Genomic DNA, 121,896 nt, shown 5'->3' with positions numbered 1-121,896 from the left:
GGTTATCACGGGGTTCATCCGGTGAAATAAAGTTATGGGGCAAAAGAAATCGCGTTCTTTTGTGTATTTTGCCTCGTTTTTAAATATGTACATATTTTTGCCAAAAGAATTATTTTTACTTTAAAAAATAACATTTTCATTTTAATTTTGAACAACTGTTTATCTATGTATGAAAAGTGCATAGAATTAATCCTAATGCACCTAGTGTATAGGGCCTAATTCACCCCTTTCTCAAAAACGCACACCTTTAAATGGAACTCCATGGATAGGCACTGTTAAACAGTATTTATAAATATTATTTTGTTCTGGAAATTAATATAAATTACGCATAATTTGAAATCAAGTTCATATTGAAAACCGCTTTCTATAAGAAAAATATCTGTCCGTAAGTTATTCTTAAGTACTATAAAAAAAATTAAAACGTATAACTTTGTATACCTTTGGCCATTAAAACTATATTATATCTATATATTTTAGTATTTAGGTTATTAATGCACTCTAAAATCTAAAATGTGTCGTATTATTACAGCACTCATATTTTTGTTATATTTGCTAATATACACTTTATATACGTGTGAGATTGTATTTGTGTAAAAAAATAAATATATTAATATTACGTTGATTCGTTGTTATTTACTCGCCGATTGTAAAAGTAGGAGACAGCTAATGGAGAATTCTCACGACGAAGTCGAGGCGCGTGTTGAAGCGAGATTCAAGTGGGTCCTAATTTAAACGTCGGCAAAGAGAGATATAATATATATAATAGTGGAAAAGAAAGAGAACGCAGATACCCCACAAGACGGTAAAATTAGTAATATTTACACTTTGTGATAAAATGTCCCGAAGAATACAGGCAACCAAAAAGTTGACCGCTCTCAGTGGTGGAGATAAAAATATTAGTTGGTTTTTTTAATTCTCACAATGATAAAAATTAGAACAAAACGTAGTTTGACCATAAAATTACCACGCCACTGATCATACCCTCGGCTGACGAGACATCCACACTATCTACAGGCTAATAAATTTTAGCATTTGGTGTTATTTTAAGGGTCATAAATACCAAATTTTGACAGAAATTTCTCTATCTCTTCTTACGTTTAATCTTTTTCACGTTGGGTTGAATTCCGTCTTCAGTTTTTATCTTTTTCTGTTACATTTTTTTATTTCACTCATAATGTCGCAACACGCTCTGTCAGTTTTCCTCTTAAGAAGAAGTAGCGTAGATTCTCATTTTGCTACTGCTCGACTCTTATCTTATCTTACCCCAGGCTTTGGGTGAAAAATAGGTTGATTTCAGGATATAATTCAGGAATTTTTGAAACCTATCAGGTATTGTAAAGGACAATGTCAGAAATAACTTCTACTAAAATGTAACCAAAAATATTGTGCGCTTTTTTTATATTGCGATTTTCATTTTCATTTGTTAAATTTGCAATTTTTAAATATTTTGCAGCTTAGGATATTGATTTTAGAGAAAAACTTTTTAATATAAAGTTGTAGTAAATTAAAAAAAACCTACAATTTGAGCTATGGTAAGTTTAATTTCGTTTATTGGTTATTGCAAAACAGCCTGCGAAAGGTCCAAAATGGCCGTTTTTTACAATTGCATTATTTATTGTACAAATCATTTTTTTGCATCATACATTAGTATGTATACTGTGTGTATACATCAGTATTCTGATGTAAATAAATGCGTAAAACATTTTTAAACCTCTAATTTTTGGATTTGAAAATAAGGGGGCAATTTCGTTATAAACATTTAGAGCTGAAGCGGTCCTGTACATCCTATGAGTTTCTAACTTCTCGGCCTCAGCTGGTCGTAGAATTTTTTTATTTTTTTATAAATATTCGTTTCGTCTTCAGCAACAATAATCTGCAAGTTAAAAACTCATAGGATGTACAGGGCCGCTTCAGCTCTAAATGTTTATAACGAAATTTGCCCCCTTATTTTCAAACCCAAAAATTAGAGGTTTAAAAATGTTTTACGCATTTATTTACATCAGAATATGAAAATGTAACTCTTTAGAAGGAGATTGGATGTTTCACCAACTCTCTACGATTTTTTTTTCAAAAAGTTATAGCCCTCGACATTTGACCTCTTGGGATAAACAATAAATATCTAAGCAACAAATTCGTTAATCTGGCTTTACAACTTTTTTATGTTTGGAATTGAAAGATCTTCATTTTAAAGCTTTAAAAAATATAAAAAAATGATTTGTACGATAAATAATGCAATTGTAAAAAACGGCCATTTTGGACCTTTCGCAGGCTGTTTTGCAATAACCAATAGTATATTACATACCTAGCGGGAAAGTACTCTATTTTAGCCGAGCGGCAAGGTAGTTTACCGAGGTGTGAAGCACCGAGGTAAACTACAGACGCGAGGCTAGAATGAGTTCCCGCGAGGTTTGTATACTATTTTACTCACAATCGGTTAGTACTTTATGGATTTCTAATACTCACAATCTACCAATAATAATTTCGTTTCAAATATCTGTATCCATTTTCATTATGTGATAAGATGAATTATTTTAAGTAACCTGTGAGATCGTTGCTAGGTAACAAAACAAGTTTGTTGAATCTGACATTTAGGAGATACATGACGCCATTAATTGTACATATAATCAAATTGTGTTTATTTTACAAAAATGTCTGATAGTGAATTGAATGTACGCCACCAGAAATATAACAATGTTATAAAAATATGGATATAAAAATGTTAACAGGTTTACAGGACATTGTTTTAGACGTACTTCAGCTACATCCTAACTTCAACATCCTACAGTTGAAAAAGTTGGGGAGGTTGGAAATCCAACACCGTAGCAGAGGGATATGTGGAGAATTCATTACATGGACAAATAAAAATTGCTAATATGTTGTCTCCAGAAACGTCGGCGTCATCATCTATTTCTGAAACTCATAATTTTGAGCAACACGGTCTTACTTTAACCGTTAATAGTAATCATAATTCCAATGTAACTATTAATATTTATAATTCCAAATAGTTTTCTTTTTGTTATTGTTGTTGTTGTTTCTTAATTAAATAAATGTTGAATGGATTCTATATTCTTTCTAAACCATCTTTTAATCAAAAATGCCATTGACATATGCAGGTAGAAAAGTGACAGATGCTAGCCGGGAAAGTACTTTCCCGGCTAGCTGGGAAAGTAAAGTAAGTAATAAGTCGCTTCCTGATTACTTCAAAGGTTAGAAATCCATAAATTACTAACCGATTGTGAGTAAACGAAATTAAACTTGCCATAGCTCAAATTGTAGGTTTTTTAATTTACTACAACTTTCTATTAAAAAGTTTTTCTCTAAAATCAATATCCTAAGCTGCAAAATTAAAAATCTTTAAAAGTTGCAAATTTAACAAATGAAAAACGCAATATAAAAAAAGCGCACAATATTTTTGGTTAGATTTTAGTAGAAGTTATTCCTGGCATCGTCCTTTACAACACCTGATAGGTTTCAAAAATTCCTGAATTATATCACGTTTTTTCACCCACAGCCTGGGGTATCTATGGTTCTTGATTCCAAACGGTATTGAAATCATAGATATAATAATACGTAGATTAGGCAAGGTACGAAAAATAGCGTAACGCGGAGCAGTTCGGGTCGGTGGTCTATCTATCTCTCTTTACCGCCACTTAGCTTTCTCTCTCTAGCGTATGATGGCCGCTGCCGCTGTGCTGTGTTGTTCCATTACTCCCACCTCTTGGTAGATACGCTCACACTCGTACGACAAACAAAGATAGCTAGACCACTGTATAATTTGATATTGGCGTTACACCATATGATAGAAGCTCGAAACAAATGAGAAGCTCTATTCGAGGATTTGTTAAAAATACCACATATCAATCACTTCTGTTATTTAATTTATATAAGCCATCTCAGAATTAGCGTTGGCCGAAGTCAATGAGGGTCTAATAATAAACGGTGAGCCACTTAATAATATAAGATATGCTGACGATACCGTACTTCCAGCGGGAACACTGGAAGAATTGCAACACCTTGCTCAACAACTAAATATACATTGCAACGATTATGGACTAAAAATAAATTTGAAGAAAACCAAGTTCATGGAATTTACAAAAGCACAAAACATCAGAGTTAAACTAGTACTGGATAATACAGAAATTGAGCAAATATCTTCGTACAAATACCTTGGAGCATGGATCACAAAAGATACTGATCAGACAAAAGAAATAAGATGCCGCATTGAAATTGCACGATCCATTTTTAACAGAATGAGGAAACTTTTCTGTAATCGCAATATCAATATAACGCTCCGGATAAGAATGCTTCGTTGTTATGTTTTCTCCACCATTTTGTATGGGGTTGAGGCATGGACACTAAAACAATCCAACATTAAAAACCTGGAAGCATTCGAAATGTGGTGTTATACACGTATTCTGAAAATATCATGGAGAGATCGTAAAACAAACGCACAAGTGCTGGAACAACAAGGAAAACAATGCGAAGTTTTAAATTCCATAAAAATCAGGAAGTTGGAATACTTGGGGCACATCATGAGAGGTGAAAAATACGAACTATTAAGGAATATAATGCAGGGCAAAATCAAAGGCAGAAGAAGCGTAGGAAGACGTAAAATCTCGTGGCTACGCAATCTCCATGAATGGTTTGGATGCAGCCCAATTGAACTATTCCGGCGCGTAACCAACAAAATTATAATTGCCAGAATGATTTCCAATCTCCGATAGGAGCGGAACTTTAAGAAGAAGAAGAATCACTTCTTGCATAGCCCCCACACACGGCCAGAATATTGAAATTTGGCAACAGGGCATAAAGGTTCTATAAAAATGTCTGTGTATTATTTTTTTACTACATAAACACGCTTAGATCACAGCTTACATTATCCAAATTTCTGACCTAAGAGCATTGTGATATCATTGGAACGTTGATTGATAAATACGGAAAGATACGAAACCCTATGCATTATTTTGTTGTCTTTAAAACCTGCCCGCTTAAATTTGTTGGAACTAGCCTTAGAGGGAAGTGTAAAATTCTCCCTACTCAAGGAACTAGCCAAGAACACGCGGTTATTTCACGTGGCCCGTATTCAAAATTTTAACGCAGCAGTCACTATCATATTAATCTGTATTATTTTTTTTTTTTTGTTTTTGTTTCTGCAAAAATGTTGAAAATATAAATTGACTATAGAGTTTTTTTCACTACTCTTGACCTCACAAGTAAATACTTTTCGAGTTATTTGCGAGTGAATATATTCATTTCTCAAAAAATAGTACGTTTTTAGACGGATTTTCGCAAATAACTAAAAAAGGAAGTATTTCACCAAAAAAAACATTCATAGCAAAAATACAGCTTATCAAAAAGTGAAAAAAATGTTTTATATAAATATGACATATTATGAAGTCGTAGACCCAGTAAAAGCAGAGTTATAGCTAATGAAAAGTAGGTTCTTATTATTTGTCAAATTCAAAATTGAATATTTCTACATGAAATAACCAAAAAATTAAGAACTTTTCGGGGAAAACTCATCATAACTTTTTTAAAAAGTTTAAAACAAGCTTTATTTTTTTGAGTTTCTAGTATCAGAAGTAAACAAGTTGCGCACAAAATAAAGTTGATCCTTTTTTTTGTAAAAAATATCTAAAAATCACCTCCTAATTAGCATCTCAAATGAAATTAATCAGTAGCGCTTCATAAGTTACTTTACGTATGTATGCTTATTATAGAGGATCTGTAAGTTTCATCGGTTCATAGTGCTTATTTTTGAAAGGCTGTAGTTAAAAGGGCTTCAATGAGTCACTAATCACGAGTATATGCAAATTCGGAACAGCCCTATCTTAACCAATTTTTGTATTACAGAAAAACAAAATATTCAGAAAACCAAAACCTTTAAACTTTGGGATATTTCGTATCACAAGTTATTTAAAAAAAAGGCATTTTTTTCAAAATAAAAAAAATACTGTAAAACTAAATTTACGATGAAATTTACAGATCATGTGTATTATAAACAATACATAAGTAAAGTCACTTGTGAAGCGGTAACAATAATTTGATTTTATTCGTCTTGAGGGGCCAAACGAAAAACACAAACTACTTTTTTTCTTTTTAAATCGTGTGCTGTTGTGATTTATAGCAAATTTATAGCATCTCTTTCGAAATAAAAATTTTATGCAAGTTCCCTTTTAGAGGGTGATTTTCACGCTTTTTTAAAACTATTTTTACAAAAAAGGACCAACTTTATTTTCAGCGTAACGTGCTTACTTTATGCTAAAAACATTTTTAAAAACAAAAACAAAGCTTTTTAAAACTTTAAAAAAGTTGCGATGAGTTAGCAAATTTATAGCATCTCTTTCGAAATAAAAATGTTATGCAAGTTCCCTTTTAGAGGGTGATTTTCACGCTTTTTTAAAACTATCTTTTACAAAAAAGGACCAACTTTATTTTCAGGGTAACGTGCTTACTTTAATGCTAGAAACTTTTTTAAAAACAAAAACAAAGCTTTTTTAAAGAAATGTGCTTTATTTTTTGGTTATTTCACGTTGAAATATTCGATTTGGAATTTGACGAATAAGAACTTACTTTTTTAGCTACAACTCTGCTTCTACTGAGTATAAAGATTTTATACAGACATTTTTTTTTTAATTTTTTATAAAGTATATTTTTATTGAATACCTTTTTCGATAAAATACTTACTTTTTGTGTTATTTGCGTAAAACCGTCTAAAAACGTGTATTTTTTTGTTAAAAGACGAACATATTCACTCTCAAATAACTCGAAAAGTATTAGCTTAATCAAAAAACTGAATGGAATAAAACTTGCTACAATTAATCAGTTTATCCACTTGATAGATACCAGATAGTATTAGACTTATTGATATTATAGCTACCTAGCCTTATACAAAGTGGATTTAGAAAGTTCACATCTACATTAGACAACCTAGTGGATATTGAATCTGTAATTCATGGGTAATTTGGATGTGATAAAGTATGTTTGGCTTATGGCTATCTTTTATTATATTGTATAACGCGTGCCATTTGGGGATTAGATATAAGAATTCTATTAAGTTGGTCAATTCCAGGAAACATAAAATTTATTAGTAATTTCCTATATAGACGAAACTTATTCGAATAGATAACGTCCTTTTAGACTCAAAAATCCAATTAAACGACATTCCTCAATGGTCTACTCGTTGCACTTTTCCTTATTGCAATCAATGACATCGCTAAATCACTTAACCCACTAGTCATTTAGAAATTAGAGAATTGGTCAAACACTACTGGCCTAGAATTTTCTCCCACTAAAACGAAAACAATAATCTTCAGTAAAACTCCAAAGAAGCACATTATACTACCAAAAATCTACCTAAAGAATTTCTTCTTCTACTTTTTCTTTTATATAGGCAGTACTGCCTGTTTTTCTTCAACGGTGCCTTTCATTCTGTCCCTAAATTGTCATTCCATCTTTTCCTTGGGCATCCTATACTTCTTCGGCCTAACGGTGACTTGTCCCTGGCTATTCTTATTATCCTTGATTCAGACATCCTGCTTATGTGTTGATTCCACTCTTCTTTTCTATTCTTTACCCAGGTATTTATATTGTCTACCCCACATATTCATCTGATTTCCTCACTTCTTACCCTGTCCCGTAGTCCTTTTCCAGCAATCCTTCTTAAAATCTTCATTTTGTTGGTATCCAGACATCTTTGAATTTTGCTTGCATCTGGTCTTGTTTCGGCAGTGTAAATCATAACTGGTCTAATAACTTCAGTCAAATGACTTATATATTCGGTCCTTTGATTCCACTCTAAGGTATTTGTTTTTCCAAATTGTGTCGTTTAGGCATCCGGCCGTTCTACTGGCTTTAATTATTAGTCTTTAACCTCTTCTTCGATAATATTGTCGGCTGATAGATTAATTCCCAGTTATTTACTTTTATTGTCTAAGTCCAATTGGCATCTTATTGGTTCTTTGGATATTACTAAGCTTTTTGTTTTTGGGCTAATATTTTCATATTCATTTCTTTTGCGCTAATGTTGAATTCGTGCAGTAATCTTTGTAGGTCGTCTTCGCACTCTGCTACTAATACGGTGTCATCAGCGAAACAGAGTATTTTTATCTCTTTATCGCCCATTTTTTACCCTCTTTTTTCTTCACTTGTTTTATCATTGCATCCAGCGTTATGTTTAACAGTAGAGGGCTTAGTGAATCTCCTTGCTTGATTCCTGTGTTTGCTTCTATATGGATTCTGTTATTATTCCATTGACTTCATTTCTATTTTATTTCGTACATAAAGGTTTTCTATCAGTTTTATAATATCCAGTGGTAAATTTTTGTCATATAGTAGGTGTATCACGTCTTTTAATTGTATTCTATCAAACGCTTTCTCTAGGTATATAAAACAGAAAAACCCTCGCTTGTTATACTCTAATGATTTCTCCGCTATTTGTTTTATCACAAAAACTGCATCGTTATGGTCTTCCCCTTCTAAATCCTTGTTGTTCAACCGATATATTTATGCACGCCATTATTTTCTTCATCAGTATTTTTGTTGGGAGTTTCAGTATAGTGCTCCGTAAATTAATCCCTCTATAATTACTGGGGTCTGCCCTATCACTTTTCTTAAATAACGCTATCATCTAAGTGGTACTCCATTCTTCTGGAATTCTTCCTGTATTTATTATTTTACTCATCAGGATATTCAGTTCTTTGTGAAGTCTCTCTCCTCCGTATTTTAAAAGTTCATTAGCTATTCCATCTTTCCCTGGTGCTTTTCGATTTTTCATCTGTTTTAAGGCGTTCGTTATCTTCCTCTTTAATTTCTGTTTGCTCATCCGATTCTAATCCTGGTTTTCAAGTTCTTCATGATTAGCTGTTTGATACAGGTTTTCTAGGTAAGTTGTCCATGTATTTGTATCAATATGTTTTACTTCTACTATCAGTTCCTTCATCTCTGCTGTTTGACCTCTTATCATTTTCCACATTTCCTTTTGCATCCCGTATAAGTCGTGCTCCATCTCTTTTGAAAATGCTTACCAATGTTCTGTTTTCTTCCTTCTTACTATTGAGTTTAACTCATTTCAAACTCTTTTATATTCTTCACATATGTTTGTCTCGTTCTTTTGAATTTGTATTCTAGCTAGATTTTCTTTTTTTTTTTTGGCATTTTATTTTTATTTCTTCACAGATCCATGGGGTGTTCTCCTTTTCTTTCGTATATGTTTACTTATCTTACGATCTCCAAATGCGTCCGTTGCTGCCATTTTGATATTATCTCTAATCTTCCTCCAAATTTCTTCTATGTCTTCATCTGGTGTTATGTAGTTTTCGTTCAGTACTTTTTGCAGTCTTCTCTGGTATAAATCTCGTGTTGACAAGTCTTGTAGCTGTTTTACCTTTATTCTTGTCTCACATTCAATAGGGTCTTTTTTCCTGTTTTTTTGTAGATGTATTCTGATTTTTCCAAGTACTAGGTTGTGATCACTTCCGATATTAGCTGCACTTAAACATCTTATGTCTAGTACTTGAGAATGATGGATGTTTCTGTTTGTCAATATATAATCAATATCGGATCTGTGTGCTCTTGTATTTTTGAATGTATATTTTTCTTGATCTTTGTGTCTGAAGAACGTATTGTTTATTCGAAATTCGTTCTGAGAGCAAAAGTTAATAAGTAGTTCCTAAAGAGTTTACAATAAATTATTCATAATTGATTAACTTCTTGGGAATAAAACTGGATAATCGTCTATCTTGGTAAGACAATATACACTCACTCCGCTCAACTTAATGAAAAATATCTCTCATAAACAACGGGATGTCGACGTCCAAACTCTTATGACTGTTCACTGAAATTTGGGTTTCAACCTGAGATACAGTCGGAAAAATGAAAGAATACCCATGAACGAACGTATAAAACACGCTGTATTTTCCTGTCATCATGTCGCAAAGAAAATTGCCCAGCGCAAGTACATGTAATAATAATTATTACATGTACCTGTGCTGGCCAATTTTTTGTGTGACACGGTGACAGGAAAATACAGCGTGTTTTTTATGTTCGTTCATGGGTATTCTTTCATTTTTTCTACTGTACAATACGCTAAAGTGTTACGTTTGGCTTGTTCTCTTGTATGTAATGAAAGCATGGATAATAAAGGCCAGCTCTACTAACAAACTTGAAGTCTTTGAAATGAGGTGCCTGCACCGAATGCTTAAAATATCATGGACATATTTAGGGACACATTGCGAGGAGAACGATATACTTGTCGGCAACTGGAACTCGAAGGAAATATAGAGGGTAAGAGAGGTCTAGAAAAAGATGTCATGGCTGGTTAATATTCGCCAAATGATATTAATGAAATTACTCTTAAGAGGATCGGTACGTATTTTCGGCTGCAATGCTATTCAAATGGGGATTCATTTTTTTCGAATCCTGAGAAAACTAATAAGTATTTTTGAAATATTTAAACGCAGAATGAAAGATTGCGTTATTAGCGAGGGCCGAAAGTCCCTGAGAACTTCTATAATGTTTATTTTAATAAGTTACAGGGGTGAAAAACTAAGAGAAAATTTAGTGTGATTTTTAATTTCAAATATCTCATTCAAAATAAACTTTTTATTTATTCTAAGGGACTTTCGGCTCTCGGTAATAATTTAGTCTTTCATTCTGCGTTTAAATTTTTCAAAAATATTTATTGGTTTTTTCAGGATTCGAAAAAAATGAACACAATGCCGTGGTAATATTTTCCAAATCTATCTTTGTCTTACAACGCACTCAGCTGAATATAATATTGTCAGCATATTGTCAGTCAGACACTGACAATCAGTGACAATTTTAAATATTTGACATTGCATCGGGAATATTTTGAGTTATTGATTAAATATTATTGATATATAGTGTATTTGATAAATAATTGATTTAAAACGTTAATAAAAAGGTATTTTCGTACTTCCGGGCCTAAAGTGACAACTTCACTCCCTTGTGACAGGTACTAAAGTGTCACATTTAATCCCTCCGGGATTAAATATTGACGAAACTCCCGGAACGATTAAATCACAAACAAACGAATTTAAGGGATATTTTATTGAAAAATATAATTAATTAGAATGGTAATTAACGTTAATATTCAAATTAATATTATCAATATCAGATACACCTTCTTCACTCATGATACCAATAATTATCAATAACAATGTTTCTTTACAATGACACTAGTAATGACAATGTTTCTAAATTATAACTGTCACAACGCAATGTTACTATGGTAACTTATTTTAAAGACAGTTTATTAAATGAGTTGAAGAGAGAAAAAACTGATTGAAATTATTGAAATAATTAATAAAATCATACCGGAAGTACGAAAAGTATCGTATATACCTTGCGACTGAAGTACATTTAATCCTTCAGGTAAATTATGGCCCTCCCTGCGGTCGGGCCATAAACTTTACCTTCAGGATTAAATGTACTACTTCAGTCCCGCGGTATATAATGTACTATTATTGTGTATTATTTGTGGAAGGTCCAAGCAGAGAATACATCAGGATAATATATTCTGTGATCCAAGTATTTTGTTATTAAAGATGTTCAAAATCGTAAGCGTTCCATAATAACAATATATTATTAAAAAATCACTTTAACACTTTTCCTCTTTTCTCGATTGAGTATTAGTTTTTGTTGTACAAATAAATTATTAGAATCACTGACCCACATAACAATTTCATGTTCTTAGTAGATTCATAGAACATACTTTTCAGAAAAAGTATATACTGAGAATGTGCGTAATTACCATTGCGAATGTGCAGAGCAGATACTGAGTATATACTACATTACAGTACTTAAACGTTCTATGTATATACTTAGAATGTACTACCGCACTTCTTTTCAGTATATACCAAGAATGTTCTTTTTAGAACATTCCAAGGACGTGCTATAAACCTTCTATGTGTATACTTAGAACATACTACCGCACATCTTTTTAGTTTATACCAAGAAGGTACTTTTTAGAATATTCCAAGGAAGTGCTATAAACCTTCTATTTATATACTAAGAACGTACTACCGCACATCTTTGTATGGGAAGAATATTATATTTTTAAGAATATTCTAAGAAAGTGCTATCAAGTGCTATATTGCTTAGAAGTATGTTTTCAGCATCACCTAATCTCATCTTAGGTTCTACTGGTTCTACCAAATATCTATTTACATATTTTAATTGCAAATGAGAATGTAGTTAGTACCTACATTCTACAATATTACGTAAAAAGTAAGTACATATTTATAAATTTTAGTTATTTATATAAATCATTATATAATATTTAGCTAAACTAAACTATGCATAATAAGTAACTAAAATTTATATAATACTTATATGTACTTACCTATTTAAGTAATATTGAGTTATCAAAATAGATTATATGTATTTTGAAGCACCGCAAACAAAATAAACAGATTATGTATGTTCTTTAGTCCTAGTCCTACTACTACCTACATCATTCGCCTTCATCCTTAACACTGCATCTGCATAGATCCATAGATGATACAAATAATGAAATAATGCCTGTTTTCTTTTTCATATTTTACGGTTTTTTCCTATCCCTGATCCATTCAGGTAATAAGAATAGAAATGGTCAGAATATACTCGAAATGGTAAAGTCATTTCAATTATGAAAACGAATTTTTAATAGTATCTATGTAAACGTTAATACAATTAATGTTTAAACTTTTTTACCCTACAACAATTTTGAAATGAAATTCGTCCAATACTACCTACATACATAAATTTTATTAATTATGTATTCTAAAAAATAACGAAGTTGATAATCTATAAGGCTAATATTATACTTCCTATACATACAAATTAATTTTAAGATATTTTAAAAGTATCTACTTATAAGTATGTATTAAGAATGTACTTATAAGTATGTGTTAAGAATATTCGATAAAGGTATATTCTAAGAATAAACCTTTACGAATATTCCGAGATCCTACGTACACGAATATACTTAGTATATTCGGTACGAGAATATACTCTGAAGTATATGCAAAGAACATGAAATTTAGAATGTTTTTTAAGGTAGATGCTATGCTTGTACTACACATATACTAAAAAGAATATACTCCGACGAATGTTGGTAGTATATGCTTAGAACATGATGCGAACATCATTGTTATGTGGGGAATACATAGTTAGTAAAAACATTAACACATTTATTAACTGAATCAATAATTTGCAATTATAAAAATAACAGTTATCCAAGAACATTCAAAAGCCATCTCTTTAAATTAATGATGACATTTTCAAGTAGAATGACATTCTAGTAATGTTTACATATCCATACCAGTGTGAATTTTACTACAAGTAATTTGCCGTGTAAAGACAGAAAAAGTAGGGATACTCGTAAAATATTTGCGAATTATGTACCCATAGCCTTAATAGAATAATGTAATCGTGACCATTATCTAATATCTCACCTGACAATACAATGCACGGTGGACGTCTACGCAGAAATACACGGCACCTTTAAGAAGTAAAGTTAATAATAAATAATTCAATAATTATACTTAGTCACTATTTTCCCCCTAACTCGGAAAATATCAACGGCACGAAAAAACTTGGAAGAAATTGTTGGAAATCGCGATTGCAACCATTCATGAGTCCTTACCATTTTTCTCTCAAAGAGTTTAAAGTGGCCGAGCGGGTTACTAAGTCAATTTCATTTAAGTAAATACGTTTGCAATATCTCCAAACAAAATATACAATTATCAGAAGAGACTGTAATTAACGAAAATAACTACCTATTTTTTATCGAGATTATGAGGCGAATAAGAAATGTACAATATCTAAAATCACCGAGTGAGTATTTTTCTCGTTAAATAAATTTTTTATTAAATAAATTATATTATTATACATATATATTATATAAAATTATTAAATAAACTTTAGAATATTTAATGATTTGTTTCAAGAATTCAAATTAGAAGACAAATTACAACTACAAAATTATTCTTGCTAATTTAAAAACGAGTTTAGAAAGTAATACATAGGTACACTCCAATAATTATTTTAAAGATTGCCATTGTTATCGTTGAATGAGAACTCAAATTTAAATGCATCAAAAGAATTAAATAATTTTTATTGTAATCCGATCGACCCGACCGACCCCAAATTCCGATAACCAAAGCTACCTGAATACGTCTCATCGTTGTCTCAGGTAAATTCAATCTCGCACCTAGAAAGCTGCTAACGCCATCTATTTCTAAAACCACTGGTGTCGTACATAAACGCTCATTTAGTTTCGTATCTTCCAGTATATTTATCAGTCAACGATTGGAATATGATTTTTCATCATGATCATGTTTCTTGTATGAGCTAGGCATCATTACCTGTCAGAGATATGTTTCTTATTTTTTTTTACTGTACAAATAATATCTATAATTCTTTATTCTAATTAATGATGTCACGAAGAACAAAAAAAATATCTCTGAAAAGTAATAATGCCTCTTCACTGTACAAGAAACTAGGCGCTGATGAAAAGTCGTATTCATATTCTATTGTTTTGGCAGTGCTCTGATATCAGAAAACATGAATGACGTAAGCGTGTTTTGTAGTGAAAAAACTATATACATACTCCATCTAATATACTTACCGTTGCACGTCATCCGCGTCATAGCCCTTGACGTCACATGATACCAACACGAAATATTTAGGCAGTAGATGTATTCTTTTTTAGAATCATTTTGCCGAGTACAGTAGAGTTATAGCCATTAGACATATTTTATTATATACGCGTAAATAATATTGGAAGATTTCTATTAATGTTAACTTAATCAAATACACAATAATACGTTTCATTTAAAATGATTTCAATTTCTTTGCAACATGAAAATACAGCAGCTGCATAATACTCTGGTTAAATCTGAGAGTGCAAAAGAGTCTATACCGGTTTCGGGGGTTGTTTCCCCCTCATCAGTAGTCTCATATCCTCCTCTCTCAGATTCCTCCACGTACCACACTTTGGGCCTTTCCGAATTGCAAAGAAAGAAATGTCACGGATGAACTAGAGCCATCTACCGAAAGACAAAATAAGTTATCAATCGAAATAGCACAGAAAACGACAATAAATATCGTTCTAATACTACCAGATTGACAACCAGTGGAATAGTTTCTTTGGTTACACCTCCTGAGATTTTCAAAAATTATAAATCATACAGGAAGCTGAGGACATTAAGATGAGAGAATTTTAAATAATTCGCAACTCGTCTGCTCAGCGTGGTAAACGTTCCAACAAGAAAGATTCCTTAGTACTCAACAAAAGAGTAAATGAATTAAAATGTATACACATTTTCAATTTCTTTGCAACATGAAAATGTAGCAGCTTCATAATACTCTGGTCAAATCTGAGAGTGCAGGAAGAGTCTATACCGGTTTCGGGGGTTGTTTCCCCGTCATCAGTAGTCCCATATCCTCCTCTCTCAGATTCCTCCATACGTACCACACTTTGGGCCTTTCCGAATTGCAAAGAAAGAAATGTCACGGATGAACTAGAGCCATCTACCGAAATACAAAAAACTAGATGGCTCTAGTTCATCCGTGACATTTCTTTCTTTGCAATTCGGAAAGGCCCAAAGTGTGGTACGTGAAGGAATCTGAGAGAGGATAGGAGGATATGGGACTACTGATGAGGGGGAAAAACCCCCTCACGGTACGAACTTGGGTCTCCAGTTGCGTCACGACTATTCTCTTCGAGATGCGCAATACATTATCTTGTTATTTAGTATCATGGATTTTGCCCTCCTCCTGCCATTCTGACAGTTCATTGAAATGCCTAGAACTGGAGAGCGGAATGTACCTAGCCTGGTCTATGGTTATTATGTCTATGGTATGGCACTGTCCACATGTCATATGTCATAGTCCCTCCACTCCATGTCAACTGTCAACCACAGATCATCTACCTCCTCTAGATGTTTCACGATAACGCTTTGGTTAAATATGAAAAACAGCGCTCCATGCCGCTTGTATCGGAACTAATTTCAAGCGGGAATTTCAAAATGTAATTTTGGTGGGAAGAAAATATTAGGTTAAAATATTTGTATAGTTGAAAAAAAAATAATTTGGTTTTAAAATATGCAAATTATTTTTAATTTCAAATATACAAAATACCATTGGGAAAAAATAAGACATGACAACGTATTTTTATTTATTTATTTAATACCAGCAAAACCACTTTTTATATACTTTTTTACAAATCGTATCTTTACAAATGAAATTATTAATAGTTATCTTCCAAATACTTCTACAAAAGGGTATCTCAAATGATTGAAACATGTGTGCATCTCTACTTGTTGAGGACTTTCAACTAAAACAAAAAATTAATATAATTGATTTGATAATAACCATATTCATTTCACGTAAAATAATTTGTATTAATTATATATTTTCTGTAGGGGTTACTTACTTGGTCTTGGTGTTACATTCGTTTGCTTCCCTACACCACTAACTGTGTTACTCTACATTCGCTCTCGCGAGATTTTTTTTGAGACATTCGGAATAGGAAACGTACAACACAAAAATTCCTACCTCACACTATTAACTGCTAAAATCAACTCAAATCAACTCAGGGTTACCATGTCTAGGGATTTTCCCCGAATCTAGGGATTTTTTTAAGCTTTTGGAGCACTGGAGGGATTTTTTTTGAAATCTAGGGATTTATTAAACTGTGCTAGCGCCATTTTTGTTGTTATTTAATATCTTTTTGTTCAAATATTATTATTATTGTCATTATTTATTGTTCCCTGACATAAATATTCCTAAGTAAACATTAAAACATTACCTAATCAATGATTAAAGTGGATTAAACATAGTGTTTAATAGGTTATAAATTAAATTGACAGCTGTCATCTGTCAATTTCTTCTTTTTTAGGTCAAATTAATACGATTTAGGGATTTCTAGGGGAAATTTGAGCTCCCGTCTAGGGATATTCTGAAATTTCATCTGGCAACCCTGAATCAACTTAGGCCCGGTCTTTTCACCTCCGAATAAATATGCTGTTATCTGGCAGTTAGCTATCTGGAGGATAAATATTTATTCGCCAGATAAAATGTACCCGTCTTTTCACGTCAATTTATGTTCCAGTTAGTTATCCGGTAGATAAGCTTAAAAGTAAGTTTGGATTCCGAACACACCTGACTTTTATGTTTATTTTTATAATTTCAGCTTTAACTTAACCTAACATAATTAGATTCAAAGATGATTTTATCGATTTTATTTCCATTTTGGAAGAAGGAATGAAGGAAATGTAAGTAAATCAAAGAATTACAACTTAAAAAAATAAGTATACAAAGTCATAAGGTTTAGAAATACATTTCCATATTTTAATCAGACAACAATATTGTTTTTGGAAAGAAAACATTGATTATGCTGAAATAGTTTACTGGAGAGCTTGAACAAGAGGTAAATCCATTTTAAATTAGAGGAAAACTGTTGATTTGTATGTAAAATAGAAGACAAAGACAAGTTTAAATAAAGACAAGCTAGCTAATGAAACAGATGCAGTGGTAATTTTGTTTACATAATTATATATGTACATATTATATGATTATTAATATTAGGTTTGTTCTAGCAAACAGTCAAACTAGTCAGAAACCGTCAGCAATTAGTTGCTCAGTGAGAGAACATAATACAGTCACCAGTGCAGTGCTATCCCCTATCTACTCGCACTGGTCGACTATTCGCTGATGGTTTCAAACCGTTTGAAACTGATGCTAGAACAAATCTAATAACTGTTCAATGATGTAAAAATTTGTTAATGTGGGGAAAACTTTTATTTAAATTCAATACTATATTTCTGTAGTGGTATGGCAAAACTTGATGTTACGTCTGATTTTAGCCATAATGAGATTATTTGCTTGATATGCTATTTAGTAACATTTCTTCAAGTTGGTATAGTTTGGTATGTGTATGATGAAGGTAAAACCCCCTTTGTCCCACATGTCCCCTTTTAACTTACAGTAGAACCCTAATTATCCGTGCTATGATTTTCTATTACTCAAGTTGCATTTTTGACGTTTTATCAACATAGCGTCATTGTAAATCACTTAACGGAAACTCTATATGACGAAAGAGAGACTCATAATGAAAGATTTATTTTTTCTGTTATCTTTTTATGGTAGGTACATAATATTATAATATGTATGTGTATACGTACTTATTATACATAAGAAATACATGTTCGGATTATCAGTGCCACCTTCGGTCCCGAGGAGCACGGATAATCTGGATTCTACTGTATTCGGTAGGCCAGAACTTGATATATTACTTGATTTCTTATGTTGAGTACTTTTCGTTTTTGGGTTGACAAAACATGATTTAAACTTTCAAAATGCCCTCCTGAAAAATTAGGCTAGATGGACATATCAATCATTGTCAAAACGCTACAGATTTATAATCCATTCAACTGGTATATTGAATAGTAAACTAGGGATAAACCAACTATGTATATCAAAACACAATATTTTAAAGATTGGATAATTTACATGGTAAATTGAAGAATCCCAATAACAAGAATAAAACCTAATTTTAATATTTGTTAGTAGATATCTTTCACTTTTCTAAATAAAAAAAATTGGTTACAGATATGACAAACACCTAGAAGATGGAATCCTGTGTTCTCAAAGAAAAAGCTAGTTCCAGAAATAAGCTACCAATAATAAACTAGAGAATGTATTACAAGAAAGAACAACGTTAATACTCAACATAGCTCAATTGCTTCAGATAGAAAAAGAGGAGGAAAGGGTAGAACACAAGCATGCCAGAGAAAATTAAAGGGCAGAAGAGACACAAAAATTCATTGATTTATTAAATTTAATAATTAAATTATACAAAGGACAATTAAATAAAGAATAAAAAATTATACATGTATATTAATGATCCTTCTATTTCCCCATAAAGCTTGTTACTGACCAGGAGGTATACTATAATAGATATATTACATCTCATATTGCTCACTATAATAATGAGTGAGCCTGCATAAACGGAACCATAATATACATTAGGTATAGTTCCGTGTATGCAGCCTCACTCATTACTATAGTGAGTGATATGAGATATATTTTAGTATAGTTCCCCGTGCGTGACAAGCTTAACACAAAAATTTTTATAAGGTTATCAAACATCATAACTTCAGTAAATTCAATAATTTAGCTTATTCCTGGTCTATACTTAGCAATTCATTTTCAAAATTGTCTTCATTTTCATCTCTCTCTATGTTATAAATATATTGCTTCAGTGTAGGACAACTGAATCAATGTAATCGTTTTGTTTTCTGCTATATACAAAAAGGGATGTATTTGCGGACTCATTAAAAAAGTAACAACCCATTGCTATGATCTGAATTTAAACAGCAATAATACAGAATTACTTATATTTGGCACAAAAAAATATTAGTAAGAAGGTACTTAGTAGTACGCAGTATGTTTTGGATACTTAACAGCAGCTTTTTTTCAAGGTAGGTATCATCTACTGTTTCTGAGAACCATGTGCATACATAATTCTAGTTACTACCTACATATATCAATACCTTTCATTTTGGAATCGTAAAATATTTGGCAATTCAAAGAAATGATGGGATAAGAAACTATTCTATTTTTATTTTTTACAACTTGTTTTCCTTTGTAAATGAATATAGTTGGGTAGGTATACAATAATACATACCTATTATAATTTTTTCAAATTATAACCCATCTTTAATTTAATATCTAATAACTCTGCTTAAAAAATTACAGTAGGTAGGTATGTATAAAAACAAAATAACATAAAATTTGTGATTGAGAATTTTTAGAAAGAACAAAATTTTACTTTTGCAATAAATTCAATCAGACCCTCAAGATTTTAGGTTATATTTTTAGTTTTCTGGTAATCAGAAACCATGAAATATACGAAAATCAAAGTTTATCTGCCAGATAACTTCTTATTCGGTACTTTATTCGGCAGTTAAATATTTGATATTTAACGTCAATTTATCTGCCGGATAACTTTATTCCAGAGTGAAAAGACGCTACTTTTTTTATCTGTCAGATAAACTTCCCGTTAACTATTTATCCGGAGGTGAAAAGACCGGGCCTCAGTGATATAGAAGAAATCTGCACTCCAGGTGCATGGCGACATCTCAAAAAACGTATCAATGGGTGCATTCCAGGGTTGCCAGATGAAATTTCAGAATATCCCTAGACGGGAGCTTCAATTTCCCCTAGAAATCCCTAAATCGTATTAATTTGACCTAAAAAAGAAGAAATTGACAGATGACAGCTGTCAATTTAATGTATAACCTATTAAACACTGTGTCTAATCCACTTTAATCATTGATTAGGTAATGTTTTAATGTTTACTTAGGAATATTTATGTGAGGGAACAATAAATAATGACAATAATAATAATATTTGAACAAAAAGATATTTAATAACAACAAAAAATGGCGCCAGCACAGTTTAATAAATCCCTAGATTTCAAAAAAAATCCCTCCAGAGCTCCAAAAGCTTCAAAAAATCCCTAGAATCGGGGAAAATCCCTAGACATGGTAACCCTGGTGCATTCAGCAGACTCAATCGATGACTAATCGCTTAGTGATTTTCTGCTGAATGCCACATAAATTGTCGATTAGTTATCATTCGATGGCTTATCGGTCGCCATTTTAAACATCGGTTTTGAAATATGATTTCTTAGCAAATCAAAATAAGACTGACGTATGACGTGTGTCTAACACGTATATTTTAAGTTATGTATCTTAAAAAAACATGAATTGAAGGCAAGGAAGGCTAAAAGGCATATAAATCACGCTGATAAATATCTGAGCTGCTTTGTTGGATTATTCGTATGTACCTATTAGGTTTACCTATGTCGCAAGAAATTCAAGAATTTGAAAATATGTATGAATTAAATGGGGTTATTTATAAATTACCATTTCATAATAATTTTTATTTCTGTTCTTGGGGTGTCTTTCACGTATTTGCAAATCATTTTGAAAAATGTGACAGTTGTCATAACCTGTTTCGTATGTACATGAAAGTATACCATTCAGAAGAATCGTTAGCGATTACACATCGCTAAGTAATCGATTAGTCATCGCAGTTTTCTGCTGAATGCAGCCATTACTAAAAATGACATTTAGTTTAGTATGACCTTGAGATACCTGCGTGAAACATCTAACTGTCAACCATGCCCTGTGGTGGGATCACGATCAGTGGTGGGATCACGATCAGTAGAATGGTAGAATGCTGACGTCACAAAAATAATTCTACAATCGACAATTTTGGTATCACGTTAACACGCTTGGGAAAGTAGAATCGGTGCTCGGCAATGTTCGGATATTCTACTAGCCATGTTAAAAATATCGCTTCTTCTTCTTAAAAATATTGCTGTTTGACGTGTGGTTGTCTTTATTTTGTGGTGGTTGTATTCAAAAAGCTAACCTAAAGAAAGATTATAATTTGTGATTATTTTCAATTTGTATATTTTTGTCTTGGGTTGTTTGGAACTATTTTATTAGAAATCACTAAATTTTTAAATTTTACCTGTGACTAGAGAACATTGTTATATTAAGGTATTTTTATGTAGGTATTTTTTCTATAAATTCCTGTTACTGTAAAGGAAAAATAACACATTAATAAGTTGTAGGTTCATATCATTATTATTAATATATTTTGATGTTTATATTAAATACCGATATAGTTCGACGTTCAGATGCTTCCTGCTCGGATACTTGGTCATATACAAAGAAATGAGCAATTAAGAAATGAAATAAATAGGTATAATATAGAGGAGAATAATGAGAAGGGAAAGTGATGCATTTACTTTAGGAGTTTGTAGATCTATTTATATCAACAACAGACATAGTGAACTATTTAATTATTAATTATTATTAATATATTTTGATGTTTATATTAAATACTGATATAGTTCGACTTTTAGATGCTTCCTGCTCATATACAAAGAAATGAGCAATTAAGAAACGAAATAAATAGGTATAATATAGAGGACAATAATGAGAAGGGAAAGTGATGCATTTACTTTAGGAGTTTGTAGATTTATTTATATTAACAACAGACATGGTGAACTATTTTTTTGAGAGGCTTATACCTCATAATATGTGATAATCCGTTCATCCAAGCAGTGTTGAGCCTTCACTGTAAATTTTTACCTCACTTATTTTTATGCAATAAGTTCCTATCAAAGAGTAGTCGGTCAGAGCTATCAGTTATTTTTCGTCCGCTATAACTTTTCCCACGTGTAGCGATTCATTTTCAAACAAATTAGTCAAAACATAAAGTGAAATGAACGTTGATGTGTATATACATTTTGTATACTAATATACTAAACACATCGGCGTACGTTTCACTTTATGCCTATATATAACTACTATATCAATTGCCTAAAATACTGTTAGCAACCGTTTAAATGATGTAACAAATTTAACAATTGAACATCTAAGTGAAGAGTCGATTATCTTTCCTACTACATTCGTTCAAAAAGAGAATTTTAAAAGAAAATTTATGCAGAAGTTTAACTTTCCTGGCTGTGTAGGGGCCATAGTTTGCACACATGTTGCTATAATTGCTCCAACGGAACGGGAACATAACTATCTTAATAGAAAAGTTATCTTTCTAAAAATGTAGAAATTGTAACACTCGTTATATAACACTACTTACTTGTAATATTATATTATGTACTATATGCTGCCAATAATCAATTTATAAAAATAATGTATTATCACATAATATATTATATTGCAAATATCACAAAAATTTGTAGTATTTGTTGATATTTGTGTTGAAAAAACTTTGACTAACAAAATAAAGAATAAGTAAAAAATTACAATCTTTTAGGTGTGTGATCCAGACTTAAAAATTTTAAACATCGATGCTAGATGGGGAGGTGCAACACATGATGTGGAGAAACTCAAATGTAAAACTTTTTTGCAGCAGATCGTTTAAAATAGAGATCAAAGCATTTTCCATTTCTATTCTGGCAAAGATTACTTTCACTTCTTAGTTATCTTTGCTGGACGGTGAAGCTTTATATCTTATTATGAAGTATTTTGAACATAAAACTTTTGTTTTATGGATGCATTGATCAAATATCTTAAAGAAATGTTTATTTAAAGTTTCATAATAATTTTTATAAGTAGTTTAATATTATTACTTATTTTTGCACTAGAAATAATAATTGTAAAGCTTCATTGACTAATGGCCAGTTTCACCAAAGATGAATAGTAGTTTATTCGATGAATAAAATTATTCAACTGATAAAACTGACACAACTATGTTTCTCTAACGTCAAATAGTACTTATTTTATTTATTCATCAAATAAATATTTACTTTTCAAATGAATTGACGAGTTAATCTCACTTTAAATATCTATATAAAGAAAATTTGTCAATTTAATTTTAAATTATCAAACTATTCACTGATTTATTTGTTGTTGGTGAAACTGGCCATAGAGAGTAAAATTGCATTATTTTTCAATTTACATAAATTTGTGGTTTATTTGTGATTTATTCTTTGTTCTTATTTTAGTCTTGGTATGAAACAATGTTAAGAAAATACTGTGTGCTTTTTCAGTCCTATGAAAGAAAATGTTTTGGATGTAATAGAGAAGTACTACAACTTTGTTATGAAGATTTGTCTTTATGTTATTTTTATAATGTTCATGGATTATATTTGTTTTTATGTTTTCTTCAGTTTAAATAAAGTTTATGTTTTACCCATTATTGATTTTTATTTCAACCTGAAAATTATAATGATAATAGTAAGAGGATTCTGAGGTTTTTCTGCAGAAACAATGCATTTTTTGAGAAAAAATATTTCACAAAAATTAAGGTTAATTTTGTAAAAGTCAGACTGTCCTGTGTAGTTAATTTACATATATTTTTATATTGTTCTGAAGCTGCTTCTTTGTGATATCGTATGCAATATACTATTTTATTGTGAAATATTCCACGATTTAGTTAAAAATAAAATTTATTAACGTTTCAACTTCCAAGTCGGAAATCGTTATTGAAATACAAAATCTTAATTAATATTTTAGTACTCATTAATAAGTTGAATTAAAATTGATTATATTAATTTATATTTTATATTTCGATAACTGCTTCGGAAGTGGAAGTTAAAACATCAATAAATTTCATTTTTCACTTAAATTGTGGCTTTTTCCCAATAAAATAGTAAATCATATATTTTTATTAACTAAACTTATGCCTGGTAGCACCAACAAATCTTAAACTCAGCTCAGCTCATAGATATGGCCGCTTTAAGTTTCACTCACATTGCACCATAATTTTCGATTCTTATCTAAATAAATTAAATAATCCATTGTGCCAAGCTGAAAACTGATCTAAGACTCAATGATGCCACACATGCATATATTTCGCAATCTGAGCTTAAGGCACGTCTAAAGTTTAATAAGATCTGTTGGTGCAACCAGGCATTAAACATCTTTATATAGGTAAGCTTTCAGAATACAAATAATGTGCAAAAGAATAAGCATTTTAATCAAAAGATTAAATTCAAACAAATTTTTATAAAAAAACTACAAATAATTTAAATAACTTATTAAAAACAATCACAGTGAAGGTCAAACTTTTTTTATCTGCATCAACCACTAGGGTTATTAGCGGTAGGTTTATATATTTACTATAAGTATGGGTTGTTAAACAGTATATAAAATCAAAATGTACCTACAATTATGTAGAAAAAAGTTTTATTCATCTAAGAAACATACAGTGTAAGTAGATACATTCACCAATCTATTTTGAGACAAAATTCTATTCTGTACAGGTTTAAGGTACCAGTATCACGAAGAAATAAAGTTGATGTCTCCAAATAAAGGAAAGCCAAACATGTTATTTAGGTTTGTTGCTTCGTTATCCTGCTATTAGTTATCTCAAAATAAAAACTAATTGTATTTTTGCAAAACAGTCACTATGAAAAACCACGAGAAACTTTCTTTACATGTCTATGAGAAAAACCGTTGATTGAAATATTATGTAAAACATATTAGTGAACATAAACAATAACAATAAACAAGACAAAAAATACGGAAGCGGGAAAAATAAATATCTGTCATATTGCCATATTGGTTCTGTTTTTGTTTATTAACATGAGAAAGAAAGAGATTAACCGTCCTTTCTACAGCTAAGAAGTGGTAGTTTGAGGAGGATTTTTATTCTACAAGGGTGGGGATAAAATTCGACTGGAAACGACCATTCTATTCATCGTGATACCAAATTTACGCTTGCAGGCGATAATCGACGGTTGCTAGGCAACGTGACGTCAGCATTCTACCATTCTACCGATCGTGATCCCACCGCAGTAGAATGGTAGAATGCTGACGTCACAAAAATAATTCTACAATCGACAATTTTGGTATCACGTTAACACGCTTGGGAAAGTAGAATCGGTGCTCGGCAATGTTCGGATATTCTACTAGCCGTGTTAAAAATATCGCTTCTTCTTCTTAAAAATATTGCTGTTTGACGTGTGGTTGTCTTTATTTTGTGGTGGTTGTATTCAAAAAGCTAACAGCTAACCTAAAGAAAGATTATTATTTGTGATTATTTTCAATTTGTATATTTTTGTCTTGGGTTGTTTGGAACTATTTTATTAGAAATCACTAAATTTTTGAATTTTACCTGTGACTAGGGAACATTGTTATATTAAGGTATTTTTATGTAGGTATTTTTTCTATAAATTCCTGTTACTGTAAAGGAAAAATAACACAATAAGTTGTAGGTTCATATCACTTATTAATTATTATTAATATATTTTGATGTTTATATTAAATACCGATATAGTTCGACGTTCAGATGCTTCCTGCTCGGATACTTGGTCATATACAAAGAAATGAGCAATTAAGAAATGAAATAAATAGGTATAATATAGAGGAGAATAATGAGAAGGGAAAGTGATGCAGTTACTTTAGGAGTTTGTAGATCTATTTATATCAACAACAGACATAGTGAACTATTTAATTATTAATTATTATTAATATATTTTGATGTTTATATTAAATACTGATATAGTTTGACGTTTAGATACTTCCTGCTCATATACAAAGAAATGAGCAATTAAGAAACGAAATAAATAGGTATAATATAGAGGAGAATAATGAGAAGGGAAAGTGATGCATTTACTTTAGGAGTTTGTAGATTTATTTATATTAACAACAGACATGGTGAACTATTTTTTTGAGAGGATTATACCTCATAATATGTGATAATCCGTTCATCCAAGCAGTGTTGAGCCTTCACTGTAAATTTTTACCTCACTTATTTTTATGCAATAAGTTCCTATCAAAGAGTAGTCGGTCAGAGCTATCAGTTCATTTTCAAACAAATTAAGTCAAAACATAAAGTGAAATGAACGTTGATGTGTACATACATTTTGTATACTAATATACTAAGCACATCAGCGTACGTTTCACTTTATGCCTATATATAACTACTATATCAATTGCCTAAAATACTGTTAGCATCCGTTTAAATGATGTAACAAATTTAACACTTGAACATCTAAGTGAAGAGTCGATTATCTTTCCTACTACATTCGTTCAAAAAGAGAATTTTAAAAGAAAATTTATGCAGAAGTTTAACTTTCCTGGCTGTGTAGGGGCCATAGTTTGCACACATGTTGCTATAATTGCTTCAACGGAACGGGAACATAACTATCTTAATAGAACAGTTATCTTTCTAAAAATGTAGAAATTGTAACACTCGTTATATAACACTACTTACTTGTAATATTATATTATGTACTATATGCTGCCAATAATCAATTTATAAAAATAATGTATTATCACATAATATATTATATTGCAAATATCATAAAAATTTGTAGTATTTGTTGATATTTGTGTTGAAAAAACTTTGACTAACAAAATAAAGAATAAGTAAAAAATTACAATCTTTTAGGCGTGTGATCCAGACTTAAAAATTTTAAACATCGATGCTAGATGGGGAGGTGCAACACATGATGTGGAGAAACTCAAATGTAAAACTTTTTTGCAGCAGATCGTTTAAAATAGAGATCAAAGCATTTTCCATTTCTATTCTGGCAAAGATTACTTTCACTTCTTAGTTATCTTTGCTGGACGGTGAAGCTTTATATCTTATTATGAAGTATTTTGAACATAAAACTTTTGTTTTATGGATGCATTGATCAAATATCTTAAAGAAATGTTTATTTAAAGTTTCATAATAATTTTTATAAGTAGTTTAATATTATTACTTATTTTTGCACTAGAAATAATAATTGTAAAGCTTCATTGACTAATGGCCAGTTTCACCAAAGATGAATAGTAGTTTATTCGATGAATAAAATTATTCAACTGATAAAACTGACACAACTATGTTTCTCTAACGTCAAATAGTACTTATTTTATTTATTTATCAAATAAATAGTTACTCTTCAAATGAATTGACGAGTTAATCTCACTTTAAATATCTATATAAAGAAAATTTGTCAATTTAATTTTAAATTATCAAACTATTCACTGATTTATTTGTTGTTGGTGAAACTGGCCATAGAGAGTAAAATTGCATTATTTTTCAATTTACATAAATTTGTGGTTTATTTGTGATTTATTCTTTGTTCTTATTTTAGTCTTGGTATGAAACAATGTTAAGACAATACTGTGTGCTTTTTCAGTCCTATGAAAGAAAATGTTTTGGATGTAACAGAGAAGTACTACAACTTTGTTATGAAGATTTGTCTTTATGTTATTTTTATAATGTTCATGGATTATATTTGTTTTTATGTTTTCTTCAGTTTAAATAAAGTTTATGTTTTACCCATTATTGATTTTTATTTCAACCTGAAAATTATAATGATAATAGTAAGAGGATTCTGAGGTTTTTCTGCAGAAACAATGCATTTTTTGAGAAAAAATATTTCACAAAAATTAAAGTTAATTTTGTAAAAGTCAGACTGTCCTCTGTAGTTAATTTACATATATTTTTATATTGTTCTGAAGCTGCTTCTTTGTGATATCGTATGCAATATACTATTTTATTGTGAAATAATCCACGATTTAGTTAAAAATAAAATTTATTAACGTTTCAACTTCCAAGTCGGAAATCGTTATTGAAATACAAAATCTTAATTAATATTTTAGTACTCATTAATAAGTTGAATAAAAATTGATTACTTATATTAATTTATATTTTATATTTCGATAACTGCTTCGGAAGTGGAAGTTAAAACGTCAATAAATTTAATTTTTCACTTAAATTGTGGCTTTTTCCCAATAAAATAGTAAATCATATATTTTTATTAACTAAACTTATGCCTGGTAGCACCAACAAATCTTAAACTCAGCTCAGCTCATAGATATGGCCGCTTTAAGTTTCACTCACATTGCACCATAATTTTCGATTCTTATCTAAATAAATAAATAAATTAAATAATCCATTGTGCCAAGCTGAAAACTGATCTAAGACTCAATGATGCCACACATACATATATTTCGCAATCTGAGCTTAAGGCACGTCTAAAGTTTAAGATCTGTTGGTGCAACCAGGCATTAAACATCTTTATATAGGTAAGCTTTCAGAATACAAATAATGTGCAAAAGAATAAGCATTTTAAATTTTAATCAAAAGATTAAATTCAAACAAATTTTTATAAAAAAACTACAAATAATTTAAATAACTTTAAAAACAATCACAGTGAAGGTCAAACTTTTTTTTATCTGCATCAACCACTAGGGTTATTCGTGGTAGGTTTATATATTTACTATAAGTATGGGTTGTTGAAACAGTATATAAAATCAAAATGTACCTACAATTATGTAGAAAAAAGTTTTATTCATCTAAGAAACATACAGTGTAAGTAGATACATTCACCAATCTATTTTGAGACAAAATTCTATTCTGTAGAGGTTTAAGGTACCAGTATCACGAAGAAATAAAGTTGATGTCTCCAAATAAAGGAAAGCCAAACATGTTATTTAGGTTTGTTGCTTCGTTATTCTGCTATTAGTTATCTCAAAATAAAAACTAATTGTATTTTTGAAAAAACAGTTACTATGAAAAACCACGAGAAACTTTCTTTACATGTCTATGAGGAAAACCGTTGATTGAAATATTATGTAAACTAGTAAAACATTAGTGAACATAAACAATAACAATAAACAAGACAAAAAATACGGAAGCGGGAAAAATAAATATCTGTCATATTGCCATATTGGTTCTGTTTTTGTTTATTAACATGAGAAAGAAAGAGATTAACCGTCCTTTCTACAGCTAAGAAGTGGTAGCAGGGTTGCCAGATAAAATTTCAGAATATCCCTAGACGGCAGCTTCAATTTCCCCTAGAAATCCCTAAATCGTATTAATTTGACCTAAAAAAGAAGAAATTGGCAGATGACAGCTGTCAATTTAATTTATAACCTATTAAACACTATGTTTAATCCACTTTAATCATTGATTAGGTAATGTTTTAATGTTTACTTAGGAATATTTATGTCAGGGAACAATAAATAATGACAATAATAGTAATATTTGAACAAAAAGATATTTAATAACAACAAAAAATGGCGCCAGCATAGTTTAATAAATCCCTAGATTTCAAAAAAAATCCCTCCAGAGCTCCAAAAGCTTAAAAAAATCCCTAGATTCGGGGAAAATCCCTAGACATGGTAACCCTGAGTGGTAGTTTGAGGAGGATTTTTATTCTACAAGGGTGGGGATAAAATTCGACTGGAAACCAGGGTTACCATGTCTAGGGATTTTCCCCGAATCTAGGGATTTTTTGAAGCTTTTGGAGCTCTGGAGGGATTTTTTTTTAAATCTAGGGATTTATTAAACTGTACTGGCGCCATTTTTTGTTGTTATTAAATATCTTTTTGTTCAAATATTATTATTATTGTCATTATTTATTGTTCCTCGACATAAATATTCCTAAGTAAACATTAAAACATTACCTAATCAATGATTAAAGTGGATTAAACATAGTGTTTAATAGGTTATAAATTAAATTGACAGCTGTCATCTTTCAATTTCTTCTTTTTTAGGTCAAATTAATATGATTTAGGGATTTCTAGGGGAAATTGAAGCTCCCGTCTAGGGATATTCTGAAATTTCATCTGGCAACTCTGCTGGAAACGACCATTCTATTCATCGTGATACCAAATTTACGCTTGCAGGCGATAATCGACGGTTGCTAGGCAACGTGACGTCAGCATTCTACCATTCTACCGATCGTGATCCCACCGCTGGAATCTTATATGAACAAACTGGGGAATTTCCCCCATCACTTTCACTACGGTCAGCTAATAAAGAGAAATGACAGCCTATCTCGCTCACGAAGACTTTAACCAATCATTTATGTTAACGCCATATCTGAATGTCACAAATAAAATAATCAAACGAGGCTTAACTCGGCAATGTCAATTCTGTCAAAAGTAATGACAATGAAAGTTAGTGGAAATAATTTTCCATTAGTTTACAGTTTTTATTGTATTATCTTTAACGATTTGTTCTTAGTAATTTCAATTTAAGTTGGTTCCTTATCCTTCGTTGATAAAGTGTAGTTTTGTTTTAGTTACGAAACGAAAGAAGTTTTGTGTTGTGTTAATAAAAAAACTGAACATGGTTTATTATTGTTGTGTACGGTTGTGTACAAATCATAGAAAAGTTAGAAAAATGCATAGATAGGTAAATAGTAATTAGTTTATAACTGTTTTATCTGAAACGAAACAACAAATAAATACACGTAGGTACCTATATTTACAAAAACATTGTCTAACTTTTTTTATATCCCTTTTCCTTACTAAATTTGACAGCAAAAATAACATATACATTTTGTAACTTGGGAATTCCGAATAAGTTATAAGTAGTACTTAGATATTATTTAAATAAAATACTTTAACAAGCTTTGTAAGTTCTGGTATTTTATTTTAATAATATAGGTGAGATTATTTCTCGTAAAATAAGAAGATATTTTAATTAGTAACAAAAGGGCCCGCAAGAGGCGCTGAACGGATGAAATTAATGCTTGTCCATTTAAATTTCCCGCCAAATGGTGATTAGTTAACACTACGGTCGCATGTGGCGAAAGGAACCAAATTTTTACAGTGAGTTGCCTATCTATCCGGTAATACTATATTATTTAACCCATAGAGGTATATATTAACATAGAGGGAGCCTACCTTCCGCGCTTCCTGACGACAAGATCTCAGGGACTGGTTTGCTGCATCTCCTTCTAACACATTGTATCGAGAATCTATAATGACATTCAGTGTGAATATAGGCACGGAAGAGGAGGACAACTGTAGCAGCTTTACTATGCGTAAGAGTGAAACAGCACTAATCCAAATAAAAAAGATGGTGTCGTCACTTCGCTCTGAATGACACTCTCTCTATGCTAATATTTAACTCTATGATTTAACCGTCCCTTGGTCCCGTCCCAGCGACGCCATTGATATTCTTTATTGTTGATATTTTTATTTTTTTAATTATTGGAAATTGGTTTATTAGCTATGGAAGATAAAAGTGAAATCAAGAAAGAGTTTACTGAATATGACCAAACATGTATAGAAGAAGGTCATCTATCGCCATCAGCAGGTCTCAAAAAATTTAAAAATGAACCAAAGGAAGATCATCCAGGTGAGACCAGAAGTAATAATATAATGCTAAATTATTATTATTATAGTTATTATATTATAATAATATTAACATTTAAACTTGTTTATTAGCTATAGAAGTTAAAGTTGAAAAGGAAGAGGTTGCAGAATATGTCCAAAAACCATTAGATAATCTGTCTACATCAATAGATCTTAATTTTAAAAATGAACCCAAGGAAGATCACCTAGGTGAGGTTAAATTATTATCATTATAGTTATATTTAGGACATGTTATGCACACATGCATGATTCAACCTTCTTCTTTAGCTAGCCGTTCACATCCACATCTGAACATAGGCCTATTTGAGTCTTCCTTTCCATTGTTTTTAATTGTATGCTACTTGTAGCTCATTTTTCCCGGCAGTTCGTTTCAGATCATTTGTCTATCTCATAGTAGGTCTGCCTCTGGTTCATTTGTGTTGGTGTGAGATGTTATAGTTCATATACAGGGTGAGTCACCACTAACGGGACGGAAGATTACAGCAAAAGGGTAAAAGATTTGAAAAAAATTTTAAATTAGTAGTTTGTAATTTGATAAAATCTACATTTTAAAATTATTTTGAAATATACAGGGTGTCCCAGTAAATGGCGGCGTATCAAAGTTATATTTTTTCTTATGGAACACCCTATATTTTATTGCATTTTTTAATTGTCCGCAAAAAATAAGGTATAGTTTCATAAGGCTTCCCTATACCTATGTACGGAGTGTTCTGAGTTATGTTGACTTTTCTTAAAATGTAAAGTTGTAAAAGAAGGCTTATTCTCAAGTTATTTAGGAAATTATAAAAAAATTACTTTTAAGTATTTGGATATTGGTTGAATGTATTTCATGATTAATTATTACACATTTATTTACAGGGTGTTCAAAATTTCATCATCATCATCATGGCTTATTCACTCCTGGCAGAGTGTTTGCCGCCCTTTTGGGCTCTCTGATTCATTTGTTGCAGAGAATCAGTCCGCTGTTGTCTTTTATTATTATAGCAGCGTGTGTGACTTGGCTTTGTCTACAACTTTTCTCCATTCTTTCCTGTCCTTACAACGCTCCTTCCAATTGTAGATTCTCAGCTTCTTTATGTCTCCTAAGACTTGATCTCTCCATCTTGTTTTGGGTCTTCCCTTTGGTCTCCCTGTTGTTGGTCTCCAGCCAGTTACTCGCTTTAGCGTAGAGTCTGGGTTAGCTCTTTCTGTGTGTCCCAGCCACCTGAGCCTCTGTGCCTTCACGAACTTGATTATGTCTTCACCCTGGATGACTTCTTTAATTTCTTCATTTGTTAATCTTCTAAATTCGCCTACACTTATCCTCACCGGTCCCATTATTCGTCGAATTATCTTTCTCTCTAAGATTTCTAATCTCATTTCATCTTTTTGTGTTAGGCACATCGTCTCTGCACCATAGGTGATCACTGGCCTGATTGCAGTCTTGTAAATTTTTAATTTGGTTGTTTTACTAATGTGTTTTTCTTTCAAGAATTTTTGGTAGTTCCAATAGGTTTTATTACCCAGTAGGATGCGTTCATTTATTTCATCCGTTCTATCATTTCTGCCATTCACCATCACTCCCAGATATTTGAAACGGTGTACTCTTTCAAATGTATATGCTCCAAGCTTAATTTCTTTCTCGATGTTCGTATTCTCTCTTGAGCACTTGAGGTATTTCGTTTTGCTTTGGTTTATTACTAGCCCTCTCTTCTTTGCTTCTTTATCTAATATTAATATTATATTCTGCATGGTTTTTAAATCTCTAGTAACCAGTGCAATATCGTCTGCATACGCTATCAGTTGGGCTGAAGATTCAATAATTGTTCCCCTAATTTTGGCTACTCTTACTGCACCCTCTATGGCAATGTTAAATAATGTTGTTGATAGGGAGTCTCCCTGTCTGACACCTACCTCCATTTGTACTTCATCTGACGGGCCTTCCCTTGTTAAGATTCGTGCTTTGGATTCCTTCATCGTCATTTTCGTGAGACTTACTAGTTTTTCTTGAATGCCTAGTTGCTTCATATCATTAATTAGCTCCTCCCTTATTACACTGTCAAAGGCTTGCTTGTAGTCAATAAACAGTATATGTAGATCTATTCCATGCTCGTAACTTTTTTCGACGATTTGCGTTACAATGTGTATTGCATCTATTGTTGACTTACCTTCTCTGAATCCATGTTGGTATTCACCTATTTTTGTTCTCGTTTCTTTTTCTATTCTTTGTCTGATCAAATTAGTTAATATTTTGTACATTGTATTTAATAGCGTGATTCCCCTGTAGTTAGTGCATTTCGTCTTGTCACCTTTTTTAGGGATTGGTGTTATCAGACCGCAATTCCAGTCGTTCGGCATGCGTTCTTCTTCCCATATTCGTTCTATCAGCTTGTGGATTCTGTGGGCTAGTTCCTCTCCCCCTTTCTTGAAGAACTCATTTATAATGTCGTCTGGTCCTGCTGCTTTCCTTGTCTTTAATCTGTTTATGGTCGCCAATGCTTCGTTGTATGAGGGAGGCTCTGATTGTTCTTCATTCCTATTTACTGTTTGTTCTTCATTTTCTGCATTTTCAGCATCGCCTTTCTTTTTGAACAATTCTCTATAGTGTGTTTCCCATTCCTTTTTTCCAATATTTGCCGGAATCTTTTTCTTATTCTGTGCTTTTATGTGTTTATATAGTCTTGCATTATCGTTACTATTAGCTTCGAGCTCCAGCAGTAAGTCTTCAATCCATTTCTTCTTTTTAGTTCTGCAACATTTGTCTGACTCTTTCTTTTTCTCTTTATAGTGTAGTAGATCTTCATGTTTCCCTGTGGCCAACCACCTGTGTCTTGCTTGGTCCTTGCCTTTACTAGCTTGCTCGCATTCTTCATCGTACCAATCTTTTCTTTTATTGTCGTTCATTAGTCCTATCGTCTCCTCTGCTGCTGTTAAAATACTATCTTTTATATCTTCCCATGTTTCATCTATGTCCGATGGTTTTAGGACTAGTAGTTTTTCTTCCAACTTAGTGCAGAATTTTCTGTTTGCATTATCTGTGTTTAGTTTTGACCTATTCCACCTCTTTCTTTTCTTTCTGTCGTTTTTGTCTTTAAGTATCTTCAATTTCATGTCGCCTATCACCAAAATGTGATCCGAATCAGCATTGGCTCCCCTGTAGGACCTCACATTCTGTACAATTGTTCTCCATTTTTTTGAAATTAGGATGTGGTCTATTTGGTTTCTGTCTGTCGTTCCAGGTATTAGCCACGTTACTTTGTGCTCTTTTTTGTGCTTGAATTGGGTGCTAATAATAAAAGTATTGGTTGCTGCTGCTAGATTACATATTCTCCTGCCATTGTTGTTCGTATTTTGATGGATCGTTTCTTTTCCTGCGATTTCTCTGTTCGTGTCTTCTTTCCCTATCTTTGCGTTAAAGTCTCCTAATAGGATTAGTATGTCGTTCTTTGGTATTTCTTCGTACAATTCTTCAAGTTTCTCATAGAATTCATTCTTTTCTTCTTCGGGAGCATTCTCTGTAGGTGCATATATATTAACAAATGTTAAATTTGCTTGTTTATTTTTCATTCTTATATATGATATTCTTCCATCAACCGCTTTAAAGTTAATAATCTTGTGTCTTACGCTATTACTAACTAGAAAGGCGGTTCCATTGCGACCCTGTTTGCTTTCTCCTGCGTAGTACATTGTGTGGTTTCTTCTATTGATCATCCCTTCTCCTGCCCACCTTATTTCTTGTAGCGCTAGTATTTCCATCCTGTATTTTGTCATTTCTTTTGCCAACTCTTCCATTTTGCCTGGTCTTAGAAGTGTTTTAATGTTCCACGTTCCTATTCTTATTTTCCTGTTTTTGTCTTTTATTTTATTTGTTTTTGTTTTTGCGTCTTTTCTTACAAAATATTTTCATGTCCGTATTCATTGCCAACTCCGTTATACTGTCGCCGTCTTTTGTTATATGTTTTGTTAGTTTTTTGACGTCATTTTTATCAATTTTCCGCGTGGATCTATATCATCAGATAGGGGGGATCTGTCGTTTATTGTCCTAGCGTTACTCTTCTTCTCTTCAGGTTTCCTCCAGTAATTTACATCCATGCCTTCTAGTTGCTCCAGTGAGAAGAGTTCACCATTTATCCATAATTTGTTGTATTTTAGTGCGGCTGTGTGTCCTTCCTGGCGTACCATTTTCATGTGCTGCAGAAGATGCTTCCTTTCTTGTAGTATTTTTTTCGGGAAGTCCTCATTGATATATATTTTAGTTCCTCTTAGGTTTTTAGCAGCCTTCAGAATTTCCATTCTCGTAGATTCCTTTTTCATTTCTAAAAGATGGGTCTGGGTACATTTTGGGGATCACCTTGTCTACCTATTCTTCTCATCTCTACCAGTTCTTCATCTAGGTTTGGTTGTACGTCGAGTTTTTTCATTATCCCCTTTATCTTATTTATCATCTCTTGTTCGCTTTCTGTTTGGTTTTCTTCGACCCCCTGTATTATTATGTTTTTTCTTCTGGCTTGTCTTTCCAGTAATTCGATTCTAACTTCTTGTTCCGTGATTTTAGTTCTCATTGCTTGGTTATCTGCTTTCAACTGCTCGTTTTCTTTATTTAATTTATCCAGGTCTACTTGCATTTTATCTATTTTGCTTTCGATTCTTACATTTCTTTCATCCATTCTCTCTAATTTTTCTAATATCTGCTCCATTGTACCGCGGTAAGGGGGTCAGCCCAATCGACTTGGTGGAGCGTCAACCCTTCTCAGCACTTTATAGTTTTACTCAGATATAGATTTTCTTATTAATGTTTCGGCTTTATTGCAGAAATTTTTCAATAGCCGGCAACGTCGCTTTTATTTTCGACGGAACTTCACCTCTTATCGGAATGTTTTTGTCTGTTGTTTATTAATTGTTTGAGAGGTTATTATGCTTTTTGCAATGCTTACTCACTAGTTTCTGCTGAATTTTGACGAACTATTTTTATCGGGAGCACTGTCGTCTGTCTAAATTCACTATAGTTTGTTTGTATTAGTTTATTTTTCACTTTGTTACACTAAATTTTTATATTTTAATACGGAACGTATTTTGACAGTATCGTTCAAGTTCAAGCCTCGATGCCAAGTCCGTTCAAAATTTACAGTTTCATTATTAGATTATTCAATGTGTCATATGATTCTTATTTTAAATGGAACACCATGTATATTAATAAATAAATATACTAAACAATTTTACCTCTTTCGAATGGTATATGGATGTCCTATACCTAGGTCTCATAGTTTTTGCGTAATTTACAATTATTTAAATTCTTAATCTGTAAATCGATTTTAAAACAAAAGATGTAGTTAATTAATGGCATTGTATGACATTGTCACCTTATGACAGTAAGGTCTGGTTTTATTTTATAATTAATGTATTCTGTGATTGATTATTACACATTTATTTACAGGGTGTTCAAAATTTACAGTTTCATTATTGGATTATTTAATGTGTCATGATGCTTATTTTAAATAAAACACCATGTATATTAATAAATTATTGTACTAAGCACAGGTTCCTCTTTCGAATGGTATAGGGATGTTCTATAACTAGGAGTCATAGTTTTTGCTTAATTTACAATTTTCTTAAACGGTAAATTGATTTTAAAAATAATATTTATAGTCACTCTCGATTTTTAAACAGTACGAAATAAATGTTTGTTTACTGTATCATAATGAAATGAAAATTTTGTGTATTCACTAGACCATTATTATGAAAAGTAGGTATATTGGTCTGTATACAATACATTAAAAAAATCAGGATCTTCTATTAAAGTCCATAAACGATAAGTTAAATATTTATCATAATCCTGTTTGGTCTAAACTGGTGTACAGTATTTCTCATGATCATCTTTCAGTGCGTCACAGTTTTTCGATTTCTTTCTAACGCATTAAATTGTATGTGACAGAAAAAAAGGCACGTCAGTGATTGCATTTCGTCGGTGACATTTTTATAACATTTATTCTAGTTATTCTAGTTGTCGATAGATGGCGCCATAATAAAAAAATTATTTTTTTTTAATTAGATAATAATATTACAAATATAATCTGTATAATTTATAAGACTATACAAATCAAAGAAAATACCATTTTATAAATGCAAGAAACACTTTTGATTTGTTTTTATTCCAAATTGAAAATAAAATGTGACAACTGTCAGATTTAACTAAAATGTCATGTTAGAATAAATGTCATAAATGTGTATTATCACGGACTTACCCTTTTTCCTATCATTTGTTACGCACTGAAAAATGATCATGAGAAATACTGTAGTTGAGTTTTATACGGATAATAATGGTTTCTCTTAAGTATTCTAACAGTTGTTTGACTGATTTACAATTCACCCGAAATTATTTCTTTACTAGTATTTGGGTTTTCCGTAACAGAAAGCAGGACATCAAGCTCCTTGACGTGATCACAAATAACTGGTTTATTTTTATTTAACTTTATGTATGCAACATTACCAGTAGCACGGAATCCATTGAAATCTCTCAAAAACATCCTTTTTTGGCTGTCTTCTATCAGGATACTTTTGAGCGTAAACTTAAGAAGGTAATATACAATTTTGCAGACACTCCCCAATGCAAAGTAAGTACCATGTCTACTTTTTCGTAGATTATTCATTTTTAGGAACAATTAAATTTGAATTTCATACACGGATGTTTATATCTTTGATAATTACCAGACCGTACTGTCATAGAATGACGATGTCATACAATGAGATACATCTTTTGTTTTAAACTCGATTTACAGATTAAGAATTTAAATAATTGTAAATTACGCAAAAACTATTAGACCTAGGTATAGGACATCCATATACCATTCGAAAGAGGTGACTTCGTTTAGTATAATGGTGTATTAATATACATAGTGTTCCATTTAAAATAAGCATCATATGACACATTGAATAATCCAATAATGAAACTGTAAATTTTGAACACCCTGTAAATAATTGTGTAATAATTAATTATGGAGTACATTCAACCAATATCCAACTATTTAGATGTAAAAGTATTTTTTTTTCATATTTTCTTAAATAACTTGAAAATAAGCCTTCTTTTAAAACTTTACATTTTAAGAAAAGTCACCATAACTCAGAACACTCTGTGCATAGGTATAGGGAAGCCTTATGAAACTATACCTTATTTTTTGCGGACAATTAAAAAATGCAATAAAATATAGGGTGTTCCATAAGAAAAAATATAACTTTGATACGCCGTCATTTATTGGGACACCCTGTATATTTCAAAATAATTTTAAAATGTAGATTTTATCAACTTACACACTACTAATTTAAAAAAATTTTCAAATCTTTTACCATTTCGCTGTAATCTTCCGTCCCATTAGAGGTGACTCACCCTGTATGTATAGAGGTGTTATAGGCCAATAGGAATTTCATGGGACATCTAGTGTACTTACCTCGTAATACCTGTGTTCATTATAGAGAGAGTCTACTGTATACAAGAATAATTAAGATTGTATAAAAACATATAAAATATAAAGATAGACTTATAGTCTGAACAAATAATAATATTAACATTAAATTTGTTTATTAGCTATGGAAGTTAAAGTTGAAAATGAAGAGGTTGCAGAATACGACCAAAAAGATATAGATAATCTGTCCACATCAATAGATCTTAAAGACTTAAAAGATGAACCTGAGGAAAATCAACAAGGTAAGACCAGAAGCCAAATAAATAATAAACACTCTTCAAATCAAGTTATTAATGCTGGGTCTTTCATATATTTTTGATAATGATTAGAATTCATATTATTTAATCCATTCCTCCCCTATTGTTCCAAAGTCCATCCTAATACAGTTGGACCTCGATTATCCGTCAGGGCACCGGACCAAGGGTGTGACGTATAATCGAAAAGACGGTTAACAGAACATTAACTGAATTATGGTGACACGCATGTATTAACTGTAATTATTGTGCTGTGCGTTTTTATTTTTGGCGTACGATTCTAAAAATAGAACTCTAAAAGCACGGTATCAATTATCATTACCTATTTAAATTGAGATTTAATCCAGAGCCCTGATTTACATAAAAAAATGCCCAAACAAAATGAATTGATGACTAAATTTTTACTTATGTGGTCATAATAACTTACGTGTGGGCCCTGACGGTTAACAGAGGTGACAGTTAATAGAGAGACGGATAATTGAGGTTCCACTGTACTCAGCAAATTCTGGTTTTCTTTGTTTCATAATCAATTATAATTACCTATACACTTGAGTCTAGGAATGGCAAAAAAAATTACACATCGATACATCATATCATATGATACATCGAATGAAGATATCAATATACGATATATATCAGAGAAAATAGATCGATAAATGTGTTATATCGATATATTCTTATATAATTAAATAAAATAAAAGAATTACTAAAATAAACTACTAAAAAAGTAAATTATAATTTTGTTTTAAGTGGGCGTATATATTGGAGGTATTTCCAGATGTTCTTAAAATTTTGGACCCAAAATTGCAGCGATATTGTTCTTTATTAATTTTGTTAAAATGCAACCCATCATTACTTTTGGGTGGAGCCATTATTGTTTCTCGTTTTATTATTATTAACTACACACAAATTCAATAATAGGTACCTACTTGGACGAATTCTCGATGGTAGATGGTAAAAACCAAATGTTGGATTCCAACACCAGTAACATTGACATCGTGAGTTTTGGGGTTTTAGTAAATACAATACAATAAAGCTTTATAGAACGTACTACTTGAATGTGACAAAAATGTTAATTTTGAAATCGTTTTATTAGGGTTTACATATCGTGTCTTCTTGAAAAACATTGTTAAAAGTTAAAAAATATTATATGGTACTACCTGAAACAAGGAAAACATGTTAAGGGTATATGAGATTCAAATTAAATAATACTAGTCGAAAATCGTGATTATGATATTTCTTTGGAGTAGTAGAATATTGAATATTTCTTTAGTACCTATGGCCTATCTATAGTAAGTATACTAAGCGTCTCAAAAAAGTAAGGATTTAATTTATATTATACGATTTTTTTATAATTTTATATCTTGCCAATATGGTATATTAATCCTGTGTGGGCAATACATTGAATCTCAAATATCGATATATATATATATATATATATATATATATATATATATATATATATATATATATAAATATATATATATATATATATATATATATATATATATATATATATATATATATATATATATATATATATATATATATATATATATATATATATATATATATATATATATATTTTATTATAGACCACATACCTGATATTTCCTACAGATTTATTTATTGTTTTTGGTCGAAATAATCACTTTGAATATATATATAATATAACAGGTATATAATATTTGCTGAACAGTTAGGAAACAAGGTTGAAATATTGGGGTAGCAGCAATCTCAAAGAAAACTCTTTATAATAGTTCCAAGCTTTCGAAAATGTTTATTTTCATCATCATATATATTATATATATATATATATATATATATATATATATATATATATATATATATATATATATATATTATATATATATATATATATATATATATATCGATATATTTTCCATTATATCGATATATTTAATTTATCGATACATCGTTGCCATCCCTACTTGAGTCCAGGGTTCTTTACCCGTGCGTCATCATTTAAAGCATACAAAATAAGTCGGAAATTTACTAAACGCAACAGCAAGTGACAATAAGTAGCTACTGCTCCGATCACGGGTTAAAATTTGACGTTATCAAATAAATAAAATGTCAAATGTAAGTTTTGCTTTAAGGGGATGGGTACGTACTTTCGGCTTCAATGCTATTTGAATGTTATTCATTTTTTTCGAATTCTGAGAATACTACGAGGGTCGTTTTTTTTTTCAACCTCCGTTTGTCCATAAAAAATTCCCGTGAAGCGTTTCGCCATTGCGGTGCGAAGTGGGCGACAGCGCATCTCCCCCGCTACACTCTACATTAATCCCGACTCCCAGACATCAGTCTGTACTGTGCTACACACGAAACAACATGGCCGCGACAATTAGTTCTCCCGCCAAGTGTGAATTACGCGCTGTCATTCGCTTTCATTTGACACACACACTTGACACATCAAGGATGTGTCAAGTGTGTGTGTCAAATGAAACTTGTGGAAATTCCATTGCCAACGATGTTAAAGTGAAGCGACGGTTGTTTCTCACCGCTTCATCAACACGTTGAACAAGCTCATCTGTAACAACAGAATTACGACCTTGACCCCCTTGGTCATGCACATCATTTCGTCCTTCTTTGAATTTTCGGCACCATTCACGCACAACTCCATCACTCATAAACCCTTCTCCGTACACTTGACACATCCTTCGATGAATTGCAGCTGTACTATTGCCTTCTGCCTGCAAAAAGCGAATGACAGCGCGTAATTCACACTTGGCGGGAGAACTAATTGTCGCGGCCATGTTGTTTCGGGTGTAGCACAGTACAGACTGATGCCTGGAAGTCGGGATTAATGCGCACCGAAATGGCGAGACGCTTCACGGGAATTTTTTATGGACAAACGGAGGTTGAAAAAAAAACGACCAGAATGAAAGATTACGTTATTACCGAGGGCGGAAAGCCCCTGAAAATTTCTATAATGTTTATTTTAATAAGTTACAGGGGTGAAAAACTAGTGTGATTTTTAATTTCAAATATTCCATTCAGAAGAAACTTTTTATTCATTCTAAGGGACTTTCGGCCTTCAGTAATAAAGTAATATTTCATTCTGCATTTAAATTTTTCAAAAATACTTATTAGTTTTCTCAGGATTCGAAAAAATAATTACATTTAAAATACATTGAAAATGCTCCTTAAAATTTGCATTTTGCTCCTTTCCACTTAAAATTTTGGTGCAGAATTACAGCTACATTTGAAGAAGCTTAATAAATTCTTTTAATATCATTAGTGATTACAAATAAATTAACAATTTTTAAAAAAATTCAATAACATATTTTCTTTTTTTTTTTCATTTATTTGTATTCCTTTTTGAGAACATACACCTGTTTGCCCGTTTGACCTACTTAGAAGTGTGTACAAGTCATAGTCTTTTTCACTACAAATTTTAGCCTACAGTAGCCAACAATACTGAATAACTCACTTCTTCCAATTTATTTTTTACATTTCTATGGGTGGCTCTTCTGTGGTTTACAGCCAAATTCTTTAAAATTTGTTGCCCTCTGGGAGTAACTGAAAGCTTCTTGCACACAAGCAGCATGGCATACTTAATAAATGGGCATGACACACGAATGTGAATATTTTTACAACATTGTTTGGCTTTTTTAAGCGAGAACACATCTAAGCGATCGCGATGGCGATTTCGGTTTCTGTAGAAAGCGAACACATTGGAGCGATAGCGACCTGCGATTTCATTAGTATTGATAATACAGTTGGAAATATTGTATATAAAATGTCCGATTTACAAGAAGAAGCACTGTTTGTTGCAGTATTGTTGCATAATTTGAAGGCATGTAACCTTCATTATTCAAAATTAATTATTCTAATAAAGAAAGAAATTTAATAAAAGGTATGCGTGGGCGTTCTATTTTTTCCATTTACAAAAATGAAAACATTTTGTAGTTTATTTTGCAGAAAATGAAGAGATGTATGGGCAGGTACATGAATTAACCTGAGGTACAAGCCATAAGGAGAATTTCATAAATTGTCCTCAGAACTTCGCAGATATGTATAGACCGTTACTATACAAATTTTAGAATAAATTAGAAAGTTTTGCTGAAATATTTATTTTTAATACATATGTTCTTATAACCTGGGTGGGACAGCTCGAAGAATATATCGTATGTTTTTACAATTTCAATAAATTTTTAGATATCCCTTTTTATTTGCATCGTCGCGACCAGCGATAAATGTAACCTGCTGCGTTCTGAACGCTAAACTAATTATATCGCCGTCAGAACGCTGCACAAATTCCTATGATCGCCAGCAGATCGCGACAAGTATGTGCTGATTCACTTGTTTGCTTCAGATGAATTTAATCGCGATCGTCATCGTAAACGCTATTTTCATTTAACGAAATGTCAAAAATAACTGCATTGTTTTGGACATGGACCTGTAAATAAAAGGCCAAATTTTAATACATAATTGTAAAATGCGGAAATTATAAAAGAACCAAAAAAGTTGAAAAGGTAAGTAATGCCTGGTTGCACCAACAGATCTTAAGCTTAAGATGTGCCTTAAGCTCAGCCTACGAAATATACGAGTTGCACCATTAAGTCTTAGATCAATTTTCTACTACCTAAGCGGTAGTAGTAGATTTGATAGCCTATACTCTATTTTTGCCTTTATTGAACTAATCCATGTTATTATTCATCTATTATCTCCATCCTCTTGACATGCCCATACCATATTAGTTGCCATGTACCTTCTAATTTCTTCATTAGGTACATGTTGTGGCATTGGGTTTACGCTTAAACTGCTTAAGGGTTCACAAGGCGTAATTTTGTGTTGTTTGTAGTGTCAGTGTTCTTCCATATTTTTGTGAGTTTAGCTGTTGCCGATCTGGCCATTGTGATGCGTCTACGTTTAAACAGAGCCCAATTCAAATCTAATTTAAATTAAATCTATTTGCAAAGTTCACATTACTATAATTAAAAAATATTTTATATTATCCATAATATTACACATTTACATCAAATGTAAAATATTTAAATAACAAAAAATATATATTTTTTATTATACAGTGTGTCTGCGTAACTTGGAACAATATGGGAAACTTTTTTATTATGAATTTTAGGAAAAAAAGTTATTCATAACCTGCTCTGCATAGTCTAAAACCTAAGATACAATCATCAGATATCAAATTACGAGATGTCAAAAAATATGAATTTCGCTCAAGAGCAATGTACCTTTATATTTCACAATATCGAAAATTGTTATTAATAAAAGTTGTTTTGAATTAAAAATAATGTTATAATATGAAATTACAGTCTTCTGATTGAAAAAAAATTTAAAATTTTCATCAAATTATGGATACCCATCAATTTTATTTTTTATGATGGATAACTCCGTTATTATTAACTTTACGAAAAAAATTATTCTTTATAAATGTCTGAGTGGTCTAAAAATAAGATGCAATCATAAAATATCAAATTTTATCAATTTTATACGAGGTATTCCAAAAAATTTGAATCTCACTCAAGAGTAAAAATACCTTTATAGTTCACAATATTTTAAGTAATAAGATGTAATTGCATATTAAGACATAGTTTTTAATTCCGAACAACTTTTTATAATAACAATTTTCAATATTGTGATAAGTAAAGGTACTTTACTCTTTAGCGTAATTCATATTTTTTGACATACCTCGTATAAAATTGATAAAATTTGATATCTTATAATTTCATCTTGGTTATTAGACTATGCAGAACTTTTTATAAAGAATAACTTTTTTTCGTAAAATTAATAATAACGAAGTTATCATAAATAAACATGATGTTGGTTATCCGTAATTTGAGAAAAATTTTCAGAATTATTTATACATTTATTACATATATTATGTCAAATATATTGTTTGACACACAAACAATATGTTTGACATGACAATATGTGAAAATACAAACAATATGTCAAACATATTGTTTGACATACCTCGTATACTCGTATCTGTTTATCTGTATCTGTTTACAAAATTTGATATCTGATGATTGCATCTTAGGTTTTAGGCTATGCAGAGCAGTTTATCAAGAATAACTTTTTTTCCTAAAATTGATTGTATTAAAAAAGTTTCCCATATGGTTCCAAATTACGCAGACACACTGTATAATAATATAGTATAAAACAGAACAATGAGTTAGTTCTTTTATTACGTTTATGTTTTCTAAACTTTTGTTACTTTTGATTCTTGTTTTGTAGTTTCTGCATTTTCTTTTTCATTGTACAGTGACGGCAAAAAAATCTTACAAAGTGAATAAAATGCATAAATCAGGATAATTGTTATTTTAATTTTACAAATTAATACTTTATAAGGATATTTAATTTTGGGTTCCGTAGCAGTTATGGCAGGGTTCAACATTACTACATGCCTGATCATGGTGTCAGACTTAGATGATGTTTTTTAAGAGCTCCAGAACCAGGTTTTCTTTCCGAAACAGTCTCAGGAGTCTAAGACGCATCCGACCATCGGCGGATCCAGGGAGGACAATTGGAGCGATGCCCCCCCCCCACCGTCTCAAACGAAGTTATATAATATACAGGTTATAAAAACATTCATTTATTTTTCATAGAAATTTACCCAATCGCCCCCCCCCCCTTCTTGACAATGCTAGATCCTACTGGATCTGCACTGCATCCAACCGTTTCAATTGATAAATTGAATCTCTTGAAACACCAATATCACATGCTATGGTAATTGCAGAGTTCCCTTTCTTCAGTAACATTGAAGCAAGGACGTTCCGTTCATTTGTGGGTTTCTTTCGCTCCAGAGTTTTTACATCAGTTTTTCAAGAAGTTTCACATTAACTAATTGTATAAAGTCAACTGAGTCTGCTTAGCGCTTGATGGGAGAGGTGATGACGTACTTGCGTCTTTGTACTTGCGTATTTTCTTTAGTTTATTCTGTGTGCTTGTGCTGTACATACAGTTGGCTTTATACAAGTAGTCAATGTGAAACCTCTTGAAAAACTGAAGTAAAATCTATGGGGCGAAAGAAACTCACAAATGAACAGAAAGTTCGTACTTCAACGTTACTTGAGCTGGTTCTGGAGCTCTTACAAAACACCATCTAGGTCTGACACGGGCATGTAGTAATGTTGAACTCTTCCATAATTGCCACAGAATCCAAAATTAAATATCCTTATAAAGTATTAGTGATATAACGAATATTCGCATTCGCGAATATTCACATATTTTTCATATTCGCATTGGCATTCGGATTCGCGAAATTTGTGCGAATGTTTTGCGAATATGTAGGTATATCAGAAAAAAAAATAATTTGAAAATAATATTAAGTTAATAAAATCAAAATATATTCACTCATAAGCTTTTTTTTTATTAAGAAAAGGTAACTTGAGGAGCAGACTTTCAACTCGTACTTTGTCCATATTTTCACATTTTGATTTAGAGGTGGCATTGGATTCGTCAAAACATTATTTATTAATTTACACACTCCTAGACATTCTAAGAGTACTATTTCACGTATATTTTTGGCTTCAAAAATCACCTAGACAAACAACGCATTTTGTCCATTACTGAGAGACAAACAAATAGCACTATTTTGGACAAAATGCGATTCGTTTGTCTTGCAATGCTATTTTAGAATGTAAAGACTTTATTTTGCATTTTGTGTGACAGATATTTTAACAAAAACTCCTGTTTTTTATACATGGCTTGAGCAGGAAAAGGTGGGGTAGAAATAAGTTCCGCGTTGCTGATCTTCTAAAAAAACTGATTTAAGATAGGACGAGTATACATAAATAATGACTTTTCTAAAAAGTTTTTTAAGTTTACTTCAGCCAAAATAACATAGTTCTGCCGGAATTGTCAATAAAGCATGCCGTTAAGAAGAAAAAACTGTGAAGATGAAGAAAAAACTTCTGCTGCCTTCTGGAGAACGACATCCATGTCATATGATTTTTATTAATTTTCTACATTGCTTTCCAAACACGCAGAAATGCATCTTTAGTTCATATATTTTTATTTGAATCATTTAGGGACAATCAAACTACATTTTGTCCTTTAAAGACAATCAAATGGCGTTTTGTCCATCAAAAAATTTTTTCTTATAAAGTCTTTTGTTACTTATATACATTTTTTCATATTTTGTGTGTTTTTTTAACTTTATTAATAACGGAGTGGCAGTTTCTTTCATTTCCTGAAAAATGTAAAAAAATGGACAAAGTGCGATTTGAAAGTCTGCTCCTCACTTAACCTCGTGTTATCGTAATTATCAGTCTTTACCACTGGCGGCTGGTCAGAGGAGGCAAGGGAGGCTTAGCCTCCCCATAAATTTTTTACACATGCTACACTGTTTTGTTTACTTTGCTATTTTGCTTCGAGTTAGAGATATCTGAAAAGTTATTTGAACAAGTTATTCCAAATAATATTCTAACCCCGCATATCAAATTTCATCACAAAATTCGCACTTTTAGTATTTTCATTATTTGTAGTCAGGATCCTAAAATCGCAGAGGAGGCTGCTGGCCGGAAAATCTCACTTGCTAATGCTCCGCGCAGCCCAGCAGCGTTTAAGGATGGTTAAGGAGACCCGGTCTCCTTAGAGCCGCATTAGGCGGCACACATAGTGAAAGCGGTTTCCGCTAGCGGGCAAACCGCGCGGTTCTCGCGCGCGGGTATGGTAACACAGTGAAGACGGGTAAAAGCGAGAGAGATCGTTCAAATCTGGCAGTTGCGTCTACTACTTGTAGTAAAATGTCGTCTTCCGATGATGATATAATTGCTTTAGATTCTGTTTTGACTAAACTGAAAAGAGAGTTGATGTACATCCTATTCATCGAGAAAGATTAATTTATGGAGAATATCATCATCTATTTCAAAAATCAAAAGATAATGAACGATTCTTCCAGTATATGAGAATGACTCAAGAGACTTTTAAATATATTTTGGAGAAAGTGGAGTATCGTTAAAAACAATATCGAGACTGTTATTGCAAAAGGTCGTATGTCAAAAGAGGCACTTTTCAGGAGAGCAAAAAAACTTTATATTTTTTTAGTTAATAATATTATTAATCTGGAAATCTGTTTATAGATTATTTTTATTATTTAGTTTTATGTTACAATGTGTTTATATAAGTAAGTTATTAATTTTAGGTTTTCAACGCACATACGACTTTTTGTAATTAATATTTTAACTTTATTTCAACATACGACATTTTTACTCGGACATAAGACTTCTTGTACTTAAATTAGGGTGGTTTTATTCACATAAGACTTTTCATGAAACACATTTTTATTAAATAATTTTTAATAATTGTTTTACATTTCAATAAATGTATGACCTAAACTAGTGTTTACTCAGTGTCATGACATAAGTTGTCATAAAATGAACGATAATCCTCTTCTAGTAGGTTTTTCAACTCTTGCAAGTCTTTGAATTTTCTAGCTGAGATGGGGACCGGTTTGTTGTACAGTGGTTTGATCTGAGAATATACCTGTGTTATTGGTTTGGGACGTCTGGGCAGAAGCGTCCAGTTATCAGAGAACTGCAGTTTATACCAAATTTGACCATCAGAAGTGTACTTGAGGCATCGTAGGTCGGTCACATAAGGATCACCTTTTTTATTTCCGGGTCTGATACTTTTGTAGTAACCATCAGCAAAGCTAGAAAAGTCTTTATAAGTAAGAGTTTCTACAGAATAGGGGCCTGGAATTCTTCGAGCTTCTTTGATGTCTCTAACAAAGTCTGCAGGTACAAAATGTTCATGTTTTTTAATCTTCCTTTCAATCGTACTATGTACACTGTCTACTTCCATTTGGGTGTGGCCCACCTCAAGGTACTTTTGATACACTGTAATTCTTTTACTAATAGCTACACTCAACAGAGCATTGGATACTGTTTCGCATCTGTTCTGGTTGGTGCAGCCATCACTCCAAATTATAACTTCAGTTATGTCTGGGCATCTTTCTAATTGTTTTTTAAGAAACCTCACAATCAAAGATGCAAAGATATCCCCATCTAACTGACCATTTCCTTCATGCCAGATGTAGCATGTTACATCATGGTTTGCTAGATTGTAAATAGAATAGTTGTGAACTTTTAGCTTAGTTTTGTAGTAAGACGAAGAGGCTTTGATGTTTGGACATGTAAGCACTTTTTGTACATCAACGGCAACCACCAATGTATTGTTTGACTCTTCTGCTTTCTTCTTATCATTGTCCTTCTCATTCCTAGCTCCTTCTTTCCTATTCTGATGCTGCTGGTACTCTTCTGCTGTGACCATACCTAACTTAAACTTGATGCATGTTTCGCATTGATCATTTTTTGGAATGAAAAATCCTAGGTTCATTAGGACAAAAACTTTGTGAAAAAGGGATCTTGAGGCAGGTTGAACGACATTCCTTTCCTCACACCAACGAGTATATTCTCTGTGTAGCTGTGATTTATTTTCCCAATTGGGTTCTAAATATTGTTTTGTTGTCTTAGCCCGACAGTAATGGGACTCCATTTTAGGAAGAGAATTCAAAAACTGCCGAGCACTGTCTCTTTTTTCAGAATGTTCTATCTGCTCCTGGTCATTATTGTTTGGAACAATCTCATTGTCCTTCTCAATATCATCTGGGTTATTTTCCTGTGGCAGTGGTTGGTCCATAGGTCCTTTCAACACCCATGATCTTACTGATTTTTCACCAAGACAAAAGGTGTTCAGAAACATTTGCTTACAGACTCTAACTTTATCATCTCCCACTTTTAGGTAGTATTTAAAAGACAGATTTTTACGAGAATTCTCAACATCAGTTGTACTTCGTCTATAGTCAGGGCGTGATTTTTCTACAAGTGATACAACCACAGCTCGCTTAGCTTCCCAACTGCCTACGTTCTTCCATAAATTATTGAAAAGTTTATTTCTGTCCAGATCTGTAACTTTAGTACAGTTAAATTTTGCACTATTTTTGCATCTACAACGAGCTTTCACTTCTCTACCTTTCCTCTCATTGTTGAATTTGTATTTCCTGCCATTTTCACTTTCTTGTTTCTTCAACCCTAAATAGGCTTCTCCTTTCTTTCTTTTAGCAGACTGAACATTCCTTTCCCAGTCCCTTGGATCTACAATTTCTCCTCTTCTTCTTTTCCTTTTTTCTTGTATGCCTTGTACAGTCTGTTCCATTTGTCTACGGTTTTCTACTATCGGTATATAAACTTCTTCTTGCTCTCCAACTATGGGAGCCGGATTATTCTCATGGAACACGCCAGGTTCTTCAATAACTTGTTGATTGTTTTCAATGTTGTCTGATCTGTCTACCACATTTGGGGGTTTTAAGGCAACAGTATGACAAGAAGTATTTTTTTTCTTACTTAGTGTTTTCCTTTTCAATACTTTAATCCTTCTTGGAAAGTGGGTTTCTTCATCATTAGAGGTTGAACTAGGCTCATAAACATCTGAATCAGATGAAAATAAGGGATCATTTATACTATCGTCAGTTTGTTGTAACATTTTCTGAACTTGTTCTCTCCCTTTTGATTTTTTCTCTCGGCAAGGTCTAGCACATTCATTGTTGGTTGATCCAAGTTGCTCTTTCTTGTTCGTAAGAGTTATTTCCATAGCTTGTGCGTCGACTTCCTCTAAAGCAAAAAGAGTAGAATTTCCATCTTCAACTGGCATTGGTAAAACCTCTACAGCAGCAGCCAGACCTGAGTCATCTAAAAAAAAAAAAAATCATTAGCAATATAATCCCATTAGATTGAAAGATAATCAAAGCACATTTTTGGGGAAAATCGATAAGAAATAGGCTTAGCCAAAGAGTTACTGAATAAAGATGCTTTTTGGTTGCTGCTAATAATAGATAAATCAACAACAAAAACGGAGAGCGAGCGACATCTGTAACATTTTAATTCAATGTTAATGAGATAGGTAACTTAACAAAGCTTACAGGATAACAAGGTTAACAATACAATGCTGTGTTACAATGTCAAGTTAAGTGATGCAATAAAAAATTAGTGTAAGTTAAATTATTACTTTCAGAGTCATGCTTACCGACAAAAACAGCAACCTTTTTAAAGCAGTGTGCAGCCTAAATGAAATTCCTTGCATAGATATACCCGATTTAATTTTATTTTATCATACACTAGCTTGACTATATTATGTTTAAAGACAAATCCAATCCTTACAAGATAAAAAAAGCGCATGAGGACTAACCAAGGTGATAGATGTGATTATAAGAATCAACAGATAGGCCTAAGTTACCTTTTTCTAAATTGTCTGCAATGGGTAGGCCTAAGTTCTTCACATTTGTAGAGTCTAGTCTCTGTTTTGCCAGTTCGACCATCAATTTGCCCCTTTGGATCATTTTCTAAAACAAAAATATGCATATAAAATATGTTTCAAAAAGTCATATGTTTAAAAATACATTTTAGGCTAAACACAAAACCCAATACTGAGACATAAGACATTTTGATAGCTAAATAAATTTTAAGATCGTGCATGATATAACCATAACAAACCATTGCCTAGGTCCTAAACCCCTATTTTTAAGTAAATTATTATAGTAGAGATACTAAAAACTTATTAAATCAGTTTTCTAGAGCTTAAATTGTTGTAACAAACATAACCTAAAAACACCTAAAAATGTAACCGTGTAAAAAGATATTGTTGTAAGAGTATAAGTCCGTATAAACTATTAAATAACATGCAGATTACAATTAAAACCCTTATGAAACACTTATAATCAGAAATATAACAGCCCTATTCAGTATAAAGTAACTGGGAGAGAAAGCAAAGTACAACTTACCTCCTCTTTCGGTCTTCTCAGACATAAGGCATTTTGCAATAACAACAATCAACTGAGAAAACATAAGACTTTTAAAAATAAGGTTATATTTCACAATTTATCAGCTGTTGACATAAGACATTTTGCTGGTGGATGGAAAACATAATTTGCCACTCTTAAAGCCCATAAAAAAAAACTGAAATTTTGACATTTACAGTCAACCAACAGAATATCGAAAGAGTTGAGAATATACATATCTGGGTACGAATTTAAATAGCGAATGGGACTACTCAGAAATTAAACAGCGAATAATAAAAGCGAAAGCAGCATACTTTAGAATGAGACCCATTTTCAACAGTCGAGACATATCATTAAAAACAAAATACCGTCTGTTGAAATGCTATATATTCACAGTTCTGCTCTACGGAATGGAAGCTTGGACACTAACTGTTACATCTATGAATCGGCTCGAAGCTTTCGAAATGTGGTGTTATAGGAACATCTTACGTATATCCTGCGTTGACCGAATTACTAACGTGGAATTCCTGCGTAGAATGGGGAAAGAGCGTGCATTTCTCATAACCATCAAAACAAAAAAATTAGAATATCTAGGACATGTAATGAGAAATCAAGAACGTTACGGCCTTCTCCAACTGATTCTCCAAGGGAAGGTATGTAAATGGTAAAAGAGGACCGGGAAGAAGACGCATTTCCTGGCTTCAAAATTTACAAAAGTGGTATAATACCACTACCACTGAACTGTTCCGCGCTGCGGTAGACAAAGTCAAGATAGCCATGATGATCGCCAACATCCGGAACGGATAGGCACTTTAAGAAGAAGAAGGAGTATCGTTTAATTAAAAACTGGTGTAATTTACATAAGCAGGCTATCCTTAAGGAAGAAAGGCTTGTTATAACATTGAGGTAAGTAGTTTTGTTGTAAATTTATTTTTCAAGTACTGATTTAGTTAATACTGGAATGGTTTTATAAATACCTAAGTCACACAAAATTACGGTTTCAATAAGATTGACTTTATTACTTTTGTTTATTATAATGTACAATTATTTATAAAATTAATCCATGGAGAACTATTAATTCTTATTATAAAAGAGCGAATAAACTAAATTATCATTGCAGTAAACATTAAAACCGCGCGGAAAAAACTAAATTCTCATTCTAGCAAAAGCGGTCAGGCAGGTTGAGGCGGTTGGACCGCGCGGACCTGCTATGACTATGTTCGTGTACATTTAAAGACGTGCATTCTTTTTGAAAACGTTTAAAAGCGGGTCCCGCGTTGCCCGCTAGCGGAAACCGCCTCCACTGTGTGCGCCGACTTATCGCTTAACGCACACGCTGCCCGGAGATTGGGGAAGGGCGGCTTATCGGCCAGCAGCCTCCTCTGCGATTTTAGGATTCTGACTACAAATAATGAAAAAACTAAAAGTGCGAATTTTGTGACGAAATTTGGTATGTGGGATTAGAATAATATTTGGAACAACTTGTTCAAATAACTTTTTCCGATATCTGTAATGCAAAGCAAAATATCGGTAATTTACCGTGTTTTTGGATTCGCAGTAGGCCGCTTTTAGAATTAAAAAAAAATCAGTTGAGTATCTTAAAAAATGTGAACCTTTAACCTGTATGTACAGAGATAGAATTGTTAACAAATAAACAACACAAACTTTGGTAATACACTTTTACAATTAGACTAACGCCCGGTTTCATAATCAACTTAAGGCCGGCCATTGGTAATGTTATAAGTATAGGCGATCCCATCACCTTTATAAAGTACACCACTCATAATCTAGAGCATATATGTATACCGAAAAATGCTTAACCTACTAACAATATATCTCGCTAATTACAGCCATATTTTTGCTATCCTACCTGTTGTGTACTGTTTATAAAAAAATGTGAAAGTTTTGCTTTTTTCTCAATAAATATAAAAGCGTTTATATCTAAATTACTCAAGTATTTAAATGAATTTCATGATAAAATTTCGTCTAGCACTAATATATATGTAATGGAAGGAAGTAACGTTAAAAAAATGTGAAGTAATAAAGTACTTTTTGCGTGGTGTACTTTTAAAATAAATTTCTTCAAATAATAGAAATTGGCATGTGAAACGTAAATCTTGGACATATAATACGAAAAGAGTATAGGAATTTGTAAGAATCTAAGCTCTGTTAATGTAGCCATTATGTATAAGATGGCGCTACGAAAAAAATTATAAAAACCTAAAAAATTCAGGAGCGTAATGGCCCGTTTGAAACTTTCCTTTAGAAATTTCGGTATTTGACGAATATGAGTTCACTAGAGGTCCGGACAAATAATCCCGGACAAAAAATCCCCACAAATTATACCGGACAAAAAATCCCCACAAAAAATCCCCACAAGTAATCCCCACAAAAAATCCCGGACATATAATCCCCACAAATTTTTTTTTGGCAAAATATCCCCGCAAAAAAATCCCGGACAAAAAATCCCCAAGAAAAATTTTTGCCGAATAAAGTTGTCAAATGAATGCTTATAATCCAAGAATGCTACTAAAGATGAGAAATTTATACTGTCTGGCCGTCGGTACGTCCGACCGCGCATATAACTACTCGTCATTATGCCAGGTAGAATGACAAATGAGGTGTCGAATGAACGGTTATAATCCAAAGATGGTACTAAAGATGAGCAATTTGGTCCGTCGGTCTGCCTGACCGCGAATATAACTCCTCCGTCACTGTACCAGATAGAATGACAAATGAGGTGTCGAATGAAAGCTTGTAATCCAAGGATGGTACTAAAGATAAGCAATTTGGTACGTCGGTCTGCCTGACCGCGAATATAACTCCTCCGTCACCGTACCAGGTAGAATGACCAATAAGGTGTCGAATGAAAGCTTATAACCAAGGATGGTACTAAAGATGAGAAATTTGACCAATGCTGTCTGTTCATCTGTCCGTCCGACCGCGAATGTAACCACTCCGTCATTATGCCAGGTAGAATGAGAAATGAGGTGTCGAATGAACGGTTATAATCCAACGATGGTACTAAAGATGAGCAATTTGGTCTGTCGGTCTGCCTAACCGCGAATATAACTCCTCCGTCACTGTACCAGGTAGAATGACAAATGAGGTGTCGAATGAAAGCTTATAATCGAAGGATGGTACTAAAGATGAGAAATTAGACGAAGGCTGTCTGTCCATCGGTCCGTCCGACCGCGAATGTAACTACTCCGTCATTATGCCAGGCAGAATGACAGATGAGGTGACGAGTGTACAGTGAACGGTTATAATCCAATGATGGTACTAAAGATTCACGCACGCATTTCGTTTCCGAAAGTCGCACTTTCACGCACGGCGTGCGGGAAAGTAAAATACCTTGTCATATGGCATTATAATATATTATAATACATGCAATAAACTAATATTTAGATATTATTTACTAATTTATTTCAAATTAGCTTATTGAGCTCATGTTTTAATGAAATTAGCGCGATAATTCGATAAAATAAAATGATTTTGACATAATATTGCTCATCTTTAGTACCATCGTTGGATTATAACCGTTCATTCCACACCTCATTTGTCATTTTACCTGGCATAATGACGGAGTAGTTACATTCGCGGTCGGACGAACAGATGGACAGACAGCCTTGGTCAAATTTCTCATCTTTAGTACCATCCTTGGTTATAAGCTTTCATTCGACACCTTATTGGTCATTCTACCTGGTACAGTGACGGAGGAGTTATATTCGCGGTCAGGCAGACCGACGGACCAAATTGCTGATCTTTAGTACCATCGTTGGATTATAATCGTTCATTCGAAACCTCATTTGTCATTTTCCCTGGCATAATGACGGAGTAATTACATTCGCGGTCGGACGGACAGATGGACAGACAGCCTTGGTCAAATTTTTCATCTTTAGTACCATCCTCGGTTATAAACTTGCATTCGACACTTTATTTGCCATTCTACCTGGTACAGTGACGGAGGAGTTATATTCGCGGTCAGGCAGACCGACGGACCAAATTGCTTATCTTTAGTACCATCGTTGGATTATAACCATTCATTTGACACCTCATTTGTCATTCTACCTGGCATAATGACGGAGTAGTTACATTCGCGGTTGGGCGGACAGATGGACAGACAGCCTTGGTCAAATTTCTCATCTTTAGTACCATCCTTGGTTATAAGCTTTCATTCGACACCTTTTTGGTCATTCTACCTGGTACAGTGACGGAGGAGTTATATTCGCGGTCAGGCAGACCGACGTACCAAATTGCTTATCTTTAGTACCATCCTTGGATTACAAGCTTTCATTCGACACCTCATTTGTCATTCTATCTGGTACAGTGACGGAGGAGTTATATTCGCGGTCAGGCAGACCGACGGACCAAATTGCTCATCTTTAGTACCATCGTTGGATTATAACCATTCATTCGACACCTCATTTGTCATTCTACCTGGCATAATGACGGAGTAGTTACATTCGCGGTTGGGCGGACAGATGGACAGACAGCCTTGGTCAAATTTCTCATCTTTAGTACCATCCTTGGTTATAAGCTTTCATTAAAATACATAGACATTTTCATTCTAAAATAGACAATTAGACATATTTGAGTGATATAATTGTTCTTCCCTGGTATAATTTTATAATATTGGGACATGAGAAGTAGGTAACAAACTATGATGAACAATATTGGGACATGAGAAGTAGGTAACAAACTATGATGAACCAATATGCGAAATAGATTTCTCCAATACTTTTGGTTTAGATTTTACCACGAGATACGAGCACAGTATTTATCCGAGTAAAATTTTCAGCGAGACCACCTAGAAAATTAAAAGTTCGCACCTGATATATAAAACGATTTCGAGTCGTCTTAGCGAGGCCGCACCTGCATACTAGCCCAATAAATGACCGTTTTGGAGTGTAATTTCCAGGGTCAACTCCGAATTGCATGAAAATTTGGATTTAGGTTCTACTTACCCTCCACTTCAAAGTTGAATTTGTGCCGTTGGTTGCTTTTACTTGGGGGGTGACATTTACCCCTTCTCGGGGGGTGAAAAACGCGTGTCTAAAATAAGGCCGGAAATGGATAAATTGACTTATTTTAAGCACCTTTTGTTCTATAAAGTTTTTTACGTAAGTCAATACTTTTCGAGTTATTCGCTATTGAAAATATTGATTTTTCTACAAAAAAACTACGTTTTCAGACCATTTTTCCCAAATAACTCAAAAAGTAAATATTTTATCGAAAAAAATATATTTAGTAAAAGTGTAGCCTATGAAAAAACGAAAAAAATGGTGTACCAGTAAAGTCTACAAATTGAGTAGAAGCAAAGTTGTAGCTCATGAAAAATACGTTCTTATTCGTCTAATTCCAAATCGAATAATTCAACGCGAAATCACCGAAGAAAAAAGCGTTTTTCGGGAAAACCTTATTAACATTTTTAAAGTATCGAAAAAAAGCTTATTATTTGTTTTGTACAAAAGTTTACAGCATCAAAAATAAACGAGTTACACTGAAAAAAAAGTTGGCCCCTTTTTTTTTGGTAAAAAAAAATCGTGAAAACCTCCCTCTATTTAGCACCCTAAATGAAATTAATCGTTTGGCTTTACCATATATTTTAACTGTATGTGTATTGTTTATATGATCTGTAAGTTTGATTGGTTTGAAGTGCTTATTTTTAAAAACATTTGGTTTTATATTAAAAAAAAATTTCTAAAAATTTTTGAAAAATTTCATTTTTTCAAAATAACTTCAAAAGTATTAGTGATAAGAAAAATCTTAAAGAGTAAAGAAATGTAGGTTTTGCTATTATAAATATGCTAGTTTCATTTTGTTTCTCCGTAAGACAAAAATTGGTTAAGATATGGCTGTTCAAAATTTGCATACACTCCTGATTAGTGACCCATTCAAGCTTTCTCAATTATAACCCTTTCAAGAATAAACACTTTAAACCGGTGAGAATGACAGATCATATAAAAAATAGATAGCTAAGTAAATTGTTTGTAAAGCGGTAGCGATTAATTACATTTGGGGAGCTAAACACGGCGAGATTTTCATAAGTTTTTACAAAAAAAGAAGAGGGCCAACTTTATTTTGAGCGTAACTCGCTTATTTTTAATGCTAAAACTTTTGTTAACAATTAAAACAACGCTTTTTATAAACACTTTAAAAAAGTTTAAATGGGTTTTTCCCGAAAAGTGCTTAATTTTTCGGTGATTTCACCTTGAAATATTCGATTTGGAATTAGACGAATAAGAACGTATTTTTCATGAGCTACAACTTTGTTTTATTTGATTGATAGGCTTTACTAATACACCATTTTTTTGGGTTTTTTATAAGCTACATACACTTTTGCTACGGATATGTTTTTCGATGTAATATTTACTTTTTGAGTTATTTGCGAAAAACCGTCTGAAAATGTAGTTTTTTTTTGTCGAAAAATCAACATTTTCAATGACAAATAACTCGAAAAGTATTGACTTACGTAAAAAACTCTATAGAGCAAAAGTTGCTTAAATCAATCAATTTATCCATTTCCTGTCGTTATCTTGAACGTATGTTTTTTCACCCCCGAGAAGGGGTGACTGTCACCCCCCAAGTAAAAGCAACCAACGGCACAATTTCAACTTTGTAGTGATGTTGAAAAAGTAACTATTCGTTACAAAGTACTCGTTACTTGCGAATACCGAAAGTAACGAATACTATTCAGAGAAACAGATAGTTACTTTGATTACTCTGATTACTTCGTACCAATCGTTGATTACTTTGATTACTCTGATTACTTTGATTACTCTGATTACTTTGATTACTCTGATTACTTTGATTACTTTGATTACTCTGATTACTTTGATTACTCTGATTATTTCGATTACCCTGATTACTTTGATTACTCTGATTACTCTGATTACTTTGATTACTCTAATTACTTTGATTACTCTGATTACTTTGATTACTCTGATTACTCTGATTACTTTGATTACTCTGATTACTTTGATTACTCTGATTACTTCGTTACTTCGTACCAATCGTATCAGAAGAGTGAGTAACGATTATTGTATCTACAACCATTCCACTTGATTACTTTCATACTTTCTAGACTGACCGTAAAAATGTGGAAATGATAATGTTTTTACAGTATGTTCAATGATCAACAACTTTAATTTTGTATGCGTTGCATTGGTTTTATTAGAATTAGACCAGAGCATTTATCACTAAAAGCACAGAATAAATTGATTTTTAAATAGAGCACCTAGAGACTTGCGACTTTTTGCGTTGTGTTCAGGATGAACTCAAGAAAAAGGTTACAATAGGAAAATGGGTAGGAATTAGAAATGCATAAGTGCATTTTAAAATGTATAAAATGCATCCAAAAGTGCATAAACATGTCAAAATCAGTATACGGTCAGATTTTGTTATTCGGGGGGTTTTTGGGGTCACTGAACATGGAATATGCAATCAGAACTGACCTCCGAAGTACCTCTGGTATCCAGGGTTATTCAAAGGTACGTCATCTAGAGTTTAGAGGGTTTTTGTCACTTAATTGATGCAAACAGATTACTCGAGGGTTTTTACGATCTTCTTTAAATGCCACCATCTCCGCTGCGGAGGTCGGCAATCATCATAGCTATTCGTATTTTAGAGACGGTTGCTCTGAAAAGTTCATTTGATGTACATCCTTACCACTCTCTCAGGTTGCGCAGCCATGATATTCTGCGTCTCCCTATGCTTCTCTTTCCTTGAATATTTCCCTCCATAAACAATTGAAGCAAGCTGTATCTCTCTCCACGTGACATATGTCCGAGATATTCCAATTTTCTTATTTTGATGGTATTTAGGATTTCCATCTCTTTATTCATCTTTCTCAGAACCTCTTTGTTTGTGACGTGTTCTGTCCACGATATTTTCAGAATTCTTCTGTACACCAACAGCTCGAATGATTCTAGTTTTTTCATTGATGCAGCATTCAAGGTCCAAGCTTCCATTCCATAAAGCAAAGTCGAGAAAACGTAGCACCTAGCCAAAGTAACTCTTAGCTCCAACTTCAAATCTCTTGTGCAGAGCACTTTTCGCATTTTGTTAAAATTTGCTCTAGCCTTTTCTATTCTGATTTTGATTTCCTGTAAGTAATCTCCTGTGGAGTTGATCATTGTTCCAAGGTATGCATATTGGTCGACTCGTTCGATATTGGATCCGTTTATGAAGAGATTTTCGTTATTTCTTTGAGTTTTCGATATTCTCATAAACTTTATCTTCTTGACATTTATTGTTAACCCGTATTCTTGTCCAAACTCCGATATTCTGGTCACTAGCCTCTGAAAATCCCCAATATTTTCAGCTAAGATGACAGTGTCATTCGCATATCTAATGTTGTTAATGGGAACACCGTTTACCTTTATTCCAGCTGTTGCACCCTCAAGAGCTTACTTCAAGATCTCTTCCGAGTAGGCATTAAAAAGAATTGGCGACAACATGCATCCCTGTCTCACTCCACGTCTGATTTCAATTTCCTCTGACAGCTGATCGTTAACACGTACTTTTGCTCAATGCTTATAGTATAAATTCGATATAATCCTGAGGTCATTTGTGGTCTATGTTCTTTGATTCCAGGACATGCATTAATTGTTAATGTCGTACTTTGTCAAATAATTTATTATAGTCAATAAAACACGCATATATGTCTTGATTGACGTCCAGGCACCTTTGTATAAGTATGTTAAGTGAAAAAAGAGCTTCACGAGTTCCCAGGCCTTTGCGAAACCCAAATTGCGTATCATTAATGTATGTATATGTCCAGTTTATGATATATTTATAAACAGAAACATATATTCATAAACATATAAACAAGTGTACATGTACAACTATACGCTTTCAGTCGAAAGTACTACGGACCATAACAAATGCACCTTCTTGGTTTATATCAAACAAGGAAGTCCGAGACGATCCCAAGTAGGCACAGTTAAGGAAATAGTAAGTGAATACAGCAGCCGCTATTTGGTGAAATTGAAAAACCACCCAAACAATCTTGCACTAATCCTGATAGATAATAGTGAGCACTGAACAGACTCGGAAACTGAAGAGCCACAAACCATTGGAGCTACCATATAGGTTCTTAGGTTCTAAGCGAAGTACTTAGTGTTAAAGGCACATTTCAATAATCTAAGAGACTATTGGAGTTTTTGTTATCACTGGATAACAAATCCAAATTTATAGATAGGTACATCCTTCTGTACAAACAAAAAAACATGTTTATAATTTTTATGTATGGATTCACTCACCATAGATAAAACCCTTATTCACCACCAACCCTTCTTCTATACCTCTATGTACGTTTAATTTAAAAATATTTACCTTATTCTGACTTCTCCAAAAATTAATAAATAAACGTCTATGAGGCAGTTAACGTGTTAAAATAGTTTAGTACCGAGAAATTGCGAGTCATAAAGTTCCACGAACTTCCTTGACACGTTCTTGTGTTGAGTTAAATATCTACTTTTATTTATGGTTACGCATTAACAAAAGTGGTTTTTGAAAATTCAAAAGCCCCTCATAAATTTCTATTACAACATATGGACTTACAACTGAGCGACAGGTCTAGTTGTGCCCGTATCTTTTTACAAAGGAAGTTGAAGTACTTTTTTGAATTAGTGTAGTGTGTGTGATAAAGTTATTTGTCTTGTCTTGTCAATTGTGTATTATTCCGAATTTCGAGAAAAGTTGTAACGGATGAGCCATATGTCCCATATTATGGGAACCATATGTGTGCTTTTTGACCATCGAAATACAATGGACAAAAGGATAAAGGATTATTTTTTAATTTTCCACACTTGAGATAGTAGATTGAAAAAATCTACTAATTTAATAGTTGTAAAAATATATTTTTACTTCTTGTATTTCGATGGAGACTTTCTAATGTAACAAGTTCTTCTGTTACACAATTTTTTTAATTCAAAAACAATCAACAATTGAGCAGTGTTAGTTATATTGTTACTTTAATTAAGTAAGTGCCAATGAAAAGTACTTAAATTGTGAACAATTTTCTTTTAATTTAAGAAACATTGTTGTTGTAATAAACATTGATATAATTTCAATACATTGAACTGCTCTGCGTACAGACAATTTAAAATCTTCAAATTTTTAAAATTGTTTTGGTCAAATTGCGTTAAGGGGATGGGTACGAACTTTCGGTTTCAATGCTATTTAAATGGGATTCATTTTTTTCGAATCCTGAGAAAACTAATAAGTATTTTTGAAAAATTAAAACGCAGAATGAAATATTACGTTATTACCGAAGGCGAAGGTCCCTGTAAACTTCTATAATGTTTATTTTAATAAGTTACAGGGGCGAAAAATAAAAAGAGAAAATTTGGTGTGATTTTTAATTTCAAATATCTCACCCAAAAGAAACTTTATATTCATTCTAAGGGACTTTCGGCTCTCGGCAATAAAGTAATCTTTCATTCTGCGTTTAAATTTTTCAAAAATAGGTACTTATTAGTTTTCTCAAGATTCGAAAAAAATTATTATATTTAAAATACATTGAAAATTTTGGCAGGCGTCAAAATTTTGCATTTTGTTCCTTTCCCCTTAATAGATTTTTTAATGAACTACCCTTCCGTAAATGGTTTGTTATGTTAAGCAATCTATTTTGAAATATTAAGGACTTTTTGATTACTTAATGCTGAATTGTGTTCTTTACATTTTTTAAAAGCGCTTTGTTGTCCGTCTAATGAGTTTTGTAAAGAGCCAATTTTATTTTGTCTGAATTGAGATTCAAATTTATCACATTCAATTTTGTGTTTCATGTAGTGGTGAGGCAAACGTAATTTCTTTGAATAGGTACTCTTATAGATTCTTTGCAAATTAAGCATAGTGCTTTAATAAAATTATATAAAGAAATATTTTTTTAAAAATGAATAACCATTTTCAATTAAATATTTTTTTCTTTATTAATTAACTTTTCATTAAATTCACACTTTTTCTCATTAATTTTTTTCTGTGGCATTTTATTTATTTTTTCTATGATAAGACCTGAATTATTTTACCAAATTAAAAATAACTTGTATTACGTATCTACTCATTAAGTATCTACTGTCGTTGTAGTGAAATACACCTTCCCATTATTCTGTTAGCCCGCATTGTTGCCATCGGCCACATTTCGGCATGACACTAAGTTTTTTGATTTTTCCTAAAATGATATTGGTGCTTTGGCGGGCCTTCAAAAAGGCGCAAAGGGCCGCATGCGGCCCGCGGGCCAAAGTTGCCGACCCCTGCATACTGTATCGTATTGTATTATTATTATTATTATTGTATGTTATTGTATTATATTGAATTGTATTATTGTATTTTATTGTATTGTATTATATGTATTATTTTATTTTATTGTTTTTATTTTTGTATTATAAATAGCTTAAATAAAAATAAAAAACTTAAAATATGTTTACATTTGTTAGAAAACCTAATTTAATTTAAAACCTGTTTATCTACAATTATTTGATATAGAATTTATTCTGTTAAAAATTATAAAAAGCAAAATGTGCCCGATATAATTTTGTACAGACATTAATTAATTAATAATCAAAAATGACGTTTTTTAATAAATTCTACTAAAATTTTTTCGGCCCGGTAAGATATTATTGTATATTTTCTGGATCATTTGAAACAAAAAAGGTATTTTGTAATTTTTCTTTTAAATTGATCGTTTTAGAGCTATAAACAATTTAAAACTGAAAAAAAAACCACAAATGACGATTTTCAAGACCCAAAAACACAAGTAAAATATATTATTGTTGTAATCATCAAGTATCTAAATTCAAATTACTTAAACTTTTTTCTATCGGGTCTCAATTTTTGGCAAGATTTATTCTAAAATATTTTTTTTAATTGTTACGAACCTGCAAAACTGCATTAATAACTAAAAAACAAAGTTTTTAAATGAAATAAGCCCAAAATCCTTTCGAGAACTGATAGAAGAAGGTTTGAATTCAATTTAGGTACTTCGTAATTTCAAAAATGTTATTTTTTAACTATGTTTTTAGCCTTAAAAATTGTCATTTTCCTTTTTTTTGGTTTTAATTTGTGTATAACTCGATAATTATCAACAAGAGAAAAATTACAAAACACCTTTTTTGTTTCGAATGATTCAAAAATCTAAAATTCTAATAAATACCTACACGGGCCGAAAAAATTTAATAATAATTTATAAACAAAGTCATTTTTTAATTATTAGATAACTAAGTAGTCTGGTCAAAATTATATCAGGTGCCCCTATTGTTATTTGTAATTTTTAAAATCATAAATTACATATCAAATTTATGAAAATAAAAGGCAAATATCGAGCAACTAGGTGATATCTGCCTTTTATTTCCACAAATTTCATTTATTCGAGCATTCAATCATCTCCTATTTTACATATAATCATTTTATCCATTAAACAGATCGGTGAAGGTCATTGTTATATCTGAATACCTATACAAAATACCTACCTACTGAGAAATACGATTCTCGATATGATTACCGGTACTCAAATACAAAAGTAATCATAGTAATCAAAGTAACGAATACCGTAAATGATTACTTATTATATCGGAATACCTATACAAAATACCTACCTACTGAAAAATACGATTCTCGATATGATTACCGGTACTCAAATACAAAAGTAATCAAAGTAACGAATACTGTAAATGATTACTTGTTATATGGGAATACCTATACAAAATACCTACCTACTGAGAAATACGATTCTCGATATGATTACCGGTACTCAAATACAAAAGTAACGAAAGTAATCATAGTAATCAAAGTAACGAATACTGTAAATGATTACTTGTTATATCCGAATACCTGTACAAAATACCTACCTACCTACCTACTGAGAAATACGATTCTCGATATGATTACCGGTACTCAAATACAAAAGTAATCATAGTAATCAAAGTAACGAATACTGTAAATGATTACTTGTTACATCCGAATACCTATACAAAATACCTATCTACCGAGAAATACGCTTCTCGGTACGATTACCGGTACTCAAATACAAAAATAACGAAAGTAATCATAGTAATCAAAGTAACGAATACTGTAAATGATTACTTGTTATATCCGAATATCTACACAAAATACCTATCTACCGAAAAATACTCAATACAAAAGTAATCAAAGTAATCAAAGTAACGAATACTTGAAATGATTACTTTATTCAAAAGTAACGATTTGTATTGATTACTCGAAAGTAACTATAATCAACATCACTACAACTTTGAAGTGGAGGTTAAGTAGAACCTAAATCCAAATTTTCATGCAATTCGGAGTTGCCCTTGAAAATTACACGGTATCGCCGAATTTCCCGTTCATTTACTGGGCTATACCTCTCTGTACTGATTAAGAACCAAACTAAACTATATATCGGCCGGCTATGCGGCCTCACTTAGATATCTATTGCGTTATTTCTCCGATAGAGGCAGCATCTCTCGGGAAAGAATCTTTTCTCTCTGTTGTACTGCTAGTAGGGGACCTCTCTTTCATACAACGGCCGGCCTTAATGTGAACATTAACTAAAGTTCACTTTAAGGTTGACATTTACCCATAACAATTCCATTGATAAAGGTACCAACTTAAAATTTAAAGTCCACTTTAACGATTATGAAACCGGGCGTAACTATTTTTAAAATGATATGATTACTTATGAAATTGTGAATTATGATGATATTATAAAATGTAAATAAAAAATGGCGCCTTAAATTAGATTTTTTTGACGGTTTTTTTTGCTAGTGCAAATTTGTCTAAGATATTTTACAGTTAGGTATAGCCTCCCCTATTGTAAAAATCACGAGCCGCCACTGGTCTTTACTTTATTTTGTTGTTTGGTATTATGCAATAAAGCTTAACATTCATATTGACTTACACTAAATATCAATTAACTTCTCACTATATAGTGCAGTCACTGAAGGTTTTCACCTCCGATTTCGTTGAACCTCCATCGATTTTCATGAAAATTGGTAAGTAATTAGAGGATACCTCAAGGAACAAAGGTGACATGATGCCAACTTGCGCTTTTACCATGGGGGTGGATGCCACCCCTTCTCGGGGGGTGAAAATTATTTTATTAAAAATAATACCATAAGTCCATAGAGGGACAAATTATAAGCAAAATTTGTTATATAAAGTTATTAAAATAAATCAACACTTTTTGAGTTATTAAAGACCAAAGATTTTATTTTTTTCGTAAAAAATGCATGTTTTAAATCGGGTTTTCACGTATAAATCAAAAACTATAAGCTTTTACAAAAAAAGTTATTATTACTGAAATTGAAGGTAATTAAAACTGAATACAGTCCTTACATAAAGAACTAAACTAATGTTAGTTCAGAGTGAGTTATTGGCAATCGAATGTGTATTTTTTTCGACGAGTATGCAAATCTAAGGATTCAAGCTTAAATAACGGGAAAACGATGCAATGTATAAAATATTCTTGCTAAATATTTGTCAAAGTACTCCGGAATACCTATCAAATGAACTTCAGAACAAGGTAATAGCGTCAAAATTAAGCAAGTTATAATGAAAATAAAAGAACCGTTTCGAATTTTTTAGGAAAAAGTGAAAAATAAAACATACGCCATTTCCACAAAAATTAAAATTTATAGTAATCCTTACAAGAACTGCTTTATATTAGCATAAGTAATGTTTTCGATAGTTTTGGCCGGTTTAGAATGCATATATTTTTTAAAAAGATATAATTTAAAAAATCATAATTTTTAAAATTACTGTAATTCTCATATTCTTTTGATAATAACTCCAAAAATACTCAATATACGTAAAAAATTATATATAACCAAATTTTAGTTTTTTCTGTGCCAAATATTTTACCTGTTTTACTATTTCGATAGGGTAAAAAAAAGCCAAGATAGAAACGTTTAAATTTTAAATTTTGCCGTGGGAACCATGCAACCGGGGTCATTTAACCTATTATTTTTTTAAAAAGTAAGAGGTTTAGAAGATTAGGTTTAACGTTCTTAAATAGCACTTGGAATTAGCTTTCAAACAGTTTTTAGACAAACCTGATATCGTAAACAAGAACGGAGTTATTAAAAAAAATAACATTTTTTGGAAAAAATTTTAAAAGATACATTTTGAAAAAATTTTGGAGCATAAATTTTAACGCTATCAACATGTTCGGGGGCTCATTTGATAGATATTTTTAAGTATTTTGACAAATGTTTAATAAGTTTATGTTATAAAATGCATCCGTTTCCCGCTATTTCAGCTTGAATAATTAGAGTTTTTTACTCGCCGAAAAAAATATACATTCAATTACCTATAACTCACTTTTAGTTAACATTAAAAGGTTTTTCTAGTAAGAGATTGATTTCATTTTTTATTATCTTCAATTTTGATAATAATAACTTTTTTTGTAAAAACTTACACTTTTTGAGTTATTGATGAAAAATTGGTTAAAATCATGCATTTTTCTCAAGAAAAATTAAAATCTTTGATCTTTAATAACTCAAAAAGTTATGATTTATTTTAATAACTTTATATAACAAATTTTGCTTGAAATTTGTCCCTCTATCGAATTATGGGGTTATTTTTAATGAAATAATTTTCACCCCCGAGAAGGGGTGGCATCCACCCCCAGGGTAAAAGCGCAAGTTGACACCATGTCACCTTTGTTCCTTGAGATATCCTCTAACATACTCACCAATTTTCATGCAAATCGATGGAGGTTCAACGAAATCGGAGGTAATAGCTCATATCCACCTTCAGTGACTCCACTAATAAATTTAGAGTACAAAACCGTACAAACATTACAAAACAGTACAAAATTAGAAACAAATTAAAAAACTGAATATTCGCATCCGCATTCGCGAATGTCGACAGCAGATATTTGCATTCGTATTCGCGAATGTTCAAAAAATGACATTTATTACATCACTATAAAGTATTAATTTGTAAAATTAAAATAATAATTATCCTGATTTGTGGGTTTTATTCACTTTGTAAAGATTTTTTTGCCGGCACTGTAGTAAAATGTGTACAGTTGGTTTATCTTTTAGGTTGCTTACAAAATAAGAACAAAATGAAAATTATGAAAACACCTGAAAACTCATCTCCGAAGATTTGGGTAGATACGCCGAAGAAAAAACTAAATAAGAAAGTTCAAACTGGAAAAGGACCTTACACGTGTACAATTTGTTTAAAACAATTTTCTCGGCGAGATTATCTGAACATACATTCGAGAATACATAATAAAGAAAAACCATGTAAGTGTAATATATGTTTTAAGCAATTTACTCAAGCAAATGCTTTGAAATATCATTTGAGAACCCATACTGGAGAAAAGCCTTATAAGTGTGAAATTTGTGTTAAGCAATTTACTCAAGAAGGTAATTTGAAAACACATTTGAGAGTGCACACTGGAGAAAAGCCTCACAAATGTGGAATTTGTTTGAAACAATTTACTGATTCAACTACTTTAAAAAGACATTTGAGATTGCACACTGGAGAAAAGCCTTACGAGTGTGATATTTGTTTAAAACAATTTACTCAAAAAAGTAATTTGAAATCACATTTGAGAACCCATATTGAACAAAAGCCTTATAAGTGTGAAATTTGTTTTATGCAATTTACTCAAGAAGGTAATTTGAAAAGACATTTGAAAGTGCACACTGGAGAAAAGCCTCACAAATGTGGAATTTGTTTGAAACAATTTACTGAAAAAAGTAATTTGAAATCACATTTGAGTACCCATACTGGAGAAAAGCCTTATAAGTGTGATATTTGCTTTAAACACCTTGGTGCAAGTAATCTAAAACAACATATGATGATTCACACTGGAGAAAAGCCTTATAAGTGTGATATTTGCTTTAAACACCTTGGTGCAAGTAATCTAAAACAACATATGATGATTCACACTGGAGAAAAGCCTTACGAGTGTGATATTTGTTTTAAGCAATTTACTCAAGAAAGTAATTTGAAAACACATTTGAAAGTGCACACTGCAGAAAAGCCTTACGAGTGTGATATTTGTTTAAAACAATTTACTCAAAAAGGTAATTTGCAATCACATTTGAGTACCCATACTGGACAAAAGCCTTATAAGTGTGATATTTGCTTTAAAGAGTTTACTAGGGCAAATAATCTGAAATCACATATGAGGATTCACACTGGAAAAAAGCCTTACAAGTGTGATATTTGTTTTAAGCAATTTACTCAAGAAAGTAATTTGACAACACATTTGAAAGTGCACACTGCAGAAAAGCCTTAGAAGTGTGATATTTGTTTAAAACAATTTGCTCAGATATTTAGCTGAGAAAATTATTTTTCTCAGCTAAAAATGCATTCAAAAATACACTCCAGAAAAGCCTTATAAGTGTGGTCCTTTTTAAACAGTTGACTAAAAAATTTACTTTGAAGACACATATGATGACAAACAGGTGAGAGACCTTACAAGTTTGAAATTTGTTTGAAGCAATTGTGTAACGATAGACTACCACATATACTTGAAATACTATTGAAAAATACTATTTCAATCAACTATGATAGTTATCGTTTGTGCTCGTCTTGTTCTAATCAAAAATATGAACGATGAAGATCTGGATTGGAAAGTAGACATTTGATCTTTCTTACGTTATAGTCTGTGGCAAATAGAATTTGTCTGATGCCGAACACACATACACAATATCTGGATTGGAAGCAAACAAAACAATATTTTAAGTAATCATGTTTATTTTTCAATAAAGATATAATAAAATGTGGCTTATTAGATTCATTGACATATATATTCAGATTCTTACCAAAAACTAACAATTCTTGATTATACTTATGGCTTTTGGTATTGGTTCGATGGTAACTACTTGATGTCGAATGGTACTGCTGTTTCTGCGACTGGCTCTGGGGTCCTAGATGTTGTATTCCACCAGGCCTAAGGATGTTGGTCGTTGCAGTCTAGGTTAGATTCATTATATGGTCCTTGTGGTTGTATCGCCGGCGATAGAGGATGCTTGAGGCTCCCAAAGGGAGAAAGGTGATGTTATTTCCAAAAACTTGAAGATTAATGACATCAAGAAGTAATAAACCAAAATGTGCCTTTGCCAATAATCGGAAAAAGTAGCTAATGACAACAATAGAAAAAGTAGAATTACTATTAATTACTAGTTAAAGTATTTATGATTTCTACAAATCGAACGAAAATTCGAATGTGCCTTCGACAGCGTATCTCATGCTGCTATATATAATTTCCATTATAAAGTCAATGTACACTGAGGCGAAATGCAGCGTGACACGCAATGGGATCAACAGTGACGAATTTAACGTACTTACTGGAGTCGAGACAGGGATGCGTGCTTTCTCCGTTTCTTTACAACATAGCTATAGAGTATGGGTTCTCCAAATTAGACTCCGACACAAGAGGGATACAATGGACGTTAACCACACGCCTAAGCGATCTAGAATATGCCGCCGATATCTGCATATTAGGACAAAGGTTCCAAGATGTGGCTGACCAATTGGAAAGACTTTCCACTGAAGCCAATAAAATAGGTTTGAAAATTAATATTGGTAAAACCAAGTCCGTGAGAATAAATGCAAGGAACGAAACGCTATTTACTATCGACAACATGCAGATTAAAAATGTGGAAAACTTTACGTATCTCAGAAGTGTCAGAAAACGGAGGTACAGAAGACGATATTCGTATGAGGATGCGAAAAGCTCAACAAGCATGCTCAACCCTGTTTGGAGATCTGGCGACTATTCTATAAGGACAAAGATCCGAATATTCCAGTCAAATGTCATGTCTGTTCTACTCTACGGATGTGAAACCTGGAAAGTGACAAAAACCCTTACAGACAAACTGCAGGTCTTTGTTAACAAATATCTACGAAGAATTGTTCGTATTTTCTTGCCAACCACCATCAGAAACGAAGATCTACTACACGTGACCCAACAAAGCGGGTTGAAAATTAAATATAGTCCAGAAAGTGGGGTTCAATCGGTTACACACTCCGAAAAAAAAGTTCCAGTATTGCAAAGACTGCCCTACAGTGGAATCCCCAAGAAAAAAGAAAAAGAGGTCGCCCAGCACAAACTTGGAGAAGATCCATTATGGACGAGATAGAGGTCAAGGAATGTCCTGGAATGAGGCGAAGGCCTTAGCTCAAAATAGAACGCGATGGCGCGTTTTTACTGAAGCTCTATGTTCCATTTAGGAGTTCAAGAACATTATATAGCCAACAATATTGAATAACCCACTTCTTCCAATTTATTTCTTACATTTGTATGGGTGGCTCTGCTGTAGTTTACAGCCAAATTCTTTAAAATTTGTTGCCCTCTGGGAGTAAGAAAGCTTCTTGCACACAAGAAGCATGGCATGCTTAAGAAATGGACATGACACACGAATGTGAATATTTTTTACAATCCATATTCATTATAATCTACATTTTACAACATTATTTGGCTTTTTAAAGCGGAGAGCACATCTAAGCGATCGCCATGGCGATCTCGGTTACTGTAGAAAGCGAACACTTCGGAGCGATAGGGACCTGCGATTTCATTAGTATAATAATAATACAGTTGAAATATTATAATATATAAAATGTCCGATTTACAAGAAGAAAACGCACTGTTTGTTGCAGTATTGTTACATAATTTGAAGGCATGTAACCTTCATTATTCAAAATTAATTCTAATAAAGAAAGAAATTTAATAAAAGGTATGCGTGGGCGTTGTATTTTTTCCATTTACAAATGAAGATATTTTGCAGAAAAAGAAGATATGTATGGGCAGGTACATGAATTAACCTGCGGTACAAGCCATACGGAGGATTTCATAAATTATTCCCAGAACTTCGCAGATATGTATAGACCGTTTTATACATATTTTAGAATGAATTAGAAAAGAAAGTTTTGCTGAAATATTTATTTTTAATACAGTTGAGTCCGGGAATCTTTACCCGTTCGTCATCATTTAAAGCATACGAAATAAGTCGATGATAATTCGGAAGTGGACCGTGATAGTCGTGACGTCAAATCAATGTTGGCTACTCTGGAATAATTGCCAAACAAAACAAAAATTCACACGTGGTGTTTGTTTTTGTTTTTATAATTGGAATATATTGCTTGTAGGATGTTTAATTTTTACAAAATGGTAATGTGTTGGGTAACAGTGATTGTAATCAATGCTCATAGTATATTTTCCACCATATTTCCAAATAAGACTGGTTAAGAACCTGAAGAAACGCAGTAAGTACTATTGTAGTGTGAGATGTGTACTTGATTTTGTGTAGGGACATTTATAAAATTAAAAGCAATATGATTGATATGACTAACAAGGATTGTGTCTTTAGAAAAAATGTGCAGATGCTTGTTAAAACAAAATAAAATTAAAAATTATTACACAAATCACGTGTATAATCCATTGACAGACGTCAAACATTTATTGATTTTTTATTTGTTTGGAAAAATATTTGACATCACACTATTACGGTCCATTGAAATTTACTAAACGCAGTCACTTGCTGTTGCGTTTAGTAAATTTCAATTTCTGACTTATTTTGTATGCTTTAAATGATGACGTACGGGTAAAGATTCCCGGACTCAACTGTACGTACGTTCTTATAACCTGGGTGGGACAGCTCGAAGAATATAATAATAATAATATTTATATATTTATAATAATAACATATATCATATGTTTTTACAATTTCAATAAATTTTTAGATATCCATTTTTATTTGCATCATCGCGACCAGCGATAAATGTAACCTGCTGCGTTCTGAACGCTAAACTAATTATATCGCCGTCAGAACGCTGCACAAATTCCTTTGATCGCCAGCAGATCGCGACAAGTGTGTGCTGATTCACTTGTTTGCTTCAGACGAGTTGAATCGTCATCGTTAACGCCATCGCGTCGTTATCGCTTCGGTGTGTTTTCCGCTTTAAGCGAGAAACGATGGCGATCACGATTCGGCTCGTCTTAATCAAACAAGCGGATCAGCACATATTTGCCGCGACCTGCTAGCGATCAAAAGAATTTGTGCAGCGTTTTGACAGCGCTCAGGTTACATTTTTATCGCTGGTCGCGTCAGTGCAAATAAAAATGGATATGGAAAAACTTATTGAAATAGTAAACAAATATGATAATATGTATATTGTTCGACCTGTCCCTGGTTCCCTAAAATTTGTTTGTTGTTTGCTGATCTCATTTTTTATTCGAGCTAAAATTTCATCAAAACTGTCAAAATTCATTCTAGAATATGTAAAGAAACTCATCTCTGCGAAGTTCTAGATACAATTTATAAAATTCTCCTTATTGCTTGCGCCTCAGGTTATACTTACGGTGCGTACGTACCTAAACATCTGGTTTCATTCTGCAAAATAAACTATATAAAATACCTTTTATTAAATGTCTTCCTTTATCCGAATTAATTATGTTACATACATACAATGAATGTTTTTATTTCTTGTAAATCGCTCATTTTATACACTACATTTTCAACTGTATTATTTTTATACTCATGAAATCGCAGGTCGCTGTCGGTCCGATGCGTTCGCTTTCTACAGAAACCGAGATCGCCATCGTGGATGATATATCAAGTAACCAACAATTATTGGGTAGACAGCTGAATAAGACCACTTGTACTCTTTTCTACGGAATCCTATTTATTTCATTAGTAGTCACTACACCATTAGGGACGCTAAAATGATATTAAAGATCTTATTCTTAACGTGTTCTATCAAGCCCCCTTGACGTTGGCAATTAGCATGGCAAGACTGTCTCTGTCACAATATTAAAGATACAATGGTGAAATTTTTGTATTAAAAACAAGTTACTAGTGTGAGATTATCCTCATATATGTTATATCTTAGTAAAGTATTAAACACTTAGTAAAAGTAATTTGAAAATTTTTAATAATGTAAGTTTTACATGGTTAAAATATTATATTAAATTCAAAAATATTTTTTAAATAAGTAAATAAAAACAAATTGCAATTTTCAAAATAATAAAATAGGTTTTTTAAATTTTGCACATGGAACTAAAATTTATTCTGAATATTTTTTCAATACCTTACCGTATAATCTAACAAAAAAAATTAGTTGTGTTTGGACCCCCTCAAGCACATTTCCTGGCTACGTGCCTGAGTGAAGGAGCGTTTTGAGAGATATTTTCATTGAACGAAATGTCAAAAAATAACTGCATTGTTTTGGACATGGTCCTGTAAATAAAAGGCCAAATTTTAATGATTTTAAAAAGCGGAAATTATAAAAGAACCGTAAAATGGGGTTACTTTGACCGCTGGGGTGAATTTGACCAAAAACATAGAAAAAGATCTATTGTGATATACTTCAGCCACCATGTATAATTTTTAAAATTATTTTTAACGATTCAAACATATATATCTAAGAATTCATTTTTAAATTAAAAAAAAAATAATATTCCAAGGGTTGTTAAATCCACCGATATAACCAATTAAGAAAAAATGGTTTAAAAAACGGTCAAATTAACCCCTCCTAAAAGAAAAATAAGTTTAACAGGCAAAAAGCATATACAGGGTGGGGCATTAGTGTGACAAAGTCCAATTACGCGTTTGTCGTAAGAGATTCGAAAAAAAAGTTATTTAGGTAAAAGTTGGGGCACACATAGTATCATAATTTAAAAATATTTTCAAATATACAGGGGCGTCCGTGTTGACAGGGTGACACAAACTTATGTTTTTATAAATGGAACACCCTATATCTTTTAACATTTTTTGATTCTCCTCAATGTTTCCTTTCTTAAAATGTATGGTTTTGTAATATTATACGAGGTAGTTTAAAAGTTAATTAGGTTTTTTTGTTAATTTCGTAGCAATATCTACACCCTGTAGAATTGTAGTGATTTGACATTAAATTTTCTATTTACATTCAAACGATTTTTAATATAGTCTACTACTGTTAATCATTAACTGTATAGCGAAATGTTTAATTTTAGTATACAGGGTGGGTCGAAACTCGGAATGAATATTTTCTGAGTTTTCTTAAATGGAACACCCTGTATTTTAGTATTGTAATGAACTGATATTTTATGGTACTTTTTTATTTCTTAAGCATTCCCTATACCTAAGTGCTTTAATTTGTAAGTTATTCGTGATTCTTTAGCTAAACATTAATTGCAACAAAAATTACGTGAAATTTTATTTGGAGGCCGTGAAAATATCCAATCAAAAATAATTAAAAAAAATACATAATAATCTAGCCTGATCCTTAATTTATTACTGTTGGATGAGATATCCAAATACATTCGTAATTAAGGTTGTTGGTGCTTAAAATATTAATCAAACATACAAAATTCTCCCTAGTTGGCTATGACACAAAATTTGCTGAAACATTTGACATTATACGTAGTTACAGTTGATTTGTTACCATCACTAATATTAATTTTTCTAATGAGGAACTGATTAAAATGGCTTTGTGCTAGGAGAGTATAACAAAAATGAGCTACTTGCAATAAAAATTTATCATCAGCAATTCCCTGATAGACGACAACCAAAAAGAGAATATTTTGAAAGTATACTAAAACGGTTTCAACAGACTAGATACTTAGATTGTAAGAACGGTTGTACTAATATGCAGATCCTCAATGACACTAAGGGTTACATTTAATTCCTGTTTTCTTCACTTACAATAGTTTTTGTTCGATCAGATTTATCATAATCTAAGTGTCCAGTCCGTTGAAACCGTTTTAGTATATTTTTAAACGTTTCTTTTCTTAGTTGTCGTCTATCAGGAAATTTCTGATGAAAAATTCTTATTGCTAGTAGCACATTTTTGTTATACTCCGCTAGCACAAAAATCTTATTAGTCAGTTCCTCGTTAGAAAAATTCATATTAGTAATGGTAACAAAGCAACTGGAACTATAAAAATAGTATAATATCAAATTTTTAAGGAAATTTAGGATCATAGCCGACTAGGTAGAATATTGTATGTTTTTATTAATATTTTGCGCACCAACAATCTTAACTACGAATTTATTTGGATATCTCATCCAATATTAATAAATTAAGGATCAGGCCAGATTATGATGTTTTTTTTTTGTCGAAAAATTATTTCTGACTGTATATTTTCACGGCCACCTAATAAAATTTCACGTAATTTTTCTTGCAATTAATGTTTGGCTTAAAGAATCACGAATAACTTACAAATTAAAGCACTTAGGTATAGGGAATGCTTAAGAAATAAAAAAGTATCATAAAATATCATTTCATTACAATACTAAAATACAGGGTGTTCCATTTAAGAAAACTAAGAAAATACTCATTCCGAGTTTCGACCAACCCTGTATACTAAAATTTAACATTTCGCTGTACTGTTAATGTTTAACAATAGTAGACTATATTAAAAATCGTTTGAACGTAAAATAAAAATTTGATGTCAAATCACTACAATTCTACAGGGTGTAAATGTTGCTACGAAATTAACAAGAAAACGTAATTATCTTTTAAACTACCTCGTATAATATTACAAAACATATATTTTAAGAATGAAAACATTGAGTAGAATCCAAAAATGTAAAAATATACAGGGTGTTCTATTTAAAAAAACATAAGTTTGTGTCACCCTGTCAATACGTAAGCCCCTGTATATTTAAAAATATATTTAAATTATGATCCTATCAGTGCCCCAACTTTTACCTAAATAAATTTTTTTCGTATCTCTTACGGCAAACGAGTAATTGGACTTTGTCATACTAATGCCCCACCCTGTATGGTCAACTTCCCCCTAAATGGGGTGTACTTGACCAAAGGCATTTTTTTTCTAAGTCATGATTATTTTCTTGTAATTATAATCTAAGCTACTGAAAGTAGACGCCTAAACCTATAACGTATTTGCATATACAAAAATGTAGCAAAATTTAAAATATGATTTTTATAGGATTAAAGTACAAAATCGGTCAAAGTTACCCCAAATTACGGAACCACAAAAAGTTGAAAAGATAATTAATGCCTGGTTGAACTAACAGATCTTTAGCTTAAGATGTGCTTTAATAGGCCTTGATCCCGCGTACCAAAAAAAGTTGATTAATAGCAAGCTGAAAATTTGAACACCTTAACGGTGTCTAGTCGGACAAACTATGATGTACGGGAACACTGCAACAGAGGAAGTTTTAATTGTGGAACAGTTGAAAAATTTGGAACGTCAGCTTACGAAAACGCCCCATGTATTTGTCGGACAGAACTTCCAATTGTTTTGTTACCATTTCATTAAACTCTTGCAAAAATCACACTGCTATTTATCACCAATAATTCCTGTCATTTGACATGCTCTTCGTGTTCCACTCATTAAACTGATAAACACCAATCTGATTTTTGCATGAGAGTTTAATGAAATGGTAACAAATCAATTGGAAGTTATGTCCGACAAAATACATGGAACGTTTTCGTAGTCTGACGTTCCAAATATTTAACCTGTTTCACAATTAAAACTTCCCCTGTTCCAGTGTTTCCATACATCAAAGTTTGTCCGAGTAGACTCCGCAAGCTATTAACAAATTTTCAGCTTGATATCAATCAACTTTTATTGGTACGCGGGATCCGGGTCTATAAGCTCAGCCTACGAAATATACGAGTTGCACCATTAAGTCTTAGATCAATTTCCAGCTTGTCAGAATGGATAGCATCTTAAACTTCATCTCAGTTAAGACGTGCTAAGAATTGAAGATTATATTGCAACGTAAGTGAGACTTAAGGCGGCTCTATCTATAAGCTGAGCTGGTGCTTAAGATTTGTTGGTGCAACAAGGCTTAAATGTGCTAAATATAAATATTGGTATTACTCATATTACTGAAATGGTGCATATTCTCACTAAGCGGTAGTAGTAGATTTGATAGCCCTATACTCTATTGTTGCCTTTATTCCACTAATCCATGTTATTATTCATCTATTATCCCCATTCTCTTGACATGCCCATACCATATTAGTTGCCATATTTCTCTCCTTTCTGATGTTCAATGAATCCTGTTCTTGTACCTTCTAATTTCTTCATTAGGTACATGTAGTACCTGATGATGGAATTGGGTTTACGCTTAAACTACAATTGTTCACAAGGCGTAATTTTCTGTTGTTTGTAGTGTCAGTGTTCTTCCATATTTTTGTGAGTTTGGCTGTTGCTGTTGCCGATCTGGCCATTGTGATGCGTCTACGTTTAAGCAGAGCCCAATTCAAATCTAATTTAAATTAAATCTATTTTCAAAGTTCACATTACTATAATTAAAAAATATTTTATATTATCCATAATATTACACATTTACATCAAATGTAAAATATTTAAATAACAAAAAATATATATTTTTTATTATACAGTGTGTCTGCGTAACTTAGAACAATATCGGAAACTTTTTTATTATGAATTTTAGGAAAAAAAGTTATTCTTCATAACCTGCTCTGCATAGTCTAAAACCTAAGATACAATCATCAGATATCAAATTACGAGATGTTAAAAAATATGAATTTCGCTCAAGAGTAATGTACCTTTATATTTCACAATATCGAAAATTGTTATTAATAAAAGTTGTTTTGAATTAAAAATAATGTTATAGTCGGTTCGCTAAACTCAGACGCAACTGGCTATATATTTTAGTCGATATTTTTTTTGTTTTTTGCGAATTTTGCAAAAATTGGCAAAATTACTAACTATTTAGTGATTATTAAGTATTTAGTAATTATTTTTTGCCAATTTTACTAAAATTGGCAAAATTACCGACTAAAATATCTAGAAAGTTGCGTCCGAGTTTAGCGAACAGACTATATAATATGAAATTACAGTCTTCTGATTGAAAAAAAAAATTAAAATTTTCCTCAAATTACGGATACCCATCAATTTTATTTTTTATGATAGATTACCTCCGTTATTATTAACTTTACGAAAAAAAATTATTCTTTATAAATGTCTGAATGGTCTAAAAATAAGATGCAATCATAAAATATCAAATTTTATCAATTTTATACGAGGTATGCCAAAAAATATGAATCTCACTCAAGAGTAAAAATACCTTTATAGTTCACAATATTTTAAGTAGTAAGATGTAATTGCATATTGAGACATAGTTTTTAATTCCGAACAACTTTTTATAATAACAATTTTCAATATTATGAAAAGTAAAGGTACTTTACTCTTCGGCGAAATTCATATTTTTTTACACACCTCGTATAAAATTGATAAAATTTGATATCTTATAATTTCATCTTGGTTATTAGACTATGCAGAACTTTTTATAAAGAATAACTTTTTTTCGTAAAATTAATAATAACAAAGTTATCATAAATAAACACAATGTTGGTTATCCGTAATTTGAGAAAAATTTTCAAAATTTATTTTTTCAATTAGAAGAATGTAATGGCATATTATAACATAATTTTTAATTCCAAACAAGATGATTGCACCTTAGGTTTTAGACTATGCAGAGCAGTTTATTAAGAATAACTTTTTTACTAAAATTGATTGTATGTATTAAAAAAGTTTCCCATATGGTTCCAAATTACACAGACACACTGTATAATAATACAGTATGAAACAAAACAATGAGTTAGTTCTTTTATTACGTTTATGTTTTCCAAACTTTTGTTACTTTTAATTCTTGTTTTGTAGTTTCTGCATTTTATTTTTCATTGTACAGTGCCGGCAAAAAAATCTTTACAAAGTGAATAAAACGTATAAATCAGGATAATTAATATTTTAATTTTACAAATTAATACTTTATAAGTATATTTAATTTTGGGTTCTGTAGCAGTTATGAAAGGGTTGAACATTACTACTACTTTCAATTGATAAATTGAATCTCTTGAAACACCAATATCACGTGCTATGGTAATTGCAGAGTTCCCTTTCTTAAGTAACATTGATGCACGGACGTTCCGTTCATTTGTGGGTTTCTTTCGCCCCAGAGTTTTTACATCAGTTTTTCAAGAAGTTTCACATTAACTAATTGTATTAAGTCAACTGAGCCTGCTTGGCGTTTGATGGGAGAGGTGATGATGTACTTGCGTCGCCAGGTGCCTGTAGTTTACTGCCATCTTATTTTCTTTAGTTTATTCTGTGCGTTTGTGCTGTTGATACAGTTGGATTTATACAAGTAGTCAATGTGAAACCTCTTGAAAAACTGAAGATCTATGGGACGAAAGAAACTCGACGTTACTTGAGCTGGTTCTGGAGCTCTTAAAAAACACCACCTAAGTCTGACACCATCATCAGGCATGTAGTAATGTTGAACCCTTTCACAACTGCCAGAGAATCAAAAATTAAATATCCTCATAAAGTATTAATTTGTAAAATTTATATAATAATTGTCTTGATTTTTGCGTTTTATTCGCTTTGTAAAGATTTTTTTGCCGGCACTGTAGTAAAATGTGTACAGTTGGTTTATCTTTTAGGTTGCTTACAAAATAAGAACAAAATGAAAATTATGAAAACACCTGAAAATTCATCTCCGAAGATTTGGGTAGATACGCCGAAGAAAAAACTAAATATGAAAGTTCAAAGTGCAAAAGGACCTTACACGTGTGCAATTTGTTTAAAACAATTTTCTCATCGATGTAATCTGAACATACATTCGAGAATACATACTAAGGAAAAACCTCACAAATGTGAAATTTGTTTGAAACGGTTTACTGCAGCAACTACTCTTAAATCACATGTTATGGCTCACACTGGAGAAAAACCTTATAAGTGTAATATTTGTTTTAAGCAATTTACTCAAGCAGGTACTTTGAAATCACATTTGAGAACCCATACTGGAGAAAAGCCTTATAAGTGTGAAATTTGCTATAAACAGTTTAGTCAAATAAGTAGTTTGGAAAAACATTTGAGAACACATACTGGAAAAAAGCCTTATAAGTGTGGAATTTGTTTGAAAGGATTTACTGGTCCAAGTAGTTTGAAAACACATTTGAGAACCCATAGTGGAGAAAAGCCTTATAAGTGTGATATTTGCTTTAAACAATTTGCTGAGGCAGGTAATTTAAAAAAACATTTGAGAACACATACTGGAAAAAAGCCTTATAAGTGTGATAATTGCTTTAAACAGTTTACCGAGGCAACTAATTTGAAATCACATTTCAGAACCCATACTGGAGAAAAGCCTTATAAGTGTGATATTTGCTTTAAACAGTTTATTGAGGCAAGTAAATTGAAAGCACATTTGAGAACACATACTGGAGAAAAGCCTTATAAGTGTGATATTTGCTTTAAACAGTTTACTGAGGCAAGTAATTTAAAAAAACATTTGAGAACACATACTGAAGAAAAGCGTCTCAAATGTTGAATTTGTTTGAAACAATTTACTGGTTCAAGTAGTTTGAAAACACATTTGTGGTCGGCTTCTTAATCAGTACAGAGAGATATGCACACCTTAAACCGATTCAGTATCGGCGGATAAAAAAGTTTGATGGGCTTCCCGATTGCCTTCAAACTATTCTGTCGGCCGACGGTTTAATCAATATTGCATAACTAGGATACGCGCACACACGACGATTTTTTATCGGCCGATAGTTTAATTCTCTCCTAGTTTTGGTGTCCGATACTCGTGCCGAGCGAATATTTTTTGAATATTTTTGCGAAAAAATGGCAATGTCTAATTCACAATCGTTAATTGTAGAAACTTGGTTGGTCCAATTAGCAAGACTAGTTCATTCAGAAGCACTACAGCGATTAGTAAATAGCATCAAGTCAGTATAAAATATGGACTACAAATGAACGTTAAGAAAACCAAGTTCATGATTATTTCTAAGCAACACACAGTAGGAAGGCTAGATATCGAGGGAAAACAAGTAGAAAGAGTGAATAACTACAAAAATCTGGGAACCTGGGTAACAGAAAACAACGACAAAGGTAGAGAAATCAGGACACGTATCGAAATTGAAAGAAAAGCATTTATAAAAATGAAAAAAATGTTTGTTAATCGAGACCCTCCTCTGGAGCTGAACATAAGAGCCCTAAGATGCTACGTGTTCTCGACTTTGTTGTATGGAATGGAAAGCTGGACACTAAAGGTAGACAACAGAAAGAAGTTAGAAGCATTTGAGATGTGGTGCTATAGAAGGATTTTGAAAATACATCCAACGAGTTACAAACCTACGGGTTTATAGCAAACCTACGATAGGAGAAAGAACTACAAGAAGAATAAGTGCTGACTATGATCATCCGATAAAAGGCGAAAAACTTTTTTGGGTAATCAAGTAATATAGAATACATTTTGTAGAATTTTCCACTAAATAATCTGTCACTCAGAATTCATCATCATCAACAGCAGTTCCATCCATCGTCGGAAGTAAGCCTCCCTTAGGTGTATCCATTCATTTCTGGTTGTTGTTTTTGCATCCATCTGTGGCCAGCCATTCACTTGATCATCATCAGGTCATCTTTTTTTAGGTCTGATCTACTTCTCTTGCTTGTCCTTGGTCGCCATTCAAGAATTCGCTTTATCCAAAGGTTGTCTTCCATTCTTCCTATGTGACCAACATGTTCCATTTTAACATGGCAATCTTCTGGATGACATCTGTTAGTTTGTATCGTCTTCTTATTTCTTTCATTGTGAATGGGACGCACTCTAGGAATCTCTTCTTGGTTCTTCTCATCCATTGTATGAGAGCGATAATAACATTTCTGGGTAATTTTTGCACTGTGCGACTACTCACTTCAACAGTCAAATACGAACTTTAGAACTAGATCCTTCGAGAATAGTTGGTCGACAGTTTTGTTAGTCTGCGCCCCCTTCACCATTCGACTGTTTAGTTGGCTCGGTATGCGCACTAACAGCCCAACCCGACTAAACTATCGGCCGATAAAAAGTCTACAGTCTGCGGGGGCTCTAAGTGTGATATTTGCTTTAATGATATTTGCTTTAACACTAGAAAGTCGGAGGGGCAAATTTGGCCCCTGTTGCGATTTAAAGTTGTTGTAGTTTTTTTATTTGAGGCAATAATATTTTCATATTTTATGACTTTTAATATTTTGATACAAAGCTTTATTTAAAACAAAAAAATATTGTTTACTAAATTTATTTAATGGTTTTTTTAACAAATGTACAATAGAAGTCTAAAGGGGCCAAATTTGCCCCGTGTAAGTTATTATCGTTTTTTGGGAAATTCGACGATCCTTTCTTTCAAATTCCTGTCGAATGGGTAATATTATATTTATGTATGTTTATTATAGACTGGGCATCGGACAGGGAAGTAAAATGTCGCATTGAGCAAGCTTGACAAGCTTTCGTAAAATTCAGGAAGGTACTGACCTGCTCAGAGTTCGACCCTACACTGAGACTAAGGTTTACTAAATTCTACGTGTGGTCGGTGCTGCTATATGGCATAGAGGGCTGGACATTCAAAACGAGGGATATAAACAGATTAGAAGCCTTCGAAATGTGGCTTTATCGCCGTATCCTAAAGATACCATGGACGGCGAAAGTCACAAATGTGGATGTACTTAAAAGAATCAATCAAGACCGTCAGCTTTTCGAAAACATCAAGAAAAGAAAAACGGCGTATTTGGGTCACATGCGAAACGAAAAATACCAGTTCCTTCAACTTATAATCCAGGGTAAAATTGAAGGCAAGAGAGGAATAGGACGCAAGAAAATGTCCTGGCTCCGAAACATAAGGCAATGGACAGGGATTAACGACATACAATCTCTGATACACATTGCAAGAAACAGAGAGTTAATGGAAAATGTGATCGCCAACATCCATTAGTGGATTTGCATTTGAAGAAGAAGAAGTATGTTTATTGTAAATGGTTACCCTTATACTGGTACTGATCATCTACGTAATAAAGATACAATTGTTGGCGAATACAAGTGAACACAAAGATGCAATTGTTGGTGTAGAGGACCAAATAGAGTCGTAGAGTGGAGTAATAGGAGTAATGGAGTAATAGTATAAATGTCTTTATACTACAAAAGTAACTTCAAGGCTGTGGCTTATGTACGTGTTTTATAATACTCTTGAGTTGGAAGCAATAAATGCATGGATTATTTATAAAGAAATAACTGGAAGTAGACTCAGGTTTCGTAAGTTTGTTCTTCGGCTGTGTGAAGAATTATGGGCCCCATACCTTGTCTCCCGAAATCTGGAACTACGTCTAGCAACACCAGGTCTACCAACAACTATCACTGTTACTATCCAAAAACGAACAAAATATCAGTTGAAAATATTTTGTAAAGGAAATCGTACTTCCAATCATTACCACGGTTGTAACAAGGCAATGTGCGGCAAATATCAAAAACAGCAAATTGTATGGTGTTCCGAATGTTTTTGAAGGGCAGCGAATGTGTTAAACAATAAAAGTAAAAAATTAAATTAGATTCTACCGTCTAGAGTAGATTTAATTTCTTTAAACTGAGTTTTAATTGATTAAAGAACGTGGGGCAAAAATGATCCCTTCCGGCTTTCTAGGTAGGTATGCTAAGCCAGGCTTTCAAGTGTTAAACAGTTTACTGTGACAAGTAATCTGAAACCACATATGATGATTCACACTGGGGAAAAGTCTTACAAAAGTGTGATTTTTGTTTTAAGCAATTTACTCAAGAGAGTAATTTGAAATCACATTTGAAAACCCATACTGGAGAAAAAAAAGCCTTATAAGTGTGATATTTGGTTTAAACAGTTTAGTCAAATAAATAGTTTGAAAAAACATTTGAAGACACATACTGGAAAAAAGTCTTAGAAATGTGAAATTTGTTTGAAACAATTTACTGATGCAAGTACTTTGAAAACACATTTGAAAACCCACACGGTAGAAAAGCCTTAAAAGTGTGATACGTATTTGCTTTAAACAGTTTACTGGGGCAACTAATTTGAAAAGACATTTGAGAACACATACTGGAAAAAAGCTATACTAATGTGGAATTTGTTTGAAGCAATTTACTGGTTCAAGTAGTTTGAAAACACGTTTGAGAACCCATACTGGAGAAAAGCCTATAAGTGTGATATTTGCTTTAATCCTTTCAGACCTGACTTTTTCTCCGCAGAAAAAAAAGGTCTATCTAGACGGTCCAGTTGCATGAGGCACAGTCGATGAAATTAATAAAAGGCCAACGCCGTAGTATAAAACTCAATAGAGTCTACGGCTTGGTCTGGAATAAACTGGCGTCTGATGGAAGGCGTTGACGACTAAGAACGGTGTATATATACAGCGTGTCTACTTGAGTTGGAAACATATGGGAAACTTTTTTATTATTAATTTTACGAAAAAAAGTTATTCTTTATAAAAAGTTCTGCATGCCCCAAAACCTAAGATTCAATTATCAGATATCAAATTTTCTCAATATTATACGAGGTATGTCAAAAAATATGAATTTCGGCTAAGGGTAAAGTACCTTTATTTCTCTCAATATCGAAAATTCTTATGATAAAAAGTTGTTTGGAATTAAAAACTAAGATGAAATATGCTATTACATGCTTCTTATTGAAAAAAAAATATTTTCTCAAATTTATGGATACCCAACATCGTTTTTAATTATTACAAATATCATAACTCGTTTATTATTTATTTTACGAAAAAAAGTTATTCTTCATAAAAAACTTTGCATGGTCTAAAATCTAAGACACAACCATGATATATCAACTTTTATTAATTTTATACGAGGTGTGTCAAAAAATATGAAATTCGCTCAATATTATAGCACCTTTATATTTCACAGTATTTCAATTAGAAGGATGTAATTGTATATTGACACATAGTTTTTAATTCTAAACAACTTTTTTAATAACCGTTTTCAATATTGTGAAAAATAAAGGTACTTTACTCTTGAGTGAAATTCATATTTTTTGACATAACTCGTATAAAATTAATAAAATGTCATATCTGTTGGTTGAATCTTCGGTCTTAGGACATACAGAGATTTTTATAAAGAATACCTTTTTTCGTAAAAGTAATAATAAAAGAGTTATCGTATGTGTAATGAATAAAAACGAAGTTAGTATCAATAAATTTGAGAAAAATTTGGAAAATATTTTTTTCCAATTAGAAGCATGTAATTACATATTTGAGCTTGGTTTTTATTTCCAAACAACTTTTCATAATAAGAATTTTCGATATTGAGAGAAATAAAGGTACTTTACCCTTAGCCGAAATTCATATTTTTTGACATACCTCGTATAATATTGAGAAAATTTGATATCTGATAATTGAATCTTAGGTTTTGGGGCATGCAGAACTTTTTATAAAGAATAACTTTTTTTCGTAAAATTAATAATAAAAAAGTTTCCCATATGTTTCCAACTCAAGTAGACACGCTGTATATATACAGGGTGGTTCATCTTATTCGCCTCGGTCTCTGTAGAGAAAACCATTTGATGTTTTAAAAAAATTTCTTCGCAGATATATACAGGGCCTTTAATACTACAACCTAAAAATAATTTTAATTATACAGGGTGTTCCAAAAAAGAGTGGTATATCAAAGTTATATTTTTTCTTATGGAATGCCCTATATCTGATTACATTATTGAATTGACCTTAAAAAATAAGCTATACTTTCATAAGGGTTCCCTATACCTAAATACAGGGTGTTTTGATTTATTTCGATTTTTATAAAAATGTAAGGTTTTAGAAAAAAATAAATATCTACGAATCTAAGAAGCAGTAACAAATTCTTTCTTGGATCTTAATAATAGACTATTTAGCATACTTAAACAGATGCTTATTGCAACAAAATTTCTTACAGGGTGGTCAAAATATGAGATTGTTCTATTAACAAATTCAAGCCGTAATAACTTAATTATTTTAAATAGAACACCCTGTATCTTACTAGTCTATCGCGTAGAAAATTTACTTAGCTTTCAATTTGTACTAGGGTTTCCTATACCTATCTTTTTACAGGGTGGTCAAAATATTAGATTGTTCTATTAACAAATTCAAGCTGTAATAACTTACTTATTTTAAATAGAACACCCTGTATCTTACTAGTCTATCGAGTAGAAAATTTATTTAGCTTTCAATTCTTATTTTGGTTTCCTATACCTATCTCCCTTCATTTTTTAAATATTTAAAGATTTCCTAATTTGTAAGCTTTAAAAATTAGAATTAAGTACCTATGTCGTGGTTATGTACAACACATCACCAACAGTGGCAATATACTTAAATATCTTAGTCAAGATAGTTTCATTAATAAAATTCACATTTTTATCATTTAATCACACAGAGTGTTCTTATTTTAAATGATATACTCGATATTCTATTCTTTATAATGGAAGATATTTAAAATCTCTTCAATTCCATGTTAATATTCTCAATACACATGTTATTCTGTAGATATAAATTCCCATGTTATTCTGTAAATACCCATTTTTACATATTTTTGTACAATAGGCTCGTTTTTGTCAAAGTAGCCATTGCATTTAATTGTTTGTAATTGCGATTTAAAGATTCAAACAAAAAGTGGCGTTCTTAAATTTACTTAATAACCGTTGGGTTAAGATAGGGAAATTACTTATACGGAATGAAATATAATTTAAATATCTTCCAGAATACGGCATCTAATATAGGGTATGCAGTTTAAAATAAACGTATTATTCAATTTCACATGTCGGCCAAAATCAACTAAAATAATACAACACTCTGTGTGACTACATGATAACACTGAAAATTTCATTAATGACAGTATCTTGTCTAAGTATATTGCCGGTGTTGGTGATGTGTTGTACATAAACACTACATAGGTACTTATGTAATTCTAATTTTTAAAGCTTACAAATTAGGAAATCTTTAAATATTTAAAAAATGAAGGGAGATAGGTATAGGAAACCCTAATAAGAATTGAAAGCTAAGTAAATTTTCTACTCGATAGACTAGTAAGGTACAGGGTGTTCCATTTAAAATAAGTTAGTTATTACAGCTTGAATTTGTTAATAGAACAATCTAATATTTTGACCGCCCTGTAAAAAGATAGGTATAGGAAACGCTAGTACAAATTGAAAGCTAAGTAAATTTTCTACGCAATAGACTAGTAAGATACAGGGTGTTCCATTTAAAATAAGTAAGTTATTACAGCTTGAATTTGTTAATAGAACAATCTCATATTTTGACCACCCTGTAAGAAATTTTGTTACAATAAGCATCTGTTTAACTATGCTAAATAGTCTTTTATAAAGATCCAAGAAAGAATTTGTTACTGCTTCTTAGATTGGTAGATATTTATTTTTTTCTAAAACCTTACATTTTTATAAAAATCGAAATAAATCAAAACACCCTGTATTTAGGTATAGGGAACCCTTATGAAAGTATAGCTTATTTTTGAAGGTCAATTTAAAAATGTCATCAGATATAGGGCATTCCATAAGAAAAAATATAACTTTGATATACCATTCTTTTTTGGAACACCCTGTATAATTCACATTATTTTTAGGTTGTAGTATTAAAGGCCCTGTATATTTCTGTGAAGAAATTTTTTTAAAATATCAAGTGGTTTTCCGTACAGAGACCGAGGCGAATAAGATGAACCACCCTGTATATATATATATATATATATATATATATATATATATATATATATATATATATTGATAAAAGGTACGCTGTCGCCTCGCGGTGAAAACTATGACGACCTCGCCTCACCCTTTTGTAGTTCTTTTTTTCAAAAAATATATGCATATTAACAATGAGGGGAACTTTCTAATTCAGAATCTCTAAAGAAGGGAAACGATTTTAAATGTTTTTTTTATATATAAATTTACGGTGAAATCCAATGCGCTGTCGCCTCATAACTATATATGACTAAGAATGAAAGCCGGTAAGTTGTTGCCTCAGACGGCGTTGCCAAATATTGGAAAATGAATAAAGGATTGAATGGGTCGAACTTTGGTGCTCAGCGAGAGGTAGATATTTATTACGGATATAGGTAAAGAAATAGTGGGAATTGGTTTACATGTTCTATTGTTGTTTACATTAAAAATAAAAGATGGTTACTTTTGATATTTTAAATAAGCTTAAGATATGAACATGGTTTGTTTGGATTATGCGTGTAAAATTCTTTTATTAGTAGATATTGCAAAGCTAGTATTTTGCAGTAAATTAAGCTAAGTCAAATTATTTTGTGTGAATTATTGCTCTTATACAGTAAAATTATAAAGGCTCTTAACGATATAATTTATTATTTGCAGTAAACCTTATTACCTATCTCACAGAAAAAAGTGACAACGGTTTATTTAAAATTTTTAATTAAAAACCAGTTGTAAAAATGTTACAACAAGACGTATTCCTACAGCAAAGTGTACGAAAATAATCCATAAGGGGTGAAGGTGGGGTAGTTTTAAGGGCGAAAATGGTTTTCTGAAATTTCTGGCTAAATATTGTATCGTTTAAAAAAATTCAACGCAAAAGCTGTGGGCGATAAAAAAATCTACAATTTGTGTAGTGGTCTTTTGATCCTAATTTTAAAAAAATTTTAAGAAAAACTCAAAACTAGGTTTTTAGGTACCTATTTAATTTTTTTCTTCCACAAAAATAATTTCATTATGTTTTGTTTAAAAGATACCTAATATCTAAGTCGTCAAACCATTTAAATGAGGCTTTGGTTAGATGTTTCTTATATCTAAGAATAAAAAAGAAATTATAACAATAGCAACAAAAAGTAAAAAATAAAAATATTTCTATATTTTTACTTAAGCAACATATAAAAAACTTACATATGCCATACATATTTTATTTCACTTTTATAAGATGTTGAATTTTTGATTTTATAATATTGAAATTCACCTCTTTATCTAGATGGATATACGTCATCTTGAATATAATTTGAAAAGTGTTCTCTTAAAAAGTTTGTTTTTTAATATATCTTCTTTGTGGAGGCACATATGAATTGCATTCGGAATCTTCCCTCGCTTGGTTTTTTACGCTTTGTGTAGTTTTTTATTTGGATAGTACTTATCGTCACTGACCGTTTTAAATTCTTTACTGGTTTGAGCCAGAACATAACGTTCCTTTTGCCTTTTGCAACCAACGCTTTACTTTTTTTAACTTCTTGCATACCTGAAATACTTGAAAAATTAATATTTGTATTTTAAAGATTGATTTTTTTATTTTCTTCCGCATTTATAAATCGTGGTGAAAATCTAGTTCTTCAAGCGATTTTCCTTTATATTCTAAGAGAAGAGAATCCCTTTCCATTACTATTAAAAATGTTGACAATTTTACGGTTTGATAAATGTCAGCAGGTAATTCATATCATTCATCATGCATTTTTTCATCATGCCCCATAAACTTGGCAAATTGTTTAGTTTAATTTTTGGACATACTTAAAATTTGTGCTACTGTTGCAATATTTTCGCGTAATTTGTTGCTTGATATAGCTTCAGGGTATGTTAAATTCATTTTGCTTGTCAATTTACGGATCGCAACATCCCCTTTGTCCCATTTTAGCTTACTGCCTGGAACTGCAAACATATAGTTATTGTTATTAACGTCGGACGACGTCAGATATGTATTTATGTCTATGTTTTATTAAAATTAAAGTTTCTATGAAACCTTGCAACATTTTTGGAAGTAAAATAACAACAGCTCAAGAACTTTTACCAGAACCCACTGGAATTTTGTGTCCTCTCGTAAGTGCCTTTGCTCCTTCAGTTAAAACATTTTAAAAATCGCTGAAGTCCGTTTATCTTTTGTTACAAGATTGCTGAATTTTTAAATACTGAACATCACCTATTCGGCTTCTGTTAAAAATAATGATTAATGCTAAAGCTTGGTTAATTAATTTTTATGTTTCAACATTATCAATATTTCTCTCAAACGTCTACTGACACTTCACACCAATTTTAATACTTTCTTCTCAATATATTTTAATATCACTTACAAGTGGTACGAGCTTTGGCCACTTTTGTTCTTGAATATCTTTGTTAGCGAGAGAAGCAATTTCCAAACTCCAACGATTTGTCAGCAACGTTTTCAAATTATGTATTTATAGCCCTTGTTCAATTCCTGTATTTGTCTTTTGTTGTACACGTAAAATCCGCTGATTCTTTTAGTATTAAATGGAGCTGTTCATCGCAACATAGTTTTAGGTACGTACCCAAGTGCAACGCGATAATACGAGTAGTAAAACTGAAGATTTTTTAAAACTATTATATACATATAAAACTAAAGACTAAGTAGTTTCGTGTTGCAACGAAATTGAAAATGGTTATTCATTTTTGATTTACATGTTTACTCTAATTAGAGTACGAAGGGAACCATTCTCGTTGGAACTTTACCGCGCTGAGCAGAGGGGACGTGATTTATAAATTGTCAAATTCCCTCATCTTTCTTAGTCTCAGCATCCCTTATGGCTTGCAAATTTTAGAAGCCTCGGAGGTGTAACCAGAGAAGGTTCCCCTTGTTTTCAATCTGGTAGGATGTGGAGCAACATTTTTGGTGTTGTTTTATATGCTATTAGGTTGACAAATTAGTCTTTTGCTAGCAGTTGCCGCTAGGGTATCCCTGCCATTTCGGTCGTTGCAATTCGTGGCTGCAGGTCGGGGTTTGTCCTAGTTGGGTCAGAGAGCAGCATATGTGTCTCCTGATGAGAGACTAATAAGTTTCGAAACCAGTAGAGGCGCTTGCAGCGCTCTCTGATTGGACTAGAATATGATGCGGCTGTAGTTTCGCGTTGCAACGAAATTGAAAATGGTTATTTATTTTTGACATATAAAACTCTTGGAGCACTTGAGATCGTCAAAATTTTTGGGTCTTAAAATATGCTTTAAAGCAATCTTATTATTATTTACCAGCGTTCTATACTAAATAAGAAATATAGAGAGGGTTCGCATTCTTCCGCTACATGCATAGTTTATACCCTCTCTCTTATGTTTTTTTAAGTAATAATTACCAAAATTAACGTAAAAGTAAATGCTATACATCGAAGACTCTTGTTTCTTAACATTTAATTTGGGGACAACATGTTTTGGATCCATTGCACAGGCTGTAATGCGATTTTTTGCACATTTTGCGATTCAGAAACGTAATTATTACTGGAACCACCACGGTTTTTTGCTTGCAAATTTTGTTATGTCGTTTAAGATGATACCGTCTTTGCTGATAGTCTAGCTAGAAGGCTTACAAGACAAAATCAATAAAGTTACAGAAGTTGAGTCAGCGTTATGGATTGAATCCTAATATTAAGAATCCTAAATATATAAGAATCCGACAACATACAGCCAGTCACTGCTGCAATGCCGATACTAGCGCCAGTGATATACTGCCGAACTAACGAACCAAAAAATAGTGAAAAGGGGTACGTTGTCACCTCAAAACTATTTTTTGCACATCGATTCATAAGGTGGTTGGGAAACTGTCCTGAAATTTTCAGCCCAAAACGTTGTCGCCTCACCAAAGTGAGGCGACAACTTCATATATGAGGCGACAACGTCTACCGATTCACCGTTTCTGAGACGACAAGGTACCCCTTATCAATATATATATATATATATATATATATATAAAATTCTATTGAATCTTCTTAACGGAATATTGTAATAGTCTAAAATCACATTTTTGACATTTTTGTTTAATAGGCAGTCGTTTGACAGAATGTCTATTATAATGGACATTGGGACTATAATAAGAATTTAGGATAATAGTCACATACGATATTTTTTAAATACATTATATTTATATCAAGAAAATGTTAATTAAAGTAAATTAAAATATTTTAAAAAATTTATTATTTACAAAACCTAAATGTACCGGGTGTCCCAATAAGAATGGCTCTCGGCTATATCTCAGGAACCGTTTATAGTAGAGCTTTGAAATAAAAAATTTTATAACAAAAGTTGCCTCAGGAAAAGCCTGGAAATTATTTTCATAATTGTGGGACCACCGCTAGAGGGCGTAATTGAATATCAAAAATTAAAAAATCTAAATTTTACAAAATTTTCCTAATGAAGGGGCACTGGAAATCCAATCGTCGTATTCTTCATAAAATTCTACGCATATTTGATTTGACAAGTTTAGGTCTACCTTTAAAAATAAGAGGTGGGGGTGAGTGGGAACCTTGTTATGAAAAACTGGCTGTGAGTCCGGTTCTGCTTAATCAAATTTTGCAAACTTGGTCTTGTTGAATATAGATCTTTTTCATCAATGTAAAAGTTATGATTTCGAACCAACTTACTGAGTAATATGCCAGCTAGAAGGCGTTATTTAATTTTTTTCAGAAATCTAGTGTTCCTTGGAAAATATTAAATACAAACATGCATTTTTAATACCATATTACAAAATTAGACAAAATTAGCAACAGAATAGCGAAAACCGCATGTTAATACCTTTTTTCTATCTCGAGATATCTTACAAAACGTGTAAATTTAAAAACATAACTGTTACTGTCACCGGTAAACGAAATAATTCATTAAAAGTAGTGTGCTATGGAAACAACAAAGAAACATTTTCCAGCTGTCAACGTATATTAGGTCTTTTCAACGCTTCTCATTTGTTTCGAGCCTCGTTCACATCTCGTATATTAATATTATACACGGATTATACGGCATAAGACAGAGGCTCGAAACAAATGAGAAGCGTTGAAAAGCCCTATTACAAAGAAATAAAAACAACTATTTAGTGATGACATAAACGTTCAAATTTTTGCCCATCATTTTCGTTGCAAACATTTACTCTTTCAAGAGTAGATTGAACAGCAGTCTCAATTTCTGCTCTCGATATGCTTTGAATGGCGTTTAGTATTCTCTGGATAATGTATTCTAGAGTAGTGTATGATGGGCAACAATTTGAATATTTAGGTCGTCACTAAGTAGTTCTTTTTGTTCTGTGTTATATTTAATTTTAATAGTATTGTTTCTCTTTATATTGTTGTTTTAATTAATTATATTTTTATACGTTGACATCTGGAAAATGTTATTTTGTTTTTTTCCACAGCACACTACTTTTTATTAACTTAGTTTACCGGTGATAGTAACAGTTATGTATAAAATTTACACGTTTCTCGAGATATCTTGAGATAGAAAAAAGTTATCGACATGCGGTTTTCGCTATTCTATTGCTAATTTAATCTAATTTTATAAAGTATGATTAAAAATGCATACTTGTATTTAATATTTTCCAAAGAAAACTAGATTTCTGAAAAAAATTAAATAACGCCTCCCAGCTGGCTTATTACTTATTAGGATGGTTCAAAATTATCACGCTTACATTGAAGAAAAAGATCTGTCTTCAACAAGACCCAGTTTTCAAAATTTGATTTAGCAGAACCGGACTTACAGCCATTTTTTCATAACAAGGTTCCCACTCACCCCCACCTCTTATTTGCAAAGGTAGAGTTAAACCTGTTAAATCAAATATGCGCAGAATTTGATGAAGAATACAATAATCGGATTTCCAGTGTCCCTTCATTAGGAAAATTTTGTAAAATTTAGATTTTTTTATTTTTGATATTCAATTACGCCCTCTAGCGGTGGACCCACAATTATGAAAATAATTTCCAGGCTTTTCCTGAGGCAACTTTTGTTATACAATTTTTTATTTCAAAGCTCTACTATAAACGGTTCCTGAGATATGGCCGAGAGCCATTCTTATTGGGACACCCGGTATATTACATTTTTCACAAAAAATATGAGTTTTCCCTTTACATCCAACATTTTTGCATCTGGATGCTTCCTTTTTGTTATCGTAATCTGGTACATGATCTATTTTATAAGACTAAGTTTTCACTCTAATGGCATATATAAAACAACATAATGTTACTCTGGGGGAGGCAAAAGCTCGACAAGAATAAATCAGAGAAAACGGAAAAAGAAGGAATGCAACAGAATACGCATATAACATCAGATCCATGGCTCAAGATGAAAAGCTGTACGAACTCAAAGAGGAATTAACTAAAATCAAATGGGACATTGTAGGATTGTCAGAGGTCAAAAGAAGAGGAGTAATGTGTATAGAACTAGAATCAGGAAATCGCCTCTATTACAAAGAAATCATACTAGAAATTAACAGTAAGACAAGAATAAAACTAATACAAGTATATGCTCCAACAACACATGAGGAGGAAGAAATTGATAACTTTTATGATGACATCACCACAGCAATGGAAGACAAAAATATTAAAACAACAATCGTTATGGGAGATTTTAACGCAAAAATCGGAAAGAAAATGGAAGATTCAGAAAACAAAATAGGAAACTACGGACTTGGATCAAGGAATATTAGGGGTGAAAGGCTACTAGAATATTTGGAACAACAAAACCTTCATGCAATAAATACATACTTTAAGAAGAAGCCAAGGCGAAAATGGATATGGATCTCCCCAAATGGGGTGACAAAAAATGAAATAAACTACTTCCTATGCCAAAATAAACAAATCTTCGAAGACGTAACTGCACTTAATAAATTCTCAACTGGCAGCGACCACCGCATACTACGAGCCAAAATAGAAATAGCAAACTAGAGACGCAGAAAGCTAGAAGAAAACCAACGGCCACTGACCATAGCAGAATAAGACAAAACGCAGAAGAATATAGACAGACTTTAAGGGAAAACTATAAACAACAAGTAGCAAAGGAAGAGTCAGAAATTAATAAGATTAATGAAGAGATAAAAGAAAAACTCTTAGAAGCGGGAATGAAAACTGCCAAAAAACTAAGAACAAAAGAAAATAGATTAAGTAGCGGGACAGTTAAATTAATGGAAAGTAGACGAAAACTAATAAGCGAAAACAAAAGAAACACAGTATAATACGTAGAACTAAACAAACTTATTAGGAGAAAAACCAGAGAAGATCTAAGAAAACACACTGAAAATGAAATCGAGATAGTAATTGAGAGAAATAAGGGCCTAAAATGCTTACAACCAAATTTAAAGAAACCATTACTCATTTCAATAAAGGATGAAACAGGACGGGAAGAGAGAAGAAAAGATAAGATATCAGAAGAAGTAGAAAGGTTTTATAAAGAACTATACACCTCAAAGAAATGTTGTTCTGAAGCTATTTTCTTGTGGCATTTTTACAATTTTAACTATTTATAATGGGAAATAAGCCACAATATTATTAAAAATAATTTTTATTAACGTTTCGACGCCCAAATCGGGTGCCGTCAAAATACAAAATACTACTAACATAAACAAAAATGTTGTTGCTTAGTAAAAAAATTCTTCTAATAATTTATTTAATTTGACTCATTTATATCGGCAATTCAGATACATATGATACATTTTAAAGTAGAAGACTTTAAAATGATATTGCCAATATTTATGAGTTGCGTTCCTGGGACGACTTTACTGAAAAATAGTTCATTCGATTACACGAAATCAACCCCAACTCAAGAATATCCGTCACAAAAAAATCATAGCATGTGATCTGTCTTTAAAAAGACAACCACATGCAACGGTGACATTAAAATTCTCGCGTTAGAGATCTCATAGTAAATCACGAGGGAAAACCAGGAAAAACCTCGTGATACTATCCCGACATCGTAAGTATTTGTTCTTACATTTAATTTAACGAAAAAAATTAAAAATTAAACGAAACCAATTGTGTCGCAAATTCATCGGTGTAATGCAGTAGGATGTGGATGCCCATACTGAAAGAGGAAGTCAATAGAAAGAAAATACCACAATTAGTAAGTCAATAGTCGAGTTAGTACGTTTTTTATATTTTAGTATTACTTATATATCCATGTATTATTGATATTATTTATAATTTAAACAAAATTATAGTAAAGTCAGAATTTGGTATTAATTTTGAGAGTAAATTAAATGTAAGAACAAATACTTACGATGTCGGGATAGTATCACGAGGCTTTTCCTGGTTTTCCCTCGTGATTTACTATGAGATCTCTAACGCGAGAATTTTAATGTCACCGTTGCATGTGGTTGTCTTTTTAAAGACAGATCACATGCTATGATTTTTTTGTGACGGATATTCTTGAGTTGGGGTTGATTTCATGTAATCGAATGAACTATCTTTCAGTAAAGTCGTCCCAGGAACGCAACTCATAAATATTGGCAATATCATTTTAAAGTCTTCTACTTTAAAATGTATCATATGTATCTGAATTGCAGATATAAATGAGTCAAATTAAATAAATTATTAGAAGAATTATTTTACTAAGAAACAACATTTTTGTTTATGTTAGTAGTATTTTGACAACGGCACCCGATTTGGGCGTCGAAACGTTAATAAAAATCATTTTTTAATAACATTGTGGCTTATTTCCCATTATAAATAGTTAAAATTATAAAACCTCAAAGAAAGACGCAAACCTCAACACTCAGGAATATATCAAGAAAACAATCACGAATGTAAACTCAGAAACATTACCAAAAATAGAAAATTATGAAATAGAAGCCGCACTATCACAATTAAAGAACAACAAAGCACCGGGACCAGATGGAATCCTTGCTGAAATGTTGAAAGAAGGGAAAGAAGAAATCTTACAAACATTAAGAAATCTATTTAATCTCTGTATACATAAAGGAGAAATACCCGACGAATGGAACGAAAGTCTTACAATCCTGCATTTAAAAAAGGCGACAGAAAGGACCTAAAAAATTACAGACCCATCTCACTGCTGTCGCAAACGTATAAACTGTTCATGAGGATTATCAACAACAGGCTAACACACAAATTGGACTTATATCACCCAGTAGAGCAGGCAGGATTCCGAAAGGGATATAGCACCACTGACCATCTTCTAACAATTAGGACACTAATAGAGAGAGCTAACGAATACTATATAGATCTGCACTTAGCGTTCGTTGACTACGAAAAAGCATTGTTGACAAGCGAAATGTGCATAATATATATAAAAAAGCAACAATGACAGTACAATTGGAAGAAACCTCAAAACCCATACCAATTAACAGAGGAGTGCGACAGGGAGATGTTATTTCTCCTAAAATATTTACATTAGCACTGGAAGATGTTTTCAAAACAATGGAATGGACAAACATGGGAATGAACATAAATGGAAAGAAACTAAACGGTGCATATTCTCACTAAGCGGTAGTAGTAGATTTGATAGCCCTATACTCTATTGTTGCCTTTATTCCGCTAATCCATGTTATTATTCATCTATTATCTCCATCCTCTTGACATGCCCATACCATATTAGTTGCCATGTTTCTCTCCTTTCTGATGTTGAATGAATCCTGTTCTTGTACCTTCTAATTTCTTCATTAGGTACATGTTGTGGCATTGGGTTTACGCTTAAACTGCTTAAGGGTTCACAAGGCGTAATTTTGTGTTGTTTGTAGTGTCAGTGTTCTTCCATATTTTTGCGAGTTTGACTGTTGCCGATCTGGCCATTGTGATGCGTCTACGTCTAAACAGAGCCCAATTCAAATCTAATTTAAATTAAATCTATTTTCAATGTTCACATTGCTATAATTAAAAAATATTTTATAAGATCCATAATATTACACATGTACATCAAATGTAAAATATTTAAATAACAAAAAATATATATTTTTTATTATACAGTGTGTCTGCGTAACTTGGAACCATATGCGAAACTTTTTTATTATCACTTTTACGAAAAGAAGTTATTCTTCATAAACTGCTTTGCATAGTCTAAAACCTAAGATGTAATCATCAGATATTAAATTTTATTATCAGTACACGAGATGTCAAAAAATATGAATTTCGCTCAAGAGTAAAAAAGTACCTTTATATTTCACAATATCGAAAATTGTTGTTAATAAAAGTTGTTTGAAATTAAAAATTATGTTATAATATGCAATTACAGTCTTCAGATTGAAAAAAAAAAAATTTGAAAATTTTCGTCAAATTACGGATACCCATCAATTTTATTTTTTATGATAGATAACTTCGTTAATATTAATTTACGAAAAAAAATTATTCTTTATAAACGTCTAAATGGTCTAAAAACTAGGATGCAATCTCGCCCAAGAGTAAAAATACCTTTATAGTTCACAATATTTTAAGTAGTAAGATGTAATTATTAGACATAGTTTTTAATTCCGAACAACTTTTTATAATAACAATTTTCAATATTGTGAAAGGTAAAGACTTTACTCTTTAGCGAAATTCATATTGTTGACATACCTCGTATAAAATTGATATAATTTGATATCTTATAATTTCATCTTGGTTATTAGACTAAGCAGAACTTTTTATAAAGAATAACTTTTTTTCGTAAAATTAATAATAACGAAGTTAATAACGAAGTTGGTTATCCGTAATTTGAGAAAAAATTTCAAAATTTATTTTTTCAATTAGAAGAATGTAATGGCATATTATAACATAATTTTTAATTTCAAACAACTTTCCTTAATAGCAATTTTCGATATGGTGAAATATAAAGGCACTTTACACTTGAGCGAAATTCATATTGTTTGACATACCTCGTATAATGTTTACAAAATTTGATATCTGATCATTTCATCTTAGGTTTAGACTATGCAGAGCAGTTTATAAAGAATACCTAATTTTTTTCCTAAAATTGATTATGATATATTACGCAGACGCACTGTATAATAATATAGTATAAAACAGAACAATGAGTTAATTCTTTTATTACGTTTATGTTTTCTAAACTTTTGTTACTTTTGATGCTTGTTTTGTAGTTTCTGCATTTTATTTTTCATTGTACAGTGCCGGCAAAGAAAAATCTTTACAAAGTGAATAAAACGTATAAATCAGGATAATTAATATTTTAATTTTACAAATTAATATTTAATTTTGGGTTCTATAGCAGTTATGGAATTGTTCAACATTACTACATGCCTGATGATGGTGTCAGACTTAGATGATGTTTTTTAAATGCTCCAGAACCAGCTCAAGTAACGTTTAAGTACATACAACCAGGTTTTCTTTCCGAAACAGTCAGGAGGCTAAGACGCATCCGACTGTTTCAATTGATAAATTGAATCTCTTGAAACACTAATATCACGTGCTATGGTAATTACAGAGTTCCCTTTCTTAGTAACATTGAAGCACGGACGTTCCGTTCATATGTGGGTTTCTTTCGACCCAGAGTTTTTACTTCAGTTTTTCAAGAAGTTTCACATTAACTAATTGTATACCGACAGAAATATTGCAACTTATAGCCGACTGCAATATACATGTAATTGTCGAATTATTTAATATCATATACAGGACAGGTATATTACCTAAAGAATGGCTTCTATCAACATTCGTGACTATACCAAAAAAGAGAAACGCCAGACAATGTTGCGAACACCGTACCATCAGTCTAATGTGCCACATACTCAAAATATTTCTAAAGATTATTCATCATAGAATATACAAAAAATTAGAACAAGACATTGGACAAACTCAGTTCGGATTTAGAAATGCTCAAGGTACCAGAGAAGCATTATTTGCAGTAAATGTGCTAATACAGAGATGTTTAGATGTAAACCAGGACATCTATGTCTGCTTCCTAGATTATAACAAGGCATTCGATACGGTGAAACATAATCCGTTAATAAAACTACTGAGAACAAAGAACATCGACACAAGGGATATAAGAATAATAAATAATCTGTATTATGAACAAGAAGCTGTCATAAGAATAAATAATTTAAACACCAATAAAATAAAAATCAAAAGAGGAGTTAGACAGGGTTGTGTCTTGTCGCCATTACTGTTTAATGCATACTCAAAAGAAATATTCAAAAAAGCATTAGAAGATAAAGTAGCAGGCATAAAAATAAACGGCCTACCCATATGTGAAATTAGATACGCCGATGACACAATACTAATAGCAGAAACTATTACAGATCTACAAAGAATTTTAAATAAGGTTGTTGCAACAAGTGAAGAATTTGGTCTGTCACTAAACATAAAGAAAACGAAATTCATGGTTATATCAAAGAACAATATTAGAAACATCAATCTACACGTAAATAATAAGACGATAAAACGAGTTCAGAATTATAACTATTTAGGGACAAACATTAGTGAAACAAACGATTATACCAAAGAAATCCGAATTAGAATAGAAAAGGCTAGAAGTGCATTCACTAATATGAAACAAATATTGTGTAGTAGAGACCTCAGCCTAGATCTTAGAAAGCGAGTACTAAAATGTTATGTATTTTCTGTTCTTTTGTATGGTGTGGAGACATGGACTCTCAATAAACAATGCCTCAATAGATTGGAAGCATTTGAGATGTGGACGTATCGAAGAATGCTGAGAATCTCCTGGACAGACAGAATAACCAATGAGGAAGTACTAAGGAGAATACAGAACAGCAGGGAGATACCGGATTCCATCAAAATAAGAAAACTTCAATACTTGGGTCATATAACACGTGGTGACAGATATGAGCTCCTAAAATTAATTATGCAGGGAAAGATTCAAGGAAGGCGCAGCATAGGTAGGAGAAAAATGTCCTGGCTGAGAAATCTCATAGAATGGTTTGGATGCAGCCCAACTGAACTCTTTCGGGCTGTAGTGTCGAAAGTGAGAATAGCAATGATGATTGCCAACCTTCGTCGCGGAGATGGCACGTAAAGAAGATAAAGTCAACTGAGCCTGTTTGGCGTTTGATGGGAGAGGTGATGTACTTGCGTCGCCCGGTGCCTGTAGTTTACTAACATCTCATTTTCTTTATTTTATTCTGTGCGTTTGTGCTGTACATACAGTTGGCTTTATACACGTAGTCAATGTGAAACCTCTTAAAAAACTGAAGTGAAATCTATGGGGCGAAAGAAACTCACAAATGAACAGAAAGTATGTACTTAAACGTTACGTGAGCTAGTTCTGGAGCTCTTAAAAAACATCATCTAAGTCTGACAACATCATCAGGCATGTAGTAATGTTGTGAACCCTTCCAGAACTGCCATAGAATCCAAAATTAAATATTCTTATAAAGTATTAATTTGTAAAATTAAAATAATAATTATCCTAATTTGTGCATTTTATTCACTTTGTAAAGATTTTTTTGTCGGCACTGTAGTAAAATATGTACAGTTGGTTTATCTTTTAGGTTGCTTACAAAATAAGAACAAAATGAAAATTATGAAAACACCTGAAAATTCATCTTCGAAGATTTGGGTAGATACGCCGAAGGAAAAACTAAATATGAAAGTTCAAAGTGGAAAAGGACCTTACACATGTACAATTTGTTTAAAACAATTTTCTCATCGATGTAATCTGAACATACATTCGAGAATACATACTAAGGAAAAACCTCACAAATGTGAAATTTGTTTGAAACGGTTTACTGCAGCAGGTACTCTTAAATCACATGTTATGGCTCACACTGGAGAAAAACCTTATAAGTGTAATATTTGTTTTAAGCAGTTTACTCGAGCACAAACTTTGAAATCACATTTGAGAACCCATACTAGAGAAAAACCGTACAAGTGTGACATTTGTTTTAAACAGTTTACTGATGCAAGTAGGTTGAAAGCACATTTAAAAACACATTTGAAAACCCACACTGGAGAAAAGCCTTATAAGTGTGAAATTTGTTTAAAACAGTTCAGTGAAGCAGGAAGTTTGAAAACTCATTTGAGAGTGCACACTGGGGAAAAACCTTGATAAGTGTGAAATTTGTTTTAAACAGTTTTGTCAAAAATGTAATTTGAAAACACATTTGAGAGTGCACACTGGAGAAAAGCCTCACAAATGTGGAATTTGTTTGAAACAATTTACTGATGCAAGTACTTTGAAAACACATTTGAGAACCCATACTGGAGAAAAGCCTTATAAGTGTGATATTTGCTTTAAACAGTTTAGTATGGCAACTAATTTGAAAAGACATTTGAAAGTGCACACTGGAGAAAAGCCTTATAAGTGTGATACTTGCTTTAAACAGTTTACTGAGGCAAGTAATTTGAAAAAACATTTGAGAACACATACTGGAAAAAGGCCTTACAAATGTGGAATTTGTTTGAAACAATTTACTGGTTCAAGTAGTTTGAAAATACATTTGAGAACCCATACTGGAGAAAAGTCTTAAAAGTGTGATAATATTTGCTTTAACCCATTAGTGCAGTGGCGTAACAAAATCCGTCGCCCCCCCCCCCTCCCGCAGAATTGGAAATGGGGCCCCTTTTAAAAAATTACTAAATGCGACATGTGTAAATATAGCCTAGTAAATGAACGTGCAATACGGCGATAACGTGTAATTTTCAGTATCACCAACGAAGTGGTCAAGTCAATACTTTTCGAGTTATTTACGAGTGAAAATGTTTATTGTTCAACAAAAAAACACGTTTTAAGACGGTTTTTCGCAAATAACTCAAGTAAATATTTGATCGAAAAAAATATTCTTAGCAAAAATATAGCTTATAAAAAATGAAAGTCTATCGACCCACTAAAAGCAAAGTGTAGCTCTTGAAAAATTGTTCTTATTCGTCAAATTCCAAACCAAATAATATTTATCAACATGAAAAAACCCAACAATGAAGCACTTCGAATAAAACTTATTAAAACCTTTTTAAAGAGTTTAAAAAAGCCTTATTTTTATTTTTTACGCTCAAAATACAGTTACAGCCGAGGGAGGGGGGGGGGGGGAGCATGAACTTTTTGTATGATACATGCATAGCTTAGACTACCTCACACCATGCCCCGGAATCTCATATGGAAAAATTGGGGAATTTCCCCCACCACTTCCACACCGCTCAGCTAAATAAAGAGAAACGACAGCCTTTCTCGCTCACGAAGACTTTAACCAATCATTTATGTTAAAACACCATACCTGAATGTCACAAATAAAATAATCGAACGATGAGGCTTAACTCGACGATGTCAATTGTCAATTCTTCAAAAGTAATGACAGTTAGTGCAAATACAAATAATTTTCTATTAGTTTACAGTTTTTATTGTATTATCTGTAACGATTTATTCTTAGTCATTTCAATTTCAGTTGGTTCCTTATCCTTCGTTTATAAAGTGTAGTGTGTAGTTTTGTTTTAGTTGCGAAAGAACTTTGGTGTTGTGTTAATAAAAAAAATAAAGATGGTTTATTATTGTTGTGTACAAATCATAGAAAAGTTAGAAAATGCATAGGTAAATAGTAATTAGTTTATAACTGTTTTATCTGAAACAACGAATAAATACACGTACCTATATTTAGAAAAAAATTGTCTAACTTTTTTATATCCCTTTTCCTTACTAAATTTGACAGCAAAAATAACATATTTTGCAACTTGAAAATTCCGAATAATTTATGAGTATTACTTAGATATTATTTAAATAAAATACTTTAACAAGTTAAACAAGTTTAACAAGTTTAGTAAGTTTTGGTATTTTATTTTAATAATATAGGTGAGATTATCGCCCGGTTTCCGAAAGGATGATCATCTCAAAAATTATGTAATCGACGATTAACAATAGATTAAATGCGTCAGAAACGTCAACCAAACTAGTTTTAACAACAGTCGATCACCTGACAAAAGATTAATCGTTAGTTAACAGCCGATCATGAGTGTTTTGAGTCTCCGAAAGGTCGATTAACCAGTTTCGCTTGTCAAACGGCGGTAAAAATGGACTGTTACCTAATCTGCGACTATCCGTCGATTAACAAGCTGTTAAGAGTTTTTTTAGCTTTTTAATTACTGTAATTAACAAATACCGGGAAAAAATTGTCAAATAACACATATTATATAAATGATATAAATCATATTATTCAATAAAAATAAGATTTTTTTATGGAAGAAATAATTTAAAATATTTTTTTAACTTGCAGAACATGGATATCTCGGACATTTTTTATATTTGATTATATAATTTATATTTTTTTTCTTTTAAAAATGTAAGGTAACAAAGATGCTAGACTCATAGAGCTATTTTTTGAGAGGCCAGAGCTCTAAAAAGGAGAACATAATGATTATAGCGATGTAAATAAGAGGGAAAACGTGTGAGAAATTATAGCAGCTAACTTTGAAGACAATAAAACAGCCGGTAATTAAATTAAAAATAAATATAAAAAGTAAATATATAGACCAAAAATAAAAATACGATTATAAAATATTATAGATCATAAATAAACTGTTTTATATGTCCAACTCTCGTCACATTACCTATCCTCATTTTTAAAATGCTCTCGTTCAATTCTTGCTCCAAACAAAAGTGACAGTACGTAAGAGAGAATGCACCTTTAGAATCTAAAGATACAAGTTTGGATTTAGAGGTTAATATAATTGAAATTTTGAAGGATAACAGCCAATTGTGACAGTATCGCTACCAAATTGTATGTCAGATCATCGATTACATGATCTATGATCATGCAATTTTACAATAATTGGCGTTTGAGAAACCCATCACAGGTTAACAGTTGATCAAATCTGACAGCCGATTAGATGATCGGAGATTTGAATAACGTTTCGGAAACCGGCTGTATTTCTTGTAAAATAACAAGATATTTTAATTAGTAACGAAATTGCCCGCAAGGGGCGCTAAACGGATAAAATTAATGCTTGTGCATTTGAATTTCCCGCCAAATGGTGATTAGTTAACACATCGCTCGCAAATGGCGTAAGGAACCAAATTTTTACAGTGAGTTGCCTATCTATCTGGTAATACTATATATTATTTATCTATGCCTCACACTTTAGCAAATCTCGCACAGCGAAACGCATATTGATCACAACAAGACCCAACCGTTGGCTGTCTCTGCAACGAATAGAGAGGCGGGCAAAATCAGTGCGGACGTGTAACGGTTACTTTTGATACCGGGTCTCAGTGGTAGATACTGAGTACAAATACGGATTACAAAATACTGATGTATCTGTATCTGATGTGTTTCATAGATTATAACAAGGCCTTTGATAAAGTGCGGCATGATCATCTAATCAGACTCCTGGCAGAAAAGAATTTAGATAAACGAGATATCCGACTAATAGCAAATATGTACTATAATCAGAAAGCAGTAGTGAGAGTAGAGAATAATACGACTGAAGAAATTGAAATAAAGCGAGGTGTGAGACAAGGGTGTATACTGTCACCAACCCTGTTTAATCTCTATTCCGAAGACGTAATGAATAGAACACTCTCTGAGCAATCCATAGGTATTAAAATAAATGGTGTTAGATTAAACAATCTGAGATTTGCCGACAATACCGTTCTGATCGCAGAAACATTTGAAGATTAATTAATTAATTTAATTTTATATCTTCAATGTGTTTAAAAGATTAGTAATATCTCCAATTATGATTTTAACTGTGTAATAAATTACTACCACACTAACAACACATTATTTGCATTTTTCTATAGTCAAAACCAGTTTACTGTAATAACTCGCACCTTTGGGGAAACACTGACGTAATTGCAAATTTTTCACAAAAATTTATTTATCAACACTACGATATTCCTAATATTCGTATTTGTCTGGAGAAACAAAAAAACAAAGAATTATAATTATTCCCCATTTCGCTAGATCAAGTGTACCTATGTATGTATATCAAACAATGTCAGATTGTCAGTTGTGCGTGACACAACATTAGTATACAATGGTAAAATTATGGAATTTTTGGGGGAACAATGAAATACTTATTTTCTAATTTTTTGAGAAACAATACAATGAGATATTTGCTAATTTCCTTCCCTTTCAGGCACGCAGCTTTGAGGTGATGTTTAAGAAAAATTCTAATCCCAATAACTAGGACTATGGACAATAGATTTCTACTTCCTCTTGTAATTTGCATCTCATTTTTAGCTTTAAGTACCTTTTAAAACTTTAAATGCCTACGTTTTCTCAAAAATTAACAAATTTGCTTTTATGTACGTCAGTGTCCCCAAAGGTGCGAATTTTGCTAAAAACTAATTATTTTATCAGCCGATGCCGATACTATTGATATAAACAACACTGATTGTGATTGGATTGTCGTTGCAAAAACTGCTTACCTATTACATATATTTATATCTCGTCTACATATTTTGTTTTTAAGCATGAACAAGCCCGGTATCATGACACATTTTATTTGAGGGTATGCGATATTCACAGATATGCTTAACGGTTTTTAATAATGAATCATTTAAGAAATGAATGATATTTACAAAATTTTTATACCTATAGAAAAGGGATTACGCCATCATTTGTGACATTGTATTTCTAGGCCTGGATCCCGCGTACCAACAAAAAGTTGATTAATAGCAAGCTGAAAATTTGTTAATAGCTTAACGGTGTCTCGTCAGACAAACTTCAAGGGATAATTCCGAACGAGTTCTATTAGCTTTTCTACGTCCATCTCGAAAACAAAACCACAACTGAGAATTGGGTCACGCGTCCCACGACACCAGAAAATTGTGTTTCGATAACAAACTTTCGCATGCTAGACCTGGCACTGTATTCACTGATATTAGGATGCGCAGAACTCTCTACGCAACTCGCCGGTGGCAGGTTGTGTTCGCTTAGGATCAATTTGCGCCGGGGCTTACCTCGTTCAACACAACCTTGACTACCTTTCAGCACAAAGCTAAAAACATTTGAACTGCAGATATTTAAATTTATTATTTTTTTAAACGTTGCGTTCTGGCCCCCTCTCTGAATCCGCCCTTGTTAATATTTTTTAAGTTATTTTTAAAAAATGGCATTTTCCAAATTAAAAGCTTTTTTATTGTACCAAATTTTTTCAAAAGGAAGAACTTCGAACCGGTTATACTTACAGATCATACAGGGGAAGATTTTCAGGTTTTTTTTAGCAAAAAGGGGCCAACTTTATTTTGAGCGTAACTCGGTTAGTTTTGATGCTATAAACGCTAAAAAAAATATGCTATAAAAAATAAAGTTTAAAACATTTAAAAAAATTTTTAATGAGTTTTCCCCGAAAAGTGCTTCATTTTTTGATTATTTCACGTGGAAATGTTCGATTTGGAATTGGACGAAGAACAATTTTCATGAGCTACAACTTTCACCCCCCAAGTAAAAGCAACCAACGGCACAAATCCAACTTTGAAGGGTAGGATAAATAGAACCTAAATCTAAATTGTCAAGCAAATACGTCGTGACGCTGATAATTACACTCCAAAACAGTAATTTTACTGGGATATTAGTGTATTCATGCACCATTTATGACAACTTACAATTTTCGTCTGTATTGGTATAGAATAAAATAGAACGAAAATTCATAAACGATTACATTAAGTAATACATAGTATTATTCTATGAGATGCACAACTTTCTTCGTGCACTACTATCAGCGTATATATCTACAATTTTATTAAGACATACCTATATGATGGGTAAGTTCATTTTTAATACTCAACAATAACACATTTTTACATAAAAATATTAGACGACAAGATGGGCCCCCCACAAGCTTCATGCTGCGGGGGCCTCTGTTACGCCCCTGCATTAGTTCCCAACGTTGCGGTAACGCAACATTTTTTATTGTAAGGTTTTCAATTTAAAAATCTTTTAGTAATATTTTAATATTTTTAAATATTATTAATAATGCTATTAGGATTGAAAACTTCATCTTTTAATTGCCAGATGACGCTAGTCACCTAATATTTTCACTTCAGTTGCAATGGGTAGGAAAAACTCTCGATGCTGGTCAGTTAGGATATGGAGAACAGTGCCTACGTTCTCTCCGATGATGCTCCAATAAGAACCGAAAATCGCGATTCAGAGGACTGGACTACGCTCCGTATTCTAATTGAAAAATAAGATTGTTTTGCCTTCGCATTGCAACTGAATTAAAAATGAAATTTTTATTTTATTTTCTATTGTATTTTTTTTTTAATGTATCACTACTTGGAATAACATTTTTGTTGCTACATTTCATTTAGAACAGAACATAAAGTACACATCTAATAAAATATTTTGAAATAATTAAAACGGAATATATGTTACAGTTCAAGTTGATTCTCAGTTAGAGTTGACTTTTCCTAGTTCGAGTCAACTCACAACTGAAACGAGCAGTAAAAGTTGATTTGAAAAATTTAAATCAACTTTTACTAGTTGAAGTGGACTCTTCCTAACCCTTGTTAGTAAAAGTAGATTATACAATTTATACGAGTATAATCTCACGTGCATTTTTGATGCGTGTGCGTCTCTTTGTTTTGACCGTTTCAACTACTTATTAGTCCAGGCTGTAACGTCGCCCCCGTTACGTAAATTATTTTGATTCGATTTTTTTGCACAAACTTACTTAAACAAATACATCCTTATAACAAATACACAGTGTCAGGCGGTACCGCGGTCGAACCAATTTTTGTTAACCAAATTCACAAAAATAATTCTTATCTACTCTACCTCATATTATGTATAAATTTTTATTGTGTGAAAATTGTATATATAAATAGCAGTACATGAAGGGTTTAAAGTGTGCCTGAAGTAATAATGTATTTTAAATGGGATTTACTTTTTCGCACTGTATTTTAGCACGCTTTCATATAATCAAATATCCTTAACTTTCGCCTTGTCATGGTGATGACATGTGAGCCGTGAGCAATAAATTACAAAATAATTCTTTTTAAGTTTTGACAGTTTTGTGGTTTGACAGAAGTTTGAATTTTTAAATGTCAAAGTTCTAAAAAATTGTAAAATAGATGACGAAGAGTTGCAGTTTTTTATTTGTTTTGATAAAATATTGTATGAAACTGTACGTGAAGTACTTTTTGCGCACTTAGGCGATGTATAGCACTCGGCCCGCTCATGCTCTAAACATCGCGTGCGTGCGCAAACAGCATACTTCACGAACTGTTTTATAAATAACTAAGTATTTCACTCCGGACAAATTTTTTTAGATTATTTTGGTCATTCGGAGCAAAAAAGGTCTCTTGTGATTTTTGTCTAAAATTGATAGTTTTCGAGTTATACGCGATTTAAAATTTGAAAAATGCGAAATGACCATGTTTAGGGCTTAATAACTCGACTAATAACTATTATTATGAAAGTCGGAAAGTCACCTAATCAAAGTTTAAAGCACCCACTACAAGATCCTGAAGAAATGTTTGTCATGATTTTATTACTAAGCTGTTATTTTTAATTATCAACAATGAGCGCTAAAAGCGTATTGAGACAGCCGTCAATGTGAGTGCGAGTAAGATCCTCCATTCCGACCGTCCAATGGTGCATCTCAGTCGCACTCACATTGCCAGCCGCCTCAATACGCTCCTAGCGCTCATTGTTAATAATTAAAAATAACAGCTTAGTAATACAGTAATGACAAATATTTCTTCAGTACCTTGTAGGGGGGTCGTTAAAATTTGATTTGGTGACTTTCTGACTTTCATAATAATAATTTTTAACTCAGTTATTAAGCCTTGAAAATGGTCATTTTCGCATTTTTCAAATTTTAAATCGCGTATAACTCGAGAACAATAAATTTTACAGAAAAATCACAAAAGACCTCTTTTGCTATGAATGACCCAAATGATGTAAAAAAATGTCCGAAGTGAATTTTTTTTTGTAAATTTGTTTAAAAAAAATTGTTAAAACAATTTTTCGATTACGGTAGCACCTGACACCCTGTGGATTCGTTATAAGGACCTCTTTTTGAGTAAGTTTGTGCAAATGAATCGAACTGGAATAATTTACCTAACGGGGCGACGATACAGTCTGGACTATAAATATCACGATTTGAACATAATATACAGTAACATTTAATTTCTAGAATCGGTTGTTTGTGTGAATCAACTTTTACTAAATGGCATTGGGAAGAGCAGAGCCGTGCGGTACATCTTTTCAATATGATGCAAGTCTTCGAAATGCCGCCCCTTAAATATTATTGAAACTTGACTTTTATTTTTATTAAATGCAACTGCACAAAATGAACTAAAACTTATTTTAAAAACAACAACTAATTTAAATTAAATGAAATATATGTATTAACATTAAATAATATTTACAAAAATTTCAATTTTATCCTTCTGACTATAATTTTGGTAAATTCGTCAGATTGATGTAGTCTAAAGTAGCAGCTAGTCAGGACTCTTGAAATGAGTGCTAAATGTTTTAGTTTTGTTTGTCTTATGGCGCTTCGTAAATAATTTTTAAGCTAAATACTTTTTTAGTTACCGAGACAGGGAGTGTTAATAAAATTCTTATTGATACAACTTATTAGTTCTTATGTTTGTATTTTATTATGTTGTATGTTTAATTTGCAATTTATATTAATTTTGTAATACATAATATATTGGATTTGTTTTTTATTTTAATTTATTAACTTGTTTTTTATACAAGGGGTATAAGTGACAAGTTTTGAGAAAACAATGTTTAAAGTTCTAGACAATTTTTAAAATCTAGGTACCTATATAGGAACCACTTAGCATGTTTTCAAAGACATGTCATTTTTGATCATTTTATTGTTAGTTTATGTAGGAATTTTGAAGCCACCATGTTTTATAATTGTTTGGGAGTCCATTTTTTATTTACAATCTGATTTTCTAAAATTGTCACTTATACCCCTTGTGTTCTAAGGGCCTCATTTCAATTAGAAGGACGTAATTGCATATAGAAACATAGTTTTTAACGCTGAACAAGTTTTCATAACAACTTTTCAATATTGTGAAAAATAAACGTACTTTGCTCTTGACCGAAATTCATATTTTTTGACATACCTCGTATAAGATTCATAAACTTTGATATTTGATGGTTGCATTCTGAGTTCTAGACAATGCAGAACTTTTTATGAAGAATAACTTTTTCTCGTAAAATTAATAATAAAACAGTTTCCCATATGGTTCCTAGTTATGTAGACACTCTGTATAAAATTTGTTTGAAAACTTTGAAATGATTATTTTTTCACCTGTCAAATTTTGACGTTTTTGCTTTTTCAGCCAATCACCACGCGTCGTTCTAGCCAATCATTGAGTGTAATACTGATAAAACAGCCTCTTCCTTGATAAAACAGTCTCTTCCCTGATAAAACTTAAGGTACCCTAAATTTCACATAATACGTACATACCTGTGTTTACTAACTTAATTTATGAACAGCCCTGGTAGATTGATATTTTAAAAACACTAACCACGATATACTCAGATTTTCTACAGTTTTTATTTTCAAAATAAATATTTCTAAACTTTTCATAAACGTCAAACAGAACCGATGTACCGTACACAGAACACAGAACTAATTATTCTATTTTGTTGCCGATTTCAACAAACGAGTGTTATCACATAAAAGGATTCGATATTGGTTCACAAAATAATCTTTTCAAATACCACTCGTCCTCTAAATTTTGCTTGATAAATTTTTTCGTTTTCATACTTAAACTTCTTTATTTAGGGTAAAATCACTCAAACAAACCGAAATGGTAAAATCACTCGTCCTTCGGAGTCGTGATTTTATCATTCGGTTTGTTTTCGTAATTTTACCAAATAAAGAAGTTTTCGTGAAAACAAAAAAATTTATCGATAAAATTTAGAGGACTCGTGGTATTACCTTTGAAAAAATATTATTGTTTATCGAATAACAGCATATGAGTTATTTTTGATTATTTTTACGTATATTATACAGTTTAAAGTTTGGTGCGTTCCTCCCCACGTATAGTAGATTTAAAGGGCGCTAAAATATATCCCGCACGCGGGCGCCAATCAGCCTTGCGGGGCCCTGCGCTACTGGAACACTCAGCGAAAACCGTACTTTTAATAGTACAATGGAAAGTGTAAATAAATATAAAGGAAAGATCGTGGTACTTACGATTTTTCTTACGATACTGAACAAAGTGTATTATTAGTTAGATGAAATGACAATTCTGTAGAGACAGTTGCAACAAATAATTGTACCATTGAATCCCTCGCAAAAAGATGATAGCAAAATAGAAAAGAAAACCCAACTAACCTCAGCCAAAAGTGATAGCTTAATATAATCAACATATTATGGGTGGTGTTGACTTGCACGATAACGGCATATATCTACTTACAAAATAAAGGTAAAAGGCAAGAAATAGTGGTGGCCCATTTTATAAATGTGATCGATAGTGTTATTGTCAATGTATTGAAGATATATCGCCGCCGCCTACGAAAAGTATAACTCCGAAAAATGCCGGTAAGAGTAGAACTTTCAATGAACGCCGCGAAGAATATTATTTTCGATTATCTGATTGTCAAAATTAGAATCCCTAATAAAGTGTTGCGAAATAGTTATTTTCCTAACTAGTGCGGAAAGTTATACTTTCCCGCACGAGACTGCCGTTGATCCGAACGACGCGATAGCGGAGTTCGGGCAAGCAGTCGAGTGCGGGGAAGACACTTTCCGCATGAGTTGGGAATAATATTTTTTCTAAGGCCGTACGTTTCGAAAAAAGCCACAAAAAATAGTCATATCAATTTTTATTTAGGAGTGAAAATACACAAATTATTTCTTTGACAAGGTTGTCAAAACCAAACGTTCAATATAATGGTTCAGGATATTGGTTTCCATGACGACGATTTAAAACCATTGTAATTTTCTACTGATTTGACTTTTAAATATTATGTCAGCACGCCGTGCGGGAAAGTGCAACTTTCGGAAACGAAATGTGTGCGTGAAAGTGGCTGTTTTAGCACGGCCGTAGAAAAAAGATTATTTTTTGAGGAGTATCAGCAAAAAACATCATTTCTGTTTGTGGGTTCACGAAAATTATAATTACTAAAAAGTTCTCAGAACTAATTGTTTTCGTCGGTAGAAACAGAAACAGAAAGGGAAATAATTGTTTTCGTCGGCATCTATTATGAACTAAATCTTTTCGTTATAAATATTTTGGGAGTTATAATCTTCGCGGACACGCATATAAAAACAAATTGTATCGCCAACACTTATCAAAGAGTTATTATTTTCACTGGAAATGTAAATGGAATCACATTAATCATAGGTACCAGCGATATAACGTGACAAATAAAACCAAAATGGCAAAATTAGATTTTAAGTCTTACATGGCAGTTATAGTCTGGGCATATTATCGGAGAATAGGCCATTTTTGGGAAAAGTTATTTACCAGCAATTTCATTCCTGGAATCGAATCTTATGATTCTATACATTAATAATATAGGTATTCAAAGTCCGCAGATAGTGTGCTACTTTTTTTATAAACAAAATGGCGCCCGAAAATCGTGTTTTTCTCAATTTTTGCTCTATATTTCCAAAGATTTTACGTTAACATCAAAAACACCCAAATAAAAGTTCACTGTAATTAAATTCTGCATAGAGACATGTTTTTGCCGATTTACTTTGACGAAAATTTTCCTCGGAAAATGCGGGTTTTTCCAACAAAATCTTTAATCTGCAACTAAAATTTTAGGTTAGTAATTATTTATCAATAATTAAATATCTTGGTGATATAAAAGCTCTTTGGTATATATTATATTTCCAGAAGCCAATGAAAATTGAATGAACAGTTTAGCAACAATTGAATTGTTAATTAAAAATTTAGGGTCGCCATAATAACCACAATAATTACGATGCATAAGAATAACTATGATTTTTCATAGTTATTCTACATAGTTATTATACATTTTAAGAATAACATATCTAATGTATTTTACAGAATTAAAATTAGACTACTTAAGCGGCCTCAGTAATACCTATTGTAAAATTATAAACACTTTTTTGGCTTAAAAACAAATAGAATATCTCAGGAAATATTAAATTAAGTTATTAAATTAAATTATTAAGCCTTAATTAAATTATTAAAACAGTACTGAAAAGAACGCAACAGTACACTTCTTTTTAATGAAAAAACGTTTAATTGCATGAGTGGTTCCTGAGATACAACCGGTCAAAGTTGACCGGCATGCACAGTGAAGATATAAATAATAGGATGGCAATATTCGAACCATCACGTTTTTATTTCGGTCCTCTTTCTTCACACAAATTTTCATATCTTTAAAAGACTCATAACATATACTTATTATAACAATAAAAACTATCGGTATTACGAGTGAAAAATACCAAGAATACCAAAATTTCAATAAAGAATCAGGTTGGAGAAAATGGAATATTAAAGTTCCAAATCGGTAGACGTTTAAAAAATGCATTTTCTCGGCTTCCCACGGAGCAATTTTCTTCATCTTCTTTTTGTTCCCAAGTAACGCGAGTAGAGCCATCTAACTAACGTAGTATTAAATGTCAAAGTTGCTTTTGTTTTGGTATAATAAATTAATTTATTTTAATCAAAATTTTTAATTTTTTTAAACAAAGATTGTTTGAATAATTATACAGCTTTCAAATGAGAATATGTATTTGTATTTTAAACGTTAATAGGTACACTTGTGGTAAGTTTATCTAAAAAGTCTACAACTGGAAAAAAGATGTAGTTTGATTTTCTTATAAATAAATTAATTTATTATAACAAAAAAAAGCAACTTTGATATTTAATAATGCGTTAGTGGGATGGCTCTACTCGAGTTACTTGCTAACAAAAAAAAGATGAAGAAAATTGCTCCATGGGAAGCCGAGAAAATGCATTTTTTTTACGTATAGTGTAGGAAACAAAGGTTGAACCTTGCAAAATGGACACAAGTTTGGTTTTATTTTTTTTCTGGTATATCAAGGGGTGCTTATTATAAGACTAACTTTTTCTGAAAAAATTTCGCCCCGGAACCTCCCTTTTCACCCCTTTAAAGGGGGTAATTTTTGGTTTTTGCGGAACGTAGCCCTTCCTGTAACTTTTACAAAAAATTTCTTTTATAGAAATATGAAGAGGACTATATTTTCTACGATTTATTTCCAACAGCATCTCTCTATCATCCACCGTTTAGCAAGGGTGGCGCCCCAAATTTGACAAGTTTTTAAAAAAGATGTTTTTAGAAAAAATATATTTTTCGCTAACTGTAACGGAAATTAAAAAGAAATGCTACGGAGATTATTCACAAATATATGATTGATTTTTTCGTATAGGTTTTACTTAAGGGTAATTGCCCTTTTTTTAATTATAGGGTGTTACATTTTAAAAAACCTCTTTTTATACCGTCTGAACCGTTTATGCTAGAGTAAAAAGACTTTCAGCGATTACCAATGTACTCGTGCTATTTACAAATTTGTATAATACACCCCCATTTTTTCCCCGGAACCACCCAAAAAAAAGAAGAATTAATAAATAAATTGATTTTCTTGGAATCCTTCACACACAATGCCTTTTATTAATATGCTTCATACATCATTTTGTGGACGTTATTATTACCCATGCATGGACATCAAAAGCAATTTCCTAGTGCAACCCCTGAAGCAAAAAAAAATAAATAAAATGGGGGGTTGAAAATTCTTTTTTGTTTTTTGCTTTTTGATCCATATGGGCATATGCTTCATCAATAGTGCTTTTCAAAAATATATATGGTTATTGCAACATCTCTGCGAAAACCACCCGTATCCTTGAAAATATACTGCAGAAACTACCCCTATCCCTTGGCGAGCATGTTTTTACGATTTTCTCATTACCTATGTATTCTTTTTAAACAAAACATATACAAGGTTAAAGACCACTATTTACTCTAAAAATTATGTCCTATTCATTTTTTCGTATAAGCAACCGTTACGGCACAGTGGCGCCGTAAACCTCATATATGCTTTGGCGGGCTCCAGTTTTTGTTTTTTTTTTCGTCATCTGTTCGTTTTATTGATAAAGTACTTATGCAATAAAACAACACAGTGTAACCTACAAATTATGACTTATGCACATTTTACATTCTTTGCTCCCCAAAGCCACAGTGGTGGCCCAAAATAAATTTTTGCATATTTTCGCCACCTACATGCATTTTATTGCATTAATGCTACCTTAACAGCACAATATTTACCCTTAGGTGGTCGCTACGCAGTGGCGGATCCAGAGAGGGGTGATGGGGGTGATCACCTCCCCCCCTCTCAAACCAGGTGATATTATATTCAAAGATTATAAAAATATTCATTTATTTTTATAGAAATTTAACCAATTGGCACCCCCCTCTTAACGATGCTGGATCCGCCACTGTCGCTAAAGCATAAAAAGTCATTCTTATAAAAATAATATTAATATAAGTATTTCTATAAAAATAAATGAATATTTTTGTAATCTTCAAATATAATATCACTTGGTTTGAGAGGGGTGGGGGTGATCGCCCCCATCACCCCTCCCTGGATCCGCCACTGCTTAGCGACCACTTAGGGGTGAATATTGTGCTATTAAGGTATCATTAACGCAATAAAATTCGTCTAGGTGGCGAAAATATGAAAAAATTTATTTTGGGCCACCACTGTAGCTTTGGGGAGCAAAGAATGTAAAATGTGCATAGGTCATGATTTGTAGGTTACACTGTGTTGTTTTATTTTACATAAGTACTTTATCAATAAAACAAACAGATGACGAAAAAATAAACAAAAACTGGAGCCCGTCAAAGCATATATGAGGTTTACGGCGCCACTGTGCCGTAACGGTTGCTTAAACGAAAAAAATGAATAGGACCTAATTTTTAGAGTAAATAGTGGTCTTTAACCTTGTATAAGTTTTGTTTAAAAAAAAATGAATAGGTAATGAGAAAATCGTAAAAACATGCTGGATAAGGTATAGGGGTAGTTTCTGCAGTATATTTTCAAGGATAGGGGTGGTTTGCGCAGGGATGTTGCAATAACCATATATATTTTTGAAAAGCACTATTGATGAAGCATATGCCCATATGGATCAAAAAGCAAAAAACAAAAAAAAATTTTCAACCCCCCATTTTATTTATTGTTTTTGGCTACAGGGGTTGCACTAGGAAATCGCTTTTAGTGTCCATGCATGGGTAATAATAACTTGCACAAAATGATATATGAAGCATATTAATGAAGGGCATTGTGTGTGAAGGATTCCAAGAAAATCACTTTATTTATTAATTCTTCTTTTTTTTTGGGTGGTTTCGGGGAAAAAATGGGGGTGCATTATACAAATTTGTAAATAACACCAGTACATGGGTAATCGCTAAAAGTCTTTTTACTCTAGCATAAACGGTTCAGATGGTATAAAAAGGGGTTTTTTAAAATGTAACACCCTGTAATTAAAAAAAGGGCAATTACCCTTAAGTGAAACCTATACCAAAAAATCAATCATCTATTTGTGAATAATCTCCGCAGCATTTCTTTTTAATTTCCGTTACAGTTAGGGAAAAATATATATTTTTTAAAAACATCTTTTTTAAAAACTTGTCAACTTTGGGGCGCCACCCTTGCTAAACGGTGGATGATAGAGAGATGGTGTCGGAAATAAGTCGTAGAAAATATGGTCCTCTTCATATTTCTATAAAAAAAATTTTTTGTAAAAGGTACAGGAAGGGCTACGTTCTGCAAAAACCATAAATTACCCCCTTTAAAGGGGTGAAAAGAGGGGTTCCGGGGCGAAATTTTTTCAGAAAAAGTTAGTCTTATAATAAGCACCCCTTGATATGCCAGAAAAAAAATAAAACCGGACTTGTGTCCATTTTGCAAGGTTCAACCTCTGTTTCCTACACTAGTATACCGATTTGGAACTTTGATATTCCATTTTCTCCAACCTGATTTTTTATTGAAATTTTGGTATTTTTCACTCATAATACCGATACTTTTTATTATTATAATATATGCTTAAGTCTTTTAAAGATATGAAAGAAGAAAAAAGAGGTGAGGAAGAAAATCAACAACACAACATGCAAGTGGATTATTCAGATGCTTCAGAGCAGAATAATATCCACAGATACGCATGAAGATACCATAAATCTGAGGGCAACTAAGAGATGCCCTCAAGGCGGTGTATTGTCACCGTCATTATGGAACATAGTTGTCGATGATCTGATTCATGGGATAAGCGCCCAAGAAATCTGGGTCCAGGGTTTCGCAGATGATATCGTAATAGTAACTAGGGGAAAATTTCCCAGCACTGTTGCGTATCAGATGCGATATGCCCTTCACAACATAGAGAACTGGTGTCTGAAAGAGAACCTCTCCGTGAACCCTTCTAAAACTAAACTGGTAGCCTTTACAAATAAGAGGAAGCTTACTGGACTGAGTGAGCTGAAATTATTTGGAGAGGTACTGGAAAGAACCAATGAGGTTAAGTATCTAGGGGTAACCCTGAATTCGAAACTCAATTGAAATACTCATATTACCAATATAACCAATAGGGCTAAGCGACTCTTCTGAAACTGCAGACGAGTTGTAGGTAAAACCTGGGGATTGAAACCAATGGTGGTATGTTGGTTGTACACATCAGTGATACGACCGACAGTCACTAAAGGCCGCGTCTCACCATCAAATAATTTGAGCAAACTTGACGTACTTGAGGAAGTACGTCAAAGTGACGTCACAATTGCAGTTTTTTTGAAATTCTAAAAATCTGTGCTCTCACTATCAGTCTAGTTTGATAAATTTTTTGTATTGAGTTGTCTAACTTGTTTGTACTTTATTTAAAATTAAAATTTTTCATTATTATCCACAATGAACACTCAGGATGTGACGTCACTAACTGCCACTTTCAGTTTGCTCAAACCAGTTTGATCAAATTATTTGATGGTGGGACGCGGTCTTTATGGGTCAGTACTCTGGTGGAGAAAGACGGCTTTGCAATCTTGTGTGACCACTCTCACCACCCTACAGAGACAAGCGCTTCTAAATATAACAGGAGCCTTGAATAGTACAGGAACGGCTTCACTAGAGGCTATCACAGGTCTCCCTCCGCTGGAATTACATATTTCGGCGGTAGCCTTTATGACCATCCTGAGACTCAAAGCAAACAATACTTGGAGGCCAAATTATATATTGAATAGCCACACAAACATTACTGGGACTATACTTGAGGAATCCATCTTTATGATGAACTCGGATATGATGACACCAGAACTAATCTTCACTGAGAAGATTAACACAATTATACCATCTAGAGAACAAAAAGTCCCAAACATTAATGGGGACTTAATATGGTTCACTGATGGATCTAAAACTGTCCATGGTACTGGATCAGGAGTCTTTGGGCAAACATGTAACTATAATGAATCTTACAGCCTAGGTAAACATACAACGGTGTTCCAGGCTGCAGTTTTTGCTTTGGTGACCTGCATTGATGAAGACCCTAAAGCTAAGAGAATCAACATTTACACAGATAGCCAATCGGCTATTCTGGCTGTAAAGAACCCTCTCACCAAATCAAAACTGGTGAGAAACCGCAAAGATCTCCTCAATAACCTGGCAAAAGACAATAAAGTGTCTTTAATATGGGTGCCGGGTCATGAAGGGGTGCATGGGAACGAACGAGCAGATATGTTGGCGAAACAAGGCTCGAGAGAAACTTTTGAAGGCCCAGAATCTTTCTGTGGCATCACTAATGATGCTATGAAAAACGAGGTTCAGAAATGGCTGATAAAGAATCATCAAAATAAATGAAGAACCACTCAAGGGCAAATCCAGACTAAAAAAATAATCAAGAATAATGATAAAAAACTCTCGAACAGTTTGATAAACCTCAATAAACAAGAGATCAAAACGGTCACTGAAATGGTGACTGGACATTGCCGTTTAAGAAATCACCTATACAAACTAGGTAAGGTGAATGAACCATGGTGCAGAAAGTGCGAAATGGAAGAAGAAACTGCCATACACATACTATGCCATTGCAGTGTGCTAGGTGATGTAAGGCAGGACTTCACTGGTCAAATGAGGTTTGAACCAGAAGAGATCCTAAAACTACCAATAAGAAAACTGTTGGCCTTCATTGAGGCCACAGGACTTATTAAAGTTTAAGGAGAAGAACAGGGTTTGGTACAAAGGTCTTATGACCAAGTGCCAGAGACTAACGAGTCTCGCCTGAGTTAAGAAGAAGAAGAAGAAAGATATGAAAATTTGTGTGGAGAAAGATGACCGAAATAAAAAGATGATTGTTCGAAAATTACCATCTTATTATTTATGTCTTCGCCGTACATGCCGGTCAACTTTGACCGGTTGTATCTCAAGAATCACTTATCGCAATTAAACGTTTTTTCTTTTAAAAGAAGCGTCCTGCCACGGTCTTTCCAATACCGTATTAATAATTTAATTGAATTTAATATTTTCCGATATTATATTTGCTTATAAGCCAAAAAATTGTTTATAATTTTAAAATATTCCTGAAGCCGCTTATCGAGCGGCTTCACGAATAAGAGAAAGAGAAAATTTAGTGATTTTTAATTTCAGATATCTCCTTCAAAATAAACTTTTTATTTATTTTAAGAGACTTTTGGCCCTCGGTAATAATTTAGTCTTTCATTCTGCGTTTAAATTTTTCAAAAATATTTATTGGTTTTTTCAGGATTCGAAAAAATGAACACAATGTCCGTGGTAATATTTTCCAGATCTATCTTTGTCATATACGCTGTGAGCTCGTACGTAGAGGGGATATTTACAAATTCGCGAGCGCCAGTAGTGGCAAGTCTGTAAACGTTTACCGGAAATTTGACATAAATGTCAAAGTCATTAATTTAAAATTAAAATTAAAAACATTAATTATAAAAAATATTAGTTGGTCAAAGTTGTGGTATATATTTTTACCTTAAATATACTTACGTTTTAAATACTGAATTGAAGTTTTTTTTAATGTTCCGTAATATGTAATTATAAATTAATCTGTTAATCTTAGCGCCATCTACACGATAATTGTGAAAGTATCCGAAGTAAGAAATTCATATTTTATCAGTAGAACGTCAAAATGATTAGTAAAATTTTAAAAAAATCGATTACAATTTAATTACTTTTTGCGTTGTAAATATTAAGCGATAACAATTAAATAATAAATTTAGAAATTACCGGTGAAAGTTGAATTAGTAGTCCGCTAGGAGCGACACCAGCGAAGCTCAGAGCGTATAACGCACTCAATCGAATAGAATATTATCAGCATATTGTCAGTCAGACAGTGACAGTTTTAAATATTTGACATGGCATCGGGAATATTTTGAGTTGTTTATTAAATATGATTCACAGTGTTTTTGATAAATAATTGATTTAAGACGTGAAATTAATAAACAGTTATTTATTGTTTATTATTTATGGAGG

General features: G+C 32.2%; 1 protein-coding gene and 2 long non-coding RNA genes across 8 annotated transcripts; all 3 read left to right on the top strand.

The window, feature by feature from the left end:
* Window positions 1–17,275: 17,275 nt before the first annotated feature.
* On the top strand, window positions 17,276–18,896 carry LOC126880083 (uncharacterized). The gene is made up of 2 exons (XR_007696398.1): window positions 17,276–17,541; window positions 18,619–18,896. It is a non-coding gene; the product is annotated as an uncharacterized LOC126880083 (long non-coding RNA).
* Window positions 18,897–21,447: 2,551 nt separating this feature from the next.
* Window positions 21,448–27,828, top strand: LOC126880084 (uncharacterized). Of its 2 annotated transcripts, XR_007696400.1 has the most exons (3): window positions 21,448–21,655; window positions 25,769–25,907; window positions 26,124–27,828. It is a non-coding gene; the product is annotated as an uncharacterized LOC126880084 (long non-coding RNA). The 2 variants fall into 2 exon arrangements; XR_007696399.1 differs by having other exon boundaries at window positions 25,769–27,828.
* A 2,426-nt stretch (window positions 27,829–30,254) lies between these two features.
* Window positions 30,255–111,116, top strand: LOC126880082 (zinc finger protein 664-like). Of its 5 annotated transcripts, XM_050643748.1 has the most exons (5): window positions 30,255–31,641; window positions 31,731–31,847; window positions 39,217–39,336; window positions 68,167–68,373; window positions 80,513–85,319. In XM_050643748.1, exons 1-5 carry the CDS (start codon window positions 31,515–31,517, stop codon window positions 81,400–81,402), a joined length of 1,461 nt encoding a protein of 486 aa, XP_050499705.1. In that variant the 5' UTR covers window positions 30,255–31,514; the 3' UTR covers window positions 81,403–85,319. The 5 variants fall into 5 exon arrangements, with proteins under 5 accessions (XP_050499705.1, XP_050499709.1, XP_050499708.1 ...); XM_050643752.1 differs by lacking the exons at window positions 68,167–68,373; window positions 80,513–85,319 and adding an exon at window positions 102,009–111,116; XM_050643751.1 differs by lacking the exon at window positions 68,167–68,373 and having other exon boundaries at window positions 80,513–85,322.
* Window positions 111,117–121,896: the final 10,780 nt, after the last annotated feature.

The sequence above is a fragment of the Diabrotica virgifera genome, chromosome 2, assembly GCF_917563875.1.
Source record: "Diabrotica virgifera virgifera chromosome 2, PGI_DIABVI_V3a".
NCBI lineage: Eukaryota > Metazoa > Arthropoda > Insecta > Coleoptera > Chrysomelidae > Diabrotica > Diabrotica virgifera.
This window is presented reverse-complemented; position numbering and strand designations above follow the sequence as displayed.

Coding starts and splice junctions, on each gene's coding strand:
- LOC126880082 (XM_050643747.1), top strand. CDS start 31,515: ATGGAAGATAAAAGTGAAATCAAGAAAGAGTTTACTGAATATGACCAA. Junction 31,642..31,730: donor ACCAAAGGAAGATCATCCAG/GTGAGACCAGAA, acceptor CTTGTTTATTAG/CTATAGAAGTTAAAGTTGAA. Junction 39,337..68,166: donor ACCTGAGGAAAATCAACAAG/GTAAGACCAGAA, acceptor TTTATCTTTTAG/GTTGCTTACAAAATAAGAAC.